Source organism: Anomaloglossus baeobatrachus, chromosome 4 (assembly GCF_048569485.1).
Source record: "Anomaloglossus baeobatrachus isolate aAnoBae1 chromosome 4, aAnoBae1.hap1, whole genome shotgun sequence".
NCBI classification, from domain to species: domain Eukaryota; kingdom Metazoa; phylum Chordata; class Amphibia; order Anura; family Aromobatidae; genus Anomaloglossus; species Anomaloglossus baeobatrachus.
Window position 1 is genome coordinate 454,772,139 of NC_134356.1, and position 144,179 is coordinate 454,916,317.

The window sequence follows — 144,179 nt, forward strand, 5'->3', positions numbered from 1 at the left end:
ATGTCTACTTACATCACAGAGAGCCTGGCAAGGGGATTCATTCGGAGATCCTCCTCTCCTGCTGGAGCAGGCTTCTTCTTCGTTAAGAAGAAAGAAGGCGACTTACGCCCATGCATAGACTACCGGGGATTGAACCAAATCACCGTGAAAAACAAGTACCCCCTGCCGCTCATCCCCGAATTGTTTGATCGGCTTAGAGGAGCTCGTGTGTTCACCAAGTTGGATCTTCGGGGTGCCTACAACCTGGTCCGCATCCGCTCTGGGGACGAATGGAAGACCGCGTTCAATACTCGCGATGGGCACTATGAATACTGCATGATGCCCTTCGGCCTGTGTAACGCACCAGCAGTCTTTCAAGAATTGGTGAACGACGTTTTCCGGGACCTTCTCTACGTCTGTGTGGTGGTGTATCTGGATGATATCCTTGTCTTCTCTCCGGACCTCCAGACCCACAGAGAGAACGTGCAGCTGGTTCTACAAAGACTGAGAGAGAATCGTCTGTACGCCAAGTACGAGAAATGTGTCTTTGAGCAGTCTTCTCTCCCCTTCCTGGGTTACCTCATCTCCGATACCGGACTGCAGATGGATCCAAAGAAGGTCTCCTCCATTCTCAACTGGCCTCCTCCTTCTGGACTGAAGGCAATCCAACGCTTTCTGGGATTCGCCAACTATTACCGCCAGTTCATCCCTCACTTCTCTGCTCTGACTGCTCCTCTCTCCGCCTTGACCAAGAAGGGGGCTAATCCAAAGGACTGGTCACCTGCGGCCGACGCCGCGTTTGGCTCTCTGAAGCGGGCATTTGCCTCCTCTCCTGTACTCCACCGTCCGGAGTTAAACCGCCAGTTCACCTTGGAGGTGGATGCCTCCTCCTCGGGAGCCGGAGCAGTGCTCATGCAGAAGTCCTCCTCCGGGAAGATGGTGACTTGCGGTTTCTTCTCCAAGAGCTTCTCAGCGCCTGAACGCAACTACACCATCGGTGACCGAGAGCTATTGGCAGTCAAACTGGCTCTGGAGGAATGGCGCTACCTTCTGGAAGGAGCAGTGTACCCCGTTATTATTTACACGGACCACAAGAACCTGGAATACCTGCGGTCTGCTCAGCGACTGAACCCACGGCAAGCCAGGTGGTCCTTGTTCTTTGCCAGATTCGATTTCCAGCTCCATTTCCGACCCGCGGACAAGAATGTACGCGCTGATGCCTTGTCCAGGTCTTTCATGCCTATGGAGCAGGAGGAGGAGACATCCCAACCCATCATCTGTCCTAGTAAAATCATTCCGGTGGCCCCTGTCACCCTGGCCCAGATACCGCCCGGGAAGACCTATGTCTCTGAGACTGACAGGCAAAAAGTGTTACACTGGGGCCATGCCTCGAAAACAGCCGGTCATGCTGGTCAGAAGAGAACTTGGAGTGCGATTGTACGTCATTACTGGTGGCCATCCCTTCGCACGGACGTCGCTTCTTTTGTCTCTGCCTGCTCCTCTTGTGCCAGGAACAAGACGCCCAAACGCCTGCCATATGGCCGTCTTCTGCCTCTGCCTATACCCTCAGTTCCGTGGCAACACATTGCGATGGACTTTATTACGGACTTGCCATTGTCCTCCGGACACACAGTCATATGGGTCGTGGTGGATCGGTTCTCTAAAATGGCTCATTTCGTCCCTATGGCTGGACTGCCCTCTGCCCAGGAACTCGCGGACGCCTATATACATCACATCTTCCGCTTGCATGGCTTTCCATCACACATTGTGTCCGACAGAGGAACTCAGTTCACCTCCCGCTTCTGGAGGGCTCTCTGCAAACATCTGGGAGTGACTCTGGACTTCTCTTCAGCCTACCATCCTCAGTCGAACGGCCAAGTGGAACGGGTCAATCAGATCTTGACCTCCTTCTTACGACACTACGTCAACGCCCATCATGACGACTGGTCCACGCTTCTTCCTTGGGCTGAATTCTCCCATAACCACCACGTCAGTGAGTCCTCCTCCAGCTCTCCCTTCCATGTCGTTTACGGACTTCAGCCTACCGTCCCATTGCCTGTATCCTCTTCCTCGGATGTCCCTGCTGCTGATGCTGTAGCCCGTGACTTTACAACCATTTGGGACTCTGTTAAGGCGTCCCTTGCACGTGCCTCCCTGCGGATGAAGAGACACGCAGACAAGAGACGTCTGGACCCTCCGTGTTTCTCTCCTGGAGATCTCGTCTGGCTTGCTTCCAAGTACGTCCGATTGAAGCTACCATCCTACAAGCTGGGTCCTCGCTACATCGGGCCGTTTAAAGTCCTCAGCAAGATCAATGAGGTCTCCTACAAGCTACAGCTCCCGGCCACGATGAGGATACCCAATTCCTTCCACGTCTCCCTGCTCAAGCCGGTTGTCCTTGGTCCCTTCTCCGCTGCTGCCAGTTCGGCTCCTCCTCCTATTGCCGATGACGACATCTATGCGGTAAGGGATATTGTGGCCATGAAGACCGTACGGGGTCGACAGTTCTTCCTGGTGGACTGGGCAGGGTATGGTCCTGAGGATAGGTCCTGGGAGCCCCGGGAGAATGTGGGCACTCCTCTGATCCGTGCCTTCCTGTCCCGGTTGCGGGGAGGTGGGTGTGGGGGGGGGTACTGTCACGCTCCCCGGGTCCCCTGCTTGGCTCCCCGGCTCACCTGCCACGCTCCTCGGCTCCCCTGCCTCGCTCCCCGGTTCTTCGGTCCGGTCTCCGTCGCTCCCCGCTCTCCAGCCTCCATTGCTTGCGCTTCCCAGGCGTCCTGGTCCCCGCTCCCGGCGCCCGTCGGCTTCCCAGCCCCAGCCCGGCTCTGCTGCTTCCTCCTCACCGCTTCCTGCTCTGGCTTCTGGCACCCGGGCCGCGCGCATGCGCATTAGGGCGCGCGTGCGGTCATTGACCCTTTCTTAAAGGGCCAGCGTCCACTGACAGGAAATGAAGCACACAGGTACAGGGTATAAAGGGGTTTAGTGTCCAAGTGGGCGGGGCCTGTTCTTCGTGTTTCCCAAGCTAGGAGTCAGGTCTCCTTGTGTTCCTGTGAGATACTCACCTCTCTCTCTTCTAGAGCCGATCCTGCCTTGCCATCCGGTCCTGCCGAATCCCGAACCCCGAACGCTGTCTATCTGCCATCCTGACAGTCCGTACCATCTCTGATCCCTGCGGTGACCCGTCATCTCGCTCCAACGGTTCCGGACTCTGCCTGACATCATCTCGGCTTCCGAACCTGAGCTCCGTCACCCGGACTACCATCAGTGACTCCGTGGTCCCAGGGACTTCTCCATTATACTCTTGTGCACGGACTGTCCTGCTACCTGTAGTGCTCCAGCTACCGGACCCCTTACCATCATCAAGGAGTTCGGCCCAGTGGATCCACCTCCTGGGTCTGCCCGTCCACCTGGCCCTAACAGTGGGCGAGGGGTGGTTCGGACGGATGCCCCGACGGGACCTGTGAACATAAGGAAAAACGCAATGTGAAAGGAGCCAAACAGCCAAGCCCTAACTCTCACAGGCATGGACGGTTCGCGTGCCGTCCCTGACTATTTAACCACCTAAATGCCGATTATCGGTGCCCCTGCAATGTAATCATGAGGGCCGATTGTCACCATGGTGACTTCGTGGTCATCATGATAACCTGAGGGTCACCAAGCTATGGGAAGCCTCAGGGATCATGCCTGCACCTTAAATCACTGAAGCTTCTGAGTGCAGCTTTGCCAATTGCACTGTACTGCAATGATCGTTCATTGCACTTCATTACAGCTGTGATCAGAGCTGTGAAAAGTAATGTCGCATATAGAAACTAAGTAAAAACGTTCAAAGAAAGTAAAAAAATCTAAAAAAAAAATCAGAACATAAAGAACAAAGAAAAAAATTACAATAAGTAGTAAATATTTGTGTAAAAAAATAAACAAAAAAAGTACACATATTTGGTATCGACACATCCATAACAGCTCAATCTATAAAATTGTCACACTAATTAACCCCTTCAGTAAACACCGTAAAAAAAAGGAAACGTAACAAAAAGTATATCTTTTTATCATACAGCTGACAAAAAATGTGGAATAAAATGCGCTCAAAATATTATATATAAATAAAAATGCTACCAATAAAAATGTCATCTTATCCTGCAAAAAAGTAACCTGACATACAGCTCCACCAGAGAAAAAAAAATTAAAAAAAGTTATAGCTCTCAGAATACAACAATAAAAAAACCTGTTTGTTTTTTTTTCTATACAATAGTTTTTATGGTGTAAAAGTGGCAAAACATAAAAAACTATATAAATGTGGTAATGCTGCAATCGTACTGACCCGAAGAATAAATCAGTCTTGTCACTTTTGACATGGTGAACGATGTAAAAAAAAATTCCCGAATTGCTGTTTGTTCTTGATTCAGCCTCACAAGTGAAATAGAAAGCTATCAAGATATATTCTGTGGCCCAAAATGGTACTAATAAAAACTCTAAATTATCCCACAAAAAATAAGACCTCACATGACTGTCCGCAAAAAAATAAAAAAAAAACTATAGCCTTCAAAATTCAGTGATGCGAAAAAAACCTTTATTTTGTAAAAAAGCATTTTTATTGTGATAGTCGCCAAACCTAAACAAAAGGATATAAATCTGGTATCACTGTAAGCGTGCTGACCTGAGGAATAAAGCCGCCTAATCAATTATACCGTGGTTCATATTTATCCAGCGCTCTATGTTGGGCACTCATACCAGAGACTACATGTGAAAAACGTGATTCAGACAAAATTCCCAATAGTAAATTCACTGTAATGAAGCAGAGGGAATCACTTTGACCTCGTGAGTGGCCTGTAGTGAGGCAGTGTCCATCTTTTTAGGTGCCTTTTTAGATGTGCAAAAAGTGTAGTCAACAGTTTTGTTCAACTTTGAAAAGATGGACATCACTGAACCAAGACCAAACAGAGTCCAGAGTAACTATGCTGCATTGTTATAGTGAATGGATCTGTTGGGGGTTTCACTTGAATCACGTATTTCAAAAGATGTAGATGGAAACCCTGATGTAAGCGCTCAGCATAGAGCATAGGAAAAAGTGAACTGATCCAAAATGTTTTGTACCCACCAAACAGCATTCAACTTAACCCACAAAAACACAAGTCCCCACTCTGCTCCGACATCTGTTAACGGAAATATAGGGGTCTTCTATGTTACTGGTAATGCAAAGGCTCTGAGCTCCAAAATCTAAATACTCCTCTCCCTACTGAGCCCCACAATAATAATTAATTATATTAAATAGGCATTTCTCATCTGTGTTCACCAAGGAACTGACTGTACCAGGGATCATTCAACAAGAGAAAAATCAAAGGTCACCACCCAATATAATTAATTTAACACAAGAAGACGTACGCCTACGTCTAAGTAAACTAAACATTGACAAATCCCCAGGGCGAGATGGCATTCATCCACGAATATTGAGGGAATTGAGCTCCCTTATCGACAGACCGCTGTATCTCATCTTTTTAGACTCGCTTGTAACAGGGTTGGTGCCTCAGGATTGGAGGATTGCTGATGTGGTACCAATATTTAAGAAAGGTAAGAGGGTAGATCCAGGCAACTACCGTCCATTAAGTCTGACATCAGTAGTATGCAAAGTTTTTGAGGGCATTTTAAGGGATGACATGCAAAAATATATTGCATATAATAATGTAATAACTGACAAACAGCATGGATTCATGAAAGATAAGTCGTGTCTAACCAACCTGTTGGGGTTCTATGAGGGGGTAAGTGCAAACCTGGATATTGGTAATGAGGCTAATGTGATTTATTTGGACTTTGCAAAGGCTTTTGATACTGTACCACACAATAGCCTTATATTAAAGCTCCAAATGCAATGACTAGGGGAAACTATATGCAACTGGGTAAGGAATTGGCTAAAAGATAGGAAACAAAGAGTAGTCATAAATGGTACATTCTCTAAATGGGCTATAGTCAGCAGTGGGGTGACGCAGGGATCTGTGCTAGGACCGATTCTTTTTAATCTCTTTATTAATGACCTTGTGGATGAGATTGATAGTAAAGTGTCAGTCTTTGCTGATGACACCAAACTATGTAGGATATTAAAAACTGACCTTGATAGTACAATATTACAAAAAGATCTGGATAAGATGTCAGAATGGGCAGATACTTGGCAAATGAGATTTAATGTTGATAAATGTAAAGTAATGCACCTAGGACGGAGTAATCCTATAGCTGCATATACATTAAATGGAAGTAAACTCGGGACTACAGAACAGGAGAAGGACTTGGGTATTCTTATTACAAATAAGCTGAGCAGCAGCACTCAATGTCAAGCAGCAGCTGCTAAAGCAAACAAGATTTTAGGGTGTATAAAAAGAGAGATTAGATCCTGTGATCCCAACGTATTGTTACCCCTCTATAAATCACTTGTAAGGCCACATCTGGAATATGGGAACCAGTTTAGGGCTCCACATTTTAAAAAGGACATTCAGAAGTTAGAGACAGTTCAAAGGTGGGCAACTAGACTACTACAAGGAATGGAGGCCTCCCATATGATGACAGGTTGGAAAAGTTAGATATGTTTAGCTTAGAAAAAAGACGTCTCAGAGGAGATCTCATTTATATGTATAAATACATGTGTGGTCAATACAAAGGACTGGCACATGACTTATTTCTTCCAAAGACAATACTAAGGACCAGGGGGCACTCACTGCGAGTGGATGATTTCCTCAGTACACACAACATTGTTGGTTATAAATGACTTAGTGACCAAATGTAGAACTGGTGGAGGAAGGTTGAACTAGATGTACCTAGGTCTTTTTTCAACCTAAGTAACTATATAAATAATGTGCCTACCTAAACCACAGTTAGCGTCCACGTTTGGCATTGCTGTAGTGAGAAGAGCCCTCTTAATTTATGTGGTGCAGGTTTCCAGAAGCACGAGCTGGACACAATATATGGGCACTACAATGTACAGGGCATAACAAGGGATTATTTACAATTAGATTGGTACACGGTGTAGCGAGAAAAAAATTCCCAACGCCAAAATTATGCTTTTTGGTCGGCGCAAAAAATTTTGACTATGCAATCAAAACGTAGCATCCACACAAAAATTGTATCTTTAAAAGCATCAGCTCAAGACGCAAAAAATAAGCTGTCTCTGAACTCCAGATCCCAAAAAAATAAAAAATGAGAATGCTACGTGTCTTGGAATATGGCGACAAAAGCGCAATTCTTTTTTTGGACAAACTTCTAAATTTTTTTTTAACACCTTAGAAAAAATTAAAGTATATATGTTTGATATATACGAACTCGTAACGATGTGAGGCATCATACCGACACATCACTTTTACCATATAGTGAACACTGTGAATAATAGACCCCTAAAACTATTGTGCAATTGCTTTTTTTTTTTTTGCAATTTTACCGCACTTGGAATTTTTTCCTGTTTTCCAGTATACTATATGGTAAAACTATTTTTTTCTTTCAAAAGTACAACTCATCCCACAAAAAATAAGCCCTTATATGGCAAAATTGACAGAAAAATAAAAAAAGTTATTGCTCTTGGAAGAAGGGGAGGAAAAAATGAAAATGAAAAACAGATAATCACCCGGGGGTAAAAGGCTTAATGGCTGTGTGTTGAGTTATTTAGAGGGCACAATAAATTTACACTGTTATATAAACTATACAATGATTACTTTACATTGTATCACAGTGTCATATCGTCAGTGTTGTCCCATGAAAAGATATAATAAAATATTTACAAAAATGCGAAAGGTGTATTCACTTTTGTGATATACTACTAGTCATTGCTCTAAACATGTCCTTCCTCAATGGTCCAGTCATTCCTATCTCTTATGATCCCCATATGAATATGCATGCTTGCCTAAGCGTTCATGTGTTCCGTGGGGAAAGTGAATAAGCTGCTACCATGACAACCACCGGATCCACGTTATCACGTCATATGACTTCCGGTTTCGGCCTGTGAGTACAGAATTATCGCGATCGCTGTTAACATGGCGCTGTCACATCTTGACAGCGCCATTTAAAAGGTTAAAAGGCACGGGTGGGACACGATTCCACTCGTGCCTGGCAGATACACATGTCAGCTGTATAAATCAGGTGACATGTGCACTGATCGCCGCAGGCTGCTTGCAGCAGCCCGTGGGGATTAACACTATAACCTCTAGGACATATTACTGCCTGCGGTTGTTAAGGGGTTAATCACTACCTCACCTGAAATGCTGTCTCATCCAAATTCACACATGGTTGTCCAAGAGATTGATCTTCCACTTCATTCATGTTGGAATAAATACTGAAAAACTGGACAGATTTTACATTTACAAGGCGTGTTTTATATATAGATCAGAATATTAAACTTCATTCTAAGCAAACATGGCAATTCCAATTTGTCTTGTTTGTGCCATAAAGAAATACCATGATACTACAGTTGGAGGGGACTATGACACACAGGTAATAAAGATGAAGACTGCCTGTGCTCCTCAGTGGCAGATGTTCTGTAGTATACTGTATGTCCAGGTGGTTGAAAGGGAAAATTAGCATCTTTACCACTGGGGGGCATAGCTTTTAAATAGGGGGAGGGTAGAGAAGAAAAAATGTCTTCTTAAAATTAGGTTTCTCTTGTTAGTGCAGCTTTCCTCACAATGTGACTAGCACTTCTGTTCACACAATGGCTGCTGGTGGAGGAGCAGTGACCAAACCTGTCTATCAGCCACTTGCAACTGCAAAACCTCACATAGGAAAATTGCTTTTATATTGAAGGAGGCCGACTAAGTGGTAATCAGTTTTCGAGGAGAGCTGCACTAACCAGGGAAAGTGGTAAAAACCTTTAAATAAATCTTTCACACATTCCTATACTCCTCATGCTAGAATCAAACTTCCTGTTTTAGCACAGAAAAGTTTTCAGCAGTCTCATTATCATCACAGACAGGATTAGAATGGAAGGTAACATATTCATATACAACAGGTAGCATAGGATTCACCAGTCACAATACTTGATGTCACATTTACAGATACTTTAGACCAGTGTTTCCAAAATCCAGTCCTTACTGTCCCCAACAGATCATGTTTTCAGGATTTCCTTAATGGGGCTTTACACGCTGCGACATCGCTAACGATATATCGTCGGGGTCACGGTGTTTGTGACGCACATCCGGGGTCGTTAGCGACGTCGCAATGAGTGATAGGTTGGAGCGACCTAAAACGATCGCAAAAAAGACAAAAATCGTTGGTTTTGGAGAGGTTGTTTAATAACAAAAAATCGTTGTCAGCTTAGTAGCGATGTTGTTCCTCGTTCCTGCGGCATCACACATCGCTATGTGTGACATCGCAGGAGCGACGAATATCTCCTTACCTCAGTCCCGCCGGCAATGAGGAAGAAAGGAGGTGGGCGGGATGTTCGGCCCGCTCATCTACGCCCCTCCGCTTCTATTCGCCTGCCGCTTAGTGACGCCGCAGTGACGCCGAACGCACCTCCCCCTTGAAGGAGGGATTGTTCAGCAGTCACAGCGACGTCGCTGACAAGGTATGTGCGTGTGACGCTGCCGTAGCGATAATGTTTGCGACGGCAGCGATCACCACATATCGCACGTACGACGGGGGCGGGTGCTATTGCGCACGACATTGCTAGCTATAGCTAGCGATGTCATAGCGTGTAAAGCACCCTTTAGTATTGCACAATTGACATAAATATTAAATTTGCATCAGAAATTGCCACAGGTTCACTCATCTTTGCAATACTAAAGAAATCCTGAAATCATGAGCTGTTTGGGGAGCTAAGGACTGGATTTTGGATACACTGGTCTAAAGTATCTAGACACGCGGTGAAAATTGTTGGTACCTCTTGTTTAATAAAAGAAAAACGCACAATGGTCACAGAAATAACTTGAATCTGACAAAAGTAATATTAAAAAAAATCTATGAAAATGAATAAATGAAAGTCAGACATTGCTGCTTTTCTGCCTCCGCAGAATTTAAAAAAAATAATAAAACTCATGAACTCGGCCTGGGCAGAAATGATGGTCCCTTAACTTAATACTTTGTTCCACAACCTTTGGAGGCAACCACTGCAATCAAACGATTCCTGTAACTGTCAATGAGACTCTTGCATCTCTCGACAGGTATTTTGACCCACTCCTCAAGAGCAAACTGCTCCAGCTGTCTCGTGTTTGAAGGTTGCCTTTTCCAGACGGCACGTTTCAGCTCTTTCCAAAGATGCTCAATAGGATTTAGGTCAGGGCTCAGAGAAGGTCACTTCAGAATAGTCCAATGTTTTCCTCTTATTCATTCTTGGGTGCTTTTAGCTGTGTGCTTTGGGTCATTATCCTGTTGCAAGACCCATGACCTGCAACTAAGACCAAGCTTTCTGACACTGGGCAGGACATTTCTCTCTGGAATCCCTTGATAGCTTTGATATTTAATTGTACCCTGCACAGATTCAAGACACCCTGTGCCATAAGCAGCAAACAGCCCCAGAACATAACAGAGCCTCCTCCATGTTTCACAGTAGGGACACTGTTCTTTTCTTCATATGCTTCATTTTCCGTCTGTGAACATAGAGCTGAAGTGCCTTGCCAAAAAGTTCCATTTTTGTCTCATCTGTCCATATGACATTCTCCCAGAAGCTTTGTGGCTTGTCAACATGTAGTTTAGCAAATTCCAGTCTTAGTCGTCTCCCATGAAGTCCACTTTGGCTCAAACAATGATGAATGGTGCGATCTGACACTAATGTGCCTTGAGCTTGAAGTTCACCTTTAATCTCTTTAGAAGTTTTTCTGGGCTCTTTTTTACCATTTTTATTATCCGTCTCTTTGATTGATTATCAATTTTCCTCCTTTGGCCACGTCCAGGGAGGTTGGCTACAGTCCCATGGATCTTAAATTTCTGAATAATATATGCAACTGTAGTCACAAAAACATCAAGCTGCTTGTAGATAGTCTTATAACCTTTACCTTTAACATGCTTGTCTATAATTTTCTTTCTAATCTCCTGAGACAACTCGTTCCTTTGCTTCCTCTGGTCCATATTGGGTGTGGAATACACCATATCACCAAACAGCACAGTGAGTATCTGTAGCCCTATATACAGGTCCACTGACTGATTACAAGATTGTAGACATCTGTGATGCTAATTAGTGGGCACCACTTGATTCAACATATCCCTTTTGTCACATTATTTTCAGGTTTACCATCATTTCTGTCCAGGCCTATTTCATGAGCTTTATTTTTTTTTTTGTTTTAAATTCTGTGGAAGTATGGTTCAAAAGCAATGTCTGACTTTCATTTGTTCATTTTCATAGATTTTTTTTTTATTTATTATTACTTTTGTCAGAATCAAGTTATTTCTGTGACCATTGTGGGTTTTTCTTTCATTGAATGAGAGGTACCAACAATTTTGACCATGTGTGTATAAATCTAAAAATTGGCCTAACTTCATCTTAGCTTCCACACTGATTTTTTTATGCAACTGAAAATGAAACTCTTGCTTCGAAATGTCCTAAATTTCCTAAACATTACAAGACTTATGTAGGAAAAGTAACAAGTTGACCAAGCTTGATAAATAGAGATAAATAAAGGAATATTAAATATCACATAAGCCACAATACATGCTGAGACAGACCTCTTGTAATTGTGTCAGGAGATGACTCCTCTGCCCACAAGTCTCCTGGAATCCCACAATGAACACAGTCACCTTCTGCTGGTATTTTCTCTTCTCATCCTGATCATGAAGAATGCTCTCAAGCTCGTCCTGTACAGACAGCACAAAACAACTATGGTCCACTTTGGATTTTACCTGGTTTCTACGTTTGTTTAATTAAATAAATAATTTCAATTATTTTTCCTTACTACAGTGGCTGCTTAGTATTGGAAGTAAGGGTACTTTCACACTTGCGTTCAGCGGAGTCCGTCACTATGGAGAATAGCGCGGTCCGTTAACGCACTGCGCTATTCTCCATAGACTTGTATGGATGACGCACTGTAACGCAAGTGTCAGCGTTGCATCCGCCGGACGACGCAGCGTCGTTATTTTGACGCTGCGTCGGGCGGAAGGAACGCAGCATGTAACGTTTTTTTGAGAAGCGGAATCCTTTGGATTTCACTGCACATGCTCTCTCTGGCTCCCTCCACCCGTAACCAGGGTACACATCGGGTAACCAAGGAACCCTGGTTACGTGTGCCGGGAGCCCGACACTTCCCCGCTCGGCTCCGCCCCCTCCCCGCACTCCGTGTGTATACACACACACACAATCGCACACACACAGTCGCACACACACACACGCAATCTCACACTCACTCACCTGTCCCCCAGCGATGCAGTCCCCGCGGCACTGACGTCCTCAGCCATGGCCCTGCTCGGCTCCACCCACTTTGCACTCCGGTCCCCGCTCCCCGCCCCCCGCACACATTGTCGGCGACCGAACGATCAGCTGATCACCCGGCGGCCAACTACTGTGAGTGATCGGCTGATCACCTGGTGGCCGGCTACTGTGAGTGATCAGCTGATCGTTCACAATAGTCTGCCGACGGTAAAACTAAAAAAACAAACAAAAAAAACAAAACAAAACGAATTGCGTTGCTTTGCAGCATCCGTTGTGCCATTATATGCAACACATCCGTTGCATCCGTCACACAACGCAATGCAACGGATACCATTCAACGCAAGTGTGAAACTAGCCTAAAGCATTAGTTAACACAGTAATAATCCAAATAGAATGGCCCCTAGAATTATGTCAAATAACTCCAACCACGTAGCCCATGTAGTACTTCTTGCTATATACAAATGTATCAATCAGATAAATGCCTATATAAATCTGCTAATCGAGTGTGCTTGTGCCCTTTACAGCAGTAACGTTAAAAAAAAAAAAGGAAAAGAACAAAATACATTTCATGCTATAGTGTCTCTTTATAATATATTGACCACATACAGTGGGGAAAATAAGTATTTGATACACTGCCGATTTTGTAGTTTTTTTCCATTTACAAAGAATGGAGAAGTCTGTAATTTTTATCGTAGGTACACTTCAGCTGTGACAGACAGAATTACAAAAAGACAGAAAATGAGATTGCATGATTTTTAAATAATTAATTAGCATTTTTTGCATGAAATATGTATTTAATCACCTACTAACCAGCAAGAATTCTGGATCCCACAGACCTCTTATTTTTTCTTTAAGAAGCCCTCCTACTCTGCACTCATTACTTTTTATTAATTATATTTATTTGAACTCATTATCTGTATAAGACACTAGTCCACACACTCAATCACAATCCAACCTCAACACTATAGCCAAAACCAAAAAGCTGTCTAAGGTAGACCTTACAAGGCTGGGATGGGCTACAGGACTATAGGCAAGCAGCTTGTTGAGAAGGCAACAACTGTTGAAGCAATTATTAGAAAATGGAAGAAACACAAAATGACTGTCAATCTTATTCAGTTTTTGGCTCCATGTAAGATCTCGCCTCGTCGGTTAAGGATGATTCTGAGAAAAGTCAGGAATCAGCCTAGAACTACATGGGGGGACCTGATCAATAACCTGACTGGGACCACAATCTCAAAGACTACCGTTAGTAAGACACTACTCTGTCATGGATTAAAATCCTGCAAACTCTCCCTGCTCCTACCAGCACATGTCCAGGCCTGTTTGAAGTTTGCCAATGACTATTTGGATGATCCAAAGGAGGAATGGGACAAGGTCATGTAGTCAGATGAAACCAAAAGAGAAGTTTTTGGTATCAACTCCACTCGACATGAGTAGAGGAAGAAGAATGATGACTACAACCCCAAGTACACCGTCCTAACCGTGAAGCATGGAGGTGGTAACATCATACTTTGGGGGTGCTTTTCTGCAAAGGGGACAGGACGAATGCACCGTATTGAAACTAGGATGGCTGGTGTCATGTATTATGTGATTTTGGACAACAACCTCCTTCGCTTTGTAAGATCATTAAAGATGGGCCGTGTTTAGGTCTTCCAGCATGACGACCCAAAAAACATAGCCAGGGCAACTAAGGAGTGGCTTCGTAAGAAGCAATTCAAGTTCCAGACCTGAACCAAATAGAAAATCTTTGGACAGAGTGGAAACTCAACATTGCCTGTTCTGGAGAAGTTCTGTATGGAGGAGTGGGCCAAAATCCATGCTGCCGTGTGTACAAACGTGGTCATGAGCTACAGGAAACATCTAACCTCTGTAATTGCAAACATATTTTTCTATACCACATATTATTTTCTGTTTTTCTATTGTATCAAATACTTATTTAATGCAATAAAATGCTAATTAATTCTTTAAAAATCATACAATTTGATTTTCTGGCTTTTTTATTGTCTATCACAATTGAAATGTATCTACGTTAAAAATCACAGACCTCTCCATTCTTTGTAGGTGGGAAAACTTGCAAAATCAGCAATGTATCAAATACTTATTTTCCCCACTGTATATCTGATATAAAAAAGTGGCAGAGGCTTCATCGTAACTTTAGAAGTTATAGAAATACATGTATTTAACTGGTCCATTAAGCCTGCTTTACACGTTGCAATTTCGCATACGATTTCGTATGCGATTTGCAACGCCCCCATCGTATGTGTGGCACGTTCAATTTGTTGAACGTGCCGCACATACGATTAACCCCCGTCACACATACTTACCCGTCCATACGACCTCGCTGTGGGCGGCGAACGTCCACTTCCTGGAGTGGGAGGGACGTTCGGCGTCACAGCGACGTCACACGGCAGCCGGCCAATAGAAGCGGAGGGGCGGAGCTAAGCGGGACGTAAACATCCCGCCCACCTCCTTCCTTCCGCATTGTGGGCCGGGAGCCGCAGGACGTAGGTAAGATCTGTTCATCGTTCCCGGGGTGTCACACACTGCGATATGTGCTACCCCGGGTATGATGAAAAATCTAATGTGCAATTCTAGAGACAGGTACGATGTGTATGTGATGAACGTTTTAACGTTCAATCGCAATCGCATGCACCTGTCACACACTGCAATGTACTTACAATGCCGGATGTGGCTGGAAAGCTGCATCATGTTGTCACAACAACCAGGGGCTGTGCATTGCGCGTGCGCCGACATGACGTGCGCACATCACCAGCCGACTAATGAATGGATTAGGTGTATTTAACGCTGTGATCAGGGAATGAACGCACTTCCACCCCCGCCTCCAGCCTGCTGAGGAAGCGAGAGCGATACGCGTTCAGGACTGGGAGCTGCCTATCTTCCCCCCACTGTTTGGATCTCTTGCCTTTTTTCTGTCCCTCATATGGGTAAGCTTTGATACACTTATAAACTCCACTTTGATATCTATATAGAGCTGGGTAATTACCCTGGGACAGTCTTCTGGCTTTATTTGTCTACATATGTGTGCAGCAGCTTTTTGACTTAATCTGGCCCATTTGGGTTGATATACTTTATACTAAAGCAGATATATTGTGATTGCTGCTAATATGGATCTTGCAGGTCTGCACTTATTTTGATTGGGATCCACACATATACTTATGTGGGGGGTGATTGCTGGTAAGAAGTCCTCCTTATACCTCTAAAACATTTTTTGTCTATTGATGAATAATGATATTTTAAAATTTATGTATGTATGTCTTTTTTCAATAAAGATTGTTACATTTTATGGAAATAGTACTCCTTTGTGTGTTGTTTATACACATTTTTTGCTAATTACAATGCCGGATGTGTGTCACTTACGACGTGACCCCGCCGACACATTGTAAGATACATTGCAGCGTGTAAAGCGGGCTTAACTCTGTACAAAGAAATTATTCTACAAAATATAATTTGACAAAATCATATTTTTTCCTTGGCTATCTCTCACCATATTTTCCATAATTTCCATGTCAGGTCTTTGCTTGCTGCTTAAAACGTCATGGTTTCGTTCAAAAGTATGAATAGTCTGATGGAGAAGAATAACAGTGTTATTTTACATGGTGAACGATCGTACCTGACTTTTTTTCCTCATATATCTCTGAGTATTGTCTATATAAGCAAAAGGAATGTGGGTTGGCATATAAGCAGAATCAGTTACCATAGCTGGAAACACACAATTCACTGAAGAGAATGGTGACCGGCTAGAAGCTGCTGGGTGCCAAACCAGTATATGCCATCTGTTGACAGATAAGCAAATACTTGGCAACAGGACGTAAATTAACTTGAATGCAGTCATTCACCATTATCCTTGGCCGCCAACCACTATTCTTTCATATGTTGCAGGTTTTTCTTCTACATTACTGTATCTAGTGATAAGATGTTTCAGGTTGTTATTAGAGATAGGCAAATATTACTTATTCGTGTTGGGATAATGATCACCGAATACTATTCCAGTATTCGTCACAGCAAGAAAAATTATCAGGTTTCCCATTGACTTACATTAAGTTCGATATTTGTGATGAATACCGGAATAGTACTTTGGGATTCGTTCTGAATAATCTGTACACGAATAGTTACTATTCGCTCATCACAAGTTGTTATATCTTAGGGTGCGTTCACACACTGAGGGGGAGGGAAAGTGGGGGTGGAGAGAAAACAGGCCCGGCAGCTCTCTGCACCCACATATATTAAATTAACAATTCTCCTCTCTCCTGAACTCAAACTCGTGAACTCCTTGTCTGTAGGCAGCAGCTCTACCAATGAGCCACTTCTCAGACTGTGGGCGTTAGGCCGGCATCACACTTGCGATTGACTCGCACGAGTGCAATGCGAGAAAATCTCGCATTGCACTCAGACCAATGTTAAACAACGAGGCAGCTCAGATCTGCTTTTTTTTCTTCAGCTCAAATCGAACTGAGGAAAAAATCACAGCATGCTGCAATTTCTAGAGTTTCTCGTGCGAGACTCTCCAATGCAAGTCTATGGGTAGAGAAAAAAAACAGATGTCACACAGACGGCACACGGACCATCCTAGTGACATCCGATTTTCTAAATATAATTCTATCATGTAGCAGAGAACACTGTAAATGCTCCTGTACATGACTGTAAATGAGTAACAGCTGCTGAGGAAAAAAAACGGATTGCACACTGAAACGACACTGATGTAAAGTGAGCAAAAATCGTCCTACTTTTCGGCATGAGAATCGGACCAATTTTTCAATCGCAAGTGTGACGCCGGCCTTAGGAGAAATTGGCATACTCAACCTATATTGCAAACAGGAATCCCAGAAACAGATTATACAGGTTCATAGAGATACAGCTGCACATACAGTGCTGGCCAAAAGTATTGGCACCCCTGTAATTCTGTCAGATAATACTCAGTTTCATCTTGAAAATGATTGCAATCACAAATTCTTTGGTATTATTATCTTCAATGAAAAGAAAAAAAACAAAAATTTGTCATAAAGCCAAATTGGATATAATTCCACACCAAACATAAAAAAGGGGGTGGACAAAAGTATTGGCACTGTTTGAAACATGTGATGCTTCTCTAATTTGTGTAATTAACAGCACCTGTAACTTACCTGTGGCACCTAACAGGTGTTGGCAATAACTAAATCACACTTGCAGCCAGTTGACATGGATTAAAGTTGACTCAACCTCTGTCCTGTGTCCTTGTGTGTACCACATTGAGCATGGAGAAAAGAAAGACCAAAGAACTGTCTGAGTACTTGAGAATTTAAATTGTGAGGAAGCATGAGCAATCTCGAGGCTACAAGTCCATCTCCAAAGACCTGAAAGTTCCTGTCTCTACGGTGTGCAGTGTCATCAAGAAGTTTAAAGCCAATGGCTCTGTGGCTAAGCTCCCTAGATGTGGAAGGAAAAGAAAAATTGATGAGAGATTTCAACGCAAGATAGTGCGGATGGTTGATAAAAAACCTCGACTAACAACCAAACAAGTTCAAAATGCCCTGCAGTCCGAGGGTACAACAGTGTCAACCCATACTATCCGTCGGTGTCTGAATGAAAAGGGACTGTATGGTAGGATACCCAGGAAGACCCCACTTCTTACCCCGAGACATAAAAAAGCCAGACTGGAGTTTGCCAAAACGTACCTGAGAAAGCCTAAAACGTTTTGGAAGAATGTTCTTGTAACGCCTGCCTGGATCCACAGACTCAGATGGGCTGTAACGGGGAGGCTAGAGGGAAGCCACTCACCAAGTAGGACCCCCCAGAACCCTGAAACCCTTTAACCCCTATACAGGGATTTGGAATTACACAGGGAACTGGAGATCACTACCTGTGGAAGGCTGTAGTCAGGCAGGGTCAAACCAGGAATAGCGGAACAGGGACAGAATCGGCAGGCAATGACGTAGTCAGCAAACGTAGCAGAGGTCAGATCTGGGTCGGGCAGCAAGGTACAAAAACAGTAGGCAGAAGAGTAGTCAAAACACGCAGAAGTCAACACCGGAATCACCAACAGAATAGGACGTAACAGGAGCCAGGAAAATCAGAACTATATCTGGCAGTAATCATGTGGCAGGAGGGGAAATAAGAAGGGTGTGGTGTCTTCCCATTGGCTGTAGCTGAACGCTGGCAACTTCAGCTGGAAGACACATGCCACCCACAGTCAGCCAGCGGTACTACAGATCCCAAGCTAACCCAGCCCAGTGGATGATCGGAGCCTGCGCCCACTGGTGCCACTGGCGTCGACTTCTCTCCCATCACCAGCACCATCCACGGCAGGAACACGGCGTCGCCTGGCGATCAGAGCAGAAGTCGCTGGAGCAGACTCCGGTGGTGAGGTAACAGTACCCCCCCTCCACGAGGGGCCTCCGGACCCTCAAAACCCGGCTTCCCAGGAAATTGGAGGTGAAACCGTCGGACCAAACCCCTAGCATGAACATCACTCGCAGGAACCCATGACCTCTCCTCGGGGCCGTAACCCCTCCAATGCACCAAATACTGTACCACCCCTCTGACAATACGGGAATCAAGTATTCTCTGTACCTCATACTCCAAGTTACCTTCCACCAAAACAGGAGGAGGAGGGTCACTGACTGGGTGAATGGGGACACGATATAACTTGAGGAGGGACTTATGGAACACATTCGATATCTTGAAGGATGGGGGGAGTTGCAGGCGGAAAGCCGTGGGATTAATTACCTCTATTATCTCGTAAGGTCCAATAAATCTCAGACCCAACTTAGCAGAAGGGACCTTGAGTTTCATATTCTGTGTGGATAACCATACCTTGTCCCCAACTCCAAGGCTAGGGCCCTTGGAATGTCTCTTATTAGCAGAGAAGGCTTGACCAACCTTTGCCTTCTTCAGGTTCTCTTTCACCTCAGACCAGATAGCCTTCAATTTGTCCACAGTTGATTCAGCCTCAGGAGTATCCACCACAGCGGAAGAAAAAGAACCAAAACGTGGATGCAACCCTAAATTGCAGAAAAAGGGGGTAGTCTTGATGGATTCCTGATACTGATTATTGATAGCGAACTCAGCTAGCGGCAGATATTCCACCCAGTCAGACTGATGGTCAGACACATAACACCGGAGATATTGTTCAAGGGTTTGATTGGAACGTTCGGTCTGACCATTGGTCTGTGGGTGGTAGGCAGATGAAAAAGATAGCTCTATATTGATCTTTTTACAAAACGCCCTCCAGAATTTCGAGACGAACTGTGTTCCTCGGTCAGAAACAATATTTTCCGGAACCCCGTGTAACCGCACAATATGCCTAATAAACAACTTGCTAAGAGTTTCAGAATTGGGTAATCCGGACAGAGGAACAAAATGACACTGTTTGCTGAATCTATCCACTACTACCCAGATACAAGTCTTCCCTTCTGAGGGTGGAAGGTCAGTGATGAAGTCCATGGAGAGATGAGTCCAAGGGCTTACTGGAGTAGGTAGGGACTGGAGAAATCCGGCAGGGCGGGTACGGGGTGTCTTGGCTCGAGCACAAGTTTCACAAGCCAGTACATATTCCTTACAATCTTTCGCTACGGTTGGCCACCAAAAATTCCTGGTTACTAATCGGAGGGTATTGCCGATACCAGGGTGACCTGCCAGCACAGAATTGTGGGATTCCTGGAGTACCCGTAGGCGCAGTGAGGGGGCGACAAACAGTTTATGGACAGGGGTGGTTTCAGGAGCTTGGTCTTGGGTATTATGGACCTCTGCTATCAAATCTAAGGAAACCGATGACATAATAATGCCTTTAGCTAAAATATACACTGGTTCAGAGTTTTCAGACTGAGAGGGACAGAAGCTACGGGAAAGTGCATCAGCTCTGGTGTTCTTGGTACCGGGCCGGAATGTTACCACAAAATCAAATCTGGAGAAGAACAATGCCCACCTAGCTTGCCTAGGATTGAGTCTCTTAGCAGATTCCAGATAAGTGAGGTTCTTATGGTCTGTGATGACTGTGACCTTATGTTTGGCACCTTCGAGGAAGTGGCGCCATTCCTCGAAGGCCCATTTAATTGCCAACAGCTCACGATTACCAATGTCATAATTTCTCTCTGTGGGAGAAAACTTGCGAGAAAAGAAGGCACAAGGACGAAGCTGAGTGAGAGACGGAGTACCTTGTGATAGCACCGCTCCCACTCCAACCTCGGATGCATCGACTTCCACAATAAACGGACGCATAAGGTCAGGCTGAACCAGAATCACGCCCCTTTTGAAGAAGTGAAACGGCGTCAGGGGTGGTGGAGCGCTCGCCCAGTTTACCCTCCTCTCCAGGTATATGATCGTTGGTTGTATTATGCAAAAGTATCTTCTAGTGGTTTGCCATGAATGCTTGTGTGATATGCCAGTTACCTGTTAGTCATATCTGTTAATATGACTCAGTGTTTCATGATTAACCATAGGTGCTTGCTGAATGTTAAATAGCCTTGTGAGGTTTTTTTTTTTTCTTTCATCACCTTCTCATCAGCACGGGGACTTATGCAGGAGCAAACCAGTGTGTTACTTGCACACTGACCATAGCCTATTTAATAATGTACACATCATCTGGTGCTGATGGGCAGGTGTTATAATCTTGAACTTTCTTAGAAATAGCATCACCTAAGCATTCATTTTCAATTATCTTGCCATCTGCTGGCTGATACAGCAGTGATATTCTAAATTGGCTTATATATGCCTGAGGAGACTAAGGGGTGCTTCACACACAGCGAGCTCACTGCCGAGATCGCTGCTGAGTCACGCTTTTTGTGACGCAGCAGTGACCTCATTAGCGATCTCGCTGTGTGTGACAATGAGCAGCGATCTGGCCCCTGCTGCGAGATCGCTGCTCGTTACACACAGCCCTGGTTCGTTTTCTTCAAAGGCGCTCTCCCACTGTGACACACAGATCGCTGTGTGTGACAGCGAGAGAGCGACAAATGAAGCGAGCAGGGAGCAGGAGCCGGCGTCTGACAGCTGAGGTAAGCTTGTAACCAAGATAAACATCGGGTAACCAAGGTGGTTACCCGATATTTACCTTAGTTACCAGCCTCTGCAGCTCTAACGCTGCCTGTGCTGCCGGCTCCGGCTCTCTGCACATGTAGCTGCTGTACACATCGAGTTAATTAACCCGATGTGTACAGCAGCTAGGAGAGCAAGGAGCCAGCGCTAAGCAGTGTGCGCGGCTCCCTGCTCTCTGCACATGTAGCTGCTGTACACATCGGGTTAATTAACCCGATGTGTACTGTAGCTAGGAGAGCAAGGAGCCAGTGCTCAGTGTGCGCGGCTCCCTGCTCCCTGCACACACAGCTAAGCGGTGTGCGCTGGTAACTAATGTAAACATCGGGTAACCATACCCGATGTTTACCTTAGTTATCAGTCTCCGCAGCTTCCAGACGGCGGCTCCGTGCAAGCGCAGCGTCGCTTGCACGTCGCTGCTGGCTGGGGGCTGTTCACTGGTCGCTGGTGAGATCTGCCTGTTTGACAGCTCACCAGCGACCATGTAGCGATGCAGCAGCGATCCTGACCAGGTCAGATCGCTGGTCGGATCGCTGCTGCATCGCTAAGTGTGAAGGTACCCTAATAGACTTCTGTTGTCTCTGTTATCAGCCAGCCGCAGCTATATATAATGACTTATATCTGAGGATGTATCCTTGTATGTTTATTCTGAGGGTTATAAACTGGGGATGATGCGCTCCATTTTGAGGGTTTTTTCCTGTTTTATATTTGTGATTCTGTAATTAATAAAGTTTTTGTACTTTTAAAGAATTACTATGCATTCAGCTCCACTTCTTATCTGAGCATTATAGTGCCCAGATTGTTGTTATAGATCAGTATTTGAAGTGTGTTCATTAAGGACAATTGATATTTAAGTGAACCAGAATCGGGTCTGAGGATAAACATTCTTTTAAGTTTGAAAAGGCATGGATCGCCTCTGGCTTCCAATTAACCACATCAGCTCCCTTTTTAGTCAAATCGGTGAGGGGTTTGGCGATTTTGGAAAAATCTCTAATGAATTTGCGATAATAATTAGCGAATCCAAGGAAACGCTGCAAGGCTTTCAGAGACTTGGGTTGCACCCACTCCTTAATCGGTTGAAGCTTAGAGGGATCCATGCGGAAGCCTTCTGCAGACAATATATAACCCAGGAAATGAACCTCTGCCTCAAAAAAAAACAACACATTTCTCATATTTAGCAAATAGGGAATTCTCCATGAGTCTCTGGAGTACAGTGCATACATGTTGGACATGTGACGTAGCATCAGGAGAATAAATCAGGATATCATCCAGATAGACCACTACATATTGACCACAAATATCTCTGAAAATGTCATTAACAAAGTTCTGGAACACAGCCGGCGCATTACTTAATCCAAAAGGCATTACCAGGTACTCATAATGTCCCTCTGGAGTATTAAATGCAGTTTTCCACTCATCACCTTCTCTGATACGGATGAGGTTATATGCACCCCTGAGATCCAGCTTAGTGAACCACCGGGCTCCTATGAGCTGGTTCAACAGATCAAGGATGAGTGGCAGAGGGTACTGATTCTTTACAGTAATAGCATTCAGTTCACGGTAGTCAATACAAGGTCTGAGGCCACCATCTTTCTTATCAACGAAAAAGAATCCAGCGCCGACTGGTGACCTGGATGGTCTGATGAACCCTCTCTGCAGACTGTCTGCTATATAATCTTTCATGGCCTGACGCTCCGGACCAGAAAGATTATACATTTTACCCTTAGGGAGTCGGGAATTGGGGACCAAATCTATGGGGCAGTCATAATCTCTGTGCGGAGGTAATTTTTCAGATTCAGATACAGAAAACACATCAGCAAATTCCCTGAATGCATAAGGCATGAAGATAGGTTCAGCTCTAGTCAGGTTCACAGATAAGGACATGCACGTCTCCTGACACTCAGGGCTCCAGCGCACAATCTCACCCTGGTGCCAGTCTATGACGGGTTATGTTACGCAGCCATGGCATACCCAATACCACTGCTGACATCAGATTCTCAAGAACAAAAAATGACACAGATTCTACATGCAGAACACCAACAAGCATGGAGATCTCTGGAGTTACAAAAGTAACCACACCCTGCGTGAGGGGTGTACTGTCAATAGCAGAGATTCTAATAGGTGCATTTAACCTTAGCAAAGTCAAACCCAGCTCTTTTGCTACAATAGTGTCTATAAAATTAGCAGCAGAGCCACAATCAACAAAGGCCTGCAGCCGTACAGATTTTCCCTGGTGAGACAATGAGACAGGTAACATTAACCTCATAGGGTCTGCAGGAAGTACCTGGGCACCTGAGCGGGTATCCTGTGGTCCGCTCAGGTGGTGCTGCTGCCTTGGAAGCGATTGCCTCTCTGATCCAGGCACTCCACCACGTGATCTGCTCCCTTGCAGTCGACGGGACTCTGGACATGCTGAGGTAGGTACTGCAGTGGGGGCTTGGACCTGAGCAGACGTGAGGTCCTGCACTTGCTGTGTCAGTCCATGTACAAGCCCAGAAAGGGTGTGCACCTGATTTAGCACAGCATGGAGAGAATCCATTTTTTTTTTTCTCTCCTGGTTAGATGGCCAGATATAATGTAACGCCTGCCTGGATCCACAGACTCAGATGGGCTGTAACGAGGAGGCTAGAGGGAAGCCACTCACCAAGTAGGACCCCCAGAACCCTGAAACCCTTTAACCCCTATACAGGGATTTGGAATTACACAGGGAACTGGAGATCACTACCTGTGGAAGGCTGCAGTCCGATGAGAGTAGTAGTCAGGCATCAGGCAAGGTCAAACCAGGAATAGCGGAACAGGGACAGAATCGGCAGGCAGTGTCGTAGTCAGCAAACATAGCAGAGGTCAGATCCGGGTCGGGCAGCAAGGTTCAAAAACAGTAGGCAGAAGAGTAGTCAAAACACGCAGAAGTCAACACCGGAATCACCAACAGAATAGGACGTAACAGGAGCCAGGAAAATCAGAACTATATCTGGCAGTAATCATGTGGCAGGAGGGGAAATAAGAAGGGTGTGGTGTCTTCCCATTGGCTGTAGCTGAACGCTGGCAACTTCAGCTGGAAGACACATGCCACCCACAGTCAGCCAGCGGTACTACAGATCCCAAGTTAACCCAGCCCAGTGGATGATCGGAGCCTGCGCCCACTGGTGCCGCTGGCGTCGACTTCTCTCCCATCACCAGCACCATCCACGGCAGGAACATGGCGTCGCCTGGCGATCGGAGCAGAAGTCGCTGGAGCAGACTCCGGCGGTGACGTAACAGTTCTCTGGTTAGATGAGACAAAAGTAGAGCTTTTTGGGAAAAGCCATCAACATAGAGTTTACAGGAAAAAAAGGCATTCAAAGAAAAGACCACGGTCCCTACAGTCAAACATGGCGGAGGTTCCCTGATGTTTTGGGGTTGCTTTGCTGCCTCTAGCACTGGACTGCTTGACCGTGTGCATGGCATTATGACGTCTGAAGACTACCAACAAATTTTGCAGCATAATGTAGGGTGTTGTGAATGTCAGTTATGCTTTTGCTGCTGTGAGGCTCCCTCTTGTGGCCAGGAATGGTTTGGACAGAGACCAGGTGTGTTGAGCAATGGACGTTTCCATTGCTAACTCTCTGTCTATTTAAACCCTGGTCTGCTAGCAGGCTATGCCGGATGTCAGTTGTTCTTTGTTCACCAGCCTGCTTCATCCTGCTCCAGACCACATCTACCCCAGATAAGTGCTTGGCTCTTTATTTGTTGTTTGGTTCTTTTTGCTCTTATCTGAATTTGTCATTTGCTGCGGTTGTTTTCAGTTTATTTGCATGCAGGGATCTTCCCTCTCAGTTGTTTAGCTGGGAAGCTCCCTGCAGCTATGTTTGGAGTATTGCTCCTATTAGTCCATGTGTTTGTTGCTTCTTGAATGTGTAATGATTCCTGCTTTCTGTTCATTGGTATGACAAGCGCCTGGCATAGGACGGAGTTCAGATCTAGTGATCTGAGGGCTTTTTGTACTATCAGGTTTTTGGATTTTTGCAGGGTTTTTCTCTGGCCACCATCAGTCCCTTTCCTATCCTGTCCTATTTAGTCAGTAGGGCCTCACCTTTTGCTGATCCTATCATTTATCTGTGTATTGTGTTTTCCTATATCACCGCAGTCTTTGAATGTGGGGGGCTTGCTATTCTTTATCTATTTTCTGAGGCAGAGAGTTATTCATCTTTCCTTCCTTTAGGATAGCTAGTTCTCCGGCTGGGTTCGCGGTGCACAGGATGTTAGTTCACCCCTCGGCTACTTCTAGTGTTGATGGTTAGTAAGGGGATGGCGGCCAGATTAGTTGCCAATGCTCTTGTCACCTTTTACCAATGATTTATGGTGGTCTTCCATGGTTCCGGATGATAACAGTAGGGCCCAGTGTGAGAAAGCTGGGTCTTCCTCAGAGGTCATGCAGGACAATGACCCAAAACACACTTCAAAAAGCACTAGAAAATGATTTGATAGAAAGCACTGGCGACTACTAAAGTGGCCAGCAATGAGTCCAGACCTGAATCCCATAAAACATCTGTGGAGAGATCTCAAAATGGCAGTTTGGAGAGGGCAAACCTCCGCCATGTTTGACTGTAGGGACCGTGTTCTTTTCTTTGAATGTCTCTTTTTTTTCCCTGTAAACTCTATGTTGATGGTGTTTCCCAAAAAGCTCTACTTTTGTCTCATCTGACCTGAGAACATTCTTACAAAACGTTTTAGGCTCTCAGGTAAGTTTTGGCAAACTCCAGCCTGGCTTTTTTATGTCTCGGGCTAAGAAGTGGGGTCTTCCTGGGTATCCTACCATACAGTCCTGTTATGATCCGGAACCATGGAAGACCACCACAAATCATTGGCAAAAGGTGACAAGAGCATTGGCAACTAATCTGGCCGCCATCCCCTTACTAACCATCACAACTAGAAATAGCCGAGGGGTGAACTAACATCCTGTGCACCGCGAACCCAGCCAGAGAACTAACTATCCTAAAGGTAGGAAAGATGAATAACTCTCTACCTTAAAGGATACCTCCGGGTGTGAGGGTGAGCATTGGACCCCTGAGGCAATTGTGGCCTTCCAGGAGCTTAAAAGGCGATTCACTTCTACCCCAGTTCTGCAGCAACCTGATGTATCTCGCCTATTTCAAGTTGAGATCGATGCCTCAGAGATCGGAGCAGGTGCTGTTCTGTCTCAACGAGACGCTACTTCAGGTAAACTTAAGCCCTGTGCCTTTTTCTATCGGAAGTTTGCTCCTTCTGAACGGAATTATGATGTGGTGAACTGGGAATTATTGGCTATGAAGTGGGCATTTGAAGAGTGGAGGCATTGGTTGGAGGGGGCTAGGCATCAAGTTGTGGTGCTTACGGACCACAAGAATCTCATCTATCTGGAATCGGCCAAGAGGTTGAATCCTCGGCAAGCCAGGTGGGCTTTGTTTTTTTACCTGGTTTAATTTTGTGGTCTCTTTTTTGCCGGGCACCAAGAATGTTAAGGCCGATGCCCTTTCCAGGAGTTTCTGCGCTGACTCTTTGGAGGTTGTCGAACCGTCTACTATCCTGAATGATGGTGTAGTTTTCTCGGCTATTTCACCTGATCTGCGGTTGGCACTGGCGGAATTTCAGGGGGATAAACCTGAGAGATGTCCTAAAGGGAAACTGTTTGTCCCAGAACAATGGAGAGACCGAGTTGTCTCTGAGGTTCATTGCTCTGTTTTGGCGGGTCATCCTGGCATTTTTGGTACTCGGGACCTTGTGAGATGCTCTTTTTGGTGGCCTTCCCTGTCCCGAGATGTCCGTCGTTTTGTGCAGTCGTGTGGAGTTTGTTCTAGGTCCAAGCCCTGTTGTTCACGTGCTAGTGGGCTATTATTGCCTTTGCCTGTACCTAAGAAACCTTGGACCCACATCTCTATGGATTTTATTTCAGAGCTTCCCGTCTCTCAGAAAATGACTGTGATTTGGGTGATCTGTGACAGATTCTCCAAGATGGTCCACTTGGTTCCCCTATCTAAGTTGCCGTCTTCATCAGAGTTGGTGCCTTTGTTTTTCCAACATGTTGTTCGTTTGCATGGTATTCCCGAAAACATTGTTTCTGACAGAGGGGTGCAGTTTGTATCCAGATTTTGGAGGATTTTTTGCTCCAAATTGGGTGTTTCCTTTGCTAACTCTCTGCTTATTTAAATCCTGGTCTGATTGCAGGCTGTTGCCGGATGTCAGTTGTTCTTTGTATCTCCAGCCTGCTTCATCCTGCTCTACACCACATCTATCCCAGATAAGTGCTTGCTCTTTATTTATTGTCTTTTTCTCTTGCTTATCTGGGTTTGTCATTTGCTGTGGTTGTTTTCAGTTTATTTGCATGCAGGGATTTTCCCCCTCAGTGGTTTGTTGGGGAACTCCCTGCAGTTCTGTGTGGAGTATTGCTCCTTTGAGTCCATGTGTTTGTGGCTTGTTGAATTTGTTATGATTCCTGTTTTCTGTTCATTGGTATGACAAGGGCACCTTGTATAGGACGGAGTTCAGATCGTGCGATTTTTGCAGGAAGTTGGTATTTTGCAGGGTTCTCTGGCCACCATCAGTCCCTTTCCTGTACTTTCCTATTTTAGTCAGCGGGGGCCTCACCTTTTGCTAATCCTGTCATCTATCTGTGTTATTGTGTTTTTTCCTATATCACCGCAGTCTTTTAATGTGGGGGGCTTGCTATTCTTGTCTATTTTCTGAGGCAGAGAGTTATTCATCTTTCCTACCTTTAGGATAGTTAGCTCTCCGGCTGGGTTCGCGGTGCACAGGATGTTAGTTCACCCCTCGGCTACTTCTAGTTGTGATGGTTAGTAAGGGGATGGCGGCCAGATTAGTTGCCAATGCTCTTGTCACCTTTTGCCAATGATTTGTGGTGGTCTTCCATGGTTCCGGATCTTAACACAGTCCCTTTTCATTCAGACGCCGACGGATAGTACCAGTTGACACTGTTGTACCCTCAGACTGCAGGGCAGCTTGAACTTGTTTGGATGTTAGTCAAGGTTCTTTATCCACCATCTGGACAATCTTGCATTGAAATCTCTCGTCAATTTTTCTTTTCCTTCCACATCTAGGGAGGTTAGCCACAGTGCCATGGGCTTTAAACTTCTTGATGACACTGCGCACCGTAGACACTTGAACTTTCAGGTCTTTGGAAATGGAATTGTAGCCTCGAGATTGCTCATGCTTCCTCACAATTTGGATTCTCAAGTCCTCAGACAGTTCTTTGGTCTTCTTTCTTTTCTCCATGCTCAATGTGGTACACACAAGGACAAAGGACAGAGGTTGAGTCAACTTTAATCCATGTCAACTGGCTGCAAGTGTGATTTAGTTATTGCCAACACCTGTTAGGTGCCACAGGTAAGTTACAGGTGCTGTTAATTACACAAATTAGAGAAGCCTCACATGATTTTTCAAACAGTGCCAATACTTTTGTCCACCCCCTTTTTATGTTTGGTGTGGAATTATATCCAATTTGGCTTTATGACAATTTTTTTTTTTTCATTGAAGACAAATTAATTGAAGATAATAATACCAAAGAATGTGTGATTGCAATCATTTTCAAGAAGAAACTGAGTATTATCTGACAGAATTGCAGGGGTGCCAATACTTTTGGTCAGCACTGTAGGTTTTGCATTATTTAGTGGTGTTTTAGTTGCATTTCTCACATTCCAAATCATGAGATGGTCTGACCATTTGTAATTACTTATTGGGAAACTTACCCTATTCACCCTCTGTTTAATCTTTGTCACTTCCTCTGTGATCAGGTCAGCCCTTCGTGCCATTTTGGATAAACTGTTAGCCACTAGAACAGCTACTGCTGGTTCATCAGTGTTACCGATCCAGTCAGGTCTGTAATCCATTCCAATATATTCTATATTAACAAAACAGAATAAAATTGCATTTTACACTTCTTGTTCTGCACAGCTGAAGATCTACCATTTGTCTACAGCCTATATCAAGATATCAGACCCATGTTAAAGGGAATCATTCAGTAAGATCAACCCTCCTAAGTCGTGTTTATGGGCATGTCGGACATAGAAAGTTAAAAAAAATAATACAATGATATCTGCGATCCAGTGTCTTATTCCAGATAAATCTACATTTTCTTAGTATGTAAATGAGCTGTTATGGTCTATGTGAAGGACATAGATTTCCCTGGATTCTGCATCCAGAGCTTATTTTAAATTAAAAGGGACGCTATCGGTGTGAGACATGTAGTGACTGACAGTCTGCTCTCCTGATCTACATGTCACACTGGTACCGCCTTTCATGTAAAGTAAGCTCTGGGGACAGATTGTCAGGAAGATCTGTGCTAGCCCATAAAGCTTAACAGCTCATTCACATATTAACAAAATATGGATTTCTCTGGCATAAGACATCAGATGGCAGATATAAAGGTATCATTTTACTCAGCTTCCTATGATCTACAGGCCCATATAGACATATTAGGAATATTGATCCTTCTGTCAGGTTACCTTTAAGTAGCTCGGTAGGCTATTTACCTAATAATAAAAGTCTAGCCTACCTACCTGAATATTCAATATTCTATACATTAATTTAAAATGCGCATTTAGGGATTTTGCTGCAGTTTCACAGTGAAATTCTCAACAATACATGACCTGATATTTTTTTTTATTTTCCACTGAAGAAAGAAAAATCATGTGAAAGTGTCATTTTCTACGTGGAAGGATTTTGATAGCTTGTGAAAGATATTTGTAAAATCTCATCCTCTTGCCGACTACTGTAATCTGCTGCAAATGTTACATATGCAAATCTGCAGCTTTTCCATGCCATGAGAATTTACTGTAATAGCTATTGTCTCACATCACAGGTTCATAGAATTTTATTGTAATTTGTATATGTATTACCAGTAATGGGACCAAAAAATAAATATATAAAAACCTTTGTACTGTTACAGTATCTAACTATGCCAAGCAGCACTCTTATACAAGCATAACATGATGAGACTGAAATTATGCTTTTGTCCTAGGCTATGTTCACATTTTCACCATATATATATATATATATATATATATATACACATACACATATGCAGTCATATGAAAAAGTTTGGGCACCCCTATTAATGTTAACCCTTTTTCTTTATAACAATTTGGGTTTTTGCAACAGCTATTTCAGTTTCATATATCTAATAACTGATGGACTGAGTAATATTTCTGGATTGAAATGAGGTTTATTGTACTAACAGAAAATGTGCAATCCGCATTTAAACAAAATTTGACCGGTGCAAAAGTATGGGCACCTCAACATAAAAGTGACATTAATATTTTGTAGATCCTCATTTTGCAAAAATAACAGCCTCTAGTCGCTTCCTGTAGCTTTTAATGAGTTCCTGGATCCTGGATGAAGGTATATTTGACCATTCCTGTTTACAAAACAATTCCAGTGCAGTTAAGTTTGATAGTCGCCGAGCATGAACGGCACGCTTCAAATTATCCCACAGATTTTAAATGATATTCAGGTCTGGGGACTGGGATGGCCATTCCAGAACATTGTAATTGTTCCTCTGCATGAATGCCTGAGTAATTTGGAGGGGGTTTTGAATCATTGTCTTGCTGAAATATCCATCCCCTGCGTAACTTCAACTTCGTCACTGATTCTTGCACATTATTGTCAAGAATCTGCTGATACTGAATTGAATCCATGTGACCCTCAACTTTAACAAGATTCCTGATGCCGTCATTTGCCACACAGCCCCAAAGCATGATGGAACCTCCACCAAATTTTACTGTGGGTAGCAAGTGCTTTTCTTGGAATGCTGTGTTTTTTGCCTCCATGCATAACGCCTTTTTGTATGACCAAACAACTCAATCTTTGTTTCATCAGTCCACAGGACCTTCTTCCAAAATGTAACTGGCTTGTCCAAATGTGCTTTTGCATACCTCCGGTGACTGTTTGTGGCGTGCTTGCAGAAACGGCTTCTTTCGCATCACTCTCCCATACAGCTTCTTCTTGTGCAACATGCGCTGTATTGTTGACTGATGCACATTGACACCATCTGCAGCAAGATGATGCTGCAGGTCTTTGAAGGTGGTCTGTGGATTGTCCTTGACTGTTCTCACCATTCTTCTTCTCTGCCTTTCTGATATTTTTCTTGGCCTGACACTTCTGGGCTTAACAAAAACTGTACCTGTGTTCTTCCATTTCCTTACTATGTTCCTCACAGTGGAAACTGACAGTTTAAATCTCTGAGACAACTTTTTGTACCTTCCCCTGAACAACTATGTTTAATAATCTTTGTTTTCAGATCATTTGAGAGTTGTTTTGAGGAGCCCATGAGGCCACCCTTCATAGGAGATTCAAATAGGAGAACAACTTGCAAGTGGCCACCTTAAATACCTTTTCTCATGATTGGATACACCTGCCTATGAAGTTCAAAGCTCACTGAGGTTACAAAACCAATTTAGTGCTTTAATAAGTCAGGAAAAAGTAGTTAGGAGGTTCAAATCAAGAAATTGATAAGGGTGCCCATACTTTTGCACCGGTCAAATTTTATTTAAATGCGGATTGCACATTTTCTGTTAGTACAATAAACCTCATTTCAATCCAGAAATATTACTCAGTCCATCAGTTATTAGATATATGAAACTGAAATAGCTGTTGCAAAAACCCAAATTGTTATAAAGAAAAAAGGTTAACATTAATAGGGGTGCCCAAACTTTTTCATATGACTGTATAAGTATGTATATATATATATATAATTTATTTTTTTTAAATTTTTTTCTGATCTGCTTTTGGATGACAAAAGCTGGAGGGAAAAAAAAAAGCTTCACTACATGATATTATATGGTCCATTAATATGAATGGGGACAGTAATGCCCTAAAATGTCTTTTGTCTGACTGCTATCTGGCTGCAATCAGTTTATAAGGCCGCTTTCACACTGCGTTGGTCCCCTGTTCTATGGTCCAGTCAGGGCCGAATCCTCCGAAAAACGGGAGTTAGACGTATGCACTGACTTAGCCATTGACTATAATGGTGCATGGTGCAGATACAGTCCCCGTGTGCTCTGTCATGCAACATTTTCGAGCATATACACTTACTTGAGTAGTGCAGCTAGATGTAGTAGACGGCGTCTGGTTGTCCACCTACAGTAAGCGTGTACTCCCGAAAATGGTGCACAACAGAGCACACGTGGACTCCATCTGCACCATCATAGTCAATGGCGCCATTGTCCCATATGTCCAAATTACGTTTTGTGTCGGGGATCGACGCAAGCTCCGACAGGACCACGGTTAACAGGGGACAAAACGCAGTATGAAAGCACCCTTACTTGGATAAAAAAAATGTAGTACCCACACATTTTTTTGTGTCTGTCCAAATAAAGCATAGCAACTGGATCAGTTTTTTTTTTTCCCATTGAAGTCTATGGGAAAGAGATCATAATGGATGGTCATCTGTTATGCCATCCATCATTTTTTCAGTGCTGCGCATGCCCAGAACACTAGAGTTGATCAGAGACACCTCCAGTAAAAACAGATCTGCTACAAACAGAACAAAACTGCACACAAAACAGAAACTAAAGTGTGCCTCTGTGTTTGCTCAGTTTGTAACAGATCCAGGTTGTTTTTGTAACACTGGATTAATTACAAATGGATGACATCTGGACATGTGAACAGAACTCACCTGAGATGTGTGCGTGTCTGATGAGTGTGGTATCACCTTCATGACCATACAATGCACTAATCTGGTTTGTGTACCTCCATTAGTTAGTGTAGGAGAGACAACTCATCTTACCTGTGGTTGTGCATCCGTGAAGAGCATGGAGCTGTTACCTGCCGTTACTATAAACAGGTTGCTGTGCCCGTGCTACTGTTAACTCCCAGCTTTAATCCAGCACCCGCCCTCAAATAGATGATTCATGATGGGTCATTAGTTTAGTTCATATGAAATTGGTAGGAACCATCACAATTTGACATCCATGAGAGCGGAACCAAGAGGGGTTTTGCATTTTCCACCATCTGTGATTTCTCCAACATTCTTATTCCTTTTCTTTGCATCAAACTCCTACGTTCCTGGTCTGCCTCCATTAGTCATGTCATATCCTTGATCTAGACCATATTGGGGTCTCCTACAGGTCAGTCTGCCCCTTCATTTGTAACAAACTGGGAAAACTATCTTGACATTTCCTTTGATGATTCTTGGCTCACAGCTATTCTATTTCCACTTATTTCCAGGCTGCAGATTAGCATATACTGTCAAGATGGTACAGTCCTACCGAATCCATGTATGGACCTTCACAGATTGACATTTTCCCCCAGCCTCCCCTATTTAGCTCCTAAGCTGCACTTTCCCCACTTTTTCCCCCTTCTCAAATAACAATTTTCCTTTTCACCACATTTTTTTTTCTTACACCTGTTTTTTTTCACTCCAATTATTGTAATGTAGATTATTTATCCTTTTACAGCATATCACAAAAGTGAGTACATCCCTCACAATTTCTAAATACTTTATTATATCTTTTCATTGGACAACACTGAAGATAGGACACTTTGATACAATGTAAAGTTGTACAGATTGTATAAGTGTCAATTTGATGTGCCCTCTAAATAATACCACCATGAATGTAAAAACAGCTGCCAACAAAAGTAAGTACACCCTGAAAAGAAAACGAACAAATTGTGCTCAATTATCCATTTGTCCTCTGTGTCATGTGACTCAGTGTTACAAGGTCTCAGGTGTGAATGGGGAGCAGGTGTTAAATTTGGTGCTATCGCTCACAGACTCTCTCATACTGGTCACTGGAAGTTCAACATGGCTCCTCGTGCCAAAGAATTCTTCTTATCTTCAGTGTTAACCGATGAAAATATCTAATAAAATAAAAAAAAACATGAGGGATACGTATAATCACTTTTGTGATATACTATATGCCCCCCATCCTGGTATGTCTCCCATCCTAAGTCACTTCCAGGTAAATATGTCCCCAATCCTAGTATACATGTCTCCCATCCTGATATGTATATATATGTCCCCTTCCTGGGTCCCTTTCTGGTAAATATAACCCCCATCCTGGTATAATGTTACCTATCTGGATAAGTATGTCCCCCATTCTGGGTGCCTTCCTGGTATATATCCCCATTCCTGGGTGTCTTCCTGTTATATATGCCCCCATCCAGGACCTCTTCCCTGTTATGCTCCCTGTTCTGCTTGAGGGGGAAAAAAACCCAAAAAACAAAACCCCAAAACATTCTACTCACATTCCCTGATTCCTTTGTCGAGCAGCATCCCCAACAGCTGTCGCAGTGACCAGCATTGTCGTGCCTGCTATGGTGACACATGATGTCACTATCAAGTGCCCTCAGTCACAGGTACGCCGAAGTCAGCAGCTGGCCTCTCTTCGGCCAGCAGTGTGTATTGCAGGGACCTGACAGGTTTCTACATAGCAATGCATTTCAGCTGGATGTGTCCTCCAAAGCACATTCAGCTGAAGTAGGAGCTGGAGTCGGCAAGGCCCCTCCACCCGCGGGTCAAGTTGTGACCTTGATCGTTATGCCCTTGGTCACTAATGTTTATTTTTGTGACTGAAGACCAAAGCTCAGATTACCGTAATTCTCAAGCATAAAGGACAATAGTTTTTGCTCAGATTCAACCACATGCAGCAGGGTGGACAATGAGTGGCCCAACTCATACTTCGAAAGCAATTCAGGAGTGGTTTTTTTTTGTTTTGAAGGAAAACAAGTGGAATATTCTGGAAAATGAAACTCAAATCACCAGATCTCAATTGGGATGAGGGGGGTATGAGAGGGAAGGGAAAAAAAATTACAAAGCTTCTCTGCCTCATTGAATAACATTGGACCGAGTGCAATGCGAGACTTCCTTGCATTGGTCCGATTTATACACTCGTGTGAGCAAGGCCTTCGGGTAGGTTTTCTCACCTTCCTTGTGCAGTCTGTGCGCAATCAATTTTATTTTCATTTATATTAAAAGACCAATTACAATTTTCTGTTACAGAATTGCAGGGTACCTGTAAAAATTGTAGGCTTTGTTGTTGCATAGGATTTTAATTTATCAAACCCACAGACATGAATAGGAGAGTCTCATTGAATGTTCACAGGAAAATTGTGCATGCTGCAATTTTTTTTTTAAAGAGTGAAGAAAAAAAAAATAAAAAAAGTGCACTACTTTGAACAACATTGGTCTGAGAGGGTCAGTTTATTTTTAATGAATGGCAGTAGGACCAAAAATATGAGTCATGTGTACAAGCCCTTAGAGGAGCCAGGGCTAGCCATAATTTTCCAGTTTTCATCCATTTAAAAACAGGCCAGAATAAAGACTAAGCTGGAATTCTGCATATGTGCAATGCACAATAATGTATCATGTGAGGAGCCACTAGACCTACTATTTTTACTAGACAGTAAAACTGATTTTGGAATCTTATGCTCCCATATAGATTTAAGTAACCACCGCGGACGCCCGCAAATCTCTAAAGGTAGAGTTCAAATGTCCCGTAATCATCTATTAGAACGAAACCTGCAGAGATCTGTTGGCAAAATGAGGTCTGAAAGATCTTTTTTTTTTTTTTTATTACCATGGGAGTCTATGAAAAATGGATTTTTTACAGATTCCTATTCATCTTCCATTTGAATAGCAATTAACGGACCCGTTCTCCATAGACTCCAAACAAAAAAAAAACAAAACAAAACCAAAACAGATCTGGCATACATCAGTTATTTAACACTAGATCTACTGGACTCGTGACACCTATATAGAAATACATGGTGCAAAGTAGTCAAAATGACTACCTCATAGTTCAACCCGTAGCCTAACATGTTGATCCAGAGGAAGGCAAAAAAAACCCCAATGTGTCAAATAAGCTCCAATGGGGAAAAAAATTCCTTCCTGACTCCACATCCAGCAATCAGACTAGTTCCCTGGATCAACACCCTGTCATAAAATCTAATATACATAACTGGTAATATTATATTATATTATATTTTTCAAGAAAGGCATCCAGGCTCTGCCTAAATGTTAAACACTTCAAAAGACCATATTATATTTAAATTACAAATCTTTATTAACATGATTAAAAAACATAAACACTGGACATAATAGACATGTTTAAAAATTGACAAAAAACAAGGTGTAGGATGGAGGGTCCATCATAATTCATTCATTTGTAATATCACCAAACATTTATTTCATAATAGTACTTTACTGATTCCTGTATACCATATATCATAGATTATATATCCCCTCTTACTGCTCAAAATTCAATGGATTAATCCTGTTTATTACTATAGTATCCTAGCGGTGTGGGGAGGGTCCGTCAAGGTAAAGTATCCTGGAAAATTAACCATTTGTTTAATCTATACTTTGCCCCTTGTTTGGGAAGGACTCTGGCGATTCCTCTTGAAGGAACTGAGAGTTCTGCCACTCTCATATATCTTAAGATTAAGGATTTATATCCTCTGGGCCTGATGTGCTAGGATACTATAGTAATAAACAGAGGATTAATCCATTGAATTTTGAGGAGTAAGAGGGGATATATAATCTATGATATATGGTATACAGGAATCAGTAAAGTACTATTATGAAATAAATGTTTGGTGATATTACAAATGAATGAATTATGATGGACCCTCCATCCTACACCTTGTTTTTTGTCAATTTTTAAACATGTCTATTATGTCCAGTGTTTATGTTTTTTAATCATGTTAATAAAGATTTGTAATTTAAATATAATATGGTCTTTTGAAGTGTTTGATATGGATTCTTGATTGGAGACACTTTGGGACCACATTAAAGTGTTTTGTTATAGTTGATAACTTCCTTATGAGTAAATTCTGCTTAAATGTTAGTAGTGAATCACTCTTTACAACATCATGCGGCAGAGAGTTCCATAGTCTCACTGCTCGTACAGCAAAGAATCCTCGTCTGTGGTTATGATTAAACCTCTGACAAAAAAAAAAGTTAAGAGTTTGCAGAACATTTTTTTTGCCAATGGAACATCACTGCAGGATCTGTTCTGACGGATGATTACAGGACATGTGAACTCGGCCTTAGAGAAACATGTATAGACTAAAGGCTGCTTTACATGCGACATCGCTAGAGATCGCACCCGCCCCCGTGGTTTGTGCATCACGGGCAAATCGCTGCCCTTGGCGAACAATATCGCCGGTACGTGTCACACACTTACCTTCCTAACGACGTCGCTGTGGACGGCGAACAACCTCTTTAAGGGGGCAGTTTGTGCGGCGTCACAGCGACGTCAATCAGCGGGCCACCAATAGAAGCAGAGGGGCAGAGAGCAGCCGCATGAAAGTCACTCCCACCTCGTTGCCAGAGGCCGCAGGTACGTTGTTGTTAGTCGTTCCCGGGGTATCACACATAGTGATGTGTGCTGCCTCAGGGACGACAAACAACCTGCGCCCCAGGGTGGATAAAAATCAATGTTTTTTTTAAAAAAAAATAAAAAAAAAAAATCGGATTTTTTTGATTTAAATCGGATTTTTTTCAATAAACTGCTTTTTGAGGAAAATATTTTACCATCCAAAGGTTCTTCCATCATGAGATAAAGCTGAGTTGTTTAACTCAGTAGAATAAAGGCTGTATATGTGTAACATTCACAATGCCATGCTCTTCCAGAGGTTTCTGTAGGATTAGTGGGCAGTTTCTCTCCTATATTATCACAGACGCTCGCTTTACTTACGCAGTTCTCAAAACTGAATTTGACTCCACAGAGGTCCCAGCCTCTTCTTCACGGCAAAAATATTACAACATGAACAGAGTTGAGAAAAAGGCCTTAATCCTATTGTTCTACAAACCTATGAATACAGAATCAACCCCTTCAGTGCCAAGTCCAAGAAGTTAGACAATATGTTTCTGATTGTTTGGAGTGGAATAGATCTGCACAACACAAGAAGAATGTGAATCTAAGTGTGAGGAGGAGGAGGAAGGGCAAGCAGACAAGAAAATAAAAGTGAAACTTTGAGCACAATACTGCAGCATAGCCACAGACAGACAAGTCTGGATCTGTTTGTGTGTACGATCTGAGGTTTATTACATTCTTTCCTTATAATGGCAGCAGGCCGTAAAAGAGACCCAGTTTGGGAATATTTGAATGAAGCTCCTTCGCCTATCGGTAAGGCAGGCATGCGTGCAAAATTCAAACGATGCAACAAAGAGATGCAAGGCCTGGTGGCGCGAATGAGGCAACATCATGAGAAGTGCGGTGATGAAGATGACCAAAGAAACACTTCTGAACAGGCAGGATCTTCAGGTTGGTAAACATTTTTATTGAATCCTATTTCTAAAGACTGAACTGTCATGTGTGAGAAAAATTATATTTCTTATTATTACTGCATGTTACTGTCATTTGGTACAGTTATGAAGAAAAACAAATATTCCTTTTGGGGCAGGGGCAGTGATGTGTTGTGTACAATAAGCAGAAATTGTATAATAAACAATAAAATAACAGCATTGACTTTTTTTGTTTAGGGGAATTAATGGATTCTGGAAACTATCCACCTCCAAGATCACCATCATCCTGTTCTACAGTTTCAGAGTTATCCATCCAGGATAGTGCTTCATTAGCAGCAGCATCATCATCATCAGACACCCACAGCCACATATCACCATCACCCAAAGGGAAGAAAAAACCTTTACCTCCTGGAACCACCATAGATAGGTTTGTGATAAGAACTAGCAGATTAGAAAAAGAGTTGATTGATGAAAAAATTGCCCAGTTTATTTATCCAACGAACTCTTCTTTCCGTCTGACTGAGAACCCACATTTCATTAATATGGTTCAGTCACTGAGACCAGGATACAGTCCACCCAGCAGAGCTGATATTGCAGGGAAACTGCTGGATCAAGTGTATGACAGAGAAATGGGTCAATGTGCAACAGCTCTGGAGGGTAAAATTGTTAACCTAAGTATTGATGGGTGGAGTAATGTCCACAATGATCCTATTGTATGTGCTTGTATAACAACAGAAGAAGGTAAAGTCTTCCTTGCACAAACAACTGATACGTCAGGAAATGCACACACAGCAGAATACTTACAAGAAGTGGCAGTAAAAGCTATAACGACATGTGAACAAAAATTCAAATGTCTAGTACGCAGTTTGGTCACTGACAATGCTGCAAACGTATCCAAGATGAAATAGATTTAGAAGAGCAGGGAGGGAATACAAAGCTGATAACATATGGTTGCAGTGCTCATTTGCTGCACCTCTTAGCCAAAGACTTAAGTGTTCCAGAAATAAAGGCTAATGTTGTTGAAATTGCTAAATACTTCCGTAATAATCATTTTGCTGCAGCAGCTCTGAAAAGGATGGGTGGAACCAAGCTAACGCTCCCACAAGATGTTAGATGGAACTGTGTGGTGGACTGTTTTGAGCAGTATATCAAAAACTGGCCTATTCTGATGACACTGTGAAGAAAATCAAGATAAAATAGATGGCACTGTCACGGTTAAAATCCTCAACATTGGGCTTAAGAGAAATGTTGAACATATGCTGAGCTTCCTGAAACCCATCTCTCAAGCTTTAAACAAAATACATAAAAATAGCTGTTTTATTGTGGATGCTGTTGAAATTTGGAAGGAACTGAGTGAACACTTAAAAACAGAACTACACATGGACAAAATTAAATTACAAGCAGTAAACAAACGAATGGGACAAGCACTGACTCCAGCTCATTTTTTGGCAAATATTGTCAATATCCAATATCAGGGTCAAAACCTAAGTGCTGAGGAAGAGGAGTTAGCTAGGACATGGGTATTCAGCAATAATCCATCTTTAATGCCAACTATAATAAACTTCAGAGCTAAGGGGGAACCATTCAAGAAATATATGTTTGCTGAAGATATTTTAAGGAAGGTCACACCAGTAAACTGGTGGAAGTCACTTAAGCGCTTGGATTTAGAGACTGTTCAAGTAATGATTTCACTTTTAACAGCAGTAGCTTCTTCTGCAGGCGTTGAAAGAATATTCTCTTCCCTTGGACTCATTCATTCTAAATTGAGAAATCGGTTGGGACCCAATAAAGCAGGAAAGCTTGTTTTTCTTTTCCAGATTATGAATAGGAATAAAGAAGAAGATGATGATGAAGATGACGACAAGTGAGCTACAGACGACAGCAGGGACAGTAGTATTTAAGTTTTTCATGTGTCGGCTGGGCTGACAGTCTAAGTTTTTAAAATATATATATATATTTTGTTTAGCCAAATTAGTTAACAAACATGGATGTTTGTTTAAGCAAATAACTTATGCTGTAATGTTGTTATTGTTTCAGTTGAATAAATCTATTTAAATTGTTATTAAGGTCAGGATTATTTTTCTCCTTCCTAAGTACAACAGAACAGTGGTGTCCAAATATGAATGATTAACCCATTAAACTGGGGAGAAAAAAGTAATATAAAAAGTGATTCTAAAAATCTTCATCTACTTGCATGTTAAAGTAGCAAGAACTAGTTTAGGTAGAAACTTTGATTTAAATCACTGATTTAAATCAAGCCTTACTGACTAGTGATTTAAATCAGATTTAAATCAAATCCACCCTGCTACGTCCTGAATGAGCAACGATATTTTGAAAATGAACGATGTGTCAACGTTTTGGTGAGTATTTGGGATTGTTAGCGGTCGCTCGTGTCACACGCAACGACATTGCTAACTAGGCCGGATGTGCGTCACGAATTCCGTCAACCCAGCGATCTCGTTAGCAACGTTGTTGCATGTAAAGCGGCCTTAAGACTCAAAGCAATTTGGGCAACACTCATTTTTATTGCTGAAATTCAGCCAGAGACTGGGGGAAAACATCCTTTGGCAAGCTGTATTTTTCCTTTAGGATGTGGATGACAATTTTATAAATTTAATATCCACTGTTTTTGATTTTTTTTATTTTGAGGAAATTGCCCTGTAGTGTAATTTAATTTTTTTATTTGCAGGTCAATCCTGTTGTGGTAAATTTGCAGATTTTCACCATAGACTTGAGTGATGTGCAGAAATTTGGAATATAATTGAATCAGCTCCTACACAACCATGTGGGATTCCCCATCACAGATGACCCTAAGGTTTGTTTCTGTTGATACTAAATAATTCCAAAAAGACTGTAGAAACATTATTCCTGATTGAGGTTTTATTGTCAGCTCTTAGGCCATGTGCGCACTAGGCGTTTTTTTTTTTTTTTTCACACTGCGTTTTATGTGCGTTTTTGTCGCAAAAAATGCACCAGCGGCAAAAAAAGGCATGCGTTTTTACCACGTTTGTGTGTTTTTTTTGCTCACTGCGTTTTTAATCAGTAAACAATGCCATTAAAGATTGTTGAAAAAAAGAAAAAAAGAAGGGAATTTTGTTACTTACCGTAAATTCCTTTTCTTCTAGCTCTTATTGGGAGACCCAGACGATTGGGTGTATAGCACTGCCTCCGGAGGCCACACAAAGCAATTACACTAAAAAGTGTAAGGCCCCTCCCCTTCTGGCTATACACCCCCAGTGGGATCACTGGCTCACTAGTTTTAGTGCAAAAGCAAGAAGGAGGAAAGCCAATAACTGGTTTAAACAAATTCTCTCCGAGTAACATCGGAGAACTGAAAACCGTTCAACATGAACAACATGTGTACCCGCAAACAAACCAATAATCCCGAAGGACAACAGGGCGGGTGCTGGGTCTCACAATAAGAGCTAGAAGAAAAGGAATTTACGGTAAGTAACAAAATTCCCTTCTTCTTCAGCGCTCTATTGGGAGACCCAGACGATTGGGACGTCCAAAAGCTGTCCCTGGGTGGGTAAAGAAATACCTCATGTTAGAGCTGCAAGACAGCCCTCCCCTACGGGGAGGCAACTGCCGCCTGCAGGACTCTTCTACCTAGGCTGGCGTCCGCCGAAGCATAGGTATGCACCTGATAATGTTTGGTGAAAGTGTGCAGACTCGACCAGGTAGCTGCCTGGCACACCTGTTGAGCCGTAGCCTGGTGTCGTAATGCCCAGGATGCACCCACGGCTCTGGTAGAATGGGCCTTCAGCCCTGATGGAACCGGAAGCCCAGCAGAACGGTAGGCTTCAAGAATTGGTTCTTTGATCCATCGAGCCAGGGTGGCCTTAGAAGCCTGCGACCCTTTGCGCTTACCAGCGACAAGGACAAAGAGTGCATCCGAACGGCGCAAGGGCGCCGTGCGGGAAATGTAGATTCTGAGTGCTCTCACCAGATCTAACAAATGTAAATCTTTCTCATACCGATGAACTGCATGAGGACAAAACGAAGGCAAAGAGATATCCTGATTAAGATGAAAAGAGGATACCACCTTCGGGAGAAACTCCTGAATGGGGCGCAGCACAACCTTGTCCTGGTGGAAGACCAGGAAGGGAGCCTTGGATGATAGTGCTGCCAGCTCAGACACTCTCCGAAGAGATGTGATCGCTACCAGATGACGTGGAGGGTCTTTCCCAGCGAGCTCGCTTAGGCTGCCTGGGACTGTCATCTGAGTCAGAGACTTCAGCCTGTGATGCTTGAGACCCCCTTGAAGTACGGATTAGTTCCAACTGAGGGGGACCGGAGAGCATAGACACAGCAGTGTCCATGGTCTGAGTAACTGGCCTGGACTGCAAGGTCTCCAGGATTTTTGACATAGTCACAGACATTTTATCAGCAAAAACTGCAAAGTCTGTCCCCGTCACCGGGGCAGGGTTCACAGGCGTCTCTGCCTGGGCCACTACCACCATAGGCTCTGGCTGACGGAGTGCCACTGGGACTGAACATTGCATACAATGTGAGTCTTTGGAGCCTGCCGGTAGATCAGCCCCACATGCAGTACAAACAGTGTACACAGCCTGTGCCTTGGCACCCTTGCGTTTTGCGGATGACATGTTGCTGCCTCCTCAGAGCAGTACAGGGTGTCCAGCCAAGAAGCGACCTTACAGTGCAACTATATATATATATATATATATATATATATATATGGTACTAAGAAAAAAGTACACTAATATAACACTGAGGCACTAGTGGGGCCAGCACTAAAGTGCAGCTTACCGCCCGCTTAGGAGCGGGTGTGTGGTCGCCGAAATCCCTTTAGTCTGGGTCTCCCAGAGCCTGCTGCCTTTCCCCAGCGAGACCGCATGTGTAATGGCTGCCGGCGTCCTTGTGGAGAGGGGGGGCGGGCCCTGGGCGTATACAGACGAAGAGCGGGAAGCCTGCTTCCCACTGTGCCTAGTGAGAGGGCTGGAGCATGTAAATAGAGCTCCAGCCCTCGGCGCTGCCAATTGAGCAGCGTCTCTCCCCTACCCTGATTGACAGGGTGGGGGCGGGAACGAAGCGGCGCTAGGCCGCAGAAGCCGGGGGCTAAAGTTAGAAGCGCCGCCGCCGTAAAAGCGCGGTCGGCGCAAAGTCCCCGGCGCACCACAAGTCGCAGCTGCGCCGCCGCTCCTGTAGCGGTCGGCGCAGTAGTTCCCAACATGTAACGTCACTCAGCAAAGCTGCAGTGACCTAACCCCAGCGCACAGCGCTACTGTCCCCGGCGCACTATAACGCTCAGCAAGCCTTGAGAGTGTCCGTGCCTGCCGGGGACACAGAGTACCTGAAAGTTGCAGGGCCTTGTCCCTGAACGGCACTCCCGCTCCAAATCCAGCAGGTTCTCTGGGTCTGTGGATGGAGCCCGGCCTCAGGGCTTGGGGGCCGGCAAGATCCCACTTCCACAGAGCCCACCAGGGGATGTGGAAGGAAAACAGCATGTGGGCTCCAGCCTCTGTACCAGCAATAGGTACCTCAACCTTACAAGCACCACCGCGGGTGAGAAGGGAGCATGCTGGGGGCCCCATATGGGCCCTCTTTTCTTCCATCCGATATAGCCAGCAGCTACTGCTGACTACAAACAGTGGAGCTATGCGTGGATGTCTGACCTCCTTCGCACAAAGCAGAAAACTGGTGAGCCAGTGATCCCACTGGGGGTGTATAGCCAGAAGGGGAGGGGCCTTACACTTTTTAGTGTAATTGCTTTGTGTGGCCTCCGGAGGCAGTGCTATACACCCAATCGTCTGGGTCTCCCAATAGAGCGCTGAAGAAAAGTCTGATGTCATTTCCTTCAATATATTCTTCATTGTATGCAGGAGAGCAGACAGCAGCTGCAGAACGACAAGGCTCAGCATCCTCCATCCAGGACTGTATGCAGGAGTTTTTTTGGCCAAAAAAAAAAAAAAAAAAGACGTGGGCTTCGCTATATTTTTGTATGCTAGCCAGGTACAGCAGGCAGGTACAGGCTGCCCCCAGCTGCCTATTTGTATCCGGCTGGGAACCAAAAATATAGGGAAGCCCCCTTTTTTTATGAATTTCAAGAAATATTTAAAAAAAAAAAATGACAAAGGCTTCGGACAATTTTTGAGTCCAGCCAGGTACAACTAGGCAGCTGGGGATTGGAATCCGCAGTACAGGGTGCCCATGCTTTCTGGGCACCCCCACTGCGAATTGCAGTCCGCAGCCACCCCAAAAAAAATGGCGCTTTCATAGAAGCGCCATCATCTGGCGCTGTATCCAACTCTTCCTGCTGCCCTGGTGACAGATGGCTCGCTGGGTAATAATGGGGTTAGGGATAGCTGTGTATTATCAGCTGGCCCTAAGCCCGAAATACATAGTGTCACGCCAATATTAGACATGGCCACCATGAATTTCTAGTAAAGAAAGAAAAAAAAAAAAACAAACAAAACACACAAATATTTTTATTATAAATAAAACAACACGTGACTCCATCTTTATGGAAATAAAGAACCCCCCTCCACAGTAATCCTGGGTCAAGGGTCCCGCGCCGTCCAATCCGGATCCAATATCATCTGATTGGTTTGCTGGAAGGCAAAGCGATCGGATAATGTGTCAGGTTCAAGCACGTGAATCACATGACAGCAGCTGATTGTATAATCGGCTTTTATACAATCAGCTGATGCATCAGTAGAAAAAATAAATACTCACATCCGTGCTGATTACCAGCAGCTCCTGGAGCGATCGGACGGAAGTCTGATCCTGTCCCATCGCTGCCGGTAATCAGCTGATGAAGTCTCCTGAAGGCAGTATCAGCTGATAGGTTAAGCCGGCCGAGCGCTAAAAAGCCGGCGTCACCGCGAGAATTACGATCAGCTGATGCGTCAGGTGACCGCATCAGGTGATCACCGCCAGGTCCTGCAGCTATCATACGTGCCTGGGAGCACACAGCCACAGAGGGGGTGGCGGTACCGGGAGAGGAGCTGGGAGCGGACATGGCACCGGGAGTCTGCCATTTTTTCTACTGTTCACTTTTGTTTTCGCCGCTGCCTCCACCTCCCGCCCAACGGGCGCCGCACGGGAGCGGACATAGTACCGGGCGGGTTGTGGAAGCAGCGGTGGCGGTACAGGGAGGATTCATGCTTCTGTGTTTACCAACAGAAGGAATCCTCTTCCTGTACACGTCCCTTTAGTACGCACCCCTTGCGTTTATAGCTGCGTTTTTAGTCATAGAAACGCAGCTATATTTGCAATTTGTGTTTTTCATTGCGTTTTTGAACATCTCATTGAACTCAATGGGTGAAAAACGCAAAAATAATTGACATGCTGCGTTTGTGGTCACCACAAAAACGCAGCTACAAAAACTGCTGTGTGCAGACAGCACTTCTGAAAACCCATAGACATTGCTGGGGAAGCAATGTCACAGCATTTTCTGCGCAAAAACACAGTAAACAACGCCGCTAAAAACGCAGCAAAAACGTCTAGGGCCTTAAGTGTGTGGCTAAACACATTACCATCTCACAGTGCAAATCAACAGTAAACCTCTCTCCTCACCTCCAAATCTATATAGCTGGTGTCTGGCAAGGGAAATACAGAGAACTCTGGGGTAGATGGACTGATTCCACCATGACTACTTAACCAGTGTGGTTTTAATAAGTGAGATATTGACTGGCTGTAAAGATATATGCCTTTGAGTGACCTCAGCCCCACACAATACTTATATTGCATTTTGAAGTGTTATCTTGAATATCATCTTGTTGGTTTTGCTGTATCAAACTTTGGTATAATCCCTTTCATCGCTTCAAACTATTTGGTTCAAAGTGTCTGTGACCATTTATAATATCCATGGGCTGTGATTATAGATAAGAGTGGTGAGATTTCTTGGCAAAAAGAGGGTGGGGAAAGATGCCCTCTTCTAACATTAGCCCTTTTAAGTGTCCAAGTTAATAACCCATTTTTATTATTATATATTGAAACTATGGACAGCCATAACAGAAAAAATGCATGCAAATTACAGATGACGGCATAAAATCACTATGTTCAGCCCCAAATCTAAGGGATCACGAATCATTCAAATACTTAATGATGCTGCTTTTTTTCTAGAAAAAAATCAATCTGCTGTGTCCGGAGGACTTTCCACATATAATATAAATATCCAATATTGGATACTTATTAAGATCATTCCATTTTAATGTATTCTTAATTACAAAATAGTCATCAGATTACACGTTACAACAAACCAAGGACAACATCTGCAAGGAGTTTGTATGTTCTCCCCGTGTTTGTGTGGGTTTCCTCTGGGTTCTCCGGTTTCCTCCCACACTCCAGACATACAGATGGGGACTTTAGATTGTGAGCCCCAATGGGGACAGTGTTCCTGATGTATGTAATGATAATAAATGGTCTGCACTCAGCCTGAGATGAAGATGGTGCCAGTGAAAAGGGGGGGGTGAGGGGGGGTGTCAATCCCGAAATGATATAAGAAATTCACTGCACTCGTTTTTTTAGGTGAAATAAACGTGAGCAAAAAAGAGAATTTTGTTTACTTACCGTAAATTCTTTTTCTTATAGTTCCGTATTGGGAGACCCAGACCATGGGTGTTTAGCTTCTGCCTCCGGAGGACACACAAAGTACTACACTTAAAAGTGTAGCTCCTCCCTCTGAGCTTATACACCCCCTGATGAGCAGACTCAGCCAGTTTAGTGCAAAAGCTGAAGGAGAATAGCCACCCACAAGTAAAACAGAGCAAGAACCGGAACAACCGAAGACTCTGTCCACGACAACAGCCGGTGATAACATGCGGAACAAGAAATTGCCAACAGGCAACAGGGAGGGAGCTGGGTCTCCCAATACGGAACTATAAGAAAAAGAATTTACGGTAAGTAAACAAAATTCTCTTTTTCTTCATCGTCACTTTGGGAGACCCAGACCATGGGACATCTCAAAGCTGTCCCTGGGTGGGAAATAAACAGAAAAACTAAGAAGTAGGCAGAACCTAACTTCACAAATGGGCGACAGCCGCCTGAAGGATGCGTCTGCCCAAGCTCGCATCTGCCGAAGCATGAGCATGCACTTGGTAGTGCTTTGAAAAGGTATGCAGGCTAGTCCAAGTGGCAGCCTGACAGACTTGTTGAGCCGTAGCCTGGTGCCTGAAAGCCCAAGATGCACCGACAGCTCTGGTCGAGTGTGCCTTGATCCCCGGCGGGGGAGGCACCTGAGAACACTGGTAGGCGTCCGATATGGTGGACCTAATCCAACGGGCTAAGGTCGGCTTAGAAGCAGAGAGGCCCTTGCGCCGACCTGTGGTTAGCACAAAAAGAGAAGTGCACCGCCTAAGAGCAGCGGTGCGAGACAGATAGATCCGGAGAGCACGCACCAGATCCAGAGTATGCAGCGCTTTTTCAAAGCGATGAACAGGAGCCGGACAAAAGGAAGGTAGGGTAATGTCCTGGTTAAGGTGGAAAGGAGAGACCACCTTAGGAAGAAAGTCCGGAGTCAGACGGAGAACCACCTTGTCTTGATGAAAAACCAAAAAAGGTGACTCCGAAGAGAGCGCAGCCAAAATCGGAGACTCTCCTGAGGGAAGTTATGGCCACCAGAAAGGCCACTTTCTGTGAAAGACGAAACAAAGAAACCTCCCTAAGAGGCTCAAAGGGGGGTTTCTGCAAAACCGTGAGAACCAAATTAAGGTCCCAGGGATCCAAGGGCCGCCGGTAAGGCGGAATGATGTGAGACGCGCCCTGCATGAAGGCGCGGACCTGAGCCAGCCGGGCGAGACGCTGCTGGAACAGCACTGACAGAGCTGAGACTTGTCCCTTGAGAGAGTTGAGGGACAGTCCTAGCTGCAGACCGGACTGTAGAAAGGACAGAAGGGTCGGCAAGGAGAATGGCCAAGGAGGATGGCCGGAAGAGCGACACCAGGACAGGAAAATTTTCCAAGTCCTGTGATAGATCTTGGCGGAGGAAGACTTACGGGCCCGAGTCATAGTGGAGATGACTTCCGGAGGAATACCAGAAGCCGTCAAGATCCAGGACTCAAGAGCCACGCCGTCAATTTGAGTGCCGCAGAATTCAGGCGGAAAAACGGACCTTGTGAGAGAAGGTCTGGACGGTCCGGGAGATGCCACGGCACCTCTACGGACAGATGGAGCAGGTCTGGGTACCAAGCTCGCCTGGGCCAGTCCGGTGCAATGAGGATGACTCGACGGCCCTCCATTCTGATCTTGCGTAGGACTCTGGGCAAGAGAGCTAGAGGGGGAAAACACGTAGGACAGACGAAACTGGGACCAGTCTTGAACCAGAGCGTCCGCGGCGAATGCCTGAGGATCGTGGGAGCGAGCCACGTAAACTGGAACCTTGTTGTTGTGACGGGATGCCATTAGGTCCACGTCCGGAGTGCCCCATTTGTGGCAGATTGACTGAAACACTGCCGGGTGCAGGGACCACTCGCCACTGTCCACGGTTTGACGGCTGAGATAATCTGCCTCCCAGTTTTCCACGCCTGGGATGTGGACTGCGGATATGGTGGACTTGGAGTCCTCCGCCCATTGAAGGATGCGTTGAACCTCCAACATTGCCAGGCGGCTGCGTGTCCCGCCTTGGTGATTGATGAAGGCAACCGCTGTCGCGTTGTCTGACTGGACTCGGATGTGCCTGCCCGCCAACAGGTGGTGAAAAGCTAGGAGAGCCAGAAGCACGGCTCTGGTTTCCAGCACATTGATCGAAAGGGCTGACTCGGACGGAGTCCAAGTGCCCTGTGCTCTGTGGTGGAGACATACCGCTCCCCAGCCGGATAGACTGGCATCCATGGTGAGGATCACCCAGGACGGGGCCAGGAAGGAGCGCCCCTGGGACAGAGAGAGGGGCCGAAGCCACCACTGAAGAGAGCTCCTGGTCTGTAGCGACAGAGCCACTAACCTGTGCAAGGAGGAAGGCCGCTTGTCCCAACAGCGGAGAATGTCCAGCTGCAGGGGACGCAGATGGAACTGGGCAAAGGGAACAGCCTCCATTGACGCCACCATTTGACCCAGCACCTGCATCAGGTGCCTGAGGGAATAACGGCGGGGCCTCAGCAGAGAGCGCACCGCCAGTTGGAGGGACAGCTGTTTGACTAAGGGCAACTTCACAAGTGCCGGCAAAGTCTCGAACTGCATCCCTAGGTACGTGAGACTCTGGGTCAGAGTCAGAGTGGATTTGGGAAGATTGACAAGCCACCCGAATTGGGCTAGAGTGGCGAGAGTGAGCGAGACACTCCGCTGACAGTCCACACTGGATGAAGCCTTGACGAGAAGGTCGTCCAGGTAAGGAATCACTGCCAACCCCTGTAGGTGCAGGACCGCAATCACTGCTGCCATGACCTTGGTGAATACCCGAGGAGCTGTGGCCAACCCGAAGGGGAGAGCCACGAATTGGAAATGATCTTCTCCGATTGCAAAACGTAGCCAACGCTGGTGTGAAACTGCAATTGGCACATGCAGATAGGCATCTCTGATGTCGATGGATGCCAGGAAATCCCCTTGGGTCATTGAAGCAATGACTGATCGCAGAGACTCCATGCGAAAGTGCCGCACCTGAACATGCTTGTTGAGAAGCTTGAGATCCAGGATGGGCCGGAAGGAACCGTCCTTTTTGGGGACTAGGAAGAGATTTGAGTAGAAACCTCTGAACCGTTCCCGGGCGGGAACCGGTACAATTACTCCGTTGGCCTGCAAGGATGCCACGGCCTGAGAGAAGGCGGCGGCCTTGGAGCAGGGGGGAGTTGACAGAAAAAATCTGTTTGGCGGGCTGGAAGAGAATTCTATCCTGTAGCTGTGGGAGATGATATCCCTCACCCACTGATCGGAGACGTGTTGAAACCACGCGTCGCCAAAGTGGGAGAGCCTGCCACCGACTAAGGACGTTGCTGGCGCGGACAGATAGTCATGAGGAGGCTGCCTTAGAGGCAGCACCTCCTGCGGTCTTCTGTGGACGTGCTTTTGGGCGCCAGTTGGATTTCTGGTCCTTGGCTGAGTTAGTGGACGAGGCCGAGGGCTTAGAGGACGACCAGTTGGAGGAACGAAAGGAGTGAAACCTCGACTGACTCCTACCCTGGACAGGTTTCCTGGTTTTGGTTTGTGGCATGGAAGTACTCTTCCCGCCAGTAGCTTCCTTAATAATTTCATCCAGCTGTTCTCCAAACAGCCGGGACCCAGCAAATGGGAGCCCAGCAAGGTACTTCTTTGAAGAAGCGTCTGCCTTCCACTGTCGAAGCCACAAGAGCCTGCGGATAGCGGGTGAATTAGCCGAAGCCACCGCAGTGCGGTGAGAAGCCTCCAGCATGGCAGACATGGCTTGGGAAGTTACGGCAACCATTTCGGGCATAGATTCCCTGGCGAGGGAATGCATCTCCTCTAGAGAAGCAGAGATGGCTTTGAGAGTCCACACTGCTGCAAAAGTCAGGGAGAACGAGGCCCCCGCCGCTTCATATACGGATTTGGCCAGAAGGTCAATCTGGCGGTCAGTGGAATCCTTAAGGGAGGTGCCATCAGCCACCGACACAACGGTCCGGGCTGAGAGTCTAGACACTGGGGGGACTACCTTTGGGGGATGAGCCCACTCCTTGACCACCTCAGGTGGAAAGGGAAAGCGGTCATCAGAACCACGCTTTGGGAAGCGTTTGTCAGGACAGGCCCTGGGCTTGGTCACAGCGGCCTGAAAACTGGTTTGGTCAAAGAACACACTCTTTGCTCTCTTAGGCGAGGTAAACTGGTGCTTTTCTGCCAGAGAGAGGGTTGCTCCTCTGATACTGGCGGATTGAGATCCAGTACAGAATTAATGGAAGCAATCAAGTCACTAACATCTGAGTCACTTTCGGACAGATCAATGGGGTACATGGAGTTAGCCTCCGAGCCCCCCGTAAAGGCATCCTCCTCATCCTGCGAGTCAGCTCCTGAATCAGAGCCGCGGGACGAGGAATGAGAGGGAACCCTGCGTCTCTTCTCAGGAGGACGGGGTCTGGGAAAAGATGAGGAATCCTCTGTGAGCTCCGGTCCTGAGAGACCCCTAGCAGCAGAGGCACCCTGTGAAGGGGGCTGATGCATGTTCAGCAAAGTCCTGGACAGAAGTCCCATGGACTCAGCAAAAGACTGGGAGATTGACCTAGAAAAGGATTCTACCCAAGCCGGGGGTTCAGCCACAGGAGCAGGCTGAGAGACCACTGGGGGTGAGACTCCAGGCTGTGGCACCGCCAGGTTAGAGCAGGCATCACAATGTGGATAGATGCTCGGTTCAGGCAGCAGGAGCTTACATGCAGTGCATACTGAATAAAGCTTTGGAGCCTTGCTCCTCGTGTGAGACATGCTGCTGGAGTGGGGGCTCTGCAAGAGAATGAACCCCAGAGAGTATATATATAGAGGTCCACAACCAGAGGTTGTGGCTTACCAGACCGCTGAAGCGGTGTTGTGTGCCCTCCAGATCCCAAAGCCCGGACCTCCAAACACAGCACCCAGCAGGGATGCAGAGCGCAGATCCAGCGTCTGAGTGAATCTCTGAGAAAATGGCCGCCGGAGTGAAGAGATGGGGCGCGACTTTGCCTGAAGAGCGGGATCTGGAGGGCCATAGAAACCTACAGGGGAGGAGACATGCACAGCAGTGGGGAGTCTCCTCCCCTGTGCAGAACGGCCGCCGGGCGGAGCCGAGCCTGTCCCTCTGCATGAGTGACATGCGAGGGCAGTGAAACAGAAACTAGGCCTCCGGCGAAGCCGGGGCCTAAATTTGAGCGGCGAAGCCGACGAGCAGGCACCATCGGCGCGGTTCTCGTGCGACAGCTAGAGAACCCGCCGGAAATGTCAAAAAACACAGCAAGCACACTCTCCCCAAACAATAAAGCACAGGGACCCCCATACATAAACGTCTCAGGTACTTAACTGCCGAGACGCAGGGCCAGGTCCCTGGGGATGAGTGCTCCGGTCCAGCAGGGTCCTGAAGGGCTGCGGATGGAGACCGGTCTCCTGCCAGGCATGGAGACCGTGCTGGCTCCCACTTCAAGCCAGAGCCCATGAGGGATGTAGAAGGAGCGCGGCATGTAAGGCTCCAGCCTTGGAAATCAACCTTAACAACACCGCCGACACAGTGGGGTGAGAAGGGACATGCCGGGAGTCCAGACGTGGACCCGCTTTTTCTTCAAACTCTTTCCAAAAATCAAACAAATCAGATGAGAATGCATGTGTGGATGTATGCCTCCTGAACACAAAGCGATAAACTGGCTGAGTCTGCTCATCAGGGGGTGTATAAGCTCAGAGGTAGGAGCTACACTTTTAAGTGTAGTACTTTGTGTGTCCTCCGGAGGCAGAAGCTAAACACCCATGGTCTGGGTCTCCCAAAGGAACGATAAAGAAATGTATTGAAACGTGAAGAAGCAAACATCCAACGACGTTTCGACCCTCCGGGTCTTTATCAAGTCGCTGTCTGATGGGTGACTGCAGGGTGAAGGATACAGTGCACTGGAGCACTAAGGCAAATGAAAGGGGGGCCTTGGAGATGTTATGCAAGCGCAGCCGCACTGTTGCAGAGGAATTCTCGTGTCTGGTCTTCCTTTGCAACAGCGCGACTGCGCTTGCATAACACATCTCCAAGGCCCCCCCCTTTCATTTGCCTTAGTGCTCCAGTGCACTGTATCCTTCACCCTGCAGTCACCCATCAGACAGCGACTTGATGAAGACCCGGAGGGTCGAAACGTCGTTGGATGTTTACTTCTTCACGTTTCAATAAATTTTGCTCACGTTTATTTCACCTAAAAAACGAGTGCAGTGAATTTATTATTACCTGATATATGTAAAGCACTGTGGAATATGTTCGCGCTATATAAAAATAAAGATTTTATTTAAACCTCTAAAAATCACAGTTGGGAGATTGGTAGGTGATGACTGCTTGTGAAATCCTATGCAATCTGTGACAAAAAACATGAATGATGGGTCATAATAATATAACTTTTTATATAAGATATAGTAGACCTTTCCAGATCCAAAATAGGAATTTCCTATGAAAGACTTTACAATAAGCCACTATTCTTGCGTTAATTAAAGCACCACATTTTTTTCTTTCACTGCTGGAGTGAATACTTTGACCGTAACTTCTGATTGACCTCAAGTCAGCAGTTAGAGCTAATTTGTCAACTTGTGACCTATGAGAATCAGAACGAGGCTCTCAGACTTTTTGTATTGAAGAGTGGTTACCTGTGGATCGCTCCATGTAACACTGGAGCAATCCAGCAGGTCACAAACTGCTCGAGACCGACCACAGCCAATAAGAGGTGTAAATACCAATGGCTAAATTGAACACAAGGAGGTCTGGACTGATTAAATGCACCACTCCAGTAGTGGGGGAGGGGGGTTTGGGAAGATAGAGAAAACAAACCCACTCTGAAGTGGTGCTTTAGGCTATGTGCGCACAGTGCGTTTTTCGGGTGCGTTTTTGGCCTTAAAACTGCAGGACTTTGCTTCCCCAGCAAAGTCTATGAGTTTTCATTTTTGCTGTCCGCACACATCTGGTTTTTTTACCTGCGTTTTTGAGTTAAAAAAAAAAAAATGGACATGTCAGTTCTTTCCTGCGTTTTTCCCCCATGCAATGCATTGGAAAAATGCAGCAAAACGCAGAGATCAAAAACGCAGCAAAACGCACCAAATCGCGGCAAAAACGCACCCGCGTTTTTTGACGCAGGTGCGTTTGTGCGTTTTTAGCGGCCAAAAACGCAGCGTCAAAAAGACGCAGTGTGCGACCCTAGCCTTAAACCTTGTTAAAAGTAATTTTTGTCATGATTAACCCCTTCAGCCCCCGGGCACTTTCCGTTTTTGCGTTTTTGTTTTTTGCTCCCCTTCTTCTGAGAGGCGTAACATTTTTATTTTTCCATCAATCTTGCCATATGAGGGCTTGTTTTTTGCGGGACGAGTTGTACTTTTAAATGAAACCATAAGTTTTACCATATAGTGTACTGGAAAAACGGCAAAAAAATTCCAAGTGCGGAAAAATTGCAAAAAAAGTGTGATCGTACAATAGTTTTTGGGATATTTTATTCACCGTGTTCACTATATGGTAAAACTGAGGTATCTATGTGATGCCTCAGGTCGGTGCGAGTTTGTAGACACCAAACATGTATAGGTTTACTTGTATCTAAGGGGTTAAAAAAAATTCACAAGTTTGTCCAATAAAAGTGGCGCACGTTTTGCGCCATTTTCCGAAACACGTAGCGTTCTTATTTTTAAGGATCTATGCCTCAGTGATGGCTTATTTTTTGCGTCTCGAGCTGACGTTTATAATGGTACCATTTTTGCGCAGATGCTACGTTTTGATCGCCTGTTATTGCATTTTGCGTAAAACTTGCGGCGACCAAAAAACGTAATTTTGGCGTTTGGAATTTTTTTGCGACTACGCCGTTTACCAATCAGATTAATTGATTTTATATTTTGATAGATCGGGCATTTCTGAACGCGGCGATACCAAATGTGTATATTTATTTATTTTTTAACCCTTTAATTTTCAATGGGGGGAAAGGGGGGTGATTTGAACTTTTAGGTTTTTTGTTTTATTTTTTAAAACTTTTTTTTTTACTTTTTTTTTATTTTACTAGTCCCCCTAGGGGGCTATAGCGATCAGCAATCCGATTGCTGATCGCTATCTGCTGATCACAGCAATACCGCTGTAATCAGCAGATTCAGTCACTTTGGTTTTCCCTCTGCTCTCGGCCGAGGGAAAATGAAAGTGAAACATCGTAGCAGCAGGCGTCATCACATGACCCTGTGCTACGATGGCAACCACCGATAGTCACGTGATAACACACGTGACTTCCGGTGGGGGCGGCGGTGAGTAACAAACATGGCCGCGCGCATTTAAATCTTGCTGCCAGACTTTGGCAGCAAGATTTAAGGGGTTAATGGCCGCGGGTGGAAGCGATTCCACCCGCGGCTAGCAGGCACACATGTCAGCTGTTGAAAACAGCTGATATGTGTGCCGATACACGCCGCCTGCCCGCGGCGGGGCTTAACGGGACACGATCCTGGACGGATAGATCCGTCCAAGGTCGTGAAGGGGTTAATGGCCACACATACACTATAGACTAATATTGGCTGCATACACAGAAGTTGTAATGGGTATTGGGGCACCAGATGGTCGGTAGAGACTTCAATTCCATTGCTCTCCTGGAAATAAACCACCAGTCCGCTGCTTTCACATAGAACATAGGAGCACTTTGCCAAACCACTGGTGTTTGGGGAAAATTAGCTGAAATAGCTGTCAGCTGAACAATTGGCCAAACCATCATAACACCAACAGCTATCTACATGTCTATGGCCATCTTTAAAGCTCATGATTGAAACATATAAGCAGATACCATATTCTGTATTCATGGATGCCACAGAACTTTAATGACTTTACAGTGACATAACTAGTCTTCATTTTTTGCAGACCTCAATAGGAACCGGTGTTCATTTATATCAGCTCAAACAAATAATCATTGATATTTGACAGGGTCCAATAAGATTAAAGAACATTTCCACAAGCAGTTGGTTTTCCCAAGTTTATTGGAAATGGTATGATACAAACATTTAAACAGCCCCCCGTGGTGTTTTGAAGTTCATGCCAACAGTAGGCTGGGTTACTTGTAGGTTGGACAGGCCGCCAAAGTCCTGAAAAGGAAAAAACAATATATATAATCAACAAAGGCTTTACATTTCTGTAAGCATTTAAATCTATTCCCATTTCTAAGCACCATCAGTATTTTAGGTTAAACCAAACCTTTTTTTACTGCTGTATTGAAGAGCAATCTGTCACCTTAAGGGCCAGCACACGCAGCGAGTAATACAGAGCGAGTGGAAAAAAATAAATAAATAAATAAATCGCATTCCACTCGGACCAATATTAGCCTGTGTGTCAGCACACATGAGCAATTATTTTCTCAGCCCGAATCAGACCGAGAAAACAATCGCAGCATGCTGCCACTGTAATGCGATCATTGTTTCTCTCGCACCCATTCAAGTCTATGGGGTGAGAAGAAAAAAAAAAAGAAGGGAATTTTGTTTACTTACCGTAAATTCCTTTTCTTCTAGCTCTAATTGGGAGACCCAGACAATTGGGTTGTATAGGCTATGCCTCCGGAGGCCGCACAAAGTACTACACTTAAAAGTGTTAAGCCCCTCACCTTCTGCCTATACACCCCCCGTGCTCCCACAGGCTCCTCAGTTTTGGTGCAAAAGCAAGAAGGAGGAAAAAGAATTATAAACTGGTTTAAAGTAACTTCAATCCGAAGGAATATCGGAGAACTGAAACCAGTCAACATGAACAACATGTGTACACAAAAAAACAGGGGCGGGTGCTGGGTCTCCCAATTAGAGCTAGAAGAAAAGGAATTTACGGTAAGTAAACAAAATTCCCTTCTTCTTTGTCGCTCTATTGGGAGACCCAGACAATTGGGACATCCAAAAGCAGTCCCTGGGTGGGTAAAATAATACCTCGTAATAGAGCCGTAAAACGGCCTCTTCCTACAGGTGGGCAACCGCCGCCTGAAGGACTCGCCTACCTAGGCTGGCATCCGCCGAAGCATAGGTATGCACTTGATAGTGCTTCGTGAAAGTGTGCAGACTCGACCAGGTAGCCGCCTGACACACCTGCTGAGCCGTAGCCTGGTGCCTCAAAGCCCAGGACGCGCCCACGGCTCTGGTAGAATGGGCCTTCAGCCCTGAGGGAACCGGAAGCCCAGCCGAACGGTAAGCTTCGATAATTGGCTCCTTGATCCACCGAGCCAGGGTTGATTTGGAAGCCTGTGACCCTTTACGCTGGCCAGCGACAAGGACAAAGAGTGCATCCGAGCGGCGCAGGGGCGCCGTACGAGAAATGTAGATTCTGAGTGCTCTCACCAGATCTAACAAGTGCAAATCCTTTTCACATTGGTGAACTGGATGAGGACAAAAAGAAGGTAAGGAGATATCCTGATTGAGATGAAAGGGGGATACCACCTTAGGGAGAAATTCCGGAACCGGACGTAGAACCACCTTGTCCTGGTGAAACACCAGGAAAGGGGTTTTGCATGAAAGCGCTGCTAGCTCAGACACTCTCCGAAGTGAAGTGACTGCTACTAGAAAAACCACTTTCTGCGAAAGGCGTGAGAGGAATATCCCTCATTGGCTCGAATGGTGGTTTCTGAAGAACCATCAGCACCCTGTTCAGATCCCAGGGTTCTAACGGCCGCTTGTAAGGAGGGACGATGTGACAAACCCCCTGCAGGAACGTGCGTACCTGTGGAAGTCTGGCTAGGCGCTTCTGGAAAAACACAGAGAGCGCTGAGACTTGTCCCTTAAGGGAGCCGAGCGACAAACCCTTTTCCAGTCCAGATTGAAGGAAGGACAGAAAAGTGGGCAAGGCAAAAGGCCAGGGAGAAATACCCTGAGCAGAACACCACGACAGGAAAATTTTCCACGTCCTGTGGTAGATTTTAGCGGACGTTGGTTTCCTAGCTTGTCTCATAGTGGCAATGACGTCTTGAGATAACCCTGAAGACGCTAGGATCCAGGACTCAATGGCCACACAGTCAGGTTGAGGGCCGCAGAATTCAGATGGAAAAACGGCCCTTGAGATAGCAAGTCTGGTCGGTCTGGTAGTGCCCACGGTTGGCCGACCGTGAGATGCCACAGATCCGGGTACCACGACCGCCTCGGCCAGTCTGGAGCGACGAGGATGACGCGGCGGCATTCGGCCCTGATCTTGCGTAACACTCTGGGCAACAGTGCCAGCGGAGGAAACGCATAAGGGAGCTGAAACTGCGACCAATCCTGAACTAAGGCGTCTGCCGCCAGAGCTCTGGGATCTTGAGACCGTGCCATGAACATTGGTACCTTGTTGTTGTGCCGGGACGCCATGAGGTCGACGTCCGGCACCCCCCAGCGGCAACAGATCTCCTGAAACACGTCCGGGTGAAGGGACCATTCCCATGCGTCCATGCCCTGGCGACTGAGATAATCTGCTTCCCAGTTTTCCACGCCTGGGATGTGAACTGCGGATATGGTGGAGGCCGTGGCTTCCACCCACATCAAAATCCGCCGGACTTCCTGGAAGGCTTGCCGGCTGCGTGTGCCGCCTTGGTGGTTGATGTATGCCACCGCTGTGGAGTTGTCCGACTGAATTCGGATCTGCTTGCCCTTCAACCACTGCTGGAACGCTTTCAGGGCAAGATACACTGCCCGTATTTCCAGAACATTGATCTGAAGCGAGGACTCTTGCTGGGTCCACGTACCCTGAGCCCTGTGGTGGAGAAAAACCGCTCCCCACCCTGACAGACTCGCGTCTGTCGTAACTACTTCCCAGGATGGGGGTAGGAAGGATTTCCCCTTCGATAATGAAGTGGGAAGGAGCCACCACCGAAGGGAAGCTTTGGTCGCCTGAGAGAGGGAGACGGTCCTGTCGAGGGACGTCGGCTTCCTGTCCCATTTGCGTAGGATGTCCCATTGAAGGGGACGCAGGTGAAACTGCGCGAAAGGGACTGCCTCCATTGCTGCCACCATCTTCCCCAGGAAGTGCATGAGGCGCCTCAAGGGGTGTGACTGGCCTTGAAGGAGAGATTGTACCCCTTTCTGTAGTGACTGCTGCTTGATCAGCGGAAGCTTCACTATCGCTGAGAGGGTATGAAACTCCATGCCAAGATATGTCAGCGATTGGGCCGGTGTCAGATTTGACTTTGGAAAATTGATGATCCACCCGAAACCCTGGAGAGTCTCCAGGGTAGCGTCGAGGCTGCGTTGGCATGCCTCTTGAGAGGGTGCCTTGATCAGCAGATCGTCCAAATACGGAATCACCGAGTGACCCTGCGAGTGTAGGAGCGCTACTACAGTAGCCATCACCTTGGTAAAAACCCGTGGGGCTGTTGACAGGCCGAACGGCAGTGCCATAAATTGCAGGTGTTCGTTTCCTATGGCGAAGCGCAAGAAGCGCTGGTGCTCTGGAGCAATCGGTACGTGGAGATAAGCATCTTTGATATCGATCGATGCCAGGAAATCTCCTTGGGACATTGAGGCGATGACGGAGCGGAGGGATTCCATCCTGAACCGTCGGGTTTTTACGTGTTTGTTGAGCAGTTTCAGGTCCAGGACCGGGCGGAAAGACTCGTCCTTCTTTGGGACCACAAACAAGTTGGAGTAAAAACCGTGGCTCTGTTGCTGAAGAGGAACAGGGACCACCACTCCTTCCGCCTTCAGAGTGCCCAGCGCCTGCAGAAGAGCCTCGGCTCGCTCGGGAGGCGGGGATGACCTGAAGAATCGAGTCGGGGGACGAGAGGTGAACTCTATCTTGTAACCGTGAGACAGAATGTCTCTCACCCAACGGTCTTTTACCCGTGGCAGCCAGGCGTCGCAAAAGCGGGAGAGCCTGCCACCGACCGAGGATGCTACTAGAGGAGGTCGAAAGTCATGAGGAAGCCGCTTTGTTAGCGGCGCCTCCGGTGGTCTTTTTAGGACGTGACTTAGACCGCCATGCATCAGAGTTCCTTTGTTCCTTCTGAGACCCTTTGGACGAGGAGAATTGGGACCTGCCCGCGCCCCGAAAGGACCGAAACCTCGACTGCCCTCTCCTCTGTTGGGGTATGTTCTGTTTGGGCTGGGGTAAGGATGTATCCTTTCCCTTGGATTGTTTGATGATTTCATCCAGACGCTCGCCAAACAGCCTGTCGCCAGAAATTGGCAAACTGGTTAAGCGCTTTTTGGAAGCAGAATCTGCCTTCCATTCCCGTAGCCACAAGGCCCTGCGGAGTACCACCGAATTGGCGGCCGCAACCACCGTACGGCTCGCAGAGTCCAGGACAGCATTAATAGCGTAAGACGCAATTGCCGAGGTCTGGGTGGTAATGGATGCCACTTGTGGCGCGGCCGCTTCAATTTGCGCCTGACCTGCTGAGATAGCTTGTAGCGCCCATACGGCTGCGAATGCTGGGGCAAAAGAAGCTCCGATAGCTTCATAGATGGATTTCAACCAGAGCTCCATCTGCCTGTCAGTGGCATCTTTGAGCGAGGCCCCATCTTCCACTGCAACTATGGATCTAGCCGCCAGTCTGGAGATTGGAGGATCCACTTTGGGACACTGAGTCCAACCTTTAACCACGTCAGGGGGAAAAGGATAACGTGTATCCTTAAGGCGCTTAGAAAAACGCTTATCTGGACAAGCATGGTGATTCTGGACTGCCTCTCTGAAATCAGAGTGGTCTAGAAACATACTCTGTGTACGCTTGGGGAACCTGAAACGGAATTTCTCCTGCTGAGACACTGACTCCTCCGCCGGAGGAGCTGAGGGAGAGATATCCAGCATTTGATTGATGGACGCAATAAGATCGTTCACTATGGCGTCCCCGTCTGGAGTATTAAGATTGAGAGCGCCCTCAGGATCAGAATCCTGATCAGCTGTCTCCGCATCATCAACCAGAGATTCCCCCCGCTGAGACCCTGAACAATATGATGTCGAGGGAAATTCTAAGCGAGCCCGCTTATTCGGTCTGGGGCTGGGGTCTAAGTCATAACCCTCAGCCTGGGATGTATGAGATACCCCGGGAGGACATTGTTGGACCAACTGAGGGGGGTCAGGGGACAATGATTCAACAGAGTCCCTTTGCTGAGATACCGGCCTGGACTGCAAGGCTTCTAGTATCTTAGCCATAGTCTCAGAGAGTTTTGCAAACTCAGTCCCCGTCACCTGGACAGTGTCAACAGGTGGCTCCCCCTGGGCCCCTCTTAGCAGAGGCTCTGGCTGAATAAGTGCCACAGGGGCCGAACAGTGCACATAATGAGGGTCAGTGGAACCTGCCGGTAGTGGGGTCATACATGCGGCGCAGGCAGCATAATAAGCCTGTGTTTTGGCACCCCTGCCTTTTGTGGGCGCCATGCTATTGTTTTCCCTGTGTAACACAATAGGGTATATAGCCAGAATGAACTGTGCTCATACAGTGTAGAATATATACTATAAACAAATAATGTATCAATACACTACAGCACCATGGGGCTAGCACCAACAGGTGCTGCTTACCACCCGCTTTAAAACGGTTGTGAGGCCACCAGAGACCGTGTCTGGGTCTCCCAGGGTTTGTCCCTCTCTGCAGCGTCGGAGGAGCTGACAGGAATGGCTGCGGCGTCCTGACGAGAGGAGGGAGCCGTGGGCGTGGGCGAGAAAGTGCGGGAACTGGTGCCCGCACTGTGCACAGTGAGGGGGGGTGGAGTATGCAAATCATACTCCAGCCCTCAGTGCTGCTCGTTCCGTGCAGCGTCCCGCCCTTCCCCCTGCCTGTCAGGGCTGAGGGCGGGAGAAGGGAAAACTAGGCCGCAAGCAAGCCGGGGACTCGAGTATAAGCGTGGCTGCCGTAAAAGCGCGGCACACGCCGAAGTCCCCGGCGAACTACAAGTCCCAGCCGCGCCGCAGTTTCCCATGGCAGCGGCGGTTAGCGCGGTAGCCCCTACATATAAACACACTCAGCGACGCTGAGTGTGTAATGGCACATTTAACCCGGTCAGCGCCGCGGCCCGGTGCACTAGCACACCCAGCAAAGCTGAGGTGTTGCCGTGCGCGGTCCCCACAGGGATACAGAGTACCTTCACGTAGCAGGGCCATGTCCCTGAACGGTACCCGGCTCCTATCCAGCAGTCTCCACAGGAGTTGTGGATGAAGCACGGTCTCAGTGCCTGGAGACCGATAGGATCCCACTTCACCCAGAGCCCTGAGGGGGATGGGGAAGGAAAGCAGCATGTGGGCTCCAGCTTCCGTACCCGCAATGGATACCTCAACCTTAACAACACCGCCGACAAGAGTGGGGTGAGAAGGGAGCATGCTGGGGGCCCTATATGGGCCCACTTTTCTTCCATCCGACATGGTCAGCAGCTGCTGCTGACCAATCTGTGGAGCTGTGCTGTGCGTGTCTGACCTCCTTCGCACAAAGCAAAAAACTGAGGAGCCCGTGGGAGCACGGGGGGTGTATAGGCAGAAGGGGAGGGGCTTAACACTTTTGAGTGTAGTACTTTGTGCGGCCTCCGGAGGCATAGCCTATACACCCAATTGTCTGGGTCTCCCAATAGAGCGACAAAGAAAGAAAGATCACACTGCACTTGCAGTACACAGGTGTATCGCGAGTGCAGGGCGTGAATGGCAATAGCCGGCTACAGAGGAGAGGGAGATAAATCCCTCCCTCCCCTCCTCAGTGCCAGCCCGCCCCTTGCAGCTGAGGTACGCTCGCACGAACGGACCTCAGTCGCAGGCACACTCGCATGACACTGTTCTGCTGCGAGCGTGAGCCGAGTGTCATGCGAGGGGATCGCAGTAATCCCCATGTGGCCCCAGCCTTAAAGCTATAATGGTAATGTGCAGGTAAATAGCATTTAAATCATGTTAGGTTTGTTTATTGTAAGAGCAGTTACAGGGAGAAAATGAAGTAAACTCCCAGTAGCCACTTTTTTCAAGTCACCAGGGCAGTGCAGGAGCGCAGCACATTAACATCTGGCTCTGCAAGCATAGCAGTACACATACATGGCAGAGCACTAGTCGTGCTGAGTGAGCAATAACATGGAATGAGAACTGCAAGCAACAAGGAACTTTGTTCTCTACCTGTAACTGCTGCTCCAGTAAGGCAGCCAGAAAAGGATTTAAATACCATTTACCTGTAGATATCAACTATATCTGCATGTAATTATTAGGGATGATCGAATACCTCAAATATTCGGCTTTGCGAATATCTGACGAATAGGTCGCCGCTATGCGCATAGTCGATGCGCAATGTAAGTCTATGGGAAACCCGAATAGTTCCGAATAGTTGTTATTCGGGTTTCCCATATTTACATTGCGCATCGAATATTCGCGAATAGTGGCGACCTAATCGGCAAATATTTGCAAAGCCGAATATTTGAGGTATTCGATCATCCCTAGTATTTATAAGGAGACAGCATCCCTTTAACTTATTTTGGAGCAGGCAGTTTACACAGAGAACCATGTCTATTTTTATTTTACGTGAATTAGAACATATTTTACTGAATTCAGAACACCATTAATGACACAGTGAGACAGATGTGGCTTTTAGACAGCATCCTCTAGTGGTTATAGCCAAGATAACCATGAATGTTCTCACGCCTCATATACAAGGGATGACTGCGGACAGAGGTCATCGCACACAGGTCCCTTACTTGGGATTTTTATGTACAAAGCCAGGAAAAGATTTCCAGACATTTGTAAACAAGATGGTGAAATATGGCAACAAACAAACAAAAAAACAAACAAACAAAAAACAGTATGTTAAAATCATTGCTTAGCAATAATACATTCTAGTACTAACAGTAATACCTTGGAGCACGAGTGCATATTTCTTTTTCTATACTGTCTGAAAGGAACAGGATTTGGGATGTTCAGGTGACACCCAAATACGGAAAACCTTTCATTTTGCTTTTCCTGCAGTATCAATGATCAGGTCACTGATCAAACCACAATCACTTTCGATGCAGGTGCAAGGGAAAAAAATTAAATAAATTTGCATAACACCTACCAGCAACTTCAGCATTTCCTTGGTGTCCGGGTCAACCTCAATGATCTCTTGATCTAGGGCAGACACCTAAAGAAGAAAAAAAAAAAAAGTGAAAGATCATTCTCTAAACAGAGGCACCATCAAAACCTGCAAATTTGTGCCCTAATAAATCTTATCAAAAGGGGTTCTCTACTCGTAATATTTTTCCCCAATTCCTGAAAACAATCAGCCTGTTACCTCGTGTACTCCGAGATCGGATTTTTGTTATGCCCAAAACATAAAACAAAAAGTATGTTGTCATGTAACAAATTACACTAATTTCAGTGAAAATTGCACTAGTCAAATTATGTCCAAAATACAACATGCAAACTAAAGCTCTTACAGAATACCTCCACCATCTAATGGGTATAAGGAAACAGCAGGAGCGACTTTTTATAACTTAATGGGAACCTGACAGCTGAAGCATGCTGCCCGTTCCATGGACAGCACGAGTCAGTCACTAGTTGTTTGATTACAGCCATGTAAGGTTAACGCTGAAAGAAAAAAATAAATAGTCTCAGTCGTCTGGGACACAGCCACACAAGAGACTAGTCCAAAAAGTGGGTACCCCATGAGAAATAGGTCTCGTCCTACATACAAGTGGAAGGTGATCTGTGACTTCGAGGCAGCAAGCGGACTAGTCATGTACAGCTCTGTCCCTGCTGACTATTAGGCTATGTGCGCACGCTGCATCTTTGTGGTGACCAGAAAGATGCATATTTTTAGTCCCAAAAAAAACGCACCCTTGGCATGCATTTCTTTGCCGCTTTTTTTACAGCATTATTTCCCAGTGCATTTTTTTTGGGGCAGCACGGTGGCTCAGTGGTTAGCACTGCAGTCTTTCAGTGCTGGGGTCCTGGGTTCAATTCCCACCAAGGAGTTTGTACGTTCTCTCCATGTTTGCATGGGTGTCCTCCGGGTTCTCCGGTTTCCTCCCACACTCCAAAAAACATACTGATAGGGAATTTAGATTGTGAGCCCCAATGGGGACAGTGTTTCCACTGTATGTAAAGTGCTGTGGAATTAATCGCGCTATATAAAGATTATATTAAGTCAAACCTATTGATTGGAAAGGCTCAACAATGCAGAAAAACATTTTTTTTTTACATGCTGCACCACAAAGAAGTAGCCAAGAAAAAAAAAAAAAAAAGAAACCTCAAACTTTTCTGGGGAAGGAAATGCATGCAGTTTTGGGACCAAAACTGCACCCAAAAAAATAAGCAAAAATGCAGCGTGCGCACCAGGCCCTAAAACGGTTTTACAGTGAAATACTGCAGTGTATAGGCTACGTTCACACACTGCATCTTTTCTTAACCACAAAGATGCATGCGTTTTTACCACGTTTTGCCCAATGTGTTTAAGGCCGTGTCCGCACTTTGCGTTTCACCTGCGTTTTAGATCAGTTTTGAACTGCAGCGTTTTCATGCAAAAATGCATGAGTTTTGATTTTCCAGCAAAATCTATGGGAATTGTTAATTTCTTGTCCGCACTTTGCGTTTACAAACGCAGCATTTAATTTGCATAATTTTGGGCAAAAACTCAGCGTTCAAAGAAGCAGCATGTCAATTGTTTTTGCCATTTGGGCTGCGTTTTGCTAACATTGAAGTCAATGAGAAGTTGCAAAAAAGCAACAAACATCAAAATTCCAGCGTTTTACCTGCTTTTTGGCTGCAGAAAGGATGCGTTTTGGACTAAATAAACGCACGCTTTTCTGACATCAAAGAAGGGAATTTTGTTTACTTACCGTAAATTCCTTTTCTTCTAGCTCCAATTGGGAGACCCAGACAATTGGGTGTATAGGCTATGCCTCCGGAGGCCACACAAAGTATTACACTAAAAGTGTAACGCCCCTCCCCTTCTGCCTATACACCCCCCGTGCTCACGGGCTCCTCAGTTTTGGTGCAAAAGCAAGAAGGAGGAAAAAATTATAAATTGGTTTAAAGAAAATTCAATCCGAAGGAATATCGGAGAACTGAAACCATTCAACATGAACAACATGTGTACACAAAAAACAGGGGCGGGTGCTGGGTCTCCCAATTGGAGCTAGAAGAAAAGGAATTTACGGTAAGTAAACAAAATTCCCTTCTTTGTCGCTCCATTGGGAGACCCAGACCATTGGGACGTCCAAAAGCAGTCCCTGGGTGGGTAAATAATACCTCATAATAGAGCCGTAAACGGCTCCGTCCTACAGGTGGGCAACCGCCGCCTGAAGGACTCGCCTACCTAGGCTGGCATCTGCCGAAGCATAGGTATGCACCTGGTAGTGTTTCGTGAAAGTGTGCAGGCTCGACCAGGTAGCTGCCTGACACACCTGCTGAGCCGTAGCCTGGTGCCGCAAGGCCCAGGACGCTCCCACGGCCCTGGTAGAATGGGCCTTCAGCCCTGAGGGAACCGGAAGCCCCGAGGAACGATAAGCCTCGAGAATTGGTTCTTTGATCCACCGAGCCAGGGTTGATCTGGAAGCTTGTGTCCCTTTACGCTGGCCAGCGACAAGGACAAAGAGTGCATCCGAGCGGCGCAGGGGCGCCGTACGAGAAATGTAGAATCTGAGTGCTCTCACCAGATCCAACAAGTGCAAATCCTTTTCACATTGGTGAACTGGATGAGGACAAAAAGAGGGTAAGGAGATATCCTGATTGAGATGAAAGGGGGATACCACCTTAGGGAGAAATTCCGGAACCGGACGCAGAACCACCAGGAAGGAGGCTTTGCACGACAACGCTGCTAGCTCAAGACACTCTCCGAAGTGAAGTGACTGCTACTAGGAAAACCACCTTCTGCGAAAGGCGTGAGAGAGAGATATCCCTCATTGGCTCGAACGGTGGTTTCTGAAGAACCATCAGCACCCTGTTCAGATCCCAGGGTTCTAACGGACGCTTGTAAGGAGGGACGATGTGACAAACCCCCTGTAGGAACGTGCGTACCTGTGGAAGTCTGGCTAGGCGCTTCTGAAAAAAAGACAGAGCGCAGAGACTTGTCCCTTAAGGGAGCCGAGCGACAAACCCTTTTCCAATCCGGATTGAAGGAAGGACAGAAAAGTGGGCAAGGTAAACTGCCAGGGAGAAAAACCCTGAGCAGAGCACCACGACAGGAATATTTTCCACGTCCTGTGGTAGATCTTGGCGGACGTTGGTTTCCTAGCCTGTCTCATAGTGGCAATGACCTCTTGAGATAATCCTGAAGACGCTAGGATCCAGGACTCAATGGCCACACAGTCAGGTTGAGGGCCGCAGAATTCAGATGGAAAAACGGCCCTTGAGACAGCAAGTCTGGTCGGTCTGGTAGTGCCCACGGTTGGCCCACCGTGAGATGCCACAGATCCGGGTACCACGACCTCCTCGGCCAGTCTGGAGCGACGAGGATGGCGCGGCGGCAGTCGGCCCTGATCTTGCGTAACACTCTGGGCAACAGTGCCAGAGGAGGAAACACATAAGGGAGTTGAAACTGCGACCAATCCTGAACTAAGGCGTCTGCCGCCAGAGCTCTGATCTTGAGACTGTGCCATGAATGTCGGGACCTTGTTGTTGTGCCGGGACGCCATTAGGTCGACGTTCGGCGTGCCCCAGCGGCAACAGATCTCCTGAAACACGTCCGGGTGAAGGGACCATTCCCCTGCGTCCATGCCCTGGCGACTGAGAATCTGCTTCCCAGTTTTCTACGCCCGGGATGTGAACTGCGGATATGGTGGAGGCTGTGACTTCCACCCACAGCAGAATCCGCCGGACTTCCTGGAAGGCTTGCCGACTGCGTGTCCCGCCTTGGTGGTTGATGTATGCCACCGCTGTGGAGTTGTCCGACTGAATTCGGATCTGTTTGCCTTCCAGCCACGGCCGGAACGCCTTTAGGGCAAGATACACTGCCCTTATCTCCAGAACATTGATCTGAAGGGAGGACTCTGTCTGAGTCCAAGTCCCCTGAGCCCTGTGGTGGAGAAAGACCGCTCCCCACCCTGACAGGCTCGCGTCCGTTGTGACCACCGCCCAGGATGGGGGCAGGAAGGATTTCCCCTTCGACAGAGAAGTGGGGAGGAGCCACCACTGAAGGGAAGCTTTGGCTGCCCGAGAAAGGGAGACGTTCCTGTCGAGGGACGTCGACTTCCTGTCCCATTTGCGGAGAATGTCCCATTGAAGTGGGCGCAGATGAAACTGCGCAAAAGGAACTGCCTCCATTGCTGCCACCATCTTCCCTAGGAAGTGCATGAGGCGCCTCAGGGGGTGTGACTGACCTTGAAGGAGAGATTGCACCCCTGTCTGTAGTGAACGCTGTTTGTTCAGCGGAAGCTTCACTATCGCTGAGAGAGTATGAAACTCCATGCCAAGATATGTCAGTGATTGGGCCGGTGTCAGATTTGACTTTGGAAAATTGATGATCCACCCGAAACTCTGGAGAGTCTCCAGAGCAATGTTCAGGCTGTGTTGGCATGCCCCTTGAGAGGGTGCCTTGACAAGTAGATCGTCTAAGTAAGGGATCACCGAGTGTCCCTGAGAGTGTAGGATTGCCACCACTGTTGCCATGACCTTGGTGAAGACCCGTGGGGCTGTCGCCAGGCCGAAAGGCAGTGCCACGAACTGAAGGTGTTCGTCCCCTATGGCGAAACGCAGGACGCGCTGATGCTCTGGTGCAATCGGTACGTGGAGATAAGCATCTTTGATGTCTATTGATGCCAGGAAATCTCCTTGGGACATTGAGGCGATGACGGAGCGGAGCGATTCCATCCGGAACCGCCTGGTTTTCACATGCTTGTTGAGCAGTTTTAGGTCCAGAACGGGACGGAAGGATCCGTCCTTTTTTGGCACCACGAACAAGTTGGAGTAAAAACCGTGACCCCGTTGCTGAAGAGGAACCGGGATCACCACTCCTTCCGCCTTCAGGGTGCCCACCGCCTGCAGAAGAGCCTCGGCTCTGTCGGGGGGCGGAGATGTTCTGAAGAAACGAGTCGGAGCACGAGAGCTGAACTCTATCCTGTAACCTTGAGATAGAATGTCTCTCACCCATCGGTCTTTTACTTGTGGCAGCCAGGCGTCGCAAAAGCGGGAGAGCCTGCCACCGACCGAGGATGCGGTTTGAGGAGGCCGAAAGTCATGAGGAGGCCGAAAGTCATGAGGAGGCCGCTTTGGGAGCGGTTCCTCCGGCGGTCTTTTTAGGACGTGACTTAGACCGCCATGCATCGGAGTTCCTCTGATCTTTCTGAGGCCTTTTGGACGAGGAAAATTGAGACCTGCCCGCGGTCCGAAAGGACCGAAACCTCGATTGTACCTTCCGTGGTTGAGGTCTGTTTGGTTTGGACTGGGGTAAGGATGAATCCTTTCCCTTGGATTGTTTAATGATTTCATCCAATCGCTCACCAAACAAGCGGTCGCCAGACAATGGCAGACCGGTTAGGAACTTTTTGGAAGCAGAGTCTGCCATCCATTCACGTAGCCACATGGCCCTGCGGAGTACCACCAAATTGGCGGATGCCACCGCCGTACGGCTCGCCGAGTCCAGGATCGCATTAATGGCGTAGGACGCAAACGCCGACGACTGAGTGGTTAAGGACACCACTTGCGGGGCAGATGTACGAGTTACTGTCATTAATCTGCGCCTGACAAGCTGAGATAGCTTGGAGTGCCCATATGGCTGCGAATGCTGGAGCAAAAGACGCGCCGATAGCTTCATAGATGGATTTCAACCATAGTTCCATCTGTCTGTCAGTGGCATCTTTGAGTGAAGCCCCATCTTCCACTGCAACTATGGATCTAGCCGCCAGTCTGGAGATTGGAGGATCCACCTTAGGACACTGAGTCCAGCCCTTGACAACCTCGGGGGGGAAGGGATAACGTGTGTCCTTAAGGCGCTTGGAAAAACGCTTGTCTGGACAGTCTCGGTTTTTCTGGATTGCCTCTCTGAAGTCAGAGTGATCCAGAAACATATTTAAGGTACGCTTGGGAAACCTGAAACGGAATTTCTCCTGAGAAGCAGACTCCTCAACTGGAGGAGCTGGGGGAGAAATATTCAACACCTGATTGATGGTCGCTATAAGGTCATTCACTATTGCGTCACCTTCAGGTGTATCTAGGTTGAGAGCGGCTTCAGGATCAGAATCCTGATCTGATACCTCCGCTTCATCCTCCAGAGAGTCCCCCTGCTGGGACCCTGAACAGTGTGATGAAGTGGAGGGAATTTCCCAGCGACCCCGCTTGGGCGGCCTGGGACTGCGGTCCGTGTCAGAGATCTCACCCTGGGACCTATGGGATACCCCAGGGGCACTTTGCTGTTCCAATTGAGGGGGACCAGGGATCCAGGATTGGATAGTGCCCGGGGCCTGAATCACCGGTCTGGACTGCAATGCTTCCAGTATTTTAGCAGACCATTTATCCATACTCTCAGACAGTTTGTCAGCAAAGGCTGCAAACTCCGTCCCTGTCACCTGGACAGTGGTAGCAGGTGGTTCCACCTGGGCCACCAGTCGCAGAGGCTCCGGCTGAGTAAGTGCCACAGGGGCCGAGCATTGCACACAATGAGGGTCAGTTGAACCTGCCGGTAGTACAGCTGTACATGAGGTACATGTTGCAAAGTACGCCTGTGCTTTGGCACCCTTGCTTTTTGCGGATGACATGTTGTCTCCTCTGAGAACAACCAGGAGGGTATATAGCCAAAAATCAACAGAGCGACCGTACAGTGCAAATGTATAGCCTATAAGCCTATATTATATATACACACTTCGGTACTCAGTGGGGCCAGCACCACAGGTGCTGCTTACCGACCGCTCAGAGCGGTTGTGTGGTCACCAGATTCCCTGCCTGGGTCTCCCTGTGTTGTCTCTCCTCTCCAGCGTCTGAATCGCTGACAGGAATGGCTGCCGGCGTTCTGTGGGGAGGAGGAGACCGTGGGCGTGCCCAAGAAAAGTGCGGGAATCTAGTGCCCCAGTGTACTGAGTGAGGAGGGAGGAGGATACTAATGTATGCTCCAGCCCTCAGCGCTGACGATCTGTGCAGCGTCCCGCCCTTCCCCTGACTGGCAGGCCTGTGGGCGGGAATATACGACACTAGGCCGCAGAAGCCGGGGACTAAAGTTATAAGCGCGGTCGGCAATAAGCGCGGCCGCGCGGTAGTTCCCGGCGCACTAACACACCCAGCAGTGCTGCAATGTGTATGTCACAAGCGCTCCATGCGCGGTAGTCCCCGGCGCACTAACACACCCAGCAGTGCTGCAATGTGTATGGCACAAGCGCTCCATGCGCGGTAGTCCCCGGCGCACTAACACACCCAGCAGTGCTGTAATGTGTATGGCACCAGCGCTCCATGCGCGGTCCCCACGGGGACACAGAGTACCTCATAGTAGCAGGGCCTTGTCCCTGACGATACCCAGCTCCTATCCTGCAGATTCCCAGGGGCTGCGGAGGGAGCACGGTCCCAGTGCCTGGAGACCGATCCAGATCCCACTTCACCCAGAGCCCATTAAGGGATGGGGGAAGGAAAACAGCATGTGGCTCCTGCCTGTGTACCCGCAATGGGTACCTCAACCTTAACAACACCGCCGACAAAGTGGGGTGAGAAGGGAGCATGCTGGGGGCCCTGTTATGGGCCCTCTTTTCTTCCATCCGACCTAGTCAGCAGCTGCTGCTGACTAAGTTGTGGAGCTTATGCGTGGATGTCAGCCTCCTTCGCACAAAGCATAAAAACTGAGGAGCCCGTGAGCACGGGGGGGGTGTATAGGCAGAAGGGGAGGGGCGTTACACTTTTAGTGTAATACTTTGTGTGGCCTCCGGAGGCATAGCTATACACCCAATGGTCTGGGTCTCCCAATGGAGCGACAAAGAAATAATGGAATGATGTGTCCCTTTACACACACATAGTCCGACAATTAAATTAATGAAAAATATTAATTTATTGCTATTTTAGCGATAAATAGTATAAAACCGCTATAATTATATGAAATAACTATTTTCGTTATTATTTCAAAAATTATGTGTTCCTTTTTTCCATTGTGTTTGAATGTTTAAACTTTATTTAGCAGTGTCTAAGTTCAAAACGCATCTGTCTAAACACAATGGAAAAGCATGTAAGAAGCGCTAAAAAAGGCGGCTAAAAACGCGGTAAAAACGCATGCGTATTTACTGTGATTTAGTGGTCAAAAGCAACTTTGGTAAAATCAATTACTGCCAGAGGGTGCGTTTAGAACTGCAACTAGGACGATGCAAAGTGCGGACATAGCCTAAATCAGATCTATTGACTGGAAGGGCTCTAAAATGCTGGCAAAAACACAAAGAATTTACATGCTGCATCTTTAAAAACTTAGCAAAAAAAAAAAAAAATGCACTGTGTAGACAACAAAATGGAAACCTCAGACTTTGCTGGGAGAAGGAAATGCATGCATCTCACAAATACACCAAAAAACGCAGTAAGGGCTCGTGCGCACTTTGCCAAATTTCATGCATTTATGCTGCGCATTACACCGCAGCGTAAATGCATGCGTCCTGCGTCCCCTGAACAACGTAGATTGTGCATGAGACGTGCGCACGTTGCGTTTGAGAGCGCAGCAATTTGGATGCCAAAATTTTGTTCCAAATCGCTGCTTTCTAAGCAGCAACGTCACTTATTCCGTGCGCTTTGGATGCAGCTCCTGCTGTCTATGGGAGAGGCAGCATCCCGAGCGCATGAAATCAGCTTTTTTCCTGCAGACACACTGCATCCATTAGGGTATGTGCGCACGTTGCTTTTTACCTGCTTTTTTGCTGCTTTTTCTTCTGCGCTGTTTAATGCCAAAATGGATGTGTTCTTCTATTCAAGCAAAGTCTATGGGAATTTGGGTTTCTTGTTCACACTATGTTGTTCAAAATGCTGCCTTTTTGTGGCAGAACTTTGGTCAAAAACTCAGCTTTTCAAAGAAGCAACATGTCAATTGTTTTTGCCATTTGGGTTTTGCACTGCAAAGCTGAGTTTTTGACCAAAGTTCTGCCACAAAACGGTAGCATTTTGAACAACATAGTGTGAACAAGAAACCCAAATTCCCATAGACTTTGCTTGAATAGAAGAACACATCCATTTTGGCATTAAACAGCGCAGAAGAAAAAGCAGCAAAAAAGCAGGTAAAAAGCAGGTAAAAAGCAACGTGCGCACATACCCTTATGCAGTGTTTCTGCAGCAATTTGAAGCGCACATGTGCTGTCAAATCCCTGCAGAAATTTCTGCAGGGACACGACGCAACGTGCGCACACAGCCTAAAAGATGCAATGTGTGAACATAGCCTAAGAATACAAATATATGGATGACATTGTGCAGAGAGCGTCAGATACATGTTGCCTATGGATGGGGCTGTTAGGTTCCCTTTAAGTCTCAAAAAGAAACGCATAAACTAAGTAATTAATTTAAGACCTGATGATTGAAAAAACTGCATCATATTTTGGGTCATTCATACAAAGTAGTTGAAAGTGCACATTAATACAACCAGAGCAACTGCCATATGTAATTACTATGAAAGTACTGGCAAACTTTATTCAGGTTAGGTTTACATTTCCGTTGTTTTCCATCAGTTACATGCGTTGCTTGACGCTTGTGACTGATGTACAACAGACAACAAGAATAGAATTCATTGTCGGATTCTGTTGTAAAACGTGAGAGAGAGCGATTGGCCGATCACTCACAGAAGCCGGCCGATCAGCTGATCACTCACAGAAGGCGGCCGCCGGGCAATCAGCTGATCGTTCGGCCGCCGAGAGAGCATGAGCAGCAGAATCAAAAGGATTCTGCTGCTAAAAAAACGCTACTTCTGCGTTCCTGCAGCCCGACGGTCAGTCGTTCCACGACTGATCTGTCGGGCGGAGGATGGAAAGCAGTGTCAGTCACAATCCGCCACATGTGAACAACGGAATCCGACAAACGGATTTCGTTGACCAGAGCCGCGGATTGTGACCGATACAAATTGACGGAAATGTGAACCTAGCCTAAGGCAAAAATATCTGGGGGGCATTAATGCAAAACCCCTTCCTTTCGTTGCACTGTGTTTTCCTCAGCTTTATCCATGAGAGATATTTGTTGCCGTCAATACAGCCATGTGAGCGCTCATTTGTTGCAGTACTGAAATAATGATTTTGAACGGAACTGGTCAAAGCTCTGGAAGACGGGAGGGGGGGGGGGGAATTAATATGTGAAATTGCAGGAGAACTTAAAAAAAAAAAACCAAAACAATTCAACAAATAATGTTTGAGTTTGTGTGGTAAAAATGAGACTGCATTATGGATTATTCAGATAAGTAAGATTAGACAAGTACCAAAGTAAGTAAGACAGCACCAAACATATAATAATAATAATAATATTAACCCCTTAAGGACGAAGCCAGTTTTGTACTTAATGACCAGGCCATTTTTTGCAATTCTGACCAGTGTCACTTTATGAGGTCATAACTCTGGAACGCTTCAACGGATCCCGGTGATTCTGACATTGTTTTTTCGTGACATATTGTACTTCATGATAGTTATAAATTTAGAACGATATTTTTTGCTTTTATTTGTGAAAAAAATCGGAAATTTGATGAAAATTTTGAAAATTTTGCAATTTTCAAACTTTTAATTTTTATGCCCTTAACCCAGAGAGTTATGTCACACAAAACAGTTAATAAATAACATTTCCCACATGTCTACTTTACATTAGCGCAATTTCTGAAACAAAATGTTTTGGGGTTAGGAAGTTAGAAGGGGTCAAAGTTCATCAGCAATTTCCCATTTTTTCAACAAAATTCACAAAACCATTTTTTTTAGGGACCACATCACATTTGAAGTGACTTTGAGAGGCCTAAGTGACAGAAAATACCTAAAAGTGACACCATTCTCAAAACAGCACGCCTCAAAGTACTCAAAACCACATCCAAGAAGTTTATTAACCCTTCAGGTGCTTCACAGGAACTAAAGCAAAGTGGAATGAAAAAAAGCAAAAAATAAAATTTTACCTAAAATGTTGCTCTACCCCAAATTTATTCACTTTTAGAAGAAATAACACAACAAAATGAACCCCAAAACTTGTTACCCACTTTCTTATGAACGCGCCAATACCCCACATGTGGTCAGAAACCTTTGTTTGGACAAATGGGAGGGCTCGGAACAGAAGGAGCAATATTTGAATTTTGGAAAGCAAATTTGGCTGAAATAGATTGCGGGCACCATGTTGCATTTACATGTCCGCCAAGGTACCTAAACAGCAGAAACCCCTTACAAGTGACACCATTTTGGAAACTAGACCCCTTAAGGCTTCTATCTAGGGGTATAGTGAGCATTTTGGATCCACAGGTACTTCACAGATTTTGATAACGTTACGTTGTCACATTGAAAATTTTCATTTTTTTCTCAAAAATGTTGCTTTAGCATCAATTTTTTCACTTTTTCAAGAGGTAATTCCAAAAATGTGACCCCAATGTTTGTTACCCACTTTTTTATGAGCGCGGTGATACCTCACTTGTGGTCTGAAACCTTTGTTTGGAGAAATGGGAGGGCTTGGAACGGAAGGAGCAATATTTGAATTTTGGAAAGGAAATTTGGCTGAAAAAGATTGCGGGCACCATGTCGCATTTGGAGGACCCCTAAGGTACGTAAACAGCAAAAAAACACCACAAGTGACCCCATATTGGAAACTAGGCCCCTCAAGGAATTTATCTTGATGTTTGGTGAGTACCCTGAACCCCCAGGTGCTTTACAGAAGTTTATAACGTTGAGCCATGAAAATAAAAAAATAAAATTTTACCACAAAATTGTTACTTCAACCAGGTAGCTTTTTTTTCACAAGGGTAACAGGAAAAAAATCACCATGAAATTTATTGCGCAATTTCTCCTGAGTTTGTTGATATCTTGTATGTGGTGGAAATCAACTGTTTGGGCACACTACAGGGCTCAGAAGAGAAGGAGTTCAATTTGACTGCAAAATTGGCTGGAATCAATAGCGGACGCCATGTTGCATTAGGAGAACCCCTGAGGTGCCCAAGCAGTGGAGGTCCCCCACAAGTGACCTCATTCTGGAAATAAGACCCCTCAAGGCTTTAATCTAGGTGTATATTGAGCATTTTGAATCCACGAATACTTCACAGAATTTGATAAGCTTAGGTTGCCATATTGAAATTTTCATTTTTTTCACAAAAATGTTGATTTAGCGACATATTTCTCACTTTTTCAAGAGGCAACAACAAAACGTGTACCCCACAGGTTGTTATCTAATTTCTTGTGAGCGCAGGGATACCACACATGTGGCCAAAAACCTTTGTTTGGATAAATGGGAGGGCTTGGAATGGAAGGAGCACCATTTGAATTTTGGAAAAGTTGAAGTAAATTGCGCGCACCATGTCACATTAGCAGGGCCCCTTGGGCACCTATACATCAGAAACCCCCCACAAGTGACCTCATTTTGGAAACTGGACCCCTCAAGGATTTTATTCAGGAGTATAGTAAACATTTTGAATCCACAGGTACTTCACAAAACTGTTGCTGTAGCAAAAAATTTCTCACTGTTAAGGGGGCTTTACACGCTGCGACATCGCTAATGCGGAGTCGTTAGGGTCACGGAATTGGTGACGCACATCCGGCCGCATTAGCAATGTTGCTGCGTGTGACACCGATGAGCGATTTTGCATCGTTGCAAAAAACGTGCAAAATCGCTCATCGGTGACATGGGGGTCCATTCTCGATTATCGTTACTGCAGCAGTAACGATGTAGTTCGTCGCTCCTGCGGCAGCACACATCGCTATGTGTGACGCCGCAGGAACGAGGAACCTCTCCTTACCTGCCTCCCGGCCGCTATGAGGAAGGAAGGAGGTGGGCGGGATGTTCCGGCCACTCATCTCCGCCCCTCCGCTTCTATTGGGCGGCCGCTCAGTGACGTCACTGTGACGCCACACGGACCGCCCCCTTAGAAAGGAGGCGGTTTGCCGGTCACAGCGACGTCGCCGGGCAGGTAAGTATGTGTGACGCATCTGCGCGATGTTGTGCGGCACGGGCAGCGATTGCCCGTGTCGCACAACAGATGGGGGCGGGTACCCACGCTAGCGATATCGGGACCGATATCGCAGCGTGTAAAGTAGCCTTTAGGCTATGTGGCCATGATCCAGCGACACGGCGTCTAGTACCCAGTGTCAGCCTCCTGCAGAAATGTGAGTGTTGTCCACGGGAGAACGCAGCTGCCCATGCCCACGATTTGGGTTCAGGCTGCTGTGGACTTTAGTTCTATTCTACCTGCAAAGAACACTCATCTCCGCAGCATAAATTGACATCCTGAGGCTCGGGAAGCTGCGCCACAGGTCGATTTATGCTGCGGAGAAAAGAAACACAGTGGGCACGGGATTTCTAAAAATCCTGCCACTGTGCTTCTACTGCACAACGCAGCGTTATGGACGCAGGGAAAACACTCTGCGCCCAAAACGTTGCAAACCCTGATTGTGGGCACACAGCGTAAAATGCTACAATGGATGAATGGATAGATGTCAAACATATATAACGTCCCACCCCCCTGCATATTCTAAGCTGGCGCCCTTTAGTGCCTTTCATGTGACACTAAAGGATGCCTAGCCTTGTATTTAGCCCAAAAAAAAAAAAAAGAATTAAAATAAATGACGTGGGGTCCCCCCTATTTTTGATAGCCAGCTAGGGTAAAGCAGACAGATGTAGCCTGCAAACCACAGCTGACAGCTTCATCTTGTCTGGTGATCAATTTGGAGGGCTCCCCAAGCTGTTTTTTTTTTTAATTATTTATAAATAAATAATTAAAAAAAAAAAAAAACAAACGTGGGGTCCCGCCAAATTAGATCACCAGCCAAGGTGAAGCTGACAGCTGGGGTCTGGTATTCTCAGGATGGGAAGAGCCACGGTTATTGGACTCTTCCCAGCCTAAAAATAGCAGGCCGCAGCCGCCCCAGAAGTGGCGCATCCATTAGATGCGCCAATTCTGGCGCTTCGCCCCAGCTCATCCCGCGCCCTGGTGCGTTGGCTAACGGGGTAATGAATGGGGTTGATACCAGGTGTGTAATGTCACCTGGCATCAAGCCCAGCAATTAGTTATGTCACGGCGTCTATCAGATACCCGACATAACTAATTGACAGTAATAAAAAAAAAATTGACAACAAAAAAAAAATTTATTTGAAAAAACACTCCCCAAAACATTCCCTGATTGACCAATTTTTTGAAAAGAAAAAAAAAAATCCACAATAATCCATTTGGACGTCCCACGTCGCCTCTGGACCTTCTAGAATATGGGGGACACGTTCAGGGAACGTATCCCCCATTTTCTAGGAGGGCAGACCCTCCATTTGAGGAGAGTGGGTGCAAAGAATCTGCACCCACCCTCCCTGGGTCACAGCTGCAGAGTGCGAGCAGCCAGCGTCCTGAACACAGGAAGCTGTCATCTGCTCGGCACATGTGACCGGAGTCTGCAGAGAAGGAGCCGGAGGAGGGGGCCGCAGGGGATCAGAGCTGCGACAGGTATGTATGACACCGGGGGACACCGGGGAACACCAGGGGGGGGGGGGTAGGGGGGGACCCGGCAGGGCCTAGGGAGCAGGTTTCTGTCGTATGTGTTATGGCACATACGACAGAAACCATAGGAACAGTGGAAATGCGGCCGGCGCGCTGCTGTGATCGCCGGTGCGCGCGGCCATCTTGGATTTTCGGGAGGGGGTTGGGGGTCGGGGGGGGGGGGCACTTTGGGGACACCGGGGGACCGGAGGGAACCGGGAAAAAGATTTATCTCCCATCTGGCATGTTTGATCATGCCAGATGGGAGATAAATCATTTTTTACCGGCGCGGTCATTTACTATAACTTGATGATCGGTATACGGTGTATACCGGTCATCACGTGACTGGGGACCGGAAAAACCGGCCCGAATCATGATCTCCAGGGTCTCAGCTACCCCCGGCAGCTGAGACCCCGGAAATTTTCTGACTCTGGGGGGCGCTAGACCCTTTTTTCCGACCGCCGTTAAAAAGCGGCGGATCGGAAAAAGTACCCTTATTTACCGCCGTTAAAAGGCGTATCGGCGGTCGTAAAGGGGATAATAATAATAATAATAATAATAATAATAATAATAATAATAATAATACATTATTATTATTAATAATATATAATTTGCTGGTGGCACGATTTCCAAGATTTGAAAAATGATCATTTTTACGCCAACATAGCTGTGTGAGGGCTTATTTTTTGTGTGGAGCGCTGCCTTTTTCATCAACAGTTCCTAGTAGATGATGAGGATTTGATCACTTATTGCATTTTTTTTTTCAGGGTCTGAAAGAAGGGAATTTTGTTTACTTACCGTAAATTCCTTTTCTTCTAGCTCCAATTGGGAGACCCAGACAATTGGGTGTATAAGCTATGCCTCCGGAGGCCGCACAAAGTATTACACTAAAAGTGTAAAGCCCCTCCCCTTCTGCCTATACACCCCCCGTGCTCCCACGGGCTCCTCAGTTTTGGTGCAAAAGCAAGAAGGAGGAAAAAGAATTATAAACTGGTTTAAAGTAACTTCAATCCGAAGGAATATCGGAGAACTGAAACCATTCAACATGAACAACATGTGTACACAAAAAAACAGGGGCGGGCGCTGGGTCTCCCAATTGGAGCTAGAAGAAAAGGAATTTACGGTAAGTAAACAAAATTCCCTTCTTTGTCGCTCCATTGGGAGACCCAGACAATTGGGACGTCCAAAAGCAGTCCCTGGGTGGGTAAAATAATACCTCGTAAGAGCCGTAAAACGGCCTCTTCCTACAGGTGGGCAACCGCCGCCTGAAGGACTCGTCTACCTAGGCTGGCATCCGCCGAAGCATAGGTATGCACCTGATAGTGTTTCGTGAAAGTGTACAGGCTCGACCAGGTAGCCGCCTGACACACCTGCTGAGCCGTAGCCTGGTGCCTCAAAGCCCAGGACGCGCCCACGGCTCTGGTAGAATGGGCCTTCAGCCCTGAGGGAACCGGAAGCCCAGCCGAACGGTAGGCTTCGAGAATTGGCTCCTTGATCCACCGAGCCAAGGTTGATTTGGAAGCCTGTGACCCTTTACGCTGGCCAGCGACAAGGACAAAGAGTGCATCCGAGCGGCGCAGGGGCGCCGTACGAGAAATGTAGAGTCTGAGTGCTCTCACCAGATCTAACAAGTGCAAATCCTTTTCACATTGGTGAACTGGATGAGGACAAAAAGAAGTTAAGGAGATATCCTGATTGAGATGAAAGGGGGATACCACCTTAGGGAGAAATTCCGGAACCGGACGCAGAACCACCTTGTCCTGGTGAAAAACCAGGAAAGGGGCTTTGCATGACAGCGCTGCTAGCTCAGACACTCTCCGAAGTGAAGTGACTGCTACTAGAAAAACCACTTTCTGCGAAAGGCGTGAGAGAGGAATATCCCTCATTGGCTCGAATGGTGGTTTCTGAAGAACCAGCAGCACCCTGTTCAGATCCCAGGGTTCTAACGGCCGCTTGTAAGGAGGAACGATGTGACAAACCCCCTGCAGGAACGTGCGTACCTGTGGAAGTCTGGCTAGGCGCTTCTGGAAAAACACAGAGAGCGCTGAGACTTGTCCCTTAAGGGAGCCGAGCGACAAACCCTTTTCCAGTCCAGATTGAAGGAATGACAGAAAAGTGGGCAAGGCAAAAGGCCAGGGAGAAAAACCCTGAGCAGAGCACCACGACAGGAAAATTTTCCACGTCCTGTGGTAGATCTTGGCGGACGTTGGTTTCCTAGCCTGTCTCATAGTGGCAATGACGTCTTGAGATAACCCTGAAGACGCTAGGATCCAGGACTCAATGGCCACACAGTCAGGTTGAGGGCCGCAGAATTCAGATGGAAAAACGGCCCTTGAAATAGCAAGTCTGGTCGGTCTGGTAGTGCCCACGGTTGGCCCACCGTGGATCCGGGTACCACGACCGCCTCGGCCAGTCTGGAGCGACGAGGATGACGCGGCGGCAGTCGGCCCTGATCTTGCGTAACACTCTGGGCAACAGTGCCAGCGGAGGAAACACATAAGGGAGCTGAAACTGCGACCAATCCTGAACTAATGACATAACAATGGTCTGCACTCAATTTAAAGAGGCTGGCGGTGCACGTGAAAAGAGGGCAATGCCCTGAAGTCATATAACAATAAATTCACTGCACTGATGTGCCCTAGGACACGAGATTCAAACAGCAATAGCGCTGCTGCGCCTGCATAACATACTTATCTCCAAGGCACTTTTTCATATACTCCCGTGCTTCAGGGCACATCATCCTTCACCCCTCAGTCACCTACTATACAGCAACTTGACTAAGACCCAGGCAGGTCGAAACGTCGTTGGATGTTGCTTGATCACATGATTAAATAAATGTTTTTTCACCTTCTGGCAAATTTACAAATCGAGTGCAGTGAATTTATTGTTATACAATCCTGAACTAAGGCGTCTGCCGCCAGAGCTCTGGGATCTTGAGACCGTGCCATGAACGTCGGTACCTTGTTGTTGTGCCGGAACGCCATGAGGTCGACGTCCGGCACCCCCCAGCGGCAACAGATCTCCTGAAACACGTCCAGGTGAAGGGACCATTCCCCTGCGTCCATGCCCTGGCGACTGAGATAATCTGCTTCCCAGTTTTCCACGCCTGGAATGTGAACTGCAGAGATGGTGGAGGCCGTGGCTTCCACCCACATCAAAATCCGCCGGACTTCCTGGAAGGCTTGCCGACTGCGTGTGCCGCCTTGGTGGTTGATGTATGCCACCGCTGTGGAATTGTCCGACTGAATTCTGATCTGCTTGCCTTCCAGCCACTGCTGGAACGCTTTCAGGGCAAGATACACTGCCCGTATTTCCAGAACATTGATCTGAAGCGAGGACTCTTGCTGGGTCCACGTACCCTGAGCCCTGTGGTGGAGAAAAACCGCTCCCCACCCTGACAGACTCGCGTCCGTCGTGACCACCTCCCAGGATGGGGGTAGGAAGGATTTCCCCTTCGATAATGAAGTGGGAAGAAGCCACCACCGAAGGGAAGCTTTGGTCGCCTGAGAGAGGGAGACGTTCCTGTCAAGGGACGTCGGCTTCCTGTCCCATTTGCGTAGGATGTCCCATTGAAGAGGACGCAGGTGAAACTGCGCGAAAGGAACTGCCTCCATTGCTGCCACCATCTTCCCCAGGAAGTGCATGAGGCGCCTCAAGGGGTGTGACTGGCCTTGAAGGAGAGATTGTACCCCTGTCTGTAGTGACCGCTGCTTGATCAGCGGAAGCTTCACTATCGCTGAGAGGGTATGAAACTCCATGCCAAGGTATGTGAGCGATTGGGCCGGTGACAGATTTGACTTTGGAAAATTGATGATCCACCCGAAACTCTGGAGAGTCTCCAGGGTAGCGTCGAGGCTGTGTTGGCATGCCTCTTGAGAGGGTGCCTTGATCAGGAGATCGTCCAAGTAAGGGATCACCGAGTGACCCTGAGAGTGGAGGACCGCTACTACAGTAGCCATAACCTTGGTGAAAACCCGTGGGGCTGTTGCCAGGCCGAACGGCAGTGCCACGAACTGCAGGTGTTCGTTTTCTATGGCGAAGCGCAAGAAGCGCTGGTGCTCTGGAGCAATCGGTACGTGGAGATAAGCATCTTTGATATCGATCGATGCAAGGAAATCTCCTTGGGACATTGAGGCGATGACGGAGCGGAGGGATTCCATCCGGAACCGCCTGGTCGTTACGTGTTTGTTGAGAAGTTTCAGGTCCAGGACAGGACGGAAAGACCCGTCCTTCTTTGGGACCACAAACAAGTTGGAGTAAAAACCGTGGCCCTGTTGCTGAAGAGGAACAGGGACCACCACTCCTTCTGCCTTCAGAGTGCCCAGCGCCTGCAGAAGAGCCTCGGCTCGCTCGGGAGGCGGGGATGACCTGAAGAATCGAGTCGGGGGACGAGAGGTGAACTCTATCTTGTAACCGTGAGACAGAATGTCTCTCACCCAACGGTCTTTTACCCGTGGCAGCCAGGCGTCGCAAAAGCGGGAGAGCCTGCCACCGACCGAAGATGCGGAGTGAGGAGGCCGAAAGTCATGAGGAAGCCGCTTTGGTAGCGGCACCTCCGGTGCCCTTTTTAGGACGTGACTTAGACCGCCATGCGTCAGAGTTCCTTTGATCTTTCTGAGGCCTTTTGGACGAGGAGAATTGGGACCTGCCCGCGCCCCGAAAGGACCGAAACCTCGACTGCCCCTTCCTCTGTTGGGGTATGTTCGGTTTGGGCTGGGGTAAGGATGTATCCTTTCCCTTGGATTGTTTGAGGATTTCATCCAAACGCTCGCCAAACAATCGGTCGCCAGAAATTGGCAAACTGGTTAAGCGCTTTTTGGAAACAGAATCTGCCTTCCATTCCCGTAGCCACAAGGCCCTGCGGAGTACCACCGAATTGGCGGCTGCGACCGCCGTACGGCTCGCAGAGTCCAGGACAGCATTAATAGCGTAAGACGCAAATGCCGACGTCTGAGTGGTTATGGACGCCACCTGTGGCGCGGACGTGCGTGTGGCTGCGTCAATTTGCGCTTGACCTGCTGAGATAGCTTGTAGCGCCTATACGGCTGTGAACGCTGGGGCAAAAGAAGCGCCGATAGCTTCATAGATGGATTTCAACCAGAGTTCCATCTGTCTGTCAGTGGCATCTTTGAGTGAAGCCCCATCTTCCACTGCAAGTATGGATCTAGCTGCCAGTCTGGAGATTGGAGGATCCACTTTGGGACACTGAGCCCAACTTTTGATCACGTCAGGGGGAAAAGGATAACGTGTATCCTTAAGGCGCTTAGAAAAACGCTTATCTGGACAAGCATGGTGATTCTGGACTGCCTCTCTGAAATCAGAGTGGTCCAGAAACATACTCTGTGTACGCTTGGGAAACCTGAAACGGAATTTCTCCTGCTGAGAAGCTGACTCCTCCACCGGAGGAGCTGAGGGAGAAATATCCAACATTTTATTGATGGACGCAATAAGATCGTTCACTATGGCGTCCCCGTCCGGAGTATCAAGATTGAGAGCGGCCTCAGGATCAGAATCCTGATCAGCTGTCTCCGCATCATCAACCAGAGATTCCCCCCTCTGAGACCCTGCACAATAGGATGATGTCGAGGGAAAATCTAAGCGAGCTCGCTTAGTCGGTCTGGGGCTGGGGTCTGTGTCAGAACCCTCAGCCTGGGATCCATGAGATACCCCGGGAGGACATTGTTGGTCCAGCTGAGGTGGGCCAGGGAACAAAGATTCAACAGAGTCCCTGTGCTGAGATACCAGCCTGGACTGCAAGGCTTCTAGTATCTTAGCCATAGTCTCAGAGAGTTTTGCAAACTCCGTCCCCGTCACCTGAACAGTGTTAGCAGGTGGCTCCCCCTGGGCCCCTCTTAGCAGAGGCTCCGGCTGAGTAAGAGCCACAGGGGCCGAACAGTGCACACAATGAGGGTCAGTGGAACCTGCCGGTAGCGGGGTCGTACATGCGGCGCAGGCAACATAAGCCTGTGTTTTGGCACCCCTGCCTTTCGTGGGCGCCATGCTATTATCTTCCCTGAGTAACACAATAGGGTATATAGCCAGAAATCAACTGTGCACCATACAGTGTAAAATATATACCATAAACATATAATGTTACACTACTGCACAATGGGGCTAGCACCACAGGTGCTGCTTACCACCCGCCTAAAGCGGTTGTGAGGCCACCAGAGTCCCTGCCTGGGTCTCCCAGACTTTGTCCCCCTCTGCAGCGTCCGAGGAGCTGACAGGAATGGCTGCCGGCGTCCTGAGGAGAGGAGGGAGCCGTGGGCGTGACCCAGAAAGAGCGGGAACTGGTGCCCGCACTGTGCACAGTGAGAGGGGTGGAGTATGCAAAGCATGCTCCAGCCCTCAGTGCTGCCGTGCTGTACAGCGTCCCGCCCTTCCCCTGCCTGTCAGGGCTGTGGGCGGGAGGAAAGGAAACTAGGCCGCAAAAAGCCGGGGACTCTAGTAATAAACGCGGCCGCCGTAAAAGCGCGGCCGGCGTGAAAGTCCCCGGCGCACTACAAGTCCCAGCCGCGCCGCAGTGTTTCCATGGCCGCGGCGGTCAGTGCGGCAGTCCCTATACATAAACACACTCAGCAACGCTGAGTGTGTAATGGCACATATTAACCCGGTCAGCGCCGTGGTCCCCGGTGCACTAGCACACCCAGCAAAGCTGGAGTGTTGCTGTGCGCTGTCCCCACAGGGATACAGAGTACCTCCAAGTAGCAGGGCCATGTCCCTGAACGATACTCGGCTCCTATCCAGCAGGCTCCACAGGAGTTGTGGATGAAGCACGGTCTCAGTGCCTGGAGACCGATAGGATCCCACTTCACCCAGAGCCCTGAGGGGGATGGGGAAGGAAAACAGCATGTGGGCTCCAGCCTCCGTACCCGCAATGGATACCTCAACCTTACAACACCACCGACAAGAGTGGGGTGAGAAGGGAGCATGCTGGGGGCTCTATATGGGCCCACTTTTCTTCCATCCGATATAGTCAGCAGCTGCTGCCGACCAATCTGTGGAGCTGTGCGTGCGTGTCTGACCTCCTTCGCACAAAGCAAAAAACTGAGGAGCCCGTGGGAGCACGGGTGTGTATAGGCAGAAGGGGAGGGGCTTAACACTTAAGTGTAATACTTTGTGCGGCCTCCGGAGGCATAGCCTATACACCCAATTGTCTGGGTCTCCCAATGGAGCGACAAAGAAAATAGCAGCTCCTGCATCTCGTTTCCTCATTAGAGAATTTATGGATTGGCTTAATTTTAGATTTCGATAAGATTGTGTTCTAGTTTATTATTAAATGGTGGAAAACTAGTGATTAAATAAATTGAAAAAAATATATATATGTTTGCCTTTTAGGGGAGCTTGAACCTCAGATCAACTGTACTATAATATTATTTAGTGCATAGTAAATAGGATATTCACTTGCTGAGTTTGATGGGAGGACCAAAAGTGCGGTGATGCAGGTCCCCGCTTCCATCAGATCCCAGTGACAGTATCGTAAGGACTGGAGGATGACGGTGGCTTTGTACACTGGCACGGCCATCATTACAATGCCAATGTCCGATAAATTGAAAGTTGGCTGCTTCCCATGTTAGGCATGTCCCTCCCCCACACTGACAGTACAGTTAGTGCTGACAGTATCAGGCTATGTGCTCACGTGTGCGCTCTGCACCGCAGCGTTTAGGTCACTGCATGTCCGCTTCAGAGCGCAGCTGAAAAGCTCCGTTCTGAATCTTTGGTGACTGCAGAATTCGTGCGCTCTGGATGCTGCCTCTCCCTATAGACAGAATGGAGACAGCATGCAGAGCGCACAAAAGAAGTGACATGTTGCTTTTTAGAAAGCAGCGATCTGGCAGCATGCAAATCGCTGTGTTCTAATACGCAACGTGGGCATGGATTATGCCCAATCCTCAGATTGTGCTGGGGACGCAGGACGCAGCATAACTGGATGCAATACGCACACGTGGGCACAGAGCCTCAGACTTTAAGACAAGGAGAATTGGAACCACCCAGTTACAAATTTATTCCAGAGTATTATATTATTATTACTCTTGAATGTACGAAAACAAATGCTCCAGAATAATTACACTCAGACTGTGGACAATATTCAATCTTACGGAGACTGTTCATACAATATGGTAGACCACAGAACGGCCACAAAATGCTAAACAAGTAAACTTGTTATTTTGCCCATTTATAAAACGGTGGTATATACTAAAGGGGCAGGAAAAATAACCAGTCAACAAGTAAACTTTGATTAGCAATTTTTCATTTTGTTCATTGTTTAGTAAATAAAAAGGTAGTAAACAAATAATGGTCTTGATCTCAGCAAAAATAATATCCCCAATATCAGAGACATATCAGGGGCAAAGGTTTGTAATGAGTTACCGCATTTTTCGGATTATAAAACGCACTTTTCCTCCCAAAAATTTGAGAGGAAAATGAGGAGTGCGTCTTATAATCCAAAAGTTCCTTACCGCGGATGGAGAGAGGGGGGTTTGCAGGAGCAATGCCGCGGGTGCCCTGCTGGAGCTGCAGGTGCTTTGCTGTGCTCGGCTCAAGATATCATCTGTGCACGCGCCACCTCCGGGCGCCATTTTCCATAAATCTGCTGCAAGGAGATAAATGAGCCGAAAGCAGGGCGTGCGCAGACGAGATCTTAAGCAGATAGCTCCATCTGCGCACCCGCCGACTCCGGGCGACTTTTTTTATTTCTTTTTTTAAGTCCGCACCGCCGACATTTTCAGGGTGGCACCCTTTGACTGCAGCCCCAGAACAGCACCCCGCAGCATCACCCCTGCCTCCTGTGACTCCGCTCCAGCACTGCTGCCACCTGCTCCCAGTTTTTATTTATTTTCGTTTTTTTCTCTCTAATTTAGGGTGCATCTTCTAAACCGAAAAATACCATAATATAAAATTATAAAAAAAAAAAAAAAAAAACAAAAAAAAAAAAACCACAACAACAAAACTCCCGAAGCCCACGGAACCCCCCCCTCCCCAAAAAAATCCCACATGCCTGTATATAGGGACTGTTTAGTTATGCTTCACAAATCGGCAACATACAAAATTAAATCGGTGATCCAGGATTTGGATATTGATGGCCTGAACATGGAGGTACGGCATCCAGCACCCCTCACCAATCAGCTATCTGTATTTCCTGAGGAAGCTGGATGTACACATCAAAACTCCATCGTGCCATGTAGTAGAACCTCTCAGGTATGGCAGCTTAGCTCTCAGAGAAAAACTGGAGCCGATCTGCAGTACTCAAGAACCACATCTACAGTGTGAATGGAGCCACATAGTGAAGAGCGAGCACTACCATGCTCAGATACTTTAAACAAGCAGGTTTTACGCTTGACGGGCTCTACTTTAGTACTAAGTATAATGGAAGTCAATGGGAAATGCAAATATTTTTCTGGAAGACCTTGCGGAAAAATATGTTTCCCATTGACTTCCATTATACACAGTACTCAAGTCAAGCCTGTCCAAGCTGCTTGATTTGAGTACCGAGCATAGCAGTATTTGCTCATCACTAGAGCTTTGCTGTTTGCGCTCTGTATACTATGTATATTCAGCCACTTCAGGCAGATGATTTGGTGGGGTGGACAGCAGTCGAATTTCCATCAATCTGATATTGAAGACCTATATTAATGATCTGTCAATGTTTAATTCTTGGAAAACCCTTTTAAAAGTTTCCCATGCAGTGATACGGCAGATGAAATTCCAATGACAATTAAAGTGATCAACCAAAAGGACCCCAACCAAAAGTGGGGTTGTCGATCTGAAAAGACTCTCTCTTTAAGGCCGGTGTCAAACTTGCGATTGCCTCACGTGAGTTTCACGGTGCATCACCCATCACGGACCCACACTCTCCTCATAGGAGCGGGTCGGCTGCATAGAGATGCATGCAACCAACCAACCGACCCGCTCCTGTGAGGAGAGAGCGAGTCCGTGATGGGTGATGCGAGACTCACGAGGAAATCACAAGTGTGACACCGGCCTAGTATCCAGGGTCAACGCTGTACTAACGATTTTAAGCCTGAAGAAGTCAGTCACTAATTAAAAGGAGTTTTCCACTGCTTCTCAATCCATACATGTTCCCCCAACAAAAGAACACCTATATTCACATCAGACATTATTCCTGCAGTATCGGCATTGTCTCTCTGCGAAACGTGTGACGTTATGTTATGCAATTCCTGCGACCAATCAGCACTAGCTTCCCTCCCCTCTCCTTCAAAGGAGAGAAGGCCTTTCCATCTGGAGGAAGTGAAGCAAGAGCGGCTCTCACTTCATGCTGATGTCTTGACTGGTCTGAAGGAGAGCAAAGACAGTTGGCTGGTTGCAGGGACTGTATGACAAGTCACACGATTCCCAGGAGAGCCAGTGCCAACACCGCTAAACAGTGCCAGCACCAGAAGGGAGGATAGATGTTATTTTGCTCAGGTAAAACATGGATTAAGAATTATCAGAGTAGTGGAAAGAAGGGAATTTTGTTTACTTACCGTAAATTCCTTTTCTTCTAGCTCCAATTGGGAGACCCAGACAATTGGGTGTATAGCTATTGCCTCTGGAGGCCACACAAAGTATTACACTTAAAAGTGTAAGGCCCCTCCCCTTCTGGCTATACACCCCCAGTGGGATCACTGGCTCACCAGTTTTAGTGCCAAAGCAAGAAGGAGGAAAGCCAATAACTGGTTTAAAGACCAATTCAATCCGAGGAAACATCGGAGAACTGAACCATACCACATGAACAACATGTGTACCCGAAAAAACAGAAAAACCCAGAGAAAACAGGGCGGGTGCTGGGTCTCCCAATTGGAGCTAGAAGAAAAGGAATTTACGGTAAGTAAACAAAATTCCCTTCTTCTTTGTCGCTCCATTGGGAGACCCAGACAATTGGGATGTCCAAAAGCAATCCCTGGGTGGGTAAAAGAATACCTCATGATAGAGCCGTCAAACGGCCCTCTCCTACAGGTGGCCAACCGCCGCCTGAATGACTTATCTACCTAGGCTGGCGTCTGCCGAAGCGTAGGTATGCATCTGATAATGCTTGGTAAAAGTAAGTAGACTCGACCAGGTGGGTGCCTGACACACCTGCTGAGCCGTAGCCTGGTGCCGTAATGCCCAGGATGCACCCACGGCTCTGGTAGAATGGGCCTTCGGCCTTGAGAGAACCAGAAGCCCAGTAGAACTGTAGGTTTCAAGAATTGGTTCCTCGATCCCCCGAGCAAGGGTGGATTTGGAAGCTTGCGACTGTTTACGCCGACCAGCGACAAGGACAAAGAGTGCATCCGGGTGGCGCAGGAGCGCCATGCGGGAAGTAGAACCTGAGTGCTCTCACCAGAACCAACAGATGCAAATCTTTCTGAAATTGATGGACTGGACGAGGACACAAAGAAGGTGAGGTGATATCCTGATTGATATGAAAATGGGATACCACCTTAGGGAGAAATTCCGGAACCGGACGCAGAACTACCCTGTCCTGGTGAAGGACCAGGAAGGGAGTTTGTATGAGAGCGTTGCTAGCTCGGAAACTCTCCTAAGAGACGAGACCGTTACTAGAAGGCCACTTCCCGTGAAAAACGGGAAGGGAGACATCCTTCAAAGGCTCGAAAGGCGGCATCTGGAGAGCAATTAGAACCTTGTTCAGATCTCAGGGCTCTAACGGCCGCTTGTACGGAGTGCTGAGAAGACAAACTCCCCGTAGGAACGTGCGTACCTGAGGAAGTCGTCGTTTCTGAAAAAATACAGATAGCGCTGAGACTTGTCCCTAAAGGGAACTGAGCGACAACCCATTTTCCTACCTAGATTGCAGGAAGGAAGGAAACATAGACGATGCAACCGGCCAGGGAGAAACACCCTGCGCCGCGCACCGAGATAAGAACATCTTCCACGTCCTGTGGTCAATCTTGGCGGACGTTGGTATGCTAGCCTGTCTCATGGTGGCAACCACGTCCTGAGGTAATCCTGACGACACTAGGTTCCAGGACTCAATGCCACACCATCCGGTTGAGGGCCGTAGAATTCAAATGGAAGAATGGCCCTTGAGACAGCCAGTCTGATTGGTCTGGTAGTGCCCCCGGTTAGCCTACCGTGAGGCACCACAGAACCGAGTACCACAACATCCTCGGCCAATTTGTAGCGACGAGGATGGCGCGGCCGCAGTCGGTCTTGATCTAGCGCAGTACTCTGGGCAACAATGCCAGAGGTGGCACCTAAGGTAGCTGGAACTGCGACCAATGCTGAACTAAGGCGTTTGCCGCCAGAGCTCGATGATTGTGAAACCGTGCCATGAAGCTGGCACATTGTTGTTGTGCCGTGACGCCATTAGATCGACGTCTGGCCTCTGTCAGCGGCGCCAGATCTCCTGAAACCCGTCCGGGTGAGGAGACCATACTCTTTCGGCCACACCTCAGCGACTTAGGAAGTCAGCTTCCTAGTTTCCACACTTGGGATGTGAATTGTGGATATGGTGGATGCCGTGTCTTCCACCCACATCAGAACCTGCCGGACTTCCTGGAAGGCTTGCCGGTTGCGCGTTCTTCCTTGGTGGTTGATGTATGCCACCGCTGTGGAGCTGTCCGACTGAAGTCGGATATGCTTGCTTTCCAGCCGCTGTTGGAAGGTTTGTAGGGCAAGATACACTGCTCTGTGTTCAAGAACATTGATCTGAAGAGTGGACTGTTGCTGAGTCCACGTACCCTGAGCGCTGTAGTGGAGAAAAACTGCTCCCCACCCTGATAGACTCGCGTCTGTCGTAACTATCGCCCAGGATGGGGATAGGAAGGACCTTCTTTTTGACCAAGAGGTGAGAAGAAGCCACCACCGTAGAGATTCCTTGGCCGCCTGAGAAAGAACGACGACTCTGTTGAGGGACGTCGACTCCTCGTCCCATTGGCGGAGAATGTCCCATTGTAGTGGACGCAGTAAAACTGCGCGAAAGGAACTGCCTCCATTGCTACCATCTTACGTAGGAAGTGCATGAGGCGTCTCAATGTGTGCGACTGGTTCTTAAAGAAGAGCTTGCAGCCCGTAGTGAATGCTGTTTGTCTAGCGGAAGCTTCACTATCGCTGAGAGAGTAAGAAACTCTATGCCTAGATATGTTATCGATAGGGTCGGGGTCGGATCTGACTTTAAAAAGTTGATGATCCACCCAAAACTCTAGAGAGTCTCCAGCGCAACGTTCGGGCAGTGTTGGCATGTTTCTTAAGAGAGTGCCTTGACAAGTAGATCGTCTAAATACGGGACCACAGAGTGACCCTGAGAGTGCAGGACTGTGACTACTGCTGCCCTCTGTCGCTAGCCGGAAGGTAGAGCTACGAACAGAAGGTGTTCGTCTCCTATAACGAAGCGTAGAAACGCTAGTGCTCTGGATCAATCGGCACGTGTGGATAAGCATCCTTGATGCCTAATGATGCTAGGAAATATCCTTGGGACCTTGAGGCGATGACATGGCGGAGGGATTCCATCCGGAACCGCCTGGTGTCCACGAGCTTGCTGAGCATTTTTAGATCCAGAACGGGACGGAACGGCCCGTTGTTATAGGTACCGCAAAGAATTTGGGGTAAAAACCGTGACCTTGTTCCTGAAGAGGAACGGGTGTCATCACTCTTTCTGCCTATAGAGTGCACCCTGTTTGCAGAAGAGCAGCGGCCCGGCCGGGAGGTGGAGAAATTCTGAAGAATCGAGTTGGAGGACGAGAAGTGAGCTCTATCCTGTACCCGTGAGACAGAATGTCTCACACTCAATGGTCATTGACCTATGGCAGCTAAATATCGCCAAGGCGGGAGAGCCTGCTACCGACCGAGGCCGCAAGTCATGAGGAAGCCGCCTTGGAAGCGGGTTTTCAGACTGTCGCTTTTTTGGGCGAGACTGAGCCCGCTAAGAATCTTAGCTCCTCTGATCCTTTTGAGTCCACATTGGACGAGGAAAAATGGGACCTGCCCGAGCCTCGAAAAGGCCGAAAACCCCGACTGCCTCTTGCTCTGTTGGGGTTTGTTGTGTCCGGGCTGAGGAAAGGATGAATCCTTACCCCTGGACTGTTTAATGGTTACATCCAACGCTCACCAAACAGTCGGTCAGCAGAAAAAGGCAACTGGTTAGGCAACCTTTTTTGGAAGCAGAATCTGCCTTCCATTCACTTAACGAGCAGACCAGGCTCTGCTTAAAAACACGGAGTAGCGGAGGCTACCGCCGCACGGTTCGCAGAGTCCAGGACAACCTGAATCGCGTAAGAAACAAATGCAGACATTTGAGAGGTTAAGGATGCCACCTGCGGCACAGATGTACGTGTAACCGTGTCAATCTGTGTAAGACAAGCTGAAATAGCTTGGAGTGCCCCAAGGGAGAGAATGCCGGAGCCAACGGTACGCCGACAGCCTCATAGATGGCTTTCGACCAGAGATCCATCTGTCTGTCAGTGGCATCTTTGAGTTTGCAGTTCCATCTCCCACTGCAACTATGGATCTAGCTACAAGCCTGGAGATTGGAGGATGCCGCTCGGGACATTGGGTCCAGTCCTTGACCAAGTCAGGGGACAGGGATAACGTGTATCCTAAGCCGTTTGGAGAAGCGCATATCTGGATAAGCGTGGTGTTCCTGGACTGCCTCTCTGAAGGCAGAGTGGTCCAGAAAAATACGTGAAGCTGACTCCTCCACTGGAGGAGCTGTGAGAAATAACCCACATTCTATAGATGGACGCTATAAGATTATTTACTATGGCGTCACAATCAGGTGTATCCAGATTGAGAGCGGTCTCAGGATCAGAATCCTGAGCCGCTACTTCCGCCTCATTACACAGCGAGTCCTTCTGTTAGGACCCTGATGAAACCGAGGCCGCTCATAGCGAGCCCGCTTAGGCTGTCTGGGACTGACGTCCGTGCAGAGCCGTGACTCTGGGATGCGTGTGACATTCCCGGAGCTGTTAGTTATTCACACTGAGGGGGGCCATGGATCAATGATTCAACAGTGCCCATATTGTGAGAGACATGTCCGGACTGCTAGGCTTCTAGTATCATAGCCATAGTCTCAGAAAAACTGTCAGTAAATACTGCAGACACCGTCCTCATCCCCTGGCCATTAGTGCATACAATGGGAGTCTATGTAACCTGCCGGCCGTATAGCCGTACATGCTGTACCAGCTGTATAGAAAAACATGTGGTTCTGCACCTTTGTTTTACACAGAGAATATGCTGATAACTCCTCCGCATAATCCAGGAGGGTATATACAACGTGCGACCAAACAGTGCAATGTATATAGTACAAGCATATCTATAAGTGCACTTCTGCACTAGTGGGGTTAGCACCACAGGTGCTGCTTAACGCCTGTTGCAGCGATTGTGTGACTATCAGAATGCCAGGGTCTTCCACACTTGTCTCTGTATCGTACAGAAACTGACACTAATGGCTGCCGGCGTCCTTGTAGAGAAGGAAGCCGTGGGCGTGCCTGAGAAAGTGCGGGAATCCGGATTCACAGTGCACACAGTGAGAGGGGTGGAGTATGCAAAACATACTCCAGCTCTCAGCGCTGCTCTATGCAGCGTCACGCCCCTACCCTGACTGTCAGGGCTGTGGGCGGTAACGAAGGGAGGCTAGGCCCAGAAGCCGGGGACTCGAGTTAACAGCGCGGCCGCCGTAAAAGCGCGGGCCGCGCTGAAGTCCCCGGCGCACCACAAGTGCCAGCCGCGCCGCAGTCCCAGCGGCCGGCGCGACCGATTCATAGAAGTGGCCAGCGTCCCGCCCCTCTCCTGACTGGCAGGTCTGGGGGCGGGAACGAACGGAAGCAGGCCGCAAAAGCCGGGGACTCTAGTTATCAGCGCGGCCGCCGTAAAAGCGCGGGCCGCGCTGAAGTCCCCGGCGCACCACAAGTGCCAGCCGCGCCGCTGCCAGCGGCCGGCGCGACCGATTCCTGGAAGTGGCCAGCGTCCCGCCCCTCTCCTGACTGGCAGGTCTGGGGGCGGGAACGAACGGAAGCAGGCCGCAAAAGCCGGGGACTCTAGTTATCAGCGCGGCCGCCGTAAAAGCGCAGGCCGCGCTGAAGTCCCCGGCGCACTACAAGTGCCAGCCGCGCCGCAGTCCCAGCGGCCGGCGCGACCAATTCCCATAAGTGAGCCTGCTTCAGCGAAGCTGAATGAGGCCATGGCACAGGCGCCGCAGCGCTGATGTCCCCCGGCGCACTACAACACCCAGCATGCTGCGGTGTGAGCGCCAAATGCACGGGGACACAGAGTACCTTGAGGAAGCAGGGCCATGTCCCTGATGTACTCCGCTCCATCCAGCATCTTCTCCAGGGGCTGTAGATGGAGCACGGTCTCAGTGCCTGGAGACCGGTAAATCCCACTTCACCCAGAGCCCTGTAAAAAGGGATGGGGAAGGAATCAGCATGTGGGCTCCTGCCGCCGTACCCGCAATGGGTACCTCAACCTTACAAACACCTCCGACATACAGTGGGGTGAGAAGGGAGCATGCTGGGGACACTATATGTGTCCTCTTTTCTTCCATCCGACATAGTCAGCAGCTGCTGCTGACTAAAAAGTGGAGCTATGCGTGGATGTGTTGCCTCCTTCGCACAAAGCACAAAACTGGTGAGCCAGTGATCCCACTGGGGGTGTATAGCCAGAAGGGGAGGGGCCTTACACTTTTAAGTGTAATACTTTGTGTGGCCTCCAGAGGCAATAGCTATACACCCAATTGTCTGGGTCTCCCAATGGAGCGACAAAGAAAACCCTTTAAAAGAGTTTGTTGACCAACTTTATTCAGTTACTGGATTTGCCTAAATTGCTTAAGGTTAATGCCCTTAAAGGGAACCTGTCAGCAGAAATTTCGTCCAAAACCTAAAAGATTCCCCCTCTGCAGCTCCTGGGCTGCATTCTAGAAAGGTCCCTGTTATTATTGTGCCCCTAGACCAAAATAAAGACTTTATAAAGTGGTACCTTTTTGTATGCAGAGTCTGTAAATGTGACACGGGGGTGGGCTGCCTGGCGTCCGTTATTCTGCCTCCTGACGCTTTAGGCCGTCCCCCATCGCTGATTTCCATAGCTGTGGACGCCGCCCAGTGCTCCACAGGTCCCCGCGCATGCCCAGTGCTCATCTCTCGTGGATGAGCACTGTGCCCAGTGTCACCGCTGGTGACGTGCACGCAGGCTTTAGATTATGGGCAGTGCTGTGATGTTTATTACCAAGCAACCACCCATAATCGCGGGACCGCGCTTTCCCCCTCGGCGTCCTTCGTTCTGCGCAAGCGCGGTGCTGCTGACCCCACGTCACCTCCTTCTATCTATTTCCTGCCTCAGGGCAGGATGGGAAGGAGGTGACGTGGGGTCAGCAGCACCGCGCTTGCGCAGAACGAAGGACGCCGAGGGGGAAAGCGCGGTCCTGCGATTATGGGCGGTTGCTTGGTAATAAACATCACAGCACCGCCCATAATCTAAAGCCTGCGCGCACGTCACCAGCGGTGACACTGGGCACAGTGCTCATCCACGAGAGATAGCCACTGGGCATGCGCGGGGACCTGTGGAGCACTGGGCGGCGTCCACAGCTATGGAAATCAGCGATGGGGGACGGCCTAAAGCGGCAGGAGGCAGAATAACGGCCATCAGGCAGCCCGCCCCCGTGTCACATTTACAGAATCTGCATACAAAAAGGTACCACTTTATAAAGTCTTTATTTAGGTCTCACAGGGGGCACAATAATAACAGGGACCTTTCTAGAATGCAGCCCAGGAGCTGCAGAGGGGGAATCTTTTAGGTTTTGGGCGAAATTTCTGCTGACAGGTTCCCTTTAAAGAACCCCATATACCTTTTCAGATAATTTTTAAATTTTGTTTTGTCCCCTTCTGCTTTGCTTCCTGTGTGCTGGAATCAGCTCTATCACTCAAAGCAAACACATCCTCTTCAGAATTCTGTGCTCTCTTCGGACTACATTTCTCATCATTCATTGTGCGGAGCTACAAGCCAGCAGTGAGCACAGGCTGCGTAACTGCACATACACCCCTCCCCCACAGCTTCAGCATATCATAAAAGTAACACAAATTAGGCTAAGTTCACACATCCTGTGTTTTCAATCCGTCAGGTCCGTCAGCAACGGATCAGTCATTTTCAAGATGTCAACTGATGCAACTGATGTGTTTTTCACAGGATTCCTTTCACAGGAATCCTGTGAAAAAACGGATCAGTTGCGTCCGTTACATCCGCTGTGCGTCCGTTTTTTGACGGATCAGTCATGATCCGTCTGTGTTTGGGACAGCCCAGTGGGCGTGCCAAGCATGCTGGGCATGCTCAGTAGAGCATGACGGAATCCTGCGCTGGATTCCGTTGTAAGACGGATTACGACGGAATCCAGCACCATAGACATGCATTACAAGCTTGACGGATGGCGACAGATTCCTGCGCGGCGCATTAATTTTGACGGCCCGAAAAACGTTACATTCTGCGTTGCTCCCCGCTCGGCGGTCAGTCAAAAACGACGGACCGCGACGCAGCGGATGCAACGCAGGGTCATCAGTTGCAATCCGTCGCTAATAGAAGTCTATGGGGAAATACAGGATTCCTGCAAAATATTTTGCAGGTTACCGTAATTCCCCAAGGCGACGGATTGTGACTGATGCAAAACACAGGATGTGTGAACTTAGCCTTACCAGAACATCAGCAGAGGGCGAGGGGTGGGTCACATCAGACTCCAGAACCACAAAGGATTTGGGAAAGTAAGGCATTTACAAAAGAGCTACTCTATGGCAGTCAGTTCACTTGAAAGTGATTAATAAAAGGACAAACTCCTTTAAAAAAAGTTATCCAGCTCACACAAAACAGCAGAATAGCATTAGATACAATCCACTGCCAAATTCATCCAACTGGACGTATATTCTGAGTGATATAGGTCACATATCTTAACATCACTGTGCAAGTTTAGTTTTACAGTGTCCAATAACCCCTACTTCAGAACATTTTCACTGCTACAAAAAAATATAAATATATATTAAGCAGCACATTGAGGAGAGATCATTTTTGTCACCTATGCCACAATCCTTACCTCTGGGACATAGTTATCCCTTCTTTCCCTCTCCTCCTCCTGCAGTTTGATAGAAATGCCTCTGACAGGGCCTCTCTGGATGCGCTTCATTAGATGTGTGACATACCTGCAAGGAAGTGTATAGTACACAGTATAATAAACGTCAAAAGGAAAGTTTTCATTTTACAAAAAATAAATAAGGGCTGTGTGAACATTACAGGATTTGAAAGGTATCAACCTACAAACACGGAAAATCATTCACTGCTGCTTTCCCTGCATTATCAATGACTGGGTCACAAGCAGAGCCACAATCACTTTCGATGCAGGTTGGTCAATACATGGTACAAGGCAAAATACAAAGAAAGTAAAATACTAAAGGCTCTTAACCCTAAGGGGTACTTCACCTACAGCGAGATCGCTACTGAGTCACGGTTTTTGTGACGCAGCAGTGACCTAATTAGCGATCTCGCTGCGTGTGACACTGAGCAGCGATCTGGCCCCTGCTGTGAGATCGCTGCTCGTTACACACAGCCCTGGTTCGTTTTTTTTATTGTTGCTCTCCCGCTGATAAGCACACATCGCTGTGTGTGACAGCGAGAGAGCAACAATCCTGAATGTGCAGGGAGCAGGAGCCGGCGTCTGACAGCCTGCGGTAAGCTGTAACCAAGGTAAACATCGGGTAACCAAGGTGGTTACCCGATATTTACCTTAGTTACCAGCCTCCGCAGCTCTCATGCTGCCAGTGCCGGCTCCTGCTCCCTGCACACGCTAAGTTAAGCGGTGTGAGCTGGTAACTAAGGTAAACATCGGGTAACCATACCCGATGTTTACCTTAGTTACCAGTGTCCGCATGTTCCAGACGCCGGCTCCGTGCAAGCGCAGGGTCGCTTGCACGTCGCTGCTGGCTGGGGAGATCTGCCTGTTTGACAGCTCACCAGCGACCATGTAGCGATGCAGCAGCGATCCTGACCAGGTCAGATCGCTGGTCGGATCGCTGTTGCATTGCTAAAGTGTGAAGGTACCCTAATACAAAACTTACAAAGATTTATCTCCTTAAGCAAGGCATGGGATCTCTTTAAAGGGGACCTGTCAGGTATAATACGCACTTGGTGCATATTGCCAATTCCTGCCTAACTGTCCCAGGCTATAGTAGCATACAAAGTATTTCTAAAGATCCTTTATGATATGCTAATAAGCGCAGGGACTAGTCACAAGGGCGTGATTTTCCCGACTAGTCCACCCTCTTAGCACACCCACAGGGGTATGCTACAGGCTATTCAATGCCCATTGCAAACCATCATCAGCGGTGACGGGTGTACCTGTGTCTGTTGTCACCACGTCAGATGCCGGGCTTAGGGGTACTTCTCATATAGCGAGATCGCTGCCGAGTCACAGGTTTTGTGACGTACCAGTGACCTCATCAGCGATCTCTCTGTGCGTGACACTAAGCAGCGACCTGGCCCCTGCTGTGAAATCGCTGATCGTTACACACTGTTCTGGCTCATTTTTTGCTTGTTTGTCTCCCGCTGTGCAGCACACATCGGCGTGTTTGACGGCAGGAGACCAACGAGCAGCGACTCTGCGCTTGGTAACCAAGGTACATATCGGGTAACTAAGCAAAGCACTTTGCTTAGTAACCCGATGTGTACCCTGGCTACATGTGCAGGGAGCCAGTGCTAAGCGGTGTACGCTGGTAACCAGGGTAAATATCGGTTAACCAAGCAAAGCTCTTTGCTTAATTACCCGATATTTACCCTGGTTACCAGCGTACACCGCTTAGCGCTGGCTCCCTGCACACGTAGCCAGGGTACACATCGGGTTACTAAGCAAAGTGCTTTGCTTAGTTACCCGATGTGTACCTTGGTTACCAAGCGCAGAGTCGGACTTTTTCATTACTGAGATAGGAGATGGCAGTCGAACTGATAAGATTCTATGATGAAGGGAGGTGGGAGGAGCCAGAGCTCTGCCCCTCCCCCTCAACAATATAGAATCTCATTAGCAACAACAGTCAACTCCTATCTTAGTAATGGGAAAGGCTTCCCTGGATACAGATTGTACCTGAGAATTTTGGTAATGTCTGATCAATTCTGGCAGAGACAGAAGCGAATTTGACTGACAAGATATATTACAAAGCTGCTTATTTTCATGTGTACTATTGATTTATGAAATAAAAATGTAAAAAGGTAATCTCCAGTAATAAATATGGGAGTATCTGTAGTCAGAGCTCATCTTTCTCCCTTCCGATACTGAAGATTGCCTCTTGGCATCATCTTACCCAGCGATTTTGTTGCGCAGCTTTTTGCTGGGGATGATGGCGATCTCCTCACAAACGCGCTTGTTCGTGTGAAAGTCATTGCCCAGCCGGGTGTAATATTTTTCAATGATGACCCGAGCGGCCTTCTTCACGGTCTTTGTTCTGACGCGTCCCTATTAAGAGGCACAGATGACAAATAAAAAAACATTAAAACGAATGCCACGTCATTCTGGACTGTACAACCAATCAAATAAGCGAGGCATGTGCAGGCCTCTAAGCAAGAACAGGACATGCACTGCACGATAGCTGCAACTAATACCTAGTAACAGTCAAAACAAAAAAAAAAGGATCCATAAAGGGGCTTCAACGGTTTAAAATGTATGAATATTTTTGTAAAGCAAAGAGTGGCAAGGAAGCAAAAGATACTAACCTCACAGACTTACTGCTGGTCTCTCTCAACACCCAGCTCAGGCAATCACTGACTGCAGCGGTGACGCAGTCACATGTCTATGCTGAGACTCCTTATCTGCAGCAGGAGCCAGAGGCTGGTGGAGGACTGAGCAGGGTAGTAACGGACGTGACAGGGAACAGTGAGGGAAGCATTTTACACATACCTTACATCACTTTGTACACTTACATTCACTGGCCACAAAATCCAGCACCTACACAAAACGTGTGAGAAAGCCACAGGGCTTGGAAGCCATTGTGAATGGCTCCCAAATACGGAAAAGCTTTCACGAGATTCTCTACCTGCAATATCAATGACTGGGCCACAGCCAGAACCACAATCACTTTCGGTGCAGGAAGCTCATAATAGTATCAAGAGCCCATGTACCAATACCTAGGCCGGTGCCAGGAGGTGAAAAGAACCCAGGCATCAGAATCATACTGCCCGAACCAGACAGAAAGAAGCAGACACTGGATTGTTCCTGGAGCCATGTAACATGTACTCTGAAAAGCTGCTCAGTATCTTCCCCAACATCATCTGTGGAAAGGGCCCCATACACACTGTACACCTCCAAACCTCCTCCATATATACAGTACAACCACACACACTGTACTCCCCTCCATATACAAAGTACAGCTGTACACAACCTCCATATATACACACACAGTACAGCCGAACACTGTACACCCCCCTATATACATAGTACAGCTGAACACATTTTATACACCCCTCTATGTACATACAATACAGCCGTACACACTGTACACCCCCTCTATACAAACACACACTACAGCCGTAAACCACCCTCCATATACACACACAAAATACAGTTGTGCACCCTCCTCCATATATACAGTACAGTCACACTGTACACCCCCATCTATACACACACAGTACAACCATACACTGTACATCCCCTATATACACACAATACAACTGACCACCCCCTCCATACACACACACACACACTACACCCCCTTCCATATAAATAGTACAGCCATACATTCTCCTCCACATTACCACTGTGCCCTCCTCATGTATATACACAGTACAGCCATACACTGTATAACATACGGTACAGCCATACACAACCCCTCCACATACACAGGACAGCCCAAACATGTACAGTATACCCGTACACACAGCACAGGGTGTAGGCCACAATCCCCGGCCTGTGCTGCGGCTACCACCCGGCGTTACACTGCACAACCCGCCCGCACCTCACCGCCTCACGGAAGTAACAAACATTTCAACGAGAGGCCTTACACCGCGACACCTCGCACGACCAGCGGGCCTCCATGACACCCTCACCGGCACGGACAGCGCCTGTAATCTTCGCCAGGATAGGAAACTCCAGCCAATATCCAATGCCGCAACATCAGGAGGGTGTCAGGAAGCCTCCGCCGGGCCGGGTGAGGAGACTCTCGGGGTGCAGAGGACGGATGATTACAGATTGTGCGAGAGACAGAATCACATAGAAGACCCACCATGTTGGACCGAGCTGGTAGAAGAGGGCAAAGGATGCCGGGAGCGAGGCTATAAACAGGCGGAAGCGAGAATGCGGACGGCACTTACAGTGGCGGCCACTAGTGGCTTGGAGGAATAAGTGCAGCCGCTACTCATTCATCTGGCTGCTCTGAGAGGAAGCCGCAAAAGACTGTGTGTGTGTGTGTGTGTGTGTGTGTGTGTGTGTGTGTGTGTGTGTGTGTGTGTGTGTGTGTGTGTACACTGTGTACATCTATAAATGCATTACCTATTTTTATATATATATACAGCCAGTGGCGTAACTAGAGTTTGATGTGCCCTGGTGCAAAATTTAAACCGGGGCCCCCCTACACGTACCCCATGCCACTTGGGGTACGGGATAATGACACTGACACTCGGGGTACAGGAAAATGACACTGACACTTGGCTTTTACCTACAGCACCCAGGTTTCCCATGATCTGAAATCCCTCTATCAGCACCCTGCTTTCCCATGTTCTGATATCCATCTGGTCCTCGGCACCCAGCTTTCCCATGCTCTGCTATACATCTTTCCCTCAGCACCCAGCTTTCCCATATCAGAGCATGGGAAAGCTGGGTGCTGAGAGAAGATCTACAGCAGAGCATGGGAAAGCTGGGTGCTGAGGGAAAGAGCCTTTTTCCCTCAGCACAAAACATCCCCATCCCATGTTTGTATCTTTGTCCCTCCTCGTATATAGTTCTCCAAATACTATAATGGCCCCCACATAGCCTTCTATATAGTATAAAGGGTCCCACATAACCCTTCATATATTAGAATGCACCTCCACAGTCCTCCATGTATTCTAAACGCATTATCCATAGTTCTCCATGTATTCTAATTCACAATCAGGTGGAGCCGATCCAGTCCACTAGACGACGACCAGGGGAGGAGGAGTCAGACAGTGGGTAGTCAGTAAGTGGAAATGAGAGGAGATGGACGTAACCGCACTAAGGCCTAAAACACACTTCCGCAAAAAAAAACGTCCGTGTGACACGGTCTGTTTTTCGGGTCCGTTTTCCGTTTTTTTGGGGGCGTTTCTCCGGTACGTATGGCATCCGTGTGATGGCGTATGCGAGCTGTGTGTACGTGTAAAATGTCCGTGTTTGTTTGTAAAATGTCCGTGTATGTGTACGTGGAATGTCCGTGTGGAATGTGGAATGTCCGTTTGTGTGTTGCACAATGTCGTTGATACATGTCGGCTGACAGCAGACAGAATTGCGCGATGAGAATGAACTCGGGTGAACTTCACCCGACTTCATTGTCATGCTGCGGCTCTGTCTGTGTGCCGCGTACTGATTAGCGGTCACCTGTGAAGGATTCACCAGTGACCGCTAATCCCCCGAGTGACTGAAGTTAGCAGCCCTCTCTCATACTTACCGCTCCCCGATCACCAGCGCGGCGAGGAACAGCTGTGCAGAGAATACGCGGCAACAATTACTTTGAAAATGCCGGCCGCTCATTAAACAATCTCGTATTCCCTGCTTTCCCCACCCACAGACTATGATTGGTTGCAGTCAGACACGCCCCCCACGCTGAGTGACAGCTGTCTCACTGCACCCAATCACAGCAGCCAGTGGGCGTGTCTATACTGTGCAGTTAGATAAATAAATAAATAATTAAAAAAACCGGCATGCGGTCCCCCCCCATTTTAATACCAGCCAGATAAAGCCATACGGCTGAAGGCTGGTATTCTCAGGATGGGGAGCCCCACGTTATGGGGAGCCCCCCAGCCTAACAATATCAGTCAGCAGCCGCCCAGAATTGCCGCATACATTATATGCGACAGTTCTGGGACTGTACCCGGCTCTTCCCGATTTGCCCTGGTGTGTTGGCAAATTGGGGTAATAAGGAGTTTTTGGCAGCCCATAGCTGCCAAGAAGTCCTAGATTAATCATGTCAGGCGTCTCCCCGAAATACCTTCCATGATTAATCTGTAAGTGACAGTAAATAAACACACACAACTGAAAAAATCATTTATTAGAAATAAAAAACACAAACATATACCCTGGTTCACCACTTTAATAAGCCCGAAAAAGCCCTCCATGTCCGGCGTAATCCAGGATGCTTCAGCGTCGATTCCAGCTCTGCTGCATGGAGGTGACCGGAGCTGCAGAAGACACCGCCGCTCCTGTCACCTCCACGCAGGTAATGAAGGCAATAGCGCGACGGGACGTCGCTGCTACGTCACAGAAAATGGTGACGTAACAGCGATGTCGTTGTCGCTATGTGTGAACCCAGCTTAAAGGGGGCTTTACACGCTGCGATCTCGTTAATGTTTTATCGTCGGGGACACATCCGGCGTCATTAACGGTATCGCAGCGTGTAACACTTACCAGCGACCTTAAACGTCCTCCAAAGTGGTGAAAATAGTTCACCATGGAGAGGTCGTCCTAAAACTAAAAATTGTTAATGGTTGTTTAAAGATGTTGTTCCTCGTTCCTGCGGCAGCACACATCGCTGTGTGTGACACCGCAGGAGCGAGGAACCTCACCTTACCTGCGTCCCGCCCGCATTGAGGAAGGAAGGAGGTGGGCGGGATGTTCGTCCCGCTCATCTCCGCCCCTCCGCTTTGATTGACCGGCCGCTTAGTGACGTCGCCGTGCAGGTATGTGCGTGTGACGCTGCCGTAGCGATAATGTTCGCTGCGGCAGCGATTACACGATATCGCATGCACGACGGGGGCGGGTGCTTTTGCGTACAGTATCGTTAGCAATTGCTAGAAATATCGTAGCATGTAAAGCCCGCTTAAGGGGACCAGCGGTGAGAAACAGCCTTACTCGAGTACCAGCTTCCCAACGCCGTGGGTAAGACGTCCAGTTACACTGCAACCCCTTGTGCCGCCTGCCTTTCTTTCCGCACTCAAACACATCATCTATACTCTGGGGTCAGGCCCTACTTGCAGAAGGCCCAACATCTAGGCTGCCACCAACACCAGCCCCAGTAGTGAAAACTGTGCAGCGGCGGCTCCACCATTTAGCCGCAACCCGCAAGTGGTGTCACAACATAAACTTTTCTACTAATCCCCTGTATATAACCCCCTTCAAGCGATCCCCAGGGTCACGGAACCGGGCAACAGCCACCCCGTGAACTGTCCCAGCGTAACCAGGCCCGGGACTGAGTACCCCATAGCCCTGGGGTGAGTCACGGGAATATTTGTGTGACCAGACGAACCTTGTGATTGCCGATATTAGTCTGGAGAGGTATGATGCCGATAGGAGGATGGGGATCGCCTGTAGGAAATATAAAGGGCGGGAAAGGATGTTCATCTTGATTGTGTTGATCCGCCAAACCAGGAGAGGTGCAATGAATTCCACTTTCCCAAGTCAGCCTCTACAGCTTGAAAAGCTGGGAGAAAGTTTGAACTAAACAGGCCTGCCGGATCATCTGTCAATCGAATGCCCAGGTACGGTATGAATTTCCTGCACCAGCGGACGGGGAGGGATCCACGCAATTGGTCAACTAAAGTCGGGGGGAACGTAGTATTGAGGGCTTCTGACTTATGGGAGTTCATTTTAAAATTACTCAGAGTCCCAAATTTGTGAAGTTCCTGAATAATATTAGACAGACTAGTAAGCGATGACATTACGTATCAAAGTAAAATGTCCACAAAAAGGGCCAATTTATCCTCTCCATCCCCCACCAAAACCCCTCTGATGGAATAGTTTTTCCTTATCGTCGTCACCAAATGCTCCATAACCACAATGTACAGCAACGGCGAAAAGGTGCATTCCTGGTGTGTTCTGTATTTTATCTCAAACGACTGCGAGAGGCTCCCATGTACCTTGACCTGTGCTGTTGGGGATGAGTAAAGAGCTGCTATTCTATCGAGCATAGTCTCCCTAATACCCAACACTCCAAGAGCCTAAAACATAAACTCCCAGTGCACCCTGTCGAACGCTTTCTCAGCGTCGATCGACAGAATGCACATGGGTATCTGTCGCGGGCGGAGGAGGGGACGCTGCGCTCTCCCACTGCTCGGGTCCGGCTGCCGCTGCTGCTGCTCTGTGGCTCGAGCGATGGTCCGGATCCCGGGGACTCGAGTGGCGCTCCTCGCTCGTGAGTGAAAAGGGGTGGTTTGGTTTAGGGATATTGTCCGTGACGCCACCCACGGTTGTGGTAATTTTGGTGACACCACCGCTGCTCTGGACAGGGATCCCGGGAGCGGTGACAGGGAGCAGCTTTGTTGTTAATTCTCCCCTCCGTGGGTAGGGGGGTTGGTTGTCCCGGGGCCCGGTGATGGGGTAGGGATGGATGACAAACGGGTTGCGGGGCCTGATGAGGTGCAGGGTCGCGGGGGGCAGCGCTGTGCCGCACGGCATGGTGGTACTCACTCAGCCCAATGATGAGGACACAGTTCACGGTAAAACAAGCGGCTGGGTGGACGGGTCCCTCGGACGGCTGCGGTGCCATTGCCCCCGGCAGGTTAGCGGTGACTGTCTTTTCCCTGCACCTACGCTGTCTGTACGGTTCCAATGGGTTCCCACCGGTAACCCGCTCCCCGGTTTGGATGTGAGCCGGGGGAGCCCCTTTTGCCCGCAGGCGCTGGCCCTGAGAAACGGTTGCCTTGGCGGTGGCGGTGTCTCCCTCACTCGGTTGGACTGTTGCCTTCTGTCGGGACTTGACTGTTTGGAAACCCAGGAGGTCACCTTCACTAACGGATTCGGCAAATTCACGGCGACTCCTAGCCTTGCCGGGGTCCGAAAAGCCCCTGCCACTGGTGCTGGCTTCTCTTTGCGTACCGGTCTGGTACCGCCGGGCCACCACCCGTCCACGGTCCTTACGGTAGACTCCAATAAGCCACTCCTGCAGACGGTCACCACCGTCTGCCAACCTTGCTGTACCGCCCGGGCCACACACCCGGACGTTGTCAGTCAGTTGCTCCACTACTACACTTTCCTCCTTCCACTTTCACTGTCAAAACTAGACTGTCTGTTTTCCCGCCTCCAGGACTGTGAACTCCTCGGTGGGCGGGACCAACCACCTGGCCCACCCCCTGGTGTGATCATCAGCCCCTGGAGGAAGGCAACAAGGGTTTTTGTCTAACTTCGGTGTGCCTGCTGGGAGTGTGGGGTGTTGTGGTGTTATTCTCTGTGGCCCCTGGCTTGTCCAGGGCGCCACATTCCCCCTTAGTTAAATGCAGACCGTCCTCGGGCTGCCCGTCCACCACCGGTTTTATTTTTCTCTTTTAACTGAAAAAGATTAAAACATTAAACACAAGCATTACTTTTCAAACTTCCCACAACGGGAGACATATCAAACATTAAAACACTTTTAATAATAACAATGGAACGTGTCCTTCAGTCACCCACCCAAACAACCTGGCCCTGATGCTGCCCCTAAGAAGTGGGCAGCACCCCTTGACCCCAGTCCAGAAATAAGCTGCCCAGATAGTTAACGGGATGGGTGCTTCGCTGCCGTTGCGGCCGGGCGGACTGCCGGAGCCGTCGTCATCTCCGTCGCGGCCAGGCGGGCTGCCGGGGCCGTCGTCATCGGCGGTGCGGCTGGGATGGGAGCCGGGACCGGTGGCAGGGCGGTGACGATGGTAAGGCCTGGGCCCTCCCTCACAGACGCTGCAAGCTCCGCTACCGGTGACAGGGGTAACGAGTCGGTCGGGGCGTTGGCCTCGGGCACGGGCACCGAGGTTTCAGCAGTGCCGGACGGACGGGACATCTCGTGCAGCGGTGTTCCAGGAACCAAACACTGGCAGAGTCCTGGCGTCCCTGCTTCCACAGCCGCGGTTCACATGCGGCCGGACGCCATCCCGTCCCCCTTAGTCTCTTTTTAGCACTTCCTTCTTCAGGGGCGGGGCTCCACTTTCGCGCCTTTCTTGCCCGGGGAAGACGCTCGAGCGGGAATTCTTCGCGCCAAAGATGGCGGCTTCACAAATTTTCCGGCCGGACACCTCCGGCGGTCACACAAGGCGCACTTACACCAATCGGTAGAACGGTAGGATCCTGTTCGTGACGCCAAGTTGTCGCAGGCGGAGGAGGGGATGTTGCGCTCTCCCACTGCTCGGGTCCGGCTGCCGCTGCTGCTGCTCGGTGGCTCGAGCGATGGGCCGGATCCCGGGGACTCGAGCGGCGCTCCTCGCCCGTGAGTGAAAAGGGGTGGTTTGGTTTTAGGGATATTGTCCGTGACGCCACCCACAGTTGTGGTGATTTTGGTGACACCACCGCTGCTCTGGACGGGGATACCGGGAGCAGTGACAGGGAGCAGCTTTGTTGTTAATTCTCCCCTCCGTGGGTAGGGGGGTTGGTTGTCCCGGGGCCCGGTGATGGGGTAGGGATGGATGACAAACGGGTTGCGGGGCCTGATGAGGTGCAGGGTCGCGGGGGGGGCAGCGCTGTGCCGCACGGCACGGTGGTACTCACTCAGCCCAATGATGAGGACACAGTTCACGGTAAAACAAGCGGCTGGGTGGACAGGTCCCTCGGACGGCTGCGGTGTCGTTGCCCCCGGCAGGTTAGCGGTGACTGTCTTTTCCCTGCACCTACGCTGTCTGTATGGTTCCAATGGGTTCCCACCGGTAACCCGCTCCCCGGCTTGGATGTGAGGCGGGGGAGCCCCTTTTGCCCGCAGGCGCTGGTCCTGAGAAACGGTTGCCTTGGCGGTGGCGGTGTCTCCCTCACTCGGTTGGACTGTTGCCTTCTGTCGGGACTTGACTGTTTGGAAACCCAGGAGGTCCCCTTCACTAACGGATTCGGCAAATTCACGGCGACTCCTAGCCTTGCCGGGGTCCGAAAAGCCCCTGCCACTGGTGCTGGCTTCTCTTTGCGTACCGGTCCGGTACCGCCGGGCCACCACCCGTCCACGGTCCTTACGGTAGACTCCAATCAGCCACTCCTGCAGACGGTCACCACCATCTGCCAACCTTGCTGTACCGCCCGGGCCACACACCCGGACGTTGTCAGTCAGTTGCTCCACTACTACACTTTCCTCCTTCCACTTTCACTGTCAAAACTAGACTGTATGTTTTCCCACCTCCAGGACTGTGAACTCCTCGGTGGGCGGGACCAACCGCCTGGCCCATCCCCTGGTGTGATCATCAGCCCCTGGAGGAAGGCAACAAGGGTTTTTGTCTGACTTCGGTGTGCCTGCTGGGAGTGTGGGGTGTTATGGTGTTGTTCTCTGTGGCCCCTGGCTTGTCCAGGGCGCCACATATCCCCTTCCTTCTTGCCCTGTCTTATCAGGGAGATGGACCGGATGGTATTATCCCTGCCTTCGCGCTCCACCACAAACCCTACCTGGTCCTGGCTTATCAGTTGAGGTAGGAGTGACCGCAGCCTGTTAGATAGTAATTTGGCATACATCTTAATGTCGAAGTTGATGAGAAAAATTGGGCTGTAACTGCTGCAGAGGGAAGCGCCCTTCCCGGCCTTCGGTAAAACGTAATATGTGCCGCCAAAGCTTGCTTAGGGAAGGATCCTCCCCCTCACACAAAATTGCACACTGCCAGGAACATCAGGCCCAACTGATCTGCAAATGTTTTCAAGGAGCCCACTGTAGCCATCTCGCTCTGTGCTCTTCCCCATTGGGAGATCTTTCCAGACTGCGGTCAGCTCCTCTAGTATGAAATCATTCTCTATGTCTGCCGGGATCTCTGAGTTCAGCCGAGGAAGTTTGGTGGAGTTTAAATATTGCCCTATCCTTTCTTTGAACAGATGTTGGGGGAGATCGTGGAAATGCCCCTTGATATTATACAGTGACTGATAGAACTCCCTGAAACCCTGGAGATGCCCCCCGGTGCTATGTATTCTCTTCCCGCTCACATCTATGATGAAGTGAATGTAGCTTGCTGGTGGTCATTGGCGTAGGGCCCTAGCCAGCAACCTACCGCTCCTATTTCCCAAATGGTAAAGCCAACTCCTCATTTTTTCCCTTGCACATCTGGATTTTTGATCTAGGATGAATAACAGTTTCTGCCTGGCAGTAGAGAGCTGGGTAAAGACAGATGGGTCCTGAGAGGCCTTATGTCGCTGTTCCAGGGTGTGGATTTGGTTAGTAAGCTTTTTAATCTCCTTCGCCCTCTCCTTTTTGGGTTGTGACCTATGTTTGATAAGGGTACCTCTGAGCACGCATTTAATGGTTTCCCACTAAACGGCGGAGAGGACTGGTCCGACTCATAGTCCTAGATGAAGTTGGAAATTGTTTGGGTCAAGTCGTTAAGACAGGTGGGGTCTTGTAAAAGATTTTCATTTAGTCACCATGTGAACCCTGACCGTCAATTGGTATCCAGCTGGATTGAGAAATAGACGGGCGCGTAATCAGACCAGAGGATAAAACCTATTTCTGCAAATATACGAAAGTCCAATAGGATGTGTGAAATGAAGAAATAGTCTATTGTGCTATACACAGAGTGGACCACAGAATAAAAACGATAGTATCTGGTGTCTGGGTGAAGGACCCTCCATACATCCACTAGCTTCAGACCATGCAGCTTCCTCCTAACCCCCCTGGGTGGACGCAAGGGAGTAGAGTAGGAGAACCAACCTGATGAGACGTCCATAGATGGATTCATTTTTAGTTTGAAGTTGCCACCTAGTATCACAGGAAGGAGGCCAGCAAAGTCTTCCAGTACTCTCCGCACCAAACCATCGCTGATCCTTGTTGGGGAAATAAATTTAGCAATAATAAATTTGCAGGAGACCCAAGAGAATTTCAAAAAGATGTATCTGCCCATAGGGTCGATGAGAGAGTCGACGACCTCCAGGACAAAAGTCTTTTGGAAGGCCACCGACACCCCCCTCGACTTGGAGTTAGGATTCATGCTATGGTACCATGTGGGATAATACTGAGATAGGCAGTTCGGCGCTGAGTCACGTCTAAGGCTGCTTTACACGCTACGATATATCTAACAATATGTCATCGGGGTCACGTTGTTAGTGAAGCACATCCGGCCTCGTTTCACATATCGTAGCATGTAACACAAATGAGCGACTGTGAACAAGCAAAAATACTCACCTTATCGTGCTTGTTGACACGTCGCTCATTTTCAAAAAAATCGAACGTCCTTCTGTGCTCCGGTTGTTCATCGTTCCCGAGGCAGCACACATCACTCCGTGTGACACCCTGGGAACGATGAACTGCAGCTTACCTGTGGCCGCCGGCAATGCGGAAGGAAGAAGGTGGGCGGGATGTTATGTCCCGCTCATCTCCGCCCCTCCGCTTCTATTGGCCGGCCGCTGTGTGACGTCGCAGCGAGGTCGTTCAGGAGGTAAGTACGTGTGACGGGGGTTACAGAGTTTGTGCGACATGGGCAACAAATTGCCCGTATCGCACAAATGATGGGGGCGGGTGCGATCACAAATGCGAATGCACAATAAATTGATATGTGTAAAGCAGCCTTAGGCCTGCAACACACATCCATAGAAAACGTGCGTGTTTGGTCCGTTTCTGTATATACCAGAGACACGGCCAAACGTGTACCAATGTTATTTAATGTTTGAGGACACATGTGCGTTTTTCATTAAGGTCCGTGGGTCCGTGTGCGTGCTACGTTTGTGTCTCTGTTTTGCACGGAAGCACGTCCATTTTCAGCATGCAACACGCAGCACGGACCCAATGAAAGTCAATGGGTCTGTGCGCACGTCCGAGTGACACGGACGCATCTCTGGTTGTTCCCTGTACGTTTTGTGCTTTTTTCATGTGATGTCGGTCTTTTTTCTTTTTCTGTTTTGTTCTCTCCCTGAGTCCGTCGGTCGGTCTCTCTCTATGTCTGTGTGGCGCCCTGGACAAGCCAGGTCGTCACAGAACTACACCAACACACCCCACGCCCCGGTTAGGCACGCCAAAGCCAGACACAAAAATCCTTATTGCCTTCCTCCAGGGGTTGATGTCCACACCAGGGGGTGGGCCAGGCGGTTGGTCCCGCCCACCGAGGAGTTCACAGTCCTGGAGGCGGGAAAAGGAGGGAAGAGTTGAGAGTTGGAGTTTGAAGTGGAAGGAAGTGAAGTGGTAGTGGAGCAGACAGAAAGCGGTCCGGGTGTGTGGCCCGGACGACACAGCAAGGTTGGCAGACGGTGGTGACCGTCTGCAGGAGAGGCCGATTGGAGTGAGCCGTAAGGACCGTGGACGGGCGGTGGCCTGGCAGTACCGAACCGGTGAACAAAGATAAGACAGCACCATCCAGCAGGGCTTACGGACCCCGACAAGGCTAGGAGTCGCCGTTGAATTTGTCAACTCCGTTAGCGAAGGGAACCTCCTGGGTTTCCCAGCAGTCAAGTCCCGATAGAAGGCGACAGCTCAAACCATGAAGGGAAACACAGTCACCGCCAAGGCTAAAGTTCCCAGGGCCAGAGCCTGTGGGCAAAAGGGGCTCCTTCAGCACCCATCCAAGCTGGGGAGCGGGTTACCGGTGGGAACCCATTGGAACCATACACACTACACAGGTGCAGGGAAAGGCAGTCACCATCAACCTGCCGGGAGGAGAAACACCGCAGCCGTCTGTGGGACCCGTCCATCCAGCCGTTTGTTTTACCGGAGACTGTGTATTCGTTACTGGCTGAGTGAGTACTACTGTGCCGTGCGGCACAGCGCTGCCCCCGCGACCCTGCACCTCACCAGGCCTCGTAGCCCGCCTGCCAAACATCCCTACCCCTCACCGGGCCCCGGGACAATCAATCCCCTACCCACGGAGGGAAGAACCAACATCCAAGCTGCTCCCTGTCATCACTCCCGGGATCCCCGTCCAGAGCAGTGGTGGTGTCACCAATATCACCACAACCATGGGTGGCGTCACGGACAATATCCCTAAACCAAACCACCCAAACCACCCCCCTTTCACTCACGGGCGAGGAACGCCGCTCGAGTCCCCGGGATCCGGCCCACCGCTCGAGCCACCACCGAGCAGCAGCAGCAGCAGCCGGACCCGAGCAGTGGGTGAGCGCAGCTTCCCCTCCTCCGCCCGCGACAACTTGGCGTCATGAACAGGATCTTACCGCTCTGCCGTCTGGTAGAGGTGCGCCTTGTGACCGCCGGAGGTGTCCGGCTGAAAATTTGGAGAAGCCGCCATCTTGGGCGCGAAGAGTTCCCGCTCGAGCGTCTTCTCGAGCAGTGGAGGCGCGAAGGCCTAAACCCCGCCCCTATAGAGGAGGAGCCAGAAAGAGACTAAGGGGGATGGAAACAAGATGTCTGCGCCCGACGGAGCCGCTGGAAGAGCGGCGGTCGCAGCCGCATGTAACTAGCGCTGCAGCGTGCAGGGACGCCAGGACTCTCCTGAAACACGTTCCTGGATCCAGAAGCAAGATGTGCCAGGAGCTCCCGGCCCAAGTCCACTTCATGCTGGCGAAGTGGACGTCGGAGATGAAGGGCCTGGCCGCAACCGTTTGGGCATCCGAAGTGGTCTTAGAGGAGCGGGTAAGCGACCCACGCCCCTATGTCCCCAAGGGACCGGTCGATACGGCTGAGGGGCCCAGCCTGCTGCCGTCCACCACGCTACCTCCCTCAATGCCCAAGCCCGCGGCCAACGCCCCGACCGACCCGTTACCCCTGCCACCGGTAGTGGAGCCCGCAGCATCTGTGGGAGAGGGCCCAGACCTGCGGCCCCCGGGCCCTGCCTTTAGCACCGCCCTGGCACCCGTCCCGGCTTCCACCCCGGCCGCAACGGGGGCGACCCTCGCCCAGAAGCCAGCACCGCAAGTCCCGCTGACCGCTCCCAGACACCCGGCCTCAGCTGAGGCACGGCGGGGATGCAGCTGCCAGGACGCAGAGCAGGCCATGTCACAGCGGGGTCCCTCATTACCGAAGGTACCGGTCGTAGCCGGCACGGAGGGACCCACACCGCCTGAACTGGAGGAAGCAGAAAGTGCTCCGCAGCGGGAGCGGCAGCAAAGGCAGCTGCGCCACGGGATTGCTGATTAAGAAAGAAAAGTTAGAGCATGGTAGCGGTTCCCGGTTACCTTGCTGTCGGTCCCCATTGGGACTCTGCTGACGTTCCAGACGGCCCTCAAGGCTAAGGAGTCCAGTTGGAGGAGCAGTCGTACCCGCATCATTGGCAGCTGAAAATGGAGTCCTGTGGGACAGTATCACCCCTGTGTGAGGGTGGCGTTGGGGGCTCGTGCTGTTCGATGGTGGACTGTGGGAAAGCTGCAGGAGGAAGCTGTACCGGAGCCAGGTGTTGTGGATGGCCCCTGGGACCCAGCTGACAGTCCCCGTTGGGACTCTACGGCAAGTCTCCGTTGGGACCCTACAGTTTGGTTTGTGGTAGCCCGTTGGCTACGAAGCACTGTTGTCCCCGTAGGGACTTTCTGCAAACCGCTGCTTAGAAACTGCTACGGACAAGCCCGAGAACTTGCAGGGCAACCACGAACTTGTGGAGTGTAAATAAAATGTTTGTTGGCTTGTACCGTGACCGCCTCCGGAGAGGCTGATTTGGAGGATGGGCCTGGAGGAAAGGGATGGCCCAGGCCCGCCACTACCATAACCGGTGGCGATCCTCCGGGGGTTCAGGGGTTCCCCATGGACGCGGGGCCCCTGAAAGGGACAGAACCCGCTCGGGCAATCTGGTGCTGGACTGGGGTCAAGGGGTGCTGCCCATTTGCTTAGGGGCAGCATCAGGGCCAGGTTGCTTGGGTGGGAGAGAGCTGAAGCCGTAACTGTTGTCTATTAAAAATGTTAGTAACATTTAAGTACCGTGCCTCCCGATGTGGGAAGAATGAAAATGTTTGTTTTTATATGTTTTATCTTTTTCAGTTTGTGAAAATAAAACCGGTGATGGACGGGCAGCCCGCGGACGGTCTGCGTTTTACTAAGGGGGAATGTGGCGCCCTGGACAAGCCAGGTCGTCACAGACCTACACCAACAAACCCCACACCCCGGTTAGGCACACCAAAGCCAGACACAAAAATCCTTGTTGCCTTTCTCCAGGGGCTGATGTCCACACCAGGGGGTGGGCCAGGCGGTTGGTCCCGCCCACCGAGGAGTTCACAGTCCTGGAGGCGGGAAAAGGAGGGCAGAGTTGAGAGTTGGAGTTTGAAGTGGAAGGAAGTTAAGTGGTAGTGGAGCAGACAGAAAGCAGTCCGGGTGTGTGGCCCGGACGACACAGCAAGGTTGGCAGAAGGTGGTTACCGTCTGCAGGAGAGGCCGATTGGAGTGAGCCGTAAGGACCGTGGACGGGCGGTGGCCCGGCGGTACCGGACCGGTGAACAAAGATAAGCCAGCACCATCCGGTAGGGCTTACGGACCCCGACAAGGCTAGGAGTCGCCGTTGAATTTGTCAAATCCGTTAGCGAAGGGAACCTCCTGGGTTTCCCAGCAGTCAAGTCCCGATAGAAGGCGACAGCTCAAACCGTGAAGGGAAGCACAGTCACCGCCAAGGTTAAAGTTCCCAGGGCCAGAGCCTGCGGGCAAAATGGGCTCCTTCAGCACCCATCCAAGCTGGGGAGCGGGTTACCGGTGGGAACCCATTGGAACCATACACACTACACAGGTGCAGGGAAAGGCAGTCACCATCAACCTGCCGGGAGGAGAAACACCGCAGCCGTCTGTGGGACCCGTCCATCCAGCCGTTTGTTTTACCGGAGACTGTGTATTCGTTACTGGCTGAGTGAGTACTACCGTGCCGTGCGGCACAGCGCTGCCCCCGTGACCCTGCACCTCACCAGGCCCCGTAGCCCGCCTGCCAAACATCCCTACCCCTCACCGGGCCCCGGGACAATCAATCCCCTACCCACGGAGGGAAGAACCAACATCCAAGCTGCTCCCTGTCATCGCTCCCGGGATCCCCGTCCAGAGCAGTGGTGGTGTCACCAATATCACCACAACCATGGGTGGCGTCACAGACAATATCCCTAAACCAAACCACCCAAACCACCCCCCTTTCACTCACGGGCGAGGAACGCCGCTCGAGTCCCCGGGATCCGGCCCACTGCTCGAGCCACCACCGAGCAGCAGCAGCCAGACCCGAGCAGTGGGTGAGCGCAGCGTCCCCTCCTCCGCCCGCGACATCTGTCGGTCGGTCTCTCTGTCTTATCTGTCCCTCTCGCTGTCTTTCGGTCAGTTCCCCCCCTCTCTCATACTTACCGTTCCCCGATCTCAGGCGCGGTGCTGCACAGCTGTTATAATAACTCCGGCGGCTTTTACTATTTTGAAAAAGCCGGCCGCTCATTAATCAATCTCATATTCCCTGCTTTACCCGCCCACAGGCGCCTGTGATTGGTTGCAGTCACACACGCCCACCACGCTGAGTGACATCTGTGTCACTGCACTCAATCACAGTAGCCGGTGGGTGTGTCTATACTGTGCAGTAAAATAAATAAATAATTAAAAAAACCGGCGTGCGGTCCCACCCCCATTTTAATACCAGCCAGATAAAGCCATACGGCTGAAGGCTGATATTCTCAGGATGGGGAGCCCCACGTTATGGGGAGCCCCCCCAGCCTAACAATATCAGTCAGCAGCCGCCCAGAATTGCCGCATACTTTATATGCAACAGTTCTGGGACTGTACCCGGCTCTTCCCGATTTACCCTAGTGCGTTGGCAAATCGGGGTAATAAGGAGTTAATGGCAGCCCATAGCTGCCACTAAATCCTAGATTAATCATGTCAGGTGTCTCCCCAAGATTCCTTCCATGATTAATCTGTAAATTACAGTTAAAAAACACACACACCCGAAAAATCCTTTATTAGAAATAAAAAACACAAAGTCCCTCATCACCAATTTATTAAGTCACGGCCACCGCTGGCCGCTATTAACCTCAGTGACAGCAGCTGATCGCGCTACTCACCTCATTTGTTGCGTGGAGCTGACAGGAGCGGCGGTGTCTTCTGCAGCTCCTGTCACCTGCATGCAGCAGATCTGGATGCGACGCTGGAGGTCCGTGGATTACGCCGGACATGGAGGGCTTTTTCAGGGTTAATAAATTGGTGATGAGGGACTTTGTTAGTGTTTTTTATTTCTAATAAAGGATTTTTCGGGGGTGTGTGTGTTTTTTAACTGTAATTTACAGATTAATCATGGAAGGTATCTCGGGGAGACGCCTGACATGATTAATCTAGGATTTAGTGGCAGCTATGGGCTGCCATTAACTCCTTATTACCCCGATTTGCCAACGCACCAGGGCAAATCGGGAAGAGCCGGGTACAGTCCCAGAACTGTTGCATATAATGTATGCGGCAATTCTGGGTGGCTGCTGACTGATATTGTTAGGCTGAGGAGCTTCCCATAACGTGGGGCTCCCCATCCTGAGAATACCAGCCTTCAGACGTATGGCTTTATCTGGCTGGTATTAAAATGGGGGTGGGACCGCACGCCATTTTTTTAAATTATTTATTTATTTATTTTAGTGCACAGTATAGACACGCCCACCGGCTGCTGTGATTGGGTGCAGTGACACAGCTGTCACTCAGCGTGGTGGGCGTGTGTGACTGCAACCAATCACAGGCGCCTGTGGGCGGGTAAAGCAGGGAATACGAGATTGATTAATGAGCGGCCGGCTTTTTCAAAATACTAAAAGCCGCCGGAGTTTATATAAGAGCCGTGCAGCGCCGCGCCGGAGATCGGGGAACGGTGAGTATGAGAGAGGGCTGCTCAATTCAGTCACTCAGGGGATTAGATGTCACCTGTGAGTCCTTCACAGATGACCGCTAATCAGTACGCGGCACACAGACAGAGCCGCGGCATGACAATGAAGTCGGGTGAAGTTCACCCGAGTTCATTCTCATCGCGCAACTCTGTCTGCTGTCTGCCGACATGTATCAACGACATTGTGCATCACACACACACACGGAACATTTCACACCGACAACACACACACGTGAGTTATTTCACTCACGCACACACGGACATTCCACACGCACAGACGGCAAGCATACGGGATACACACGCAGGCCACACATACCATAAAAACGGACCTAAAAAACGGAATACGGACCCGAAAAACGGCCCGTTTTACACGAACGTGGTTTTAACGGATGTGTTTTTTCGGCCTTAAAGTGTATTTTCTGCAATAGCAGAACCAAGATATGTTGTTTGTGGCTATCATAACTAATTTGGCTCCTTTTTTCCGGGATCTTGAACCCCTTAATGTTGAGAGAACAAAATTTGAGCTTACCCATGGCAAGTCGCGTCACGGACCCCAAGCATAGACAGCTGCAACATCAATCCAGATGGGCATGGTAGAAAAGAGGATAGGGTGAGTGAGTGTCAGGGTACACACAAAAGGGAGGACACATAAGGGTGAGGTATGCATCCCTCACACCAACCGTGCATAAAAGAGATGTAAACACCCATCTCTCGCATCATATGGGAGGAGAGGAAGCTGAGAACGAGTCATGGCCCCCTGCCATGTCCTCCGACCATGTAACTATAAAACATATAAAGAGGGAGCCACATAACATATAACATTGGCACAAGTGGGTATCCCCTGTGAAATTTAGCCTGTAAATGTAGGCAAAGACAAAAATTGAACATTTGGGGTCAGCTTCTTCACAGTTTGGAACCGGGACCCTTCTGGAGACAGTCCCACCAGGCCTAGTGGAGACAGTCCATGATGAACCATCCCCAGGGCCCGGATCGACAAAGAAACAAAAGGCCCCAGATTGGCCCATGCACAAGGCAGCCCGCACAGCCAACCAGAAAACAGCTGCTAATCAAGGGCCGCGGGCCACCTGAAGACCCCAACGACCATTACACGATGGGGTAAGAGACAGACCAGTCATTGGGCATCAAGTGGGCTCTCTGGAGCAGATGGTGACCTCAACAGCCTCCTGGCTTGCTCAACAGGCTGTCATCATAGGGGTGCTGGTGGAAACTGGGGCCCCGACGGCCAGTCCGGTAGGTCATTCATTGGCAGTTCGAAGGTTTTGAGGAACTTGAGGAGGTCTCTCAACCTGCAGAATGATGCCGATTTCACCTCCTTGAAGGCGACCAGACTGAATGGGAAGCCCCACAGGTACTGGATACCCCTGTCCCTGAGGTGAGACAGCAAGGGCTGGAATGCTCTGCGGAGTTGGAGAGTGCGTCGGGCCAGATCCGAAAGAACAGAAACCTGAGCCCCCTCAACAGTGAGTCGGCCCTATTGTCTGGCTGCCGCCTTGATTGCCTCTTTGACCCTGAAGTAGTGCACCCTGCAGACTACAACTCTGGGGCGGCTCCCAGAAACTGGCTGGGGACCCAGGGCCCAGTGTATATGGTCCAATTCCATGGCCTCTGGAGAATCTTCACACATTAACTGGGAGATTTTCTGTGCCGTGGCGTTTAGCGCAACTGGGTAAACCAACTCCGGCAGGCCGCGTATACGGACATTGTTCTGCCGGTTTCGGTTTTCTTGATTCTCCAGCCCGGATGCCTGCTCCTCTAATCTGGTAGTGTGAAGAGTGAGGATTTCCCTGTAGACCTGCAGCTCTGACACAGTGGCCTCCTGATCTTTCTTGATGCCCTCCACCCTCTCTGTGACTTCCTGTTTAAAAGAGTGGAGCTCCCTCTTGTAACTTTTCTCAAGTCTGCAGACTTATGCCTCTAAGTCCCCTTTTGTGTGCAAAGCCCTTAGGTATGCACAATGTTAGTCTGGAGTGCCGGGGTAGCGGGGAACCCTCGGTAGGCCCCGATGTTGTTTTCAAACTAAGCTGTCTTCGGCACTTCGGGTGTACTAAAATGACCTGCGGCCATGGCTCCTTAGACTATCGGGCCGCTGCCGCAGGTGATAATATTGAGTGCAGCAGTCACATTATGACAGCGCCAGTAGCTACAGGGAGGTAGAGGGGCCGGTCCTGACCTGGAGGCAACAGAGCTTATGAGCAGCGAGAGCGGCAGGGACAGAGCAGAAGCTGCTTCCGAGAAGAAGAAGATGCATTCAGTGGTAGATCAGCCAGGACCTGCGATGACTCATGCCTATGTGACTGTGTGTGAGGAGCTGGTCACGAGATACCGAGGATAGCAGCAGTCAGAGCATGGGATGGGATTGGGAAAGCTGGGTGCTGAGCTGAGAGAAAGAGGCTATTTTCCTCATCACCCAGCCTTTCTATCTTCTGATATCCATCTTGTCCTCAGCTCCCCAGATCCCAGCTTTCCCATTCTCTGATATCATGGGAAAGCTGGGTGCTGAGCTGAGAGAAAGAGTCTCTCTTCCTTATCACCTAGCCTTTCTATGTTCTGATATTCATCTTGTCCTCAAGCTCCCCAGATCCCAGCTTTCCCATTCTCTGATATCATAGGAAAGCTGAGTGCTGAGCTGAGAGAAAGAGGCTCTTTTCCTCATCACCCAGCCTTTCTATGATCTGATATTCATCTTGTCCTCAAGCTTCCCAGATCCCAGCTTTCCCATTCTCTGATATCATAGGAAAGCTGGGTGCTGAGCTGAGAGAAAGAGGCTCTTTTTCTCATCACCCAGCCTTTCTATGATCTGATATCCATCTTGTCCTCCACTCCCCAGCTTCCAGCTTTCCTATTCTCTGATATCATGGGAAAGCTGGATGCTGAAGACAAGATGGCTATCAGAACATAGAAAAGCTGTGTGTTGGGGAAAAGAACTGAGTGTCTAGAGCAGGGGTCTCAAACTCGTCTGGGTGTATGGGCCGCACAGAGGAAAAAAATAATTTGGGGAACCGCATTCTTTGCAGGACAAAGTGACATTTTTATTGGTACCATATATTTATTTTTTTTTACACACCTTTGGATCACTGATTTTGAACATTTTTTACTCGTTTATTATAACAAATGTGCACATTCTTTCTTTAAATATAAAAAAAAATTTTGATGGTAAAAAAAATGTCATGCCTTATATTTTTTACATTTTATCCCTTTCTTGTAACTAATAGTGTTACAATTATCACTATATAGAAATTTTGTCCAACATCTTTTAGTAATGTTCCCCCTCTTGGTGTAATGTGCCCATCCTTGTCCCCTTGTAGTATTGTGCCCCATCCCACTTCCCATCCTACAGTAATGTGCTCATCCTTGTCCCCATCCTACAGTAATGTCCCCAGCCTTGTCCCCATCTTATCGTAATGTGCTCATCCTGTAGTAATGTGTCCAGCCTTGTCCCCATCTTATAGTAATGTTCCCCATTCTTGTCCCCTTGTAGCAATCTCCCTATCCTGTAGTACTGTCCCCATCCTACAGTTGTCCCATTCTATAGTAATGTGCCCATCCTACAGTAATGTCCCCATCCTATAGTAATGTGCCAACCTTGTCCCCATCCTATACTAATATCCCCAGCCTTGTCCTCATCCTGTAGTAATGTCCCCATCTAATAGTAATTTGCCTATCCTTGTCCCCATCATATAGTAATGTCCCTATCCTATAGTAATGTCCCCAGCCTTATCCCTATCCTATAGTAATGTTTCCCATCCTTGTCCCCTTGTAGTAATGCCCCTATCCTGTAGCACAGTGCCCATCCTAGTCCCCATCCTATAGTAATGACCCCAGCCTTGTCCCCATTCTATAGTAATGTCCCCATCCAATAGTATTATGCCCATACTTGTAATGTCCCCATCCTTTAGTAATGCCCCTAGCCTTGTCCCCATCCAATAGTAATGTGCCCACCTTGTCCCTATTCTTTAGTCATGTGCCCACCTTGTTCCCATCCTATAGAAATGTCCCCAGACTTGTCCCCATCCTATAGTAATGTTCCCAGCCTTGTCCCCATCCTATAGTCATGTGCCCACCTTGTCCCTATTCTATAGTCATGTGCCCAGCCCACCTTGTCCCTATTCTATAGTAATGTGCCCACCTTGTCCCTATTCTATAGTCATGTGCCCACCTTTTCCCTATTCTATAGTAATGTCCCCAGCCTTGTCCCCATCCTATAGTAATGTGCCCAGCCTGTAATAATGGGTGGGCGGGCAGTGGCGGCGGCTGAAAGGGGGCAGTGGCGCTATAACTTACCGATCGCTCTCCTTGGCTTCCACAGACGCCGGAGTGAAGCTGAGGAGAGCGGTCTGCGGCCCCAGATCCACAGTGATTGGAGAGATTGGTCACAAGGCCGGTCTCTCCAATCAGAGCTGGGGGCGGGTGAAACAGAGGTCACACAGCTCCAGCCAATGATCAGAGCTATAGCTGCACTGATCATGGCTGGATTTCAATGTTTTAGCCATTTTCAATGGTTGAAACATTACAGTGGCTGTGATTGGCTGAGCGGCGTTCGTCAGCCAATCACAGCCTCCGTAGGTCCGGGGAGGAGACACCACCCCTCCTGAGGTCAGGCAGAGGTCACTTCCTCCTCGAATCTAAGGTATTTGCAAAGTAATCGCAGCCACCGGGGCTCCGGGGCCGCGATTTCGCCATGACGTACTGGGTACGTCATGGGTCCTTAAGTACCAGGGAGCCATGACATACCCAGTACATCATAGGCCGCTAAGGGGTTAATGTGCTATCCTTCACATACACACAGAAATAAAAAAAAAACCCACACCATTCTTCTCATCTGTCCCACATTCCCTCGGCTGTCTCATCTCTGCTTCTTGCTGTCTGCAGGCCTGTGCCCCCAGTGACTATCGCAGCAGCTGCCGCAGCCCCTGGCAGCGATTTCTGTCAGATGATTGTTTTGCCGGCGCTGCGCGCGCAGAGCCCTTGCCTCTGAGAGCGCAGCGCCGACAAAACATTCATCTAACAAAGTACAGACAGTTTCTGCGGCCACTGCACCAGCCGCGATAGTTAACAGGGAAACGGGCCTGGGGGCTGCACGAAGCAGCCTGAGGAGCCGCATGGGCCCGCGGGACGCGTGTTTGAGACTTCTGGTCTAGAGTAATAATCCTGTACCCCAAGTGTCTTATCCTTTACCAAGAATCAAGCGTCAATATCCTGTAACCCCACTGTCATTATCCTGTACCCCCAGTGTCAGTGTCATTACCCTGTACCCTCACGGTCAGTGTCATTATTCTCTACCCTCCATGTCAGTATCCTATACCCCCAGTGTCAGTGTCACTATCCTGTACCCCCAGTGTTAGTGTCATTATCCTGTATCCCCAGTGTCAGTGTCATTATCCTGTACCCTAAGTGTCAGTGTCATTATCCTGTATTCCCAGTGACAGTGTCCATATCCTGTACCCCTAGTGTCCTTGTCATTATCCTGTACCCCCAGTGTCAGTGTGACACCCTGGCCTATCAGGTCGTCACAGGGTATTGTGCAATCTGCCCTTCTGTACAGTATCCACCCTCCTTGGTTACGGATTCTGGTCCTTTGGTGTTGCTAACAGCTTAGCCAATCAAAATCCTAGGAACACTTCCCACTTTAACCTACCAGACACACCATTGGGGGGCCTGATGGGAATAGGGCCGCCCACATGGGGGTTTAGTGAGGAAAAGTGAGAAAAGTGACAGCAAAGAGTTGAGCAAGAAGAGGAGACCGTGGAAGGAGGTAGTGGTGGCTCTCGTGAGGAGAGGCCACGGAGGAGAGCTCCTATGTACTAGGTGGCAGACGTTGGTCTGGGCCTGGTAGGAGCTGGAACCCCGGTCGCAGGGGTCTGTGTCAAGGGGCACGGAATGCCGAGGAGGGCGGCCAGCGGCCTTAAGCTATCACCGGGCAGGGGCCAGGGCACGAGAGGGTACGTGGACCCCAGGCCGGAAAGTAGCTTCACGCGTTCCGGTAATTTACCCGACGGGGGTGAAGACTTCAAGTGTCATCCCCAACCCGCTCCAAAATCGGGGTACTAGCGCACCGATGGGATAGGACTTTACCACTACAGTCCAAAGAAATCCTATGCGTGAACCCTGAGAGCAAGCTCACTCCATTAGCCATACGGGTGAGTGGTACCCGAAGAGTTTTTATACCGACAGGTCCAACAGAGACGAAGGTGCCAAGGACAGGGCCACAGGCTAACAGCAACACCAAGGGCACGGACCCAAGCGTGCTCCCTACAAGGTACAGTGGCACTCAGAATTCTGGTTTACAAGCTGTCGGTGTAGTTATTCCAGGACTGAGTGAGTACATTGAAAATCCATGTTCCTACCCCCAACGACACCCAACTACCATCCCAGGACCGTCAACGGGCCCCAGGACACAAACCCCCAGGGGTTAAACATCAGGCTGACACAACATTGTCACCGGGCTACCCCCCAACCACAGCGGTGGTCCCTCAAATTACCACGCACTGTGGGTGGCGTCACGAACTTTCCAAACCCCCTGTATATAGCCCCTGTTTTATTCGAGTGGCCACGCGACCCCTGGGTCCGGAGACCCCTCGAGCCACCGCAGATCTGGATCCGAGCAGCGGCCCAGCTGCTGGCACGGGGGCGGCACATCAGCGTTATTATATAGATGAGAGAAGCCATGTACTGCAGGATGGGGCTGTATATAGATGAGAGGAGCCATGTACTGCAGGACGGGGCTGTATATAGATGAGAGGAGCCATGTACATCAGGATAAGGCTGTATATAGATGAGAGGAGCCATCTACTGCAGCATGAGGCTGTATATAGATGAGAGGAGCCATCTACTGCAGGATGAGGCTTTATATAGATGAGAGGAGCCATGTACTGCAGGATGAGGCTGTATATAGATGAGAGGAGCCATGTACTACAGGATGAGGCTTTATATAGATGAGAGGAGCCATGTACTGCAGGATGAGGCTGTATATAGATGAGAGGAGCCATGTACTGCAGGATGAGGCTGTATATAGATGAGAGGAGCCATGTACTGCAGGATGAGGCTGTATATAGATGAGAGGAGCCATGTACTGCAGGATGAGGCTGTATATAGATGAGAGGAGCCATGTACTGCAGGATGAGGCTGTATATAGATGAGAGAAGCCATGTACTGCAGGATGGGGCTGTATATAGATGAGAGGAGCCATGTACTGCAGGATGGGGCTGTATATAGATGAGAGGAGCCATGTACTGCAGGATGAGGCTGTATATAGATGAGAGGAGCCATGTACTAGAAGAGGAGGCTGTATATAGATGAGAGGAGCCATGTACTGCAGGATGAGGCTGTAGATCAGGGGTGGGGAACCTCCGGCCCGCGGGCCGTATGCGGCCCGCCATGACCTTTTCTGCGGCCCCCGGGCACATTCCACAGTCCACAGAGCTCGGGAGGCAGCAGCGTCTTGCTTGCTGCTGGCCCTTTAAACCCTGTATGGCTTACGTCCTCATGCTAGCGTGAGGACGTACTTTGTGGGTGGAGTAAGCGCTCAACTCGCTCTTTTTCCACAGAAGAGAAGCTACTACCTCAGCGTCCGACAGGTGTGTTTGTGCTCCCATGCCTGTGTGTGCCCCTGCACATCCCCACTGCAGCCTGTGCTCCGTGCAGCGTCCCATCCACCTTGCCCATCCCCACTGCAGCCTGTTCTCCGTGCAGTGTCCCGTCCTCCTCGTGCATCCCCACTGCAGCCTGTTCTCCGTGCAGTGTCCCGTCCTCCTCGTGCATCCCCACTGCAGCCTGTGCTCCGTGCAGCGTCCCGTCCTCCTCGCGTATCCCCACGGCAGCCTGTGCTCCTCACTCTCCCCCACGGCAGCCTGTGCTCCTCACTCTCCCCCACGGCAGCCTGTGCTCCTCACTCTCCCCCATGGCAGCCTCTCCCCCTGTGGCCTCCCCACGGCAGCCTGTGCCCCTGTGGCCTCCCCACGGCAGCCTGTGCCCCTGTGGCCTCCCCACGGCAGCCTGTGCCCCTGTGGCCTCCCCACGGCAGCCTGTGCCCCTGTGGCCTCCCCACGGCAGCCTGTGCCCCTGTGGCCTCCCCACTGCTGCCTGTGCCCCCCTGGTATGTCAGAACCCCTAGCAATGTCCTTATATTTCTCCCAGCCCTCCCAAGTGATATATAATCCTCCCCAGTGATGTCTAGTCCTCGCAGCCCTCCCCAGTGATGTCTAGTCCTCCCAGCCCTCCCCAGTGATGTCTAGTCCTCCCAGCCCTCCCCAGTGATGTCTAGTCCTCCCAGCCCTCCCCAGTGATGTCTAGTCCTCCCAGCCCTCCCCAGTGATGTCTAGTCCTCCCAGCCCTCCCCAGTGATGTCTAGTCCTCCCAGCCCTCCCCAGTGATGTCTAGTCCTCCCAGCCCTCCCCAGTGATGTCTAGTCCTCCCAGCCCTCCCCAGTGATGTCTAGTCCTCCCAGCCCTCCCCAGTGATGTCTAGTCCTCCCAGCCCTCCACAGTGATGTCTAGTCCTCCCAGCCCTCCCCAGTGATGTCTAGTCCTCCCAGCCCTCCACAGTGATGTCTAGTCCTCCCAGCCCTCCACAGTGATGTCTATTCCTCCCAGCCCTCCACAGTGATGTCTAGTCCTCCCAGCCCTCCACAGTGATGTCTAGTCCTCCCAGCCCTCCCCAGTGATGTCTAGTCCTCCCAGCCCTCCCCAGTGATGTCTAGTCCTCCCAGCCCTCCCCAGTGATGTCTAGTCCTCCCAGCCCTCCCCAGTGATGTCTAGTCCTCCCAGCCAGCCCAGTGATGTCTAGTCCTCCCAGCCCTCCCCAGTGATGTCTAGTCCTCCCAGCCCTCCCCAGTGATGTCTAGTCCTCCCAGCCCTCCCCAGTGATGTCTAGTCCTCCCAGCCCTCCCCAGTGATGTCTAGTTCTCCCAGCAATGTATATTCGTTCCAGCCCTCCCCAGTGATGTATATGCCCTCAGCATCTCCTGTGATGTATATGCCCTCAGCATCTCCTGTGATGTATATGCCCTCAGCATCTCCTGTGATGTATATGCCCTCAGCATCTCCTGTGATGTATATGCCCTCAGCATCTCCTGTGATGTATATGCCCTCAGCATCTCCTGTGATGTATATGCCCTCAGCATCTCCTGTGATGTATATGCCCTCAGCATCTCCTGTGATGTATATGCAAGTGCCCTCAGCATCTCCTGTGATGTATATACCCTCAGCATCTCCTGTGATGTATATACCCTCAGCATCTCCTGTGATGTATTTACAGCAGTCCCAGCTGACACAAACGTGGAAAAACAGTTGTGAGAAGCAATAAGATCAATATTGAATAATATAGCCGCACTAAAAACAAGAAGCTTCAGCCGCCACGATGAGTTAATTGTTTGACTAAGTATAGCAGGGTAATTTTAAGTTGATAGTTTTGTGCGGCCCCCGAAGGTTGGTAGAAAATTCCAAATGGCCCTCGGCATTAAAAAGGTTCCCCACCCCTGCTGTAGATAGAGGAGAGGAGCCATGTACTGCAGGATGAGGCTGTAAACACATAAGGATGGGGAACATACAAATTCCACGATGGGGGCCATATCTACCTGGAAGGGGCCCAGAATGGGAGATATGAGTACAGAAGTTGGGGATATTAACAGCGTCAGCAGCAGACCCACCCCCCCCATAACAGTGTGTCATGACCGCATTTTTTTACTTTAATTTTTTTTTCTATTTTTTCCTCCTCTAAAAAAAGGGTGCGTCTTATAGTCTGGTGCGTCTTATAGTCCGAAAAATACGGTGTGTGTGTGCGTGTGTGTGTGTGTGTGTGTGTGTGTGTGTGTATGTATATATATATATATATATATATATAGATATATATATATATATATATATATATATTTATTTTTTTTAAATAAAGGTTGTAGACCAGCTCACCTGTCTGAGCTCAAGCCCCGGCGTCCTTGTTCTCCTTATTGCACAGACCCCAAGTGGGAGTCTTCCAAGATATGTAGAACAAGATGAAGAAGGATCCAGCAAGGCAGAATGACTCCAAAGGGCAACAAAAGTTGTTTTTTTCTCTGGCTTTATTATCTAAGAATAAAAAATTCCAGAGCTCTTGACAAGTTGTTAAGTGCAAGGTATATGCAGTATGGACTACGCTTTTCGGCGGACGCAGCCGCCTTCTTCACGGTCCCAAGACAAAACTGATGTACTAGTATGAAGAGGGCTTCTATATAGTTAGTTAGCCCAGCCCACGTAACCACTAGTGAGCTGACACATATGAGTTTGATTAGAAGAGCCCGAGTTAGGGTGCCCTCACACGACCGTATAACTCGCATGAGTATCGGAACGCATCACTCGGTGCGGCCGCACACTCTCCGGACAGGAGCATGTCAGCCGCATAGAAATACATGCAGCTGAGCTGCTCCTGTCAGCAGAGAAGCTAGCCGCGCCGGGTGATGCGTTCCGATACTCATGCGAGTTATACGCTCGTGTGAGGGCACCCTTAAACTAGCAACAGTTTTGCACATCTGACATATAAAAATGTAGCCTGAACAACACAGTATACATATATCACTTACTGGAATCAATAAAAACAAGTGAACAGAGTGCACATACATATACTTATAAGTGATAACTAAAAAATATTGCAGCATCAAGAATAATATACATTTTTTTTTTTAAACAAATAATATCTTGATTATTTACCATTCTATACATTGACCAGATATTAATATTGGACGGCAAGATCCATTCTATTATTGAAGCCAAAAGGGATCCTGGTTTCCAAGAGAAACATCCATTTGCTTTCTCTTGCAAGGATTTTTTTCTGCAGGTTGCCACCTCTCTCTGGTTTAAAAACTTGTTCTATGCCAAGAAAAGAAAAACTCTTCAAATTTCCTCCATGTGTATTGAAAAAGTGCAGAGAAACCACTGAGGCTCCTACTGTAGCTAGATTAACAGCATCAGATAGGTGTTTACGGATTCTCATTTTAAGAGAATTCATTGTACACCCAACATACTGTTTCTGGCATAATTCACAATTAATGAGATAAATCGCATTTGTAGTATTGCAGTTGATATAAGTCAGAACATCAAATTGTTTTTTATTATGAAAGGAAATGAAGGTTCTGGATTTCTTGGCATATTTGCAACATTTACAGGCGTTGGCCCCACATCCAAAAAAACCTTTTGTTTTTAACCAGTTTCCTCCCTGGATATTCATCTGAACAGGATCCTGGAATAAACTAGGTGATAACAAGGATGAAAGTGTTGGAGCTCGTTTAGACACAAAGGAGATGGCATTATTTTCGACTAGTTTTTTTAGGATTTCATCTTGACACAATATTGGCAGGTATTTTTTGATGATGGATACTATTTTATCAAATTGAGGGCTGTAATTAGTGCTAAATACTATTTGTTGGTTTAAATCTTTATTTATTATTTATTTTTTCTATTTTTATTTTTACTCCCACCGACTAACAACTGTTGTTGATTTATTCCATCTACTATATTTTTTGCTCTTATTAAATGGCCCTGCGAATATCCTCTTTTTAGTAATCTATTACAGGTCTGTTCTGATTCTTTTTGATATACAGAATCCCTAGTGCTGTTTCTTTTCACTCTAATGAGTTCACCCACAGGAATACTCCTTAGGCTATGTGCGCACGCTGCGTTGTTTTGACGCTGCGTTTGTGCGTTTTTGGCCGCTAAAAACGCACAAAAACGCACCCGCGTCGAAAAAACGCATCAAAAACGCATGCGTCTTTTTCCGCGATTTGGTGCGTTTTTGGCTGCGTTTTGCTGCGTTTTTGATCTCTGCGTTTTGCTGCGTTTTTCAAATGCATTGCATGGGCGGAAAACGCAGAAAAACGCAGGAAAGAACTGACATGTCCATTTTTTTTTAACTCAAAAATGCAGGTAAAAAAAACAGATGTGTGCGGACAGCAAAAATGAAAACTCATAGACTTTGCTGGGGAAGCAAAGTCCTGCAGTTTTAAGGCCAAAAACGCACCCGAAAAACGCGCAAAAACGCCGCGAAAAACGCACTGTGCGCACATAGCCTTATAGTGTGTTTGGGGTGATTAGAAGTGGCTGTTAGAATACTGTTACAAGCCATACTTTTTCTATAAGGGAAATCAGTATTTTATTAGTGTGAATATCACCCATCAAAACTAGATCCAAATAATTGACTGTATTTTGACACATAGTGCTTGTGAATCATAAATTGTAGTCATTAGAGTCTAAATAGTTAAAAAAAATCAAGATGGCTTTGTGTGGCATCTCCATCGTCCAATTCTTCATCCCAAATAAATATCAAATCATCTATGAATCTTTCTGCCCAAATAATGTTATTTTTAAATGGATTCTCATCCGTAAAGATATAGTTCTCCTCCCAGGTGGCCATGACAAGATTTGCTAAGGACGGGGAAAATCGTGCCCCCATACTGACGCCCTGTGTCTGGAGAAAAAACCTTTTATTAAACGTGAAATAATTATGTTTTAATAGAAAATTGATTGCAGATACTAAAAATTCTTGTATATCAGGATCATATTCACTGTATCTTTGTAAATAGTATCGTGCATATCTGAGTGCTATGTGATGTGGTATAGAGGGATACAATCCCACCACATCACAGAGCAACCAAACATAATTTTGTTTCCAAGATATTCTCTCCAGACAATTTATTACATCCCTAGAATCCCCCAAAAAACTCGGTGTTAAAGAAACCAATGGTTTTAGATAGTGATCCACCCACTCCCCAAGTCTTTCACTGAAGGAACCTATCCCCGAGACAATGGGTCTCAGGGGAGGAGGAAACACTTCTTTGTGGACTTTAGGGAGTGAATGGTACACTGGCAAAATGGGATTTTCACAATACAAATACTTCATGATTTTCTCAGTTATTGCACCCTGTCCTAATCCCTCCTGCAGGAGAAGATGCAATTGTGCATTAAAGCATTCAGTAGGATTATTATTTAGTTCAGTGTACGTACTTCTGTCCTCCAAATCACTCAGGTTTAATTTTTTATATAAACCTGCATTCATCAAAACAATAGCCTCTCCCTTGTCAGCCTGTAGAAACAGGAGGTCAAGATTGTTTCTAAGTTCTTCAATAGCATTCCTTTCTGCAAGGCTTAAATTAAATGTAAAATTATTATTTTCTTTGTTTTTACTCAAAAGAATCAAATCATTTTCTACTACTTCTTGAAAAAAGTCTAAGGAGGGTGGTCCTAAAAAAACTAGTCGAAAATAATGCCATCTCCTTTGTGTCTAAACGAGCTCCAACACTTTCATCCTTGCTATCACCTAGTTTATTCCAGGATCCTGTTCAGATGAATATCCAGGGAGGAAACTGGTTAAAAACAAAAGGTTTTTTTGGATGTGGGGCCAACGTCTGTAAATGTTGCAAATATGCCAAGAAATCCAGAACCTTCATTTCCTTTCATAATAAAAAACAATTTGATGTTCTGACTTATATCAACTGCAATACTACAAATGCGATTTATCTCATTAATTGTGAATTATGCCAGAAACAGTACGTTGGGTGTACAATGAATTCTCTTAAAATGAGAATCCGTAAACACCTATCTGATGCTGTTAATCTACCTACAGTAGGAGACTCAGTGGTTTTTCTGCACTTTTTCAATACACATGGAGGAAATTTGAAGAGTTTTTCTTTTCTTGGCATAGAACAAGTTTTTAAACCAGAGAGAGGTGGCAACCTGCAGAAAAAAATCCTTGCAAGAGAAGGCAAATGGATGTTTCTCTTGGAAACCAGGATCCCTTTTGGCTTCAATAATAGAATGGATCTTGCCGTCCAATATTAATATCTGGTCAATGTATAGAATGGTAAATAATCAAGATATTATTTGTTTAAAAAAAAAAAAAAAAAATGTATATTATTCTTGATGCTGCAATATTTTTTAGTTATCACTTATAAGTATATGTATGTGCACTCTGTTCACTTGTTTTTATTGATTCCAGTAAGTGATATATGTATACTGTGTTGTTCAGGCTACATTTTTATATGTCAGATGTGCAAAACTGTTGCTAGTTTAACTCGGGCTCTTCTAATCAAACTCATATGTGTCAGCTCACTAGTGGTTACGTGGGCTGGGCTAACTAACTATATAGAAGCCCTCTTCATACTAGTACATCAGTTTTGTCTTGGGACCGTGAAGAAGGCGGCTGCGTCCGCCGAAACGCGTAGTCCATACTGCATATACCTTGCACTTAATAACTTGTCAAGAGCTCTGGAATTTTTTATTCTTAGATAATAAAGTCAGAGAAAAAAACAAAAAAAAAACCAAAAACTTTTGTTGCCCTTTGGAGTCATTCTGCCTTGCTGGATCCTTCTTCACCTTGTTCTACATATATATATATATATATATATATATATATATATTATATATATATATATATATTATTGATCTTCAAAAAATAAAAAAGACCCACAAGGATCAGGAACCAATGTGAATGGCAGAGAAATAGCGCAAATGGGACTACGCGTTTCGGCGGTCTTGTCCGCCTTCTTCACGGTCCAAACCTAATCTGCTCCTTGTGTATGGAGCCATATAAAGGGCAATCCTAGATAAAATTAGTGCAAGTAATTACAAACATATGTAATGAGTTAAAAGCAAGGGAATACAGAAAAAAGGGTTAACCATTTGCTAGTGTGGACCTACAAACAACATTGCTACTAAATAAACAACGTTATAAGTACTAAATGACATAGGAAAAATATGTCTCATATAAGGACAGAATTTTAGATGAAACAAGCATATAGAGGATATATGGCTAAGCAAGTCACATTGAAAAAGGCAAGTGGATATAGTAATATTACAAGGATAACAATTCAGTAGTATATGTGAGGAGGAGCCAAAAAAAAATCCCTTTCTTTTTCTTTCCTTTTTTTTCCCTCAACCTCAGATATCTCAATAATGTAGAATAATATCTGTACGACTATTGAATCCTAGAGGTGTTCTACTGCCCATTTCAAATATCCACTTGCTTTCTCTAGCCAAAACCTTTTTGTGCATATCACCCCCTCTAAGGCCGGAGTCACACTTGCGCGTATCTCGCGAGAGTCTCGCATTGTATCACCTGGCACGGCCGCACACTCTCCTGACAGGAGCGGGCCGGCTACATCTATTTCTATGCAGCTGAGACGCTCCTATCCGGAGAGTATCAGGCCATGCCGGGTGATGCAATGCGAGACTCTCGCGAGATACGCGCAAGTGTGACTCCAGCCTAAGAGGTTTTTTTTTACTTGTTCAATTCCCATGAAGGAAAAACTTGATAAATTACCACTGTGAGTTTTGGAGAAATGGCGTGAAACAACTGAAGCTCCCACCAATGGTAAATTTTTTGCATCAGAAATATATTTTCAGCGAATTCATAGTACAACCAATATACTGAAGTCTACAGGTGCTGCAGCTAATCAAATAAATCACATTTTCTGTGCTACAATTTATGAAAGATGCAATACTGAACTGTTTGTTGTTAGAAAATGATGAAAATACCTTTTATTTGTTAGCATAGCCGCAGCAGATGCAGACATTAGCTCTACATTTGAAAAAACCCACAGTTTTTAACCAATTATTGGACTTCTTACTTTGGTCAATGAACATACTAGGAGCCAATAAAGACGCTAGTGTGGGTGCCCGTTTGGCTACAAACACCACCTTATGAATGTTCACAATATTTTTTAGAACATAATCCTGTCTTAAAAGTGGCAAATACTTTCTTATAATGCTCACTATGGTATTGTATTGTGGACTGTAATTAGTACTAAAAACCACTTTGGAATCAAATGAGTTCAATGAACGTATCCCAGTTTCCTCTTTGAGGAGTGAACTTCTATCAATATTGGTTACAATTCTTTTGGCTCTGCTTTTTTTTCCCTCAACCTCAGATATCTCAATAATGTAGAATAATATCTGTACGACTATTGAATCCTAGAGGTGTTCTACTGCCCATTTCAAATATCCACTTGCTTTCTCTAGCCAAAACCTTTTTGTGCATATCACCCCCTCTAAGGCCGGAGTCACACTTGCGCGTATCTCGCGAGAGTCTCGCATTGTATCACCTGGCACGGCCGCACACTCTCCTGACAGGAGCGGGCCGGCTACATCTATTTCTATGCAGCTGAGACGCTCCTATCCGGAGAGTATCAGGCCATGCCGGGTGATGCAATGCGAGACTCTCGCGAGATACGCGCAAGTGTGACTCCAGCCTAAGAGGTTTTTTTTTACTTGTTCAATTCCCATGAAGGAAAAACTTGATAAATTACCACTGTGAGTTTTGGAGAAATGGCGTGAAACAACTGAAGCTCCCACCAATGGTAAATTTTTTGCATCAGAAATATATTTTCAGCGAATTCATAGTACAACCAATATACTGAAGTCTACAGGTGCTGCAGCTAATCAAATAAATCACATTTTCTGTGCTACAATTTATGAAAGATGCAATACTGAACTGTTTGTTGTTAGAAAATGATGAAAATACCTTTTATTTGTTAGCATAGCCGCAGCAGATGCAGACATTAGCTCTACATTTGAAAAAACCCACAGTTTTTAACCAATTATTGGACTTCTTACTTTGGTCAATGAACATACTAGGAGCCAATAAAGACGCTAGTGTGGGTGCCCGTTTGGCTACAAACACCACCTTATGAATGTTCACAATATTTTTTAGAACATAATCCTGTCTTAAAAGTGGCAAATACTTTCTTATAATGCTCACTATGGTATTGTATTGTGGACTGTAATTAGTACTAAAAACCACTTTGGAATCAAATGAGTTCAATGAACGTATCCCAGTTTCCTCTTTGAGGAGTGAACTTCTATCAATATTGGTTACAATTCTTTTGGCTCTGCTAAGCGACCACTTAGAATATCCTCTTTTTTGCAGGTTAGTGCAGGTTTTGTCTGCTTCTATCTCAAAATCAGTATCTAGGGTACTATTTCTTTTTAATCTCATAAGTTCTCCAACCGGAATATTTTTTATTTTATATTTTTTATGTCTGGGGTGGTTAGGGATTGCCATAAGAATACTGTTACATGCCGTAGGTTTCCGGTAGGGAGCCACTGTGACTCTATTTTTAAGACCATCCCCAGACAATCTTAGATCCAAAAATTTAATAGAACACGTATCGCTGAAACTGGTAAAGCATACATTGAAGTCATTGGTGTTCAAATACACCACAAAGTTCTCCAACGATGAGGGGGTCACCCCTCCAGATAAACATCAAATCGTCTATAAAGCGTCCGAGCCATATAATGCTGTCCTTAAAGGGATTATCTTCAATATAAATATATCTTTCATCCCATACGGACATAACAATATTAGCTAAGGACGGAGAACATTTGGCGCCCATGCTCATGCCCTGTATCTGGAGAAAGTACCTCTCATCAAAGGAAAAGTAGTTGTGCATTAATAAGAACCGTATGGCTTTCACAAGAAATGTTTGAATACTGACTGCATAATTACTGTACTTTGATAAATAATATTCAGCACAACTTATAGCAACATGATGGGGAATGGAGGGGTTTAGCCCGACTACATCGCAGGAGAGCCAAGAATAATCAACTTGCCATTGAATTTTCTCCAATATGGAAACCGTGGCTTTAAGGTACCGTCACACTTAGCGATGCTCCAGCGATCCCACCAGCGATCTGACCTGGCAGGGATCGCTGGAGCGTCGCTACATGGTCGATGTTGAGCTGTCAAACAGGCAGATCTCCACAGCAATCAGAGATCATCCACCAGCCACCAGTGTAACGACGCTGTGCTTGGTAACCATAATACATATCGGGTTACTAAGCAAAGCGCTTTGCTTATAGTTACCCGATGTGTACCTTGGCTACGTGTGCAGGGAGCAGGGAGCCAGCTTCTAGAAGCTGCGGACGCTGGTAACCAAGGTAAATATCAGGTAACCAAGCAAAGCCTTTGCTTGGTTACCCGATGTGTACCTTGGTTACCAGCATCCGCAGACACCGGCTCCCTGCTCCCTGCACATTCAGATCGTTGCTCTCTCGCTGCCAAATACAGCGTTGTGTGCTTCACAGCGGGAGAGCAACGTCAAAAAATGGTCCAGGACATTCAGCAACGACTGACGATCTCACAGCAGGGGCCAGGTCGTTGCTGGATGTCACACACAGCGACATCGCTAGCAAGATCGCTGTTGCGTCACAAAAACCATGACTCAGCAGGTATGTCGCTAGCGATGTCGCTTAGTGAAACGTGGCCTTTAGTGTCTCTCAAATGACTTGGTGTCAGAGGCACCAAAGGTTGGTGTCAGGTTTCCAGGTTTTCCAGTTCTCTTTTGACTGCCCTTGCCCTCGGTTAACATGGAGGTTACCGTTCTGTTGCCCTACTTCCTGTCCAGCAGCATAAAAGGCCGCCTCCCAGCCCAGTCCAGTGCCTGAGTATACTGCCTGCTGTGTGCTCCTGCTGTGTTTGCTGCTTATTCCGGATTGCCTCGGGATTCCCCTAAAGGACTACCTACCGATTGTCTCAGGACTGTACCCGGCTCTTAAGGCTGTGCCCGGATTCCGTTTACCATCTTCGGTCAGCACTCCGCCTGGTTCTCTTTTGGTTCGTAACCATCCTGGATAAACATTTCCGTACGGACACTCATTGACTTTACCGCTTGCTCCTTATCCCGGCCGCTGCGCATTTAGGCCTTCCGGGGTAGATTGCCGGACAGTCCCTGTATAGGGGTTCGCTCCGGTGGTCTCCCTGGGGGAGTCCGGTGCGTGGTCCCGGGAATCCCCTGCGCGTCTATTCCGGAAAGTATTGTATGTGTTATTGTATTGTTGTGTTTGTTCTGTTTCTACCGTGGTGACATACTATAAAACATCTTGTACCCGGAACTCGTCTCTGATTGTCATTGCCCTACGCTATCGAAATCCTCAGAATATAGAATAAGTATTACAGTTGGAGGTAGTGATCCACCCACTCCCCCAATCTCTCACCAAAGGAACCTATCCCCGAGACTATTGGTCTAAAGGGAGGGGGAAACATCTCTTTGTGCACTTCAAGGAATGAGTGGTACACTGGGATTATAGGTGAATCACGATAAATGTATTTCTGTATCTTCTCAGAAAAAGCACCATCATTCACACCCTCTTGTAACAATTGACATAATTTCAAGTTAAAAAATGAGGTGAGATTAAATTGTAATTCATTGTAGGTATTAATATCCTCCAAACTTAAAAGATTCATTTTTTTGTACTGTCCCGAATTGAGGACCACAATGGCCCCCCCCTTGTCCATTCGCCCTCAATTCATGGACAGCTCTATGTTCTGCTTTACTTAAATTGTAGTTAACAGGAGCTGAGCCCTCAGAATAATACAATGAAACCAATTCGTTTTCAATAGCTTCCTGAAAAAAGTCTAATGACGGTGGTCTAGATTTAATTGGATAAAACTGTGTATTATGTGTCTTAAATACACTATTTAAGTTCACCTCACTTCGCACACTATCAAGCTGTCTGAGATTTTGTAAAGTACATTGTTCAGAAAAATACAAACAATAAGTATTAGAAATAGTAGACGATGGAACAGAATCATGGGCAGATTGTACATTGTCCTTACTAAAGTGGACCTTAAGGGGTACTTTGCACGCCGCGACATCGCTACTGCGATATCGTCGGGGTCAAATCGAAAGTGACGCACATCCGGCGCCAGTAACGATGTCGCAACGTGTAAAGTCTAGATGCGCCGATAAATGATCACAAAAGCGTTGGAAATCAGTGATCTGTGTAGTGTCGGACATTTTCATAATGTCGCACCAATAGGAGATACGATGTTGTTCCTCGTTCCTGCGGCAGCACACATCGCTGTGTGTGAAGCTGCAGGAGCTAGGAACATCTCTTCACCTGCGTCCCGCCGCCAATGCGGAAGGAAGGAGGTGGGCGGGATGTTTACATCCCGCTCATCTCCGCCCTTCCGCTTCTATTGGCCACCTGCCGCGTGACGTCGCTGTGACGCCGCACGACCCGCCCCCTTAGGAAGGAGGCGGGTCGCCGGCCAGAGCGATGTCGCAGGGCAGGTAAGTGCGTGTGAAGCTACGCTAATGTGCGCTACAGCAGCTATCACAAGATATCGCATGTGCGACGGGGGTGGGTACTTAGGGGTACTTTGCACGCTGCGACATCGCAAGCCGATGCTGCGATGCCGAGCGCGATAGTCTCCGCCCCCGTCGCAGCTGCAATATCCTTGTGATAGCTGCCGTTGCGAACATTATCGCTACGGCAGCTTCACATGGACTCACCTGTCCTGGGACGTTGCTCTGGCCGGCGACCCGCCTCCTTATTAAGGGGGCGAGTCGTACGGCGTCACTGCGACGTCACACGGCAGGCGGCCAATAGGAGCGGAGGGGCGGAAATGAGCGGGATGTAAACATCCCGCCCACCTCCTTCCTTCCGCATATCCTACGGGAGCCGCAGTGACGCCGGTAGGAGATGTTCCTCGCTCCTGCGGCTTCATACACAGCAATGTGTGCTGCTGCTGGAGCGAGGAACAACATCGGACCATCGCGTCAGCGTAATTATGGATTACGCCGACGCTACACCGATGATACGATTACGACGCTTTTGCGCTCGTTAATCGTATCATCTAGGCTTTACACACTACGATGTCGCCTGCGATGCTGGATATGCGTCACTTTCAATTTGACCCCACCGACATCGCACCTGCGATGTCGTAGTGTGCAAAGTACCCCTAAGAGTGAAATTATGAGCAAATCTATTAATGTCCACTATGGTGTCATAGAGATCAAATTTTTTATAAGGTGAAAAGCTCTGTCCCTTTGATAACAGCGATATTTTTGGTTCTGTAAGAATATAACTCGACAAATTCAAAATGGGAATATTCACAGCCTCTGCTTCCCTGTTCTCAGGTATGAGCCTGTTGGCCCTGTGTTTCCTTCCACCCCTCCTCCTCATCGTTTTTTGGCATAGCTCCTTCTTGCAGAAAATTTCTTTTATGTTGTTTTTTACTTGTATTCTGATCATTAGATGATGAAGCAATAGAAGAGACTGTTAGTTCATCGGAGGTTTCTCCAAACGAGGTGTCCGAGATGGCAGAGGAATTACTGAAGGAGACTTTAGATTTTTTAAACCAAGGTTTTTTTCTTTTGAGAATAGATGGAGGATAGTGAGATCAATTGTAAATTTTGTTACTCTTATAGTCCTCCTGGTCTCTTAAGAAGTTTCTCTTTTTAATGGATACTATAATGTGCAATACAGGGTAATATTGTGGTACTGTGTTAGCCAGAAAAATCAATTGAAATACTATGTCCCAAATATGTGACTCTTCAGATTTTGTGTTATATTGAGCCTGAAGAAGAGACCTGAGTAGTCTCGAAAGCTTGCTATTATTACCATCTTTTCAGTTAGCCATTAAAAGGTATCAACCACTGAGGACTTCAGTTCTTTTAAACAATTTTTTATGTGCCAAGAATGACAAAAGTATTTTAGGAGTGATACCTTTATAGGCTAACCAGAAAAAATATATTTGCAAGTTTTCAGAGCACAAAGGTCCTTCTTCAGGCTATTACAAATGAATTACTCAGACCAAATCACAACATTTAAATGAATGTTACAACCACGTCCTGTTGTAACATTCATTTAACACTAGAACTACTGGACTCGTGACACCTATATAGAAATACATAGTGCAAAGTAGTCAAAATGACTACCTCAGTAGTTCTAGTGTTAAATGTTGTGATATGGTCTCAGTAATTCATTTGTAATTCGCCTGAAGAAGGACCTTTGTGCTCTGAAAACTTGCAAATATAATTTTTCTGGTTAGCCTATAAAGGTATCACTCCTAATATACTTTTGTCATTATTGGGACATAGTATTTCAATTAATGGACACTATAGAATTCTCCCTTTTTTCAGGTTATTATGCATCCTCTCCAAAAACTTGGTTTTATTGTCAGATGTAGGCAAGTCATTAACAAACTTTTTTTACCGCCTCAATTTCAACATTCAGTTTATCCAGCTCTTTAGACTCCTCATCTATGATCAGTTTGATTAATTTTAGTGAACACTCACTTAGAATATTGTCCCAATTAGTCTGGAAGTCTGTATCATACGATGTTGTGGATTGTTTTTTTAACCTGAGTCCACGGGGGATCATATTTCTCTCCAGGTAATCATTGAGAGAGTTATGGTCCCACCAAAGATTTTGCTTCTTTTTTAACAATTTTTTTTTTTGCCTCCTCCTCACATATACTACTAAATTGCTATCCTTTGTAATAGTACTATATCCACTTGTCTTTTTCAATGTGATTTGCTTAGCCATATATCCTCTATATGCTTCTTTCATGTAAAATTCTGCCCTTATATGAGACGTATTTTTCCTATGTCATTTTAGTACTTATAACATTGTTTATTTAGTAGCAATGTTGTTTGTAGGTTCACATTAGCAAATGGTTAACCATTTTTTCTGTATTCCTTTGCTTTTAACTTATCACATATGTTTGTAATTACTTGCACTAATTTTATCCAGGATCGCCCTTTATATGGCTCCATACACAAGGAGCAGATTAGGTTTGGACTGTGAAGAAGGCTGACAAGACCGCCGAAACACGTAGTCCCATTTGCGCTATTTCTCTGGCATTCACATTGGTTCCTGATCCTTGTGGGTCTTCTTTATTTTTTGAAGATCAATAGAGAAATGAAAGTTTTACTCCAATCCTGGTTTGCTGAGTCCTTGCTGGATTTCCTTGTTTTTTTCCTTTTATACAGTGCTGGCTAAAAGTATTGGCACCCCTGCAATTCTGTAAGAGAATACTCAGTTTCTTCCTGAAAATGATTGCAATCACAAATTCTTTGGTATTATTATCTTCATTTAATTTGTCTTCAATGAAGAAAAAAAATTGTCATAAAGCCAAATTGGATATAATTCCACACCAAACATAAAAAAGGGCTGGACAAAAGTATTGGCACTGTTTGAAAAATCATGTGATGCTTCTCTAATTTGTGTAATTAACAGTACCTGTAACTTACCAGTGGCACCTAACAGGTGTTGGCAATAACTAAATCACACCTGCAGCCAGCTGACATGGATTAAAGTTGACTCAACCTCTGTCCTGTGTCCTTGTGTGTACCACATTGAGCATAGAGAAAACAGAGAAGACCAAAGAACTGTCTGAGGACTTGAGAATCCAAATTGTGAGGAAGCATGAGCAATCTCAAGGCTACAAGTCTATCTCCAAAGACCTGAAAGTTCCTGTGTCTACGGTGAGCAGTGTCATTAAGAAGTGTAAAGCACATGGCACTGTGGCTGACCTCCCTATATTTCATAGTTTCATAGTTTTTAAGGTTGAAGGGAGACTCTAAATCCATCTAGTTCAACCCGTAGCCTAACATGTTGATCCAGAGGAAGGCAAAAAAAACCCCAATGTGTCAAATAAGCTCCAATGGGGAAAAAAATTCCTTCCTGACTCCACATACGGCAATCAGACTAGTTCCCTGGATCAATACCCTGTCATAAAATCTAATATACATAACTGGTAATATTATATTTTTCAAGAAAGGCATCCAGGCTCTGCTTAAATGTTAGTAGTGAATCACTCATTACAACATCATGCGGCAGAGAGTTCCATAGTCTCACTGCTCGTACAGTAAAGAATCCTTGTCTGTGATTATGATTAAACCTTCTTTCCTCAAGACGTAGCGGATGCCCCCGTGTTCCAGTCGCAGGCCTAGGTGTAAAGAGATCTTTGGAAAGGTCTCTGTACTGTCCCTTCATATGTTTATACATTGTGATTAGATCCCCCCATAGCCTTTGTTTTTCCAAACTTAATAACCCCAAGTTTAATAACCTGTCATGTTGTTGCAGCCCACCCATTCCTCTAATAATCTTGGTCGCTCTTCTATCTACCTGTAAGATTATGCTATTTATAACCTTCTATACTTTTGCTATCAAGAAAAGCATCCATTCCTCTCTTAAATTCATTCAGTGAGTTGGCCATCACCACTTCCTCAGGAAGAGAGTTCCAGAGCCTCACTGCTCTTACCGTGAAGAACCCTCTTCTATGCTGATGTAGGAATTTTCTTTCCTCCAATGGAAGAGAATGCCCCCTTGTTCTTGTTATAGTCCTTGGTACAAACAGATCATGGGAGAGATCTCTATATGGCCCTCTGATATATTTGTACATGTTTATTAGGTCTCCCCTAAAGGTCCAGTCACACTAAACAACTTACCAGCGATCCCAACAACGATAGGGATCGCTGGTAAGTTGCTAGGAGGTTGCTGGTGAGATGTCACACTGCGACGCTCCAGCGATCCCACCAGCAACCTGACCTGGCAGGGATCGCTGGAGCGTCGCTACACGAGTTGCTGGTGAGCTCACCAACCTGGTACCTCTCGGAAGACTTTGTTGAGCCTCCTCCAACATGTTAAAAATCGCCCACTGTGGTGTCAGAGCAAACTGAATATTGTATGTGTTTTGTAAGACTGAGTGAACGCTTCTCCATACTCCCTGTATCTGAACACAGTCCCATAAGTGGTGAAACAGGTCAGTGTCTCTTATGCCACATTTAGAACAAGAGTATAAGGCATTTGTGTCCATTTTTGATTGAATTTTTGGAGTAATATATGCTCTATGTAGAATCATCAAGGCCATATCTGTGTAGCTACTGGACGACAGAAATTTACGTTGCAACAGCGTGGCTTGTAAAAAATACTTTACCTCGAACTCTGGCATGTCTACCTTCCATTTTGCTGGACCTGTTGTTTTCTCCTCCCATGTCCAAACTGTACGCAACATTGAATAAACCTGACTAGTCGAGGACGCCTGGCTTCTTGCCCTCCTAAGAAAGTTATCCACACTTCCTCCAAGATCTCCCTTTGGCTTGTCAACAAGATATTTTTGTGCCAAGCTACGCGCCTGAAGAAAAAGAAAAGGCTGACTAACAAAAGCTGAAAATCGGTGTGCCGCCTTCTCGTAAGAAAGCAACGACCAATCAGGCTCCATTAGATCTGCAGCATAAGCACAACCCTGCATTGACAATGTTTCATAAATCCTTGGAGGGCGACCCTGGAGGAATCTCGGATGTCCAATAAAGGGTTGAAATGGGGAACTTGAAGTGTTAATTTTACCAAGTTTCCTCACCTTCCTCCACGTTTGTATAGTATGCCATAGTGTTGGATGATCCCTAACCTCACTCGGTATTTCCTCGTTCCCTAAATGCAGCAATGCTGTTAACGAGACTTGTGAACATAGCTGTTGTTCCAATTGTACATTGGCAAAGTGAGATACTCCTCGCACCCAGTCCACCACATATCTAAAATTTGCTGCTAGATTATATCTGCCCAGATCTGGAAGATTTATGCCCCCTGCCCCTTTTGGTAATTGAAGCTTGATTAAGCTGATCCTAGTACGCCCCTTGTGCCCCCAAATGAATTTTCCAAAGGATGAATTTAGTAGCTTAATATCTGATTTGCGTAGAAGCAACGGGAGAGTCTGAAATAAGAACATTATTTTGGGGAATGCTACCATTTTAATTAAGTGACATCGGCCCGAAAAGGATATTTTCAGATGTTTCCAAGATTGGAGTAGATGTATTAATGAATTTATAAGAGGCTTATAATTAATTTGATATAGTAACAAGGGGTTTGCTGGGAGCTGAATCCCCAAATATTTAATGGACCTGGTACACCACTGGAAGGGAAATAAGTTGTTATCAATTTTACCCGATTTGTACATTGCCAATGCCTCAGTTTTTTTGTAATTTACCCTGAAGCCTGAGGCCTTTCCAAAATTATTCAATGTGTTCATTATCTCTGGAATCGCTTGAGAGCGATTGGCAATAAACATTAAAATATCATCGGCAAAAGCCAAAAGTTTAATTGTTGTCCCACCGACTCTCATGCCCTGAAATATTGCTAAATTATGTAGGGTCCTCAACATTGGGTCCAGAGCCAAATTAAACAATAAAGGTGACAAGGGACACCCCTGCCTCGTTCCCCTCTGTACCTCAAATGGCTCAGAGAATGTATTATTTATAGAGAGTCTGGATTTGGGGTCTGTGTATATCATCTTGACAGCTTCGCAAAACCAGGATCCCACCTGGCGACATGCCAAAAGATTATGTAAATAGGCCCAAGAGACCCTGTCAAAGGCCTTGTCCGCATCAAGGCTAACTACTATATGTTTGGTACATCTATGCTTCCTGCTATAAGAGATAGCCCCAATAGCCGTCCTGATGTTATAGGTGATGGATTTCCCATGCACGAATCCCGTTTGGAAGGGCAGAATAAGATCTGGAATCACTTGTTGTAATCTACCAGCTAGTATTTTAGTAAAGATTTTAAAATCAGAGTTGAGTAATGAGATGGGTCTGTATCCCTCCACCTGTAGTGGGTCTTTTCCTGGCTTAGGTAATACTATAATGTTTGCCTCATTGAACCTGTCAGGAATTATTCTATCTGTGACTATCTTATTATACACTGCACATAGATGAGGACCGATAGAGGCTCCCAAGATCTTATAATATTCGTTACTAAATCCGTTGGGCCCTAGGCTTTTGGCTAGTTTAAGAGTGCCAATAGTTTTTACTATTTCTGAAATATTTATAGGGGCGTTTAGTACTACTCTTTGTTCCTCTGTCAAGATGGGTGCTACTTTACCATGGATAAAATCAGCTTCCCCGTCAACCTCCCTCGGTTCCGCCTCATACAGCGAGCCAAAGAATGCCCTAAACTCCTCCACTATTTCCTCATCTTTTGTTACCATGGTACCATCTTTCTTTTTAATTTTGTGGATTCTAGTGGTGGTTCTAAAGGGTTTGGTTAAAGAAGCTAGTAATTTCCCAGGTTTGTTGCCCCATTTAAAGTATTTATGTTTCTGATAGTCCAGGTTACTAAGTGCCATCCCATGGGCCAAGGTGTCTGCCGCC

The 144,179-nt window shown here is 47.5% G+C and overlaps 1 protein-coding gene and 3 non-coding genes across 4 annotated transcripts; all 4 read right to left on the reverse strand.

The window, feature by feature from the left end:
- Positions 1-56,075: 56,075 nt before the first annotated feature.
- RPS17 (ribosomal protein S17) lies at positions 56,076-101,795 on the reverse strand. Its single transcript, XM_075342686.1, has 5 exons — positions 101,728-101,795; positions 99,814-99,965; positions 97,560-97,665; positions 64,064-64,129; positions 56,076-56,198 (listed from the first exon to the last, which is right to left on the reverse strand). The coding sequence occupies exons 1-5, from the start codon at positions 101,728-101,730 to the stop codon at positions 56,118-56,120; spliced, it is 408 nt and encodes a 135-aa protein (XP_075198801.1). The 5' UTR covers positions 101,731-101,795; the 3' UTR covers positions 56,076-56,117.
- Positions 63,899-64,024, reverse strand: LOC142304863 (small nucleolar RNA SNORA71). The gene has a single exon (XR_012753507.1). It is a non-coding gene; the product is annotated as a small nucleolar RNA SNORA71 (small nucleolar RNA).
- On the reverse strand, positions 97,743-97,866 carry LOC142304865 (small nucleolar RNA SNORA71). The gene has a single exon (XR_012753509.1). It is a non-coding gene; the product is annotated as a small nucleolar RNA SNORA71 (small nucleolar RNA).
- LOC142304866 (small nucleolar RNA SNORA71) lies at positions 100,467-100,597 on the reverse strand. Its single transcript, XR_012753510.1, has one exon. It is a non-coding gene; the product is annotated as a small nucleolar RNA SNORA71 (small nucleolar RNA).
- Positions 101,796-144,179: the final 42,384 nt, after the last annotated feature.

Excerpts from the sequence above, each read along its gene's own strand:
- RPS17 (XM_075342686.1), bottom strand. Across the intron at positions 64,130-97,559 it reads GGGATAACTATGTCCCAGAG|GTGTCTGCCCTAGATCAAGA; the intron begins GTAAGGATTGTG and ends TTTCTTCTTTAG. Across the intron at positions 56,199-64,063 it reads AGGAAATGCTGAAGTTGCTG|GACTTTGGCGGCCTGTCCAA; the intron begins GTAGGTGTTATG and ends TTTCCTTTTCAG.